The 143,285-nt window shown below is 38.3% G+C and overlaps 2 protein-coding genes across 5 annotated transcripts in view; both read right to left on the bottom strand.

Annotated features, from left to right (window-relative positions):
• Positions 1 to 21,961: 21,961 nt before the first annotated feature.
• Positions 21,962 to 109,252, bottom strand: KCNMB4 (potassium calcium-activated channel subfamily M regulatory beta subunit 4). The gene is made up of 3 exons (XM_027873748.1): positions 108,888 to 109,252; positions 90,920 to 91,047; positions 21,962 to 22,746 (listed from the first exon to the last, which is right to left on the bottom strand). Exons 1-3 carry the CDS (start codon positions 109,221 to 109,223, stop codon positions 22,578 to 22,580), a joined length of 633 nt encoding a protein of 210 aa, XP_027729549.1. The 5' UTR covers positions 109,224 to 109,252; the 3' UTR covers positions 21,962 to 22,577.
• A 16,274-nt stretch (positions 109,253 to 125,526) lies between these two features.
• The window catches only part of CNOT2 (CCR4-NOT transcription complex subunit 2), a 174,141-nt gene continuing 156,382 nt past the window's right edge, over positions 125,527 to 143,285 (bottom strand). For all 4 annotated transcript variants that reach the window (XM_027872728.1, XM_027872737.1, XM_027872744.1 and 1 more), the window contains 5 exons: positions 142,271 to 142,332; positions 142,122 to 142,171; positions 135,657 to 135,757; positions 132,818 to 132,962; positions 125,527 to 126,686 (listed from right to left, as the gene is read on the bottom strand). In XM_027872728.1, coding sequence (XP_027728529.1) covers positions 126,600 to 126,686; positions 132,818 to 132,962; positions 135,657 to 135,757; positions 142,122 to 142,171; positions 142,271 to 142,332 — 445 coding nt within the window. In that variant the 3' untranslated portion in view covers positions 125,527 to 126,599. The remainder of the gene's footprint in view (positions 126,687 to 132,817; positions 132,963 to 135,656; positions 135,758 to 142,121; positions 142,172 to 142,270; positions 142,333 to 143,285) is intronic.

Genomic DNA, 143,285 nt, shown 5'->3' with positions numbered 1-143,285 from the left:
GGAAGGAAGGAAGAAAGAAAGAAAGGAAGGAAGGAAGGAAGGAAGGAAGGAGGAAGGAAGAGAGAGAGAGAAAGAAAGAAAGAAAGAAAGAAAGAAAGAAAGAAAGAAAGAAAGAAAGAAAGAAAGAAAGAAAGAAAGAAAGAAAGAAGAAGGAAGGAAGGAAGAAAGAAAGAAAGAAAGAAAGAGAAAGAAAGAAAGAAAGAAAGAAAGAAAGAAGAAGGAAGGAAGGAAGGAAGCATTTATTAAGTGCCTACCATATGCCAGGCACTGTGCTAAGCTCTTTACAAATATTATCTCATTTGATCCTCATGCCAACTCTAGGAGGTAGGTGCTATTATTATTCTCATTTTTCAGATGAAGAAATCGAGGCATAGAAAGGTTAGGTGATTTGCCCAGGCCATACAACTAGTAATCCACTAAATCCACCTGTCTGTGGGTGGATTTGAACTCAATTCTTCCTAACTAGGTTTTGAGTTCTATACACTATACCACCTACCTACCTAGAAATGCTGTTGTGAGGATCAAAAGAGACAATATGTAAAATACTTTGCAAATCTTAAAGCGCTATATAGATGTCAACTGTGATTTTTTTTGCCCTCGGTCTTCTGATTGCTATGCTTTTATATTAACCACCTGGACTCAACACTCTAGTCTCCTCCTCTGACCCGATGTTGCTACTCCACTCTTAACCCCTGGCTTCTGAATAATGAACATTCACCATGAGATGCCCAATGTAAATTCACCAGGATGCTGCTGCCCTCTATCTTCATTCAATGATCCTGTATTCCAGACTCCACCTCCTGCCTGACACTCCGACCTCACCAGATCCCCACTTCAGATCTGTATGTGTTCTCCATAACTATTCCAGCTGAGCCCCAATACTTCTGCTGCTGCTCTCACCAGCTCTATGCCATCCGCCAACCAGGCTTTCTACCTGCAGCACCAGGAACAGTGATTAGATCCCCTCTAGTATTCCTGGGAAGTACATATCGATTAATTTTTCCATGATGCCACTCACCATCCTCGTGACATCCCTGAATAGATCGCCCCTCTCTAATCACCTTTTCAGTGTTTATGTTGTCTTCTTGTGTTAGAATGTAAGCTCCTTAGGGGCAAGTGCTGTCTTGCTTTATTATTATTTGTACCCTCACCTGGCGCTGATGAAGATGTAAAAAGTTTTCATTGATTCTTAAGCTTTGCCTTCCGGAGGCAGCAAGCAGCTTCAGGAATCTCTGATGTTTTAAGCATGATGGCACGCTTGCTTTCACTCTAGATACTTGACCTTGCCAATCAGCAAAGACTAAATAATTAAAGGGAGTTAACACAGCTGCACCTTCTTTGATGTCCCTTTCTTTTGATTATATTCTGCATCCGGTTTTTCTCTACAAGCTGTTAATTGTCCAAATTGATAGAAGGTGCTCCTTCTATAATGTATGATAACCTCAGTGTGAGTCTCACTCCTTGGGGGAGAGAAGTCCAATCTAATAACAACAACAATAGTTAGCATTTATACAGAGCTTTAAGGTTTGCAAAGTCCTTTACAGACATTATCTCATTGGATCCTCACAACAACCCTGGCAGGTAGGTGCTATTATTACCCCCATTTTTGTATGACGAAACTAAGGCAGCTAGAAGTTAAGTGACTTCCTCAGGGTCACACAACTGAATTTGAACACAGGACTTTGTGATTCTAAGTCTGATGCTCTATCCACTACACAACCTAGCTGCCTGTCTAAATTTCAATCTCTGTCCCATCCTTATCCTTGTCTCCTGCAATTGCAGAATAAAGTCTTACTTGTTCCTGAGCTAATTTGCTTTTTTAGAAAAAAAATTAACAGCACACGGTGCTTAATAATTTTTTATTCATTCATTCATTTATCCGTGCATTCATTCCTGCTCCACCAAAATGTGAAGATGGTGTGACCTATGCCAATGAAGTATGCAAATCTGAGCGCTCACAAGATGGAAATGACAATATTTAAAGAATTGAAGACAATAAACATTTTTTTTCATAAAACACAGTTCTTGCCCCTCATGCTTAAGAATTTTTTTTTTGGCTTGGGGTGTTTTGTTTGTTTATTTTTATGTAGAGAGATAGCATCATGGGTCAAAATGCTGCATTGCATCAGAAATATGGTCTGGATAGGTGAAAGACAGTGACTTTGCCTCTTTCTTAGCTTACTTTTCGTTCTGGCTTAATTTATTTTCATGCTAAATTGAGAGGATCTTGCGAATGTCTTACCCGAACTTAATTGTATTAGAGGTCTATAATCTCAGCCCAGACAAACCCGGAAAAGAAAAGACTTCAGTTTCATCTAGGACCACTTGAGTTGGCTTTTGTTATTTGAATATGGTGGCTATGACTATCAAACTGCCCTTACCAGGGGATATCTAGCAACTATTCTATAGCAGACTGAATTTGAAAAATCCTGCAGGTGGCCCTGAAGAGATGAAGTCCTGAAGATGGTAGGTCTCAGCAAAGATAACCTATCCAGCAGCCAGCATGTGACCAATAGTAACCCACATGCAGCAGCACCCTGATAGGACCATATGCCCAGAAATCACCAGGTGTCCCAGCAGGACCAGCTCAGTAACCCACCCAATGGAGATGCCACCTGAGAATGGCACAATGATATAACGAGAAGAAGTAGGTGATCTCGCAGCGTCAGAGACGTGAGTTGATCCTCCAGATATGTGTTCCCCAATGCATGATGACTGTGTGTGCCCATTTTTCTCCCTGAGAGTTTGTGTATCTGTGGGACAGTGTGCACCTAGATTTATGGGAGGAGTGTTCGATTATAACTTCCTACTATGGTATTTCATTAAATACCTTTGTTTTGAATGGATTTTATCCTCTGGCAGTGAAGGGGAAAAATGCAAATAGAAGAGTAGGGGGGAAGGGGGAGGTAGCTTGTGAGGTGCGTTTTTTGAGTGGATGAGGATGCAGAAAGTCCTTGAACCTATGGTAGCTTTTGTGGAGGGTCCAGGTGCTAAATTTTGAGGGTTCAACTCTATTTTCAGCGTCCTAATAATCCTTTGGATAGGAGGGAAATATACATGCATGCATGTATGTATATATGCATATATATATGTATGTATATATATTTTTTCAGGATGTGATTTGACAGTAGGGTTCATGTGTGCACTCACATGGATAGTATATGGGTCTTTATTTTCAGGTCAGACCAGATGCTGTAAAAGAATGATTAAACTGTGTAAAGTACATTGAGTGTTCTGTTTATCAACATTATTGAACTGTTGTGGGCACACTGTGATTGGGCATTGGGTTTAGCAGCTCACATGGATAGGCAGTTATTAGAAGCTTGGTACTCCTTCACAGGAATTGACCTCTACCAAGCACTACTGGTTGCAGGAGCATCTTTTGACCTTACTGACAATAATATAGTCTAGGCTTTATAGCGTGCTGAGAATATATCAGGGGGATATAAAGTATAGGCAAGAAACACATATATGGAGAAATAGTAATGGAATTACATACAATGCTGTGGCTGTTTTTTCAGTTATTTAAGTCATGTCTGACTCTTCACGACCCCATTTGGGGTTTTCTTGGCAAAGATACTAGAGTGGTTTGCCGTTTCCTTCTTTGCAGAGGAGGAAACTGAGGCAAACTGGTTTTTGCCCAGGGTCTTGCCCAGGGTCATATAGCTAGTAAGTGTCTGAGGCCAGATTTAAACTGAAGAAGCTGAGTCTTCTTGACTTCAGGTCCGGCATCTATCCCCTGCACCACCTAGCTGCCCACATTGCCTAAAATGATGATTTATTCTAACATTGCCAAAACATACAACTGATAATGAGACTGCTTGAGAATTAATTGGCAAACTTAAAAACATAAAAGTGATGATAATGGCCAGGAATTATCAAGCAAGTTTAAGTCCTTCCTGTTGAAAAAAAGGGAAAGACTGAGGACAAAGTAAGGGACATGCTTACAGGCGGAAGAGATTCTTAGCTTTTTTTTGTGTCACGGACCCCTTTGGTGACAGTCTGGCCAATCCCATGTGCTCCTTCTCAGAAGAATGTTTGCAAATGCATAAAATAAAACACATAAGATCACAAAGAAAACCAAATACATTGAAATGCAATTGTTGAAATATTTTTTTAAGTTCATAGACCCCAGATTCAGAATCCTTAATAGGAGCAATTCACTTACCACCTTGTTATTCAATCATGTTCGACCCTTCGTGATCCTATTTGGTGTTTTCTTGGTAAAGATACTGGAGTGGTTCGTCATGTCCCTCTCCAGCTCATTTTACAGATGAAGAAACTGAGGTAGACAGTATTAAATGACTTGCCCAAGGTCACACAGCTAAAGGTCAGATTTGAACTCATGAAAGAGAGTCTCCCTGATTCCAGGAAGGGAACTCTATCCACCGCAGCACCTAGCTACCCAACAGCAACAGCAACAACATTAACACAGTTAGATGTGAGCAGAAGGAATAGTGTCACTCCCCCTCATCAAAGCAATACCCTAGTATATACTAGTATTGCCTTATGCAGACCTGAGCAAGCCCTTTGTACCTCATACTGATCCTAGCCTAGAAATCCTGAGAACACTTCTATACCAAGAGAGTGATGGTCTCCCGGAACCCACTGCATTTGCCCATAGAGAAATAGAGAGGCTCATTATCATAGACATAGACTGGAGTTCTAGACTTTGAAGTCACTGAAGGACAGAGACTATGTGCCCAGAGCTAACCGTAATGTTCAGACAAACAACGATGTACTGATCTATATTCTGATGAGGGTCGTGGTGGATTCTGTCTGCCAGAGCTGAAGTGAAGCACTGGTCAACTCAGACCCTAGAGCATAATCTATAGACCAGGGAAGACTCGATGTAGAAGCAGATGCTCTGGGACACAAGCCATGTGAGTCCATAATTAAGGTGATGCCCTCTCCCCCCTGAAGGAACAAGGCTGTGATCTCCAGGGAGCTGAGCCACAGTCAAATGGAAGCGTAGCTGAGAGTGGGACTCCAGGCAGTTGTGCCTTTGGAGGATATGAACTTGATTGTCTTGAATTAATGATCTTTACTTCAGTTGTTATTATCTGTCAGTGGGAATAGCTTCACAGTGGAGGGTTACAGGAATGATATAAGATCAGGGTGGGGAACCTGCGGCCTGTAGGCCATGTATGGCCCTCTAGGTCCTCAAGCCCCCTTCAGAAAGACTGAAACTTCTGAAGTTTGGATTCAGTCAAAGGGCTGCACTTAAGGACCTAGAAGGCCACATGTGGCCTACAGGCCACAGGTTCCTACCCTTGAAGATATGAAGTGAGACAGTAACCTTTGGGGAGTTGGGTTTCAGTCCCTAGAGATCGTCATGTTGTAGAAACAATGGCAGAAAATGGAGCTACGTGGCAGAGGGCTGTATAGGTATCTGATTCCACACAAATTACCCAGGAGCAATAGTGCTTTCCCAGTAGAATGTAAGTTCCTGGAGGGTAAGACCCTGTATTTGTATACCCAGCACTGAGTGTAATGTTCTACTGCATACAAATTATGCGAATGGATGAATGAGCATTCATTAAGCATTTACTATGTGCCAAGTGCTGTGCCAAATGCTGGGGACACAAACAGGAAAGTGAGACACTTGTTACCCTCTAGGACCTTACCTTCTAACTGGGGAAACAACACATGAAGTGAATTCAAACAGGAGGCTTTTTAAATTGGGTAAGTCCTAGGGATGAGGGTGAAGGGGGAGGGGGAGTGAAGATGCCTTTTCCAATAACAATGGCAGTATTAATTACAGATCCCAAAAGAAGAGGTGGAAGGAGATGAGAGGCAGCGAGAAGATAATTGGAGGGGAATGTGAGGTATGATTGGGCCCAGCTAAATATGATGGTTCATGTGAGTTTGTACTCATGCACTCACCAACCAGAATAGATTATGGACTAGTTGTGGGGGGAGGGGTAGGATGTACCAAAGCTGAATGTGTTAAGCCCCACCAGGACATTTTTTTTGTAGATCTGGCATACCAGATGGTTCAGTAGTCAGGAAGAAGGCAAGAAGATGGCTGGAGTAGAAACACAGGAAGGGAATGCAGGGATATGGGGAACATTGGGAGTAGGTTTAGAAGGAAAATGAGATCAAATTTTGATATGTTAACTTTAAGGAACCAGTTGAGATATTTACTAGGCATCCATCAATAATCTGGAACTTAAGGAAGAGGATGGAATAGTAGATTTAGGACACATCCCGAAAATGTTTATAAAGTCATTTCAGTGGATGAAATTAACAGTAAAGAAAGCTTGGAGAGAAGAGGGCTAAGGCCAGAAGATCATTAGGAAACAACTAAATAGAGCAAGGTAGAGTTGTGAGAACACAATCAGAGGGGAGCCAAAAAAAAGGAAAAGTGAGAAAGGAGCAAAGAAGTAGAAGAAAAAAGATAGAAGGACAATATCAAGGAAGCAAAGACAATAAAAATATCAAGACCTTTCAAGAAGTTCAGAGCAAAAATGAGTGGGATCATAGGGCCATCAATAAAGAGCTGGAGAAGAACCCATGTGTCATCCAGAGCAACCCCCTCACTTCCCCAATGAGGAAACTGAGGCCCAGAGAGATTAAGTGACTTGTCCAAAGTCACACAGGTAGCTGATTCTTGTGGCTCCAAATGCAATGGTCTTTCTACTTCCATGTGCTGTGGCAGGCACTTAATCAATACTTATTTGATTGATTAATACCCAAGACATTTTGCTCTATGGCCATGACAGTGCCACATTGTGAGTCTGGACGCTTAGGTCAAGAGAGGATATTTGAGTTAGTAAGAAACAAATTTGTCTAGCTCAAAATGGCATCTGATGTCTAGAAGTGTGAGACTAGCGCCTGATGCATTCAAAGGGAAATGCTGCCGAATCATGCAGCACACTTGGAATTTAGGCACCAGCAAGGCGCTAGAGATCGTGTCTCTAATTTTTTTTTCTTTTTTCATATCGGAAGGAGAAAAGAAACAGGAAAAAAAAATACGTGACAGCTTAGTAGTGACTATTATTTCACCGAGTATATGCAATCAGTTATACCCAATTAGGAACCATAACTTTTCTGCAGTTGAGAAGGTGTTGTGGGACAAATATGTTTATTCTAATAGCTCCCCTGCAAGACTCCACCTGGATCAAGGTAAAGATTTTGAAAACAAACACTTAAGGTGAATTGGGCTTTGATAGCAATAAAAGAATTCCAGAAACATGCCTTTCCCACCCTCTGGGAGATGCACTTCGAGAGTCAGATGCTACTGAATAGGCAGCTGAGAGACAGTTTGCTACAGTGAAAAGGATGCTGGTTTTGGAGTCAGAGGACCCGGGTTCAGATCCTGGCTCTGCTACTTATATGACTTTGGAAAAGTCACTTCACTCTCTGGCCTTGGTTTCCTCATCTGTAAAATGATCAGGTTAGACTAGATGATGCCTGAGATCCCTTCCACTTCTAAATCTACGATCCTATGAACATGCTGGGGCCTGGAAGCCTGAGTGGAAGTCTGAGTGGAGGTAAGATTCGGTTCACAATGGAACCAAGAATGATGTTACAGACAAGACAAGAGCTGTATTTGCCTATTAACTTGTGCTTTGGAATTTCAGAAATGGTGAAAATCCAGACTCTCACATCCAGCACATACCTGTCGTGTTTTTTATTGACATCTCTACCACTTAGCACAGTGCTTTGTAAACAGTAAGTGCTTAATAAAATTTTATTCATTCATTCATTCATTCATTTGCTCACATCTTCATTGAATTGAAAGTTACCTACTACTTTCCTATGAAGATCATAAAAGGTCTGCAAGAAACAAGTCAGGGTATGATAAATTGTTTAACAAGATGACAATGTTATTCTACAGTTTCATGGCATGCAAAGAACGTACAAGATAGATACAAGATTAAGAACAACCAACTTGTTTAAAGATGAAACAACTAGCTGGTCTGTAAGATAGCCCCAGAGAAGGACCACGGCCATGCAGAGAAAACACACTACAACTGCCTATTGCATGCCAGGGAGTTCCCCATGCTCCATCATGAGCAGGAGGAAAGGGTTGATAGAAAGGCAGCCAATGGATTTTCAAAAACTGTCTTATGAGTCACAGATTGTCAAAGCTAGATAATGACTCAGAAGATGATAAAAAGGGAAGAGGGTAATTGAAACTTTTTTTTTAAATATCCAGAAGATAACAGAAGGAAGCCCAGAAGGAAACAACCAACCAGGACAGCTTTGAAAGTTACACGATGAATTTATTATATACTCAAAAGGGAAAGCTAGTTATATGTAAGAGAGAGTCACAGTTTTCTGTACAATCTTTTTGCTAGTCAGTGCCTTCCCTCTAAGATCAACTCCCATCTATGCTGCATGTAGCCTGTATACACAAAATTGTTTGTGTGCTGTCTTCCCCATTAGACTGTAAGCTCCTTGAGGGCAAGGGCTATGTTTTTGCCTTTCTTTGTATCTCCAGGGTTCAACACGGGATCTGGAACATAGTAAGCATATACAATACTTGTAGACTGAAAAATCTTTTTTTTTTCCTTGTTCTACTTTGTATATTGAAATGCTTATTTTAATTGCTATTAAGTTCAAAATAAAAATAAATAAATAGCTCAGAATATGATGACTCAGATACGGAAAAACTTGAGTGCTGGTATTTATCAGGGTCATGGAAAGAAACTGAATATGTCCTGGTCCCAGGGCAGACCTCTGCTTAGATAGGATGAACCAAGACTCAGCAGTTCCTTTCTTGCCCTAAAGGGCAAATTATGGAGACACCTAGTAAAGAGAAATACCTCAAGAGTCTGTGAGATGTAGTCAATTTGAGACATCCATAATATCAAGATTAGGACTGCAGGCCAGTAGGACTGAGGATGCTCATGATCTGCTCATGGCAGAGTTGCCAGGCCTGCTAGGCTCAAAGCCACAGTTTATATAGAGTTTTTGGAGAAATGGGAGAAATGGGTTATTACATGCCCCAGTGACGCTGATTGTCCTAATGCAATTAAAATGTGATTTGTGTGTAATCACCACACATGCTTTTATGGATTACACGCAGCTTACATGGTTTGTTACATAAGAGGCTTTCACTGCTATGTTAAACATCATTGCGGGTATGTTTGTATATAATGCCACACATGTGTTATTGCTATGGGGCATGTTATATGTTTTTGAACGCATGCAGCCCTATTATGGGATGTTATATGTTTTGTACTACACTGGGATTTGTATCCTTATTTTAATAGATACCTTATTATTACATTCTATTGCTTAAATGCATATATTATAATATTACATTTAATATATTCAATTATATATATATATATATATATGTAGTATTGGCATGTTAGTCACATATACTAATGATAGCTACATGGAATTTTAGTGTGAATTCCACCCACTAGCTATCTGCTGTGGCATTAGGCATTGTACCATGGAACTGCATGCTATTTGTCACTTTGTGTGGCTTATGGCATATATTCACATATGCACATGGTCTCACCCATTGATTTGCCAGCACTATAGATTTTTCACTTGTGTAGAACACAGAGATTTTTTTGCTGACAAAAATACAGCAACAAGCCAAGATGATTTCATAGCTGACAAATATGCATAATAAAGATAGGAATGAGGGTGAAGATCAATGACTTTGCCTCAATCTTACCTTTTGTTATGACTCAAATCTACTTGTATGCTACGTCAAAGAGGAGCTTGGGTATGTGTGACTCTAAGTTAGATGGCTGTCTGTAACAGGGGCCTGTGATTTCTTCCCAGACACAGGAGCCGAAAAGATGATTTCATCTTACCTCTTGGACACGTCACCTGGCTCTTGTTAGTTGGGTAGGGTACTGAAGACTAAAGAACTGGCAGCCCGTTCTTATCAGGGAGAGGTCCTAGATATCATACCCTAGCAGACTAAAGCTGAGATGGCTTAAAGGTGGCTCTAAAAGGAGAAGGTAGAAGTAGCAATTCCCAGAAGAGACTACAAGCCCCCTAAACCACCAGGGACCAAACAGAGCAATATTTCCAGTGGAAATGTCACATCTTGCAAGAAGTCCACTGAAAACAGGCCAATGGCATAATCAGAAGACACAGCAGCACCAAAGACGTGACTCGACCCTTCACGTGTATGACCTGGTTACATACTTTTCCTTCATCCGTGCTACCAATATATAGTCCTCATGCATGCCTACTCTTCCCATTGGTGGTACGCATATTTGTGTATTTCCCCCTAAATAATGAGGGATAGGGGATGTTCTGTTATGATTCTTTTTTGTATTATGCAATTTCATGAAATCCCTTTGGTTTGAACTAATGATTTCCTCTGTCTGACTAGAGAAACAACATAAATCGATGTCTGCGGGCTCACGAGTAATGGTTTTAATGGGTATAGGCCCACGGAGTAACTTGGAACTGTGGTAGCTATATTCTTTGGACCCCAGATGTGAGAGGGTATGTTGTAAGTGCCATGTTTGGTTTTGTTTTGGTCTGATTTTTGTCTTGTCATTGCTTTTAGAAGATAAGGTTCCTACTAGAATATGCTGGGAATGTGAATGACTACAATCAGCATATTTTCAATATTTTCAATTCGTAGTCTAAGACTTTTTTGGGAGCAGTTCAACATAGGAATTGGGGAAGAGAATTCTGGCTGTCAATTTCTTGCCAGGGACCATGACCTTGGCAGTGTCTCCATTGGATTGTTGGGGTAATACTTGCATTTGCATCGGTCTCTGGGATTGCAAAGTGTTTTCAGTGATGGAAAAGGTGGAAGCAGGAATGAACTTTAGAGATCATATGATATAACTCCTTTGTTTTACAGAAGAGAGTACTGAGTGGGGGGAATGGGTCTGTTGAAAGGTCAGGTATAGCACTAATTAATGGCAGAGATGGGCAGAGTTCTAATTAGCCATGTTTATACCCTGGAAAGTGGCATGAGGGGGCTAGTAGCAGGAAACACAACCTACTATCCATTTTTAAGACCTAGTGAGACACTAAGTCACCACACCATAGTGGGGAGAGACGCCATCTGGAATCCTTGCTCTTTGGGGCAGAAACGCTAACGTATTTCTGCAGAGTCCTCCAATGGGGGTGAGGTGGGGAGGATTTCCTATTTTAACTAATTATCATTGTTATCTAGTTGCTGGTACCTATACTGACACCTATACTAGGTGCTGATTCTACTCTGAAGAAGGACAAGTGCTATCAGTGTTCTAAATTTCAGTATACTGGAGAAAAGTTCTGATCATGCTACTCTAGTTACCGCTCTGGAGCTGGAGACTTTGAAGCCAGACACTACAGCTCCTAGACCAGAAGTTATTACACTATTCTAGCCATTTCTACATTCTCTCATTTGATCCTGGCAACCACCCTGTGAGGCAAGTAATTTAAGTATTAGTCTCTCCTTTGGAAGAAACAAGCTTAGAGAGCTTATATTAGTTAATATTTCTATAAGACTTGATGATTTACAAATGTTTTCCCCACAAAAGCCCTGTGAGACCTTAGGCACAAGAATTATGACTTCCATTTTACAGATGAAATTAAAGTTGAGTGAATTTAGGTGACTTACCGATGGCACATAGCTAGTATGAGAGCGAGAATTTGAGCCCAGTGCCATTGGCTCTAAGTCCATTACTCATTTCACTGGTGTATGTTATAGTTCAAAGATCACTGGATAAAGAAAAACCATGAAAGATTTCTGACCTCTGAGCAACACAGTCATCAATTTGTGATTTCAGAAGACTGAAGTATGTGTCTACCTGTTGGCACAGAGTAGATGAACCAGGGATATAGGACAAATTTTCAGACATTGCCAATGTGTTGATTTGTTTTGCCTGAATATATATATATATATATACACACACACATATACACACACATATATATGTACATATACATATATCTATATGTGGGTGTATATGCACACACACATATCTGTCTATATATATCTATAGGTATATCTATAGGTATATATGTATTTGTTACAAAAGAGAGCAAAGGGAAAGGAATCTGGTGAGTAGTGTGAGTAATGTCAGAGTGTTACACACATATATACATACACACATACATACACACATATAGGTGTAGGTGTATATGCGTGTGTATGTGTGTGTGTATTCCTCAGGTGTACGTGGCACCTTTACTAAAAATTTGCCCTTCTAAGCCATAAAAGCCTCAAAAACAAATGCAGAAAAGCAGAAATACTAAAAGCATCTTTACTGACCACAATGCAATAAAGCTTATAATCAATAAAAGACATTTGAAGAACAACCCAGATGGAGACAAAATAATTTAATTCTAAGGAATTGGTGACTCAAGAACAAATTGGAGATACAATATGTAATTTCATCAAAGAAAATGATAGTGATGAAACAGTAATTTATCATTGGGGAAAATTCACATTTCAACCACTTTCATCAACAAAAGAGAAAGAACAGTTCAGTGAATTGTGACTGAAGAAAACAACAACAAAGAGAAAAGCGTTGAAGTGGAGGATGGAGATGATGAAGGAATGTTTTTGTTCCTACTTCAGTATTGTTGGGAACCACAGACTCAATACTGAAATCATTGTATGCAGGTACTTTATCACAGGAGAAAGGTGAGATGTTCTCACGATCACTTTTATCTTTCCCCTTGGATATTTAAGCAAATGATATCCCTGAAAGCCAAAGAGGACTTGGCAGGGGTAGAAAAGGGCAGCAGACTGTGACAGGAGGGATTGTGGGAGAATAATCCTTAGCTTATGGGTTCAGGTTGAAGGGTAGGAGAGACATTTGGGGATAATTACACTCTGGGCCAGAGAGTAGACTCCCACTCACGTAGGGATAGATGTCCTCATTAGAGGGAGGTGATAACCAGAGGACTGGGAAAAACAAAAAGGGTAGCAGGGAAAAGGGGGAGGAGATATCATCTGAGGATGATGGTTTTGCTTCTGATACTACTTTTCCAGATGTTTTGGAGTAGAGCTATCCTTCAAATCCTTCTTTCTGCTCCAGTCCTAGGGTTCTGTCTTCAATGAGCTTCTGACTCTACTATAATAACCTTCTGACCAATTTATGATTTGGTGACACCATGACTATTTTGGCTTTGGAAGGTGGCTATAGTTTTAGACATCATTTTTTTCTTCTTTTTGTGGAATTTTCTCTATGTACTGTTTCCTTTTGGTGTATTATTCACTAACTTAGAACCAGGATCTGGGTTATTCAATGGTAGGCATAAGCATGGCCTTGGTCCTGGTGTGACATGGCCAAGAACATGACAGGACCAAGAAAAAGGGGTGGAATATTTGTTTTTCCCAGGCCTTGAGCCCTGGGACTACATGACTATTCTCTGGATAACTATTAAATCACACATGCAGCTTTTAATTATGAACTCTAAGAACAGGCAGTGGCTAAGGCCTGCTCTGGGGCTTTATATAAACTCATATCAAGAAAAGAGAGCAGTTCTTTGGATTGGATGAACTGTTTATTCCCAAGCAAACCATTGTTACTGACCTGACTGTGTCGTCACGGACCTGGAGAACTGCATCTATATACTTTTGCTCAATATTTGCTTATATATCTTTCCTTAGTGTTCATTTATATTTAGCAAAAGTTTTTTATTAAATTAATTGCCTTGCTGAGTCATTCTCTCCAGATTCAGAACTTGTATTTAAGTCAGCCTACCCTTGGCCCAAGACACACCTTCACTTGCCAAGCACAGATGTAGCGCCCCGTAGCTAAGTACAAGTACTGTCATACTGACTACAAGTAAAGGTGACCAGGATGGATAATCAAGCATGGACCCTCATAGTAACTACTGCATTTTGCTCTGGTAGCTTTCCCAGACTATTTTCAATATTAATGTGAAGGTTGCCGCAGCATGATTTAATGGAAAGAGAAAAGAATCTAGAGACAGAAGATACCGGTTCAAATATCAGTTTGGCTACTTCCTATTTTTGCTTGCTTGGACATTGCCTTTCCCTTCTCCGGTCCTCAGCGTTTCATCTTGGGTACGTGGCGTTGGGAAGGAATGGCCTAGAGGCGCTCTAAGGTTCTCTCCCAGGTCTAAATCTATGATCTTATGATCATTTCCTCCCATGTTCAGGGAGTACAAGGGCAAAAGCAATATTCTCTTCCCTCCATTCTGAGAAAAAGAGTGATTGTACTATCTCAAACTTGAAGGGATGAAGACATAACAATTTTTCTGACACCAGAGAGCTTGACCCCAATCCCTGCACAGAGCTACCCTCCTACATAGCTTTGAGATTTTCCTGTTATGTATTAGCCTTGGAAGGTACGAGAAGGTGGATTTTTTTGCTCATTATGAGGAAGAATGTCCTAACTAAGTCTATTTAACAAAGGAGTTGGCTTCCTTGGGGGCTAACACAAGGATGGAATAGAATTAAGGGAGCATAGTGGGTTTTTCATCACTGAAGGTCTTCAATCAGAAGCTGGACGAATACCTGAAAATATTGTAAGGTCCTTCTTGCTCGAGTATTAGTTAGACTGTATGACCTTTGAGGTCCCTTCTATGATTTCCATGATTCTATAAGATGATTTAATAACAACTGGCGAGCAAATAGGTCACCCTGGAGACCGTTGTTCTATAGGACCACAGAAATTTATAATACTGGGTAATCAGTCAATCAACAAACATTTATTAAGTACCTACTATGTGCCAGGCACTGTGCATGGTGCCCAGGATACAAAAAGAAACATAAAAGGCCTTGCCCTCAAGGAGCTTACATACTATGAGATAACATATACACAAATAAATATATACAAACTATATACAAAATAAAGATAAGCTCTTTTTTTGGTGGGGAAGGCACTGGTAGCTGGGGGGATCAAGAAGGGCATCATGTATATAGTGGCACTTAAGCAGACTTCTGAAGGAAACAAAAGTATTACAAGGGGCAGAGGTGAGGTAGGTGTTCATTCCAGGCATGAGGGGAAGTCAGTGTGAAAGCATAGAGATGGGAAATGAAGAGTCATTTGTGAGGAACAATAACAAAGTCAGATTGTCTGGGACATTGAGTATAAGAAGTGGAATAATATAGAATAAGGTTGGAAAGGTAGGTAGGGGCCAAGTAGTAGATGGCTTTAAAAGATAAACAGGGAGGCATATATTTGATCCTAGAGGTTGAGTGAATCACTAAAGTTTAATTGAGTAGGGAGCTGTCATCAACAGACCTGCACATTAGGAAAATTACTTTGGCAACTATTTAGAGCAATTGTGTTAAACTCAAATAGAAATGGGGGGGGGGGCAGTAAGCCACACATAAGGATTCCTGTGGGCCATATATTGACTTAGAAAACCATATATTAATATTATGTATGTTTTATCATATTTTTATTTCTTTTGTTAAATATTTCCGTATTATATTTAAATTACTCAGCAGTGTTGTAGACCACATACAGCCCATTTTTGGTATCTCTGGTGTATAGGATGGACTGGAGAGGGAAGAGGATATATATATATGTGTGTGTACGTGTGTGTGTGTGTGTGTGTATACCAATTATAATTTGGTTATACACATAACTTGCGGTAGTCCAGGTGAAAGCTGATAGAGGCCTGAGCTGAAATATCCAATAAACAGTTGTAGACTTGCTATTGGAGCTCTGTAGAAAGACTAGTGCTAGACATATAGATCTGTGAGTCATTCGTATAAATGATAATTCAACCTATAGGAGCTGATGAGATCCTCCCTGACAGCTGAGAGTGTGATATGGATGATAAACCAACAAAGGAGACTAAGGAGTGGTCAGCCAGGTAAAATGAGGCCCAAGAGAGCAGTGTCATGAAAATTCAGAGATGAGAGAGCAGTCAGGAAAATAGGGTGATCAACAGTTAAAGAGCAGAAAGAGATCAAGAAGAATGGGGACAGACTCAAGGTGTTGGATTTATCAATTAAGTGATCACTGGTAACTTTGAAGAAAGCATTTTCAGTTGAGTGATGAAATTGGAAATCAGATTGCTGAGGGTGGAGAAGTGAGGGAGAGGAGCGCAATGGGTTACAGACAGCCTTTCCTAGGAGATTGTTTATATATAACAGGGAAAAAACCAGTAGACAGAGAGTGAGTTTGATTGTGGGGACAATGTGTTGGAGAAGATGGGAAGCAGTGGGATCTAGGATATATGAAGAGGGTTTGGGATTGACAAGGGGAGAGGTTATATTTTCATCAGAGATTGGAGTAAAGAAGGAAAGAATGAGGGACAATGTCAAGGAGCTTTGAGATGCAGAGAAGGGGAGAAGAGGAAGCATATGGCAGTGGTCTCTATATTCTTATTATAAGGATCTCACCTCAGAGTATGAAGTGAGATCCTCAGCTGAGGATGGGGAATCAGGATAAACTTTGGAGAAGAAAAAGGGTTGGAACAACCTATGGAGGGAGTAGGACAGAGAATCAATTAAATGGGAATAAAAGAATCATCTTACTGAGTTGAAGATCTAGTTGAAAGTATATAATGTAAATTTGTAATGGTCCTAGTTGGTTCAGTTGCATGATTTCTACTAGTTCTGTTCAATGGCACGTGAGTAGGACCTTGGGAAGCAGATGGTGAGAATAATTCAGGGTTAGAGTTTAAGCCTTAAATATTGATAGGACATCTGGGCAATGGATTTGAGAGAAGAGGGCAATGAAGAGTTGAAGTGTTTAACTATAGGGATTGGGAGAGGAAGAAAGTGAGGTTAGAGAAAAAGTGCCTGGGTGAGTTCCAAGGGATGGAGAGATTGGAGTTTTTTAGTAAAGGCAAAAACAAAATAGGCTTAGGAAGTGTTAAGGAATAGGAGAGATGGAATTACTGTTGAAGTGGAACATTTGTAGGTGATGGTGAGATCAAGGTTATGACCATCCCTATGTGTAGCTAAGGTGAACTCAAAGAGTAGGTCATGAGAATTCAGATTCGGGAATGAGAGATTAGAGTATTTAAAGGGATATTTTTTCTAATTTACCCCCATCTAATCCAGTTTTGTTCCTACTATACTAATGCTGGAACTTTTGTTGACAGTTGCACTTCTAACCTTGGGGCACATTTTCACAATAGCTAAAATGTTTTTCAAAATCTTCTCAAATTAGCTGATCCTTCAATCACCTCACCTCACGTGACTTCTCTGAATTTCTTCTTACTTTCATGTCTTTTTGGACCTCCAATTGATTCCTTTTTGTACCTGTTTACTCAACCCCTTCATGGTAAGTTACAACATTCTTAACACTGGTTCTATCTCATTTTTTTGTACTGCAAGAAACACAACAAATACTGTGAAATTTAATTTGAGGCAAAGACTGGATGTTGTGAAAAAGGATGCTTGTCATAAATCCCAAACTTCAAAGAATTAAGGTTATTAAATTGCACTGACCAAATAAGGAGTATCCAAGCCTTTTCAGTGCTTCAAATCATGCTATTTAGATTTCTACTGTAATTGGAGGCGGGGGGATAATCCACTAATCTCATTGCCTCATCATCCCTACTTCTTAAATGAGGAAACTGATGCTCAAAGTGAAGAAATGACAGTGTCAAGCTCAAAATTGAACCCAGGTCTTTCTTAACTCCAGATCCAGCATCCTGTCTACTATATCATGCAGTCTCTCTAGTTTCCTTGTATGTCTCCTATAACCAAAAATAATATAACATCATACTAGAAATGGTTTACTTTCTAATAGGGCCTAGGAACCATAATTCTAATTGGTTGAAGACAAGTGGAACATGCAAAGGTATGTTTGAAAAAAAAAAAAAACACAATTTGCTTGTTACATTTTCACAAAAGCATCCAGAAAATGAAGTCTTTGGACCCCAAATGAAAAGTTTAACAAGTGTAGATTAAGGTGAATCCAACTGTTGAACTGAATGTCCTGATCTTTGAGTCACATTCTATTTTCTCCTTTACTGAGAGATTTCTATAGAGAGAAAAGTATTACACACTGCCACAATCCTTCCAAACATAGATGGATGCAATGGATACCATTAATTCACTTCTTGACAAATGACTCAAAGGTGCCAACTTTTTTTTTGTGGGGGGGGGAAGATTTTCAGTCATTTGCTCAAATACAATGCTGAATGTTTCCATTGGCTACTAAGGAAACAAGGATGCTTCAGGAAAAACACAAACTGTAGCCAAAATAGAGTTGGTAGCTCAAGAAAATCATAGATTTAGATAGGACCTTAGATCATCTAGTCCAACTCTTCATTTGACAGATGAGGAAACTGAGGCTGGTAGTATAAATAACCTGCCCAGTGACACAGGTAATGAATGGTAGGCCTGGAATTTGAAAAAAGAGCCTCTAAATATAAGCTTTTTGTGTATAGGGGCTACTTTGTTCATTGTATTTGTACTCTCAACTCCTAGAAGAGTTACCATAGTTGTTTAATAAATATTGATTTATTGATTGACCAACCTCAAATCTAACATTCTTTCCACTACATCATGTTGCTATCTTCTTGCAGCATGGCATAATGTCAAGGGGACAAGTTGCACAAATGTCATAATCATGTCTCTGTCTCAATTCTCTTCTTGGTGAAATGAGAAAGTTGGATTAGCTGATGTCTAAGGAATCCTCCAACTCTCAACCTATAACCCTATCAATTGAATTGAAATCTTCTGAATCTTAAATCCAGCTACCTCACCATAGTGTGAGCTGTTAATGTAGTTATGTCTTGTTCCAGTCAAATATGGGAGAATTTGAATGAGATTGACAAGGAGAATCACAGATTCAACAAAGCTATGACCACAACAACTGAACAGCTTGCTTTGTCTCTTGGGGAAACAGTAGAAATTGTTTAAGTTCCAATTTGCCTTTATTTTCTATTAATAAAAGGAAAAGTAGTCGTATCATGGATACGGTGTTGGACCTGGGGTCAAGAAGGCATGGATCATAATTCTATTTGAGATACTTGCTAGCAGTAGATTCTGGACCAGCCACTTAACTTCATTAACCTCAGTTTCCTCTTCTGTCAAATGTGGACAATGATAGCACATACCTCAGAGAGTTGTTAGCAGGCTCAAATAGGATAATGTAGACGAAGTGCTCTGCAGACCTTTTGTGTTTGAGTGAAGTGACCCAGATAAAAGCTGCAATAGTTTTTGTTTTGTTTTGTTTTGTTTATTTGTTTGTACTGAGAAGAGCTGTGGTAGTCTAGGCAGGGATCTGCTGTCTGTCCTATGTCAGGGATTCTTAGCCTAGATTTTAGGGGGTCCATGAATATTTTTTAAAACATATTTTAAAAACTATTTCAACAATTGGTTTCTTTTGTGATCCTACAGATTTTGTTTTATGCATTTAAAACATTATCCTGAGAAGAGGTCCATAGGCTTCATCAGGCCTCCAGAGGTAACCATGACATCAAAAAAATGTTTTAAGTTATCTTGGTTCACACTGATTAGGAGAGATTGGTAACTGCCTGATGGCAGACACAAGCAAACCCTAAAAGAGTGGTGAGGTGTAGTTGGGAGTGGGGGCAAGGAGTGTCACCAGGGAAGCTTGAGAAAGGAAAGGGAATTAAAAGAAAGAGACCAAGAAAGGGGATCAGAGGCCCTGACAAGACCAGAAAAACTCTTGAAATTTTATCCCTTCTTCTGCATTGGAGAGAAGGCATCAAAAGGCAGAAAACCCTAGAGTTTTCTATGTATTTTGTCTGAGATGTGTAGAAGGGGCAGCCTTCTTTCAGGGCACAGGAAGTAGGGAGAAAGGACTCCACACGCATACCCAGAACTACAACCTTAACCAGCAGAGAGCTGTGGGTGAAGAAGACAGGGATTTGGAGGGCCTTCCTTAGAGGAGCTCTTATAATTTCAACTCTGACAGAGCTATATAATTGGCAATTTGGGATAACACAGAATAAGCTTCACAAATCGCCCTGTGGCAAGAAGTATAAAACACACTCTTAAATCAACAATTCAGTCCAGAAGCGAGGAAAAGGTCTCAGGACATTGCATCTATGGTGTAGAGACACAGACAGACTCCAGCTGGGTGGGTGGAGACCCTAGGATTCCTCAAGGCAGCTGAGAAGCCGATGCTAAAAAGCCTGCCATCTTATCCAGAAGCATCAGCTGGACAGGAAAGGAGCTTACCTGGCAGGGGAGTGGGGATAGTGGGCATGGAGGGATGGGGAAGACATTCCCTTTTGGTGGCTTTTTCTTTTAATTGAAAAATCCTCACTTGACTCTACCATCTCAAGCCATTGGCCTATATCTTTCCTCCTTTCACAACCAAGCTTCTAGAAAAATCTGTTGACTCTCCAACATTTCCTCCATTTCTTCTCCCTCCTCAACCCTTTGCAACATCTTCCAACCACATCACTCAGCTAGAGCTGCTCTCTCCGAAGTTACCAATGATCTTAATTACCGTATGAAATCCTCTTCACTTCTCATCCTTCTCTGTCTCTCTGCACTGTGTCACACTGCTTACCAACCTCTTCCACTGGATACCTTCTTCTCTAGTTTTCATGGCACCACTGTTTCTTGGTTCTCCTACTTGTCTGATCACTCCTCCTCAGTCTCTATTGGACCATGTCCCATATCTTGCCCCACAACTGTGGATGTACACCTCTGTAATGTGCATCCTCCCCTTTTTCTATACTCTGTCATTTGCTAATCTCATCAGATCCCTAGGTCTTAATTATATATAAGTGGATGATTCCCTCACTCTGCTCTCCAAGCCTGAATCAACACCTGTGTTACTCCCCTGCTCATTAAACTCCAGTAGCTCCTAATTGCCTCTAGAATTAAATAAAAATTCCTCTGTCTGGTCCTTAATGCTCTCCACTGCCAATTACTTCCCTTTACATATGCTGTAGTCCTGCCAAATGACCTTCGAGCTCTTTCTTACACACATACAACACTCCATCACCCGTCTCTGTGCTTTCATACAGGCTATCCTTCATGTCTGAAATGTGCTCGCTCTTCACCTTCAACTCTCTTTCAGAGCTCAGTTCAAGTATCATCTGCCTTCTACATTGGGACTTTTCTGTTCCCTCCAGCTGCTAGTGTCTCTCGCCACCCCCAATTGCTTTGTATTTATTTTGTATAAATTTATTTATGTACATCATAGGCAGGAATGAGAGAGTGGCCACAAGGGGAAGGGGACCAGTGTTAATTAATGTTCATCCCAGGGTGTGTTGGCACATCTGTCTCAAGCTCTGTATATGTGCATATGTACTGATATATTTGTATGCTTCTAGAGAAGGGCCTAGTGGGAATGCTTATACCAGGGTGTGCCAGCATACCGTCTCTAAGATGTACATCTCTCACCAGATAGAATATAAGTTCCTTGAGAGTGAGGGACTGTTTCATTTTTGTTTTTGTATCCCAAGGACCTAGCACAGTACTTGGTACATCATAAGTGCTTAATAAATGCTTGTTAGACAAACTCTTTTTACTAACTAGATTCTAAGCTCAATTATTTTCTATTAAAAGAGTATAATTGCTCTCAGTACCTTGGTTGCCTGGGAGCAAAGCCCTAGTCAATCCACATTAGTTTTAGATCTAGTAAATGACTTTAAGAATCCTTAGGATTAATGATCATTCAAGAGTTTGTTTTGTTTTTTTCCTTCTTCCATTAAAACTTTCTTGTCATATTGTGAACAGTAAGCCTCCAAAAGGAGGGGTGGGGAAAGGTCAGTTGCAGGATACTGATGGATGCCCTGCAAGTATCTTGAGTATGGGCATATTAGCCAAGAGAAGGGAGAACCTCCCCTGCCCCCACCTACACACACACACACACACACACACACACACACAATTACTCTGACACAAGGGATACCTAACAAATCCCAACATTTCTGGGAGTGGAAAGACAGTGTCTGAGCCTCTCTCTCTTAATAAGATCTCTAGCAAGAACCAATATTTGGGCAGAGGGAATTCAGTTTTAGGATAATTCTTCCTAATCCACAAACCCATCTTGTTTAAGTGTCACAAAAACACTGGTGCCAACAGAAATGCATTCCTGTTCCAACCTTTAAGAATTAAGGGCTGCTTTTAATGAAAGGAGTGGGATTATTCCAGAAAGATGTTTACTACCATTTTATAAGAGGAATAACGGAGGTTAGTATGGTTAGGTCCAGTTTTGTGCAGAAATCCTCACAGAAAAATGAAACTTTGATCCACAAGAATTAAATGAAGTATAAAAGAACCTTACCTCTCAGTGCTCTGCATTCAGGATAGAAAGCAGACATTAAAAAAGAATCAGACCACTCTGCTTTAATATTTTAAATAGCATTAGTCATGACGGTTTGTATTCTACATCATACCAAGTGGCAGAATGTAGCTTGTTTGTTTGTTTGTTTTCAAATGAAATTAAATCTACAGGATTTTCTGAATGGTCATTTCATACAGCTAAGAGCTAAACACGTTAGCCACTGCTCAGAAATGTCTAATACAACATGTGCGATTCTGAGCCTTTTGGTTGCTCCTTTCTACTGCCTTTGAGGACAAGCCTTCCAGAGATAATTCATGGAACCTTCTCACAGGAGTCCTTGCTGGGAGACTGGCCACACCTGCATTTCCCAAGACACTGAAGAAGCTTTGCAGGGGCTGAGGAGGTGATGAGAAAGACAGCAGTGTATGACACGTTTCCCCTCATCTCCTTTTGATCTTTGGATCCTTTCTCTCGTGCCATTTCCCCTTAGGAGAACTTCCGCTTTTTCAAAGCTTCTGCTCTGACAGCGAGGCTCTTGGCACAGATGGTCAGCACCACGATAAGTACTCCCACCAAGAAGGTCACCACGGGCCAGAGGAAGCAGTGCAATAGGACGATCTCATCATGGGTACGCTTCAGAAGCACATCATCGGGTCTACAGGACAGCAGGGGAAGAGGAAGAGAAAAAAGTCAGTCATGGCATGTCAATTACCCTGGGGCACCTGTCTGGGGAAATTTTCACGCAGGATTCATAACCATATAAGGAAATAATTTCAGAATATAGTCGATGTTATTCTTAATGTGGATATACTGTCAGTTACTGGTGATCCAGTGGTTATTTTTGCTTATGGATTAACCAGGTTTCTTGGTCTAGTGGAAAGAACATTTTCTCAGTTCTATCCATTTGGTTTTTTGTTGTATATTCTGTGCTCCAACCAAAATGGATTACTATCTGACCACAAACATGTCAAACACATGCTCTGAGCTTTCCCAGCTCTTTGCCTGGAAGGCCCTTCTTCCCTTCAACTGTCCTATTAGTCTTCTATTTGGATGTTCCACTGTTACCTCAAATAGCATATCCCAAATGAACTCATGTCTGCTCCCAAAATGGCTCTATCTTATGGCTTTCCATTTCTACTAATGGTGTTGCCATGTTGCTAATCATTCAGACTCAAAACTATGGTCATTTTGGATGCCTCATTCTCCCCCATTCTCCATACTAATTCCCATACTAATCTCCACTGACTCTTCTTCCAAAGTATTCACTAGCATCCATTTTCTCCCCTTCATTCCTGCTCCACCACTGTACTGAATTTAGGTCCTTAACATTTTGTACTTGTTCTAACGGGCTGTTCTAATGGAATCCTAACTGGGGATATTTAGCCTGGTGAAGAACAGACTCAGCTGTCCATGTGTCTGAATAGCTGTTGTAGAGAAGAGGGATTAGACATGGTGGGTTTTGCCCCAGAAGGGAGAATGAGGAACAATGGGTAGAAGTTGTGAAGAGCCAAATATAGGCTCGTCACAAGGAAAAGCTTAATGCTGTGCAAAAGTGCGATGGGCTTCTTCATGAAATAGTGGGGAGTCCCCTCAGTAAGGCTCTTGAAGAAAAGGCTGAATATCCTTATGGGGAGTAGGTTGTAGCGGGGACTTTCTTTTTTTTCAGGGACATTGGACCATATGGCCTCTGAGGTTCCTTCCAATTATGAAATCCTGTGATTCTTCCCTCCAGTCTGTTTCTGTTAATAAATTCAATCCATTTCACTCTAATCAGCTACCCTGCATATGCCACTACAAGATTAACCTTCCTAAATCACAAGGGACCCCAGAGGCTGGCGTGAACCTGAATAGGAGTCCCCTCTACTGAAGACCTGCCAAGCGGTCATGCAGCCTCCTCTTGACGCTCTCCAATGACAGGGAACTTGCTACAACATGAGGAAGTCAATTTCACTCTTGCGCAGCTCTAACTATAGGGTCTTTTTCCCTTATATTGATCCCAAAAATGCCCGTCTGAAACCTCTCCCAAGTGTTCCGTGTTCTGCTTCATGGGCCTGAGCCAAATCCCTCTTCACTTTTTTTTTAAAAATACATAATGCCAGTTACTGTATCATAGGCCCACAGACATAGAGCTGTAAGAGACCTGAAGCCAGCCTATTATAAAATCATAGCTCTAGAACTGGAAGAAAGAAATTTAACAGATGAGGAAACTGAGGCCCAGGGAAGTAGCAAGTTTCAGACATGGGATTTGAATTGAAGTTCTCTGACTCCAGAGCTGGTATTTTTTTCTGTACTTCCCTGGCTCTTCTCATGCTTTCTTCATGTCGTTTTCCCCAGCCCAGATTGATCCCTTCCTCCTTTGAGCTCTACAGCACTTAGAGACTATACCATCCATTTCACACTTATGGCACACAGCACTGTAAAAGACTTTTTGAGAATTTGCACGTTTGTCTCTTGTCTCTACAACTATCTTTTAAACTCCTTGCTGGCAGTGATGGTGCCTTGTCTTCCACAATGACTAACACAGTACTCTGCACGTAGCATAGAATCACAGGATCCTCTAGATGGAAGGGAGCTTAATAATGGCAGCAACATTTATATTTGGCCCTTTAAGACTGCAAAACTCTTTGCACAAATTAATCTCACTGAGTCCTCACAACAACCCTGAAAGGTAGGTACTATAGGTATCCTCTCCGCCTCTTTCACCTATGATTTCACTGGAGTAGGGAATCCAGTGGTGTGGGAACTCCCTCCAAACTCCTTCCACAAAAATAAGTTGAGAACTTAACCACAGCTTACTGTCTTAAAGAGTTGCCTGGGGCACTGAAGGCTTGAGTGACTTGTCCTTGGTCACACAGCCAGTATGTGTCAGAGGCAACATGTAAACCCAGTTCTTTCTGCTTCCCAGTTTGGCTTTTTATCCACTATGCCAAACTGTTTCTCATTGCAGGTGTCACTAGCCTCATTAAAGAGGAAGAAACAGATTCAGAAAGAGTAAATTATTTTCTTGTGGTCACACAGTAAGTTCCTGAAGCAAGCACATCTAGCATTCTCCTCTACACCAATGCTGCCTTTCCGCTATGATACTCTTAGGGATTATTCTGATCAACTTCCCATCCTATGCTTAACACTTTCCGGACACAATATGTTACAAGATGCCATTTTATTTTGGAACAGCTCTAGTTTAAAGTTCTTTAAGTTTTGCTAAAGTATGCCTTTCTGTTTTTTCCTTATCCTTGTCCTAGTTCTACCCTCTACAGCTACCTAAAATAGGACTAATTGTTCTTCCATATGACAGTATTTCAAATATTCAAGTATTTCCCCTTAATTTTTATATTTTTTCCAGGCTAAAAAATCACCAGTTCTTTCAACCAACCTTATAAGCCATGTTTCTAGACCCTTCTCCATCCTGGTCACCCTGCTCCAGTTGTATGCCATCTAATCCCTTTTAAAGCATGGTAGTGATCAGAACCGAGCATAATATTTTAGATATGCTCTAAAGAGGACATAGTATAGCAGAACTATTATGTCCCTTGTTCTGGAATATGTGTGTGTGTGTGTGTGTGTATACACATACATATACACACATATATGTGTGTATATATTGTATACATATATATGCATACATACACATATTCAAGCAGCTAAAGATCCCAATAGCTTTTGGGGGGGGCAGCTGGTTCACATCGTTGACTTGTTGGTTTGCACTCCAACAAATTTCCTAAATTTATCATGACTATCTCATAAATGTGTACTTCTACCTTATGCTTAGGTAGTGGATTTTTTAACAGAGAAGTAGAGGACTTTGAACTTATCCTTTTCATTTTTCACCAGGTAGACACCACCAAGGCTCTGAGAAACCTCATCATCAGGAAATTCATCATTCTCCTGCATGATTGTATCTGTCTTGGTACTTATACCTCATTAGTATCCTCAGTGCCCTTTGCCAATATGACTGGAGGTCTAGAAGGCAAAAAAAAGAACTCTTCCTAAAGCTTCCATTTAAAGAGGGCTTCAAGCCAGCCATAACTTCATTTCCTACCAGCTTAATTCTTTGGACTAGACTCCATCATCCCCTGTGGCCAGGTACCTTCCTCCTTCTCCCCTCCCTTTTTAGCTTCCTTTTAGCTCCCTTTTAGTCTTTCCCTAACAGATTGAGGGCAGGGACTCTTTCTATTTGTATATTAGTACAAGGCCTGACACGTTAGGCACTTGTCTTACATTTTATCTTATTTCTATTCTGCTGAAGTATTTTTGATTACTGGTTCTGTTCCAAGCTAGTGCCTGCTTAAAAAATATTTATTGGCTGATTGACTGATTTGACTGTAAGTCATATGAATAATCTATCTGTCCTGGAGAGGTACATTTTAAGACACAAGCAAAAAAAATATTCTTCAGACCAAGCTGCTTGATTTCACATGTGTTCTGAAGAGGGAGTAGATTAAACAAGGGGACTCAGGTTGAAACAGAATGTTAAAATAATTTGTTTGCAAATTCCATTGGAAAAACAAATGAAGGAAAAGCAGCACTTCCAGATGGAAAATTATACTACAAAGCATAAACTATTTGCAACTGGTTAAAAAATAGAAAAGTAGATCAGAGGAAGAGACCAGGCAGAAACTCAATAACCCAGTGTTTGATAAACCCGAGAAGAAATATTTCTTTGGTAAGAACTCCCTATTTGATAAAAAATCACTGGAAAAACTAGAAATGTTTGGCAGAAATTAAGTTTAGATCAATATCTTATACCATATTCCATAATAAGTTCAAAATGGCCATGTGATCTGAATTTTGAAGGTTGGACCAGAAATTACCACAAAAGAAAACCAGATGCTTTTTTGGACTTTTTTCCTCCAATGGAAGAGCAGAGGGTATAGTTCTCCAAAAAAGAAAACAAACAAAAACCCAAAACAAAAAACAACTCTGCAAGTCATTACCATGATTGCTACAAATCACTTACAAGAGAAATGAAAAAAAAAATAATTCTGAGGTAACATAACCAGCAAATTGGCAAAGAGGATAAGTGATGGGAATATTGTGGTCAGTCTTGGAGTCTATTTCCTTATGCAGCTTATGGCAGATGAAAGATATTGGATTCACAGAGTAGCTTCTGGCCCCACCCCCAGTTTCTGTAGCCTGTCTACTTTCTTTCCATGCAGGTTTAGAAATACTAATCCTACCACATGTTAATAAGTAGGAGTAAATTAGAATGACCACATCTTTCAGTCACATCTCATTCATAGAGAATTCATACAAAATTATAGAGCCATCTTTGTGGATGAAATAAGTAATGTATGTAAAGTACGGCACATGTATGACTCATAGTGTATCAGTCAAGGTAGACAGGCAGAGAACACATGAAAAGGTGGATCCATATGTGTCAGTTCAGTCAAGCATCAGTCAAATCCACTGTTTGGTTGAATTTAGTCAGAATAGTAGATTGGGTGGTCCTGTATGAGATATCGTAACTCCAAGGGGTAACAGTCATCAACTTTATTTGTAAGACTCTGATGATCCCTTGCAGACATGTGCAGCATCTCATCAATTCCCACATGCTGATGAGGAAATGTTTTCAAGCCTAATGTATCTCTTTTTAAAATTTTGCAAAGTCTTAGCCATAGAATTCTGATAAATGCCAATGTCATTGGCAATTTAACATTTTCAAAAAACTATCATCAGAGGTAGAGATGTAAGATACGGTGCAGGCCATGTATCTCATTATTTTTTAAAGGTGTCCAAGTGATCTGACTTTATCTTGAAATACTGTATTTAAATTTTACAACCATAGAAAAACCAGCTATGTTCCATTTAAACAATGTGAGGGAGCATAACCTCCCCAAAAGAAAATGAATAATGCAGAGTAATTTATTAGTCTGTCCTTAGGCAACAACAAAAAACATAAGAAGTTAACTATCAAGAAATGACCATCGAACCTGTTAGTTCTTGTTCCTTCCTTTACCACTCATTCATTCATGTGGTGGCATTAAACATGTGCTAACCTGTGTTATTCTCAGCCATAAAGCAATTGGCAAAATATTATTCTCTCTCTTTTTAAATTTAATTTTGTTACATTTTAAATTCGGAACTGTCTCCCTCCCTCCCCACCCTGCACTTGAGAAGGCCCCCATTTCATGCAGATTTATAAATATATGTAAAATCATACTGCGTGTACTTCTATTTGCCAGTTCTTTTTCTGGAGGTGGATAGCATCTTCCTTAATAAGCCCTTTATAGTTGATTTGAGTATTTATAGTACTCAGAATAACTTCGTTGTTCACAATTATTTTTCAAACAATATTGCTGTTACTATTTACAATGTTCTTTTGGTTCTGCTTAATTCACTTTTCATTATTTCATGCAAGTCTTTCCATGTTTTTCTAAAATCAACCAGCTCTTCATTTCTTTTTTTCTCCTTTTTAAAAATGAAATTAATTATTTTTAGTTTTTAACATTCCCTTTTATAAGATTTTGAGTTCTAAATTTTCTCCCCTTCCCTTCCCTCCCCCCTCTCCAAGATGGCATGCAATCTGATACAGGCTCTACATGTACAATCATACTAAACATATTTCTACATTAGTCATGTTGCGAAAGATCGGAACAAAAGGGAAAAACCACAAGAAAGAAAAAACAACAAGAAAAAGAGCAAATAGTATGTTCAATCTGCATTCAGACTCCATAGTTCTTTCTCTGGATGTGAATAGTATTTTCCATCATGAGTCTTTTGGAATTGTCTTAGATCGTTGCATTGCTGAGAAGACCTAAGTCTATCAAAGCTGTTCATCGCACAATGTTGCTGTCACTGTGTACAATGTTCTTCTGGTTCTGCTCACTTCACTCAGCATCAGTTCATATAAGTCTTTCCAGGCTTTTCTGAAATCTTCCTGCTCACCATTTCTTATAGCACAATAGTATTCCCTTACATTCATATACCACAACTTGTTCAGCTGTTCCCCAACTGATGGGCATCCCCTCAATTTCCAATTCTTTGCCACCACAAAAAGAGCTGCTAGAAATATTTTTGTACATGTGGGTCCTTTTCACTTTTGATCTCTTTGGAATAAAGCCCTAGTAGTGGTGTTGCTGGATCAAAGAGTATAGCTCATCATTTCTTACAGCATAGTACAAAATATCATTCTCAAACAGGACCATCTAAAAGACCTCATCATCCATTGGGAATCCCTCTTCAATTTTGAATTTGTGATTATAATCTTTCATGATAGTGACAAACACCTTTGGAAAGCATATGTATCCCTATTTTATACCTCACTGAATAATAAGAGTGTCGTGAAACAGGTGACCTTTTGTTACATCTTTCAAGTAATCTCATGTAATTTTGACATATGCATGAGAGACACATTGTTGGAAAAATGCCTCCAAGAAAACTTTCTGCTGTAACCAATCAAAAACATTTTATGGTCAATAAACAGAAATTAAAAGTTGCAGCTCTCTCAGTTGTCCCAAAAGACAACGGAAAAGCAACATGGTGGCCATGAGTAAGCTATAGCATATTACCTATAATAGATATCATTGGAGAGATGTATGTCCAGAAAAGGGGATGGGCTTGTCATTTATCAAGAGCAAAGGATAACTAATGGATAGCCAGAATACACTTCTGAGGTCCACACCATGTTAAGAGTTCTAGAGGAAGACCTCCCAGCATTTGGGTGGAATCCTTGTGATTTATAGGAGGATATGGAAAAGAGTTTCTGAGGATGGGGAGACACTGGTAAGTTTCTATCTATACTGCTGGAGAGAGTACCCTCATCAATGAGATCACTGATCCACCAAAATATGGAATTAACCCAGGAACCTTATCTTGTTTTCTTGATGCCTTGCATCTTTTCATATGTGTATCCTCTCTCCCCAACTGAACTGCAAGCCCCTTCAAGAGCAGAGAGTATGTCTTACACATTTTGGTGTTCCCGGTGCCTACCATAGGCCCTCAAAATGGTGACGGCAATGATAATAAAGCTGTTCATTGCTGTTACCTATACCATACTTTGATACTTGGGTGACATCTTGATTTCATCAGTGGAACTCCATTCTCCCATAGGGATTGCATCCCAATTTATACAAGTCCAGGCCATTGTTTCCCCACAAATCTTGCATATACCATGTGAAGTAGAGGCCTTCCTTTCATTAATTGGATACTTCTGGGATCCTGTGTACTTTTCAGTCTGTCCATCTGTTGCTTCTCATTTCCACTATACAACTTGTCCATTTCCTTTTCTGAAAAACGCGTATTTAATAATTTAGTTTCTACCATTTCTTACAGGCAAGTCAACAATGGTAAAATGTGGCAGCCCTCTTCTACTCACTGTGTCTTTTCATCACCCTTGCCATTATTTATAATTTTTATCCTTCCCAGCTTCTTCAGTTGCATATTTTACAACCTCATATTATCACTCCTAGAATACTATTGTTAAAATGATGGGCACTGAGGGCAGGGAGCACTGTGGTATCTTTGTGAGCACTGAGCACACGTGATCCCAATGTGATCCAGTCTCAAAGCCCCTGGAAAAATCTATCGCAAGTCCCTGTTCCAGATACTCCATGCCAAAGCTGTGTAGTACTCCCAGGGGGGATACAATTAGTGCAATGTTGTCTGCAAATAGAAACATTTGTAGAACCTCATTATAACTAGGCAATTCTTCTTGTTTGTATTTTGTATCTTCCGTGATACCTGCAAACATCTTAGATTAACTTGTTTTGCTCTCCTCTATACCCTCCAAGAGAGACAGTGACAAAATGGAGAGAAAGCTGGCCTTGATTTCAGGAAACACAGGGTTCAAGTCTTACCTCTGACACATACTGGCTGTGTGACCCTGTTGAGGTTACTGAGCCTCTCAGTGCACTAAGCAATTCTCTAAGGCTATCAGTTATAGTGTCAACCTGCATTAAAAGAAGGAGTTTCGGGTGACCCTGGGCAAGTCGCTTAATTGCCTTAAAAAAAAAGGAGTTTCCTCATCTGGGAGTTCCCTGTATCAATGAAGTTATGTGTCTAGTCTTTAGCTCTACCTAATTTATACAAAAATTGGCATGGGTCCTCGTCCCTAAGCATTAAAAAATAATAACAGGTTGATATAAATGTAATCTCCCATATACTTATACTGTATCTCTTGGTGATATCAGTATTTCCTGAATTCATTGCCATCGATGAATCATCCTAACATTTGCAAGAGGTTGGAAAAACCTACTTCAGGATGATAATTTTCTTAGGCTCTGAAAGACCGCCCAGTCAGAGAAGCCCTATAGGATTGACGGGAGAGGGAGGCCACATCCATTCTTTGCACACAATTTTCATGTAATTTATCAATGCCGCCAAATGGGCCTTATTCTTCAGAAAATTTCTACTTAAGTGTCATTGCATGGATCCAGGACTTTAAAAGTCTGGATCTATCTGTTTAAATGTCCCCTCTGCAGCCTGCAATCCCTCCTGACTTTGGAGAGATAGCTTATGGGTTGTCTGGGCCAGAAAACTCATCACCTCATGTCCAACCTTCTGGGGATGAACCTGATCAGAGGATCCTGGATAGACTAGTCCTTGGACAAAAATCGCCCAGTCTTTTTCCAGACCAATACTGGAGGCCTTTTCAGTGGGGTAGGAACTGCCAGAGATGAGATATTCAAGTAGAATTTTCCCTAGTGAAGGGGCTATTTTCTTTGTCTCTTTGTACCTTATTACCTAGTACAGTGCCTTGCCCATAGAAGACAATGAATGCATACTGGCAGAACTAAATTTCTTGATTTCTTTTATTTCTACTGTTTCTCACCCAACTATGGACCCTGGGTTTTCCCCATACCAAAATGGCATAGCAAAGGAAATGAGTGATATCAAGGACTAGGAAATAGTGAGATATGAAGGTAAACTGCACTAGAAATATTTTCTAGGAGACAGTTTGTAGAACATTTAAGTAGATGGTAAGTGAATAAAGAGAGAACAGCAGGAAGAAAAGATTAGTAAACAATGGATTCTGACTCAGCTTCTAACTAGCATCAACCTCTTTTCCCCTAAGTATTGCTGTGGGGGAAGGGGTGGAGAAAGGTAAAGAGGAAACTCCAATATAGCAATTGCTACTTCACATAGCAAGCCCAAATTTATTCATTTTTAACTAATCTGAACTTGTGTTAACAGTGTCTTTAGAATAAAAAAAAAAAAACCACGTATACATGTCTCTAAAAGGTGAATTTTGCTGAAAACTCTAATAACCTCTATATTTCTAGATCTCTGTATTTCATTCTGTCCCTAAAGTAGACTTTTTTCCCTTCAATAGGAAAAACTTATTTAAATAATAAAAAATGACTCTTTAATTTCTCTACTCAATAGATGTTCCAGTTCATTAATCTGCTACAGGGATGTGCAAATTAACTGGAATAAAGCAAAATAATCAAATATATTGACACACAATAAACCTAACAACCCACCTACATTAAAAAAAAAAACTTTTGATATGCAGTATATCCTTTTGCCTCAAGCACTTGTTTTACACAATTTGGTATTAAGTTTATAAGATTTTAATGCACATTCTTCATATTCTTTAATTCTTCATTATGAAACCACAATTATCACAATGGGTAATCAGTATACCTTTAACAATCCATTTCCCTAGCCCTAGCCATAGATCTTTGATAGGGCTTACATCAGATAAATTGCCAGGCCAATGAAGCATGTTTATCTCTATCTACAATATGAGGAGGTTGTTTATACTAGATAGCCACTGAGGTCTCTTCCAACTTTAGATCTATGATCAGACTGTAACCTATGATTGTAACAACAGCTAGCATTTATATGCTTTAAGATTTGCAAAATGCTTTACAAATATCATCTCATTTGATACAACAACTCTGGGAGTTAGTTGGTATTATCATCCCCCTTTTACAGAGGAAGAAGCTGAGGCAGATAGAAGTGACTTAGCCGGTACCACACAACTAAGAAGTGTCTGAGGATGGATTTGAACTCATAACTTCATGACTCCAACTCCACTGCTTTATCTACTGCGTCACCTAGCCGCTACTATACTTCAGTACATGGAGAACTTTGTATGATTACTACTTACAAGTATGGCTTCTACTTATTATTATGCTCTGTGTGTATCATAAGATCTAGTATTAAGGGATAGAGGAATAATAAAGTAAGGGTTGAAGTTACAAACTTCTAGCACAAATTATATACAAATAGACCCACGCATATATTTGTAATGTTCATTCCCACATGGGAGGTTCCTCTTTGGTTGTTCCTGCTTAAGCCTATAGAAGGACAGTGTATCACTGTGTGAGTTATCTACCACGGGACTCTAGTTACCTAAATGCAGTATCTGAATTATCCACCAGAGGACACTATCATACCTGAGCCACCAGTCCAGGCCCTGTCAATTATGGGGCCTGGAATACGGTCAGGGCTAGACTGTTCCAAAGAGGAAACAGTTTCTCTACCAGTCACAAAACAGTGCTGAGGCTGTTGGCCACAAGAGGGGGCTCAGTCTACAAAGTTCCAGGATGTACCTACTCCCCCTACCCTCCCACCTCCATCCCCCATCATCAAGACATGAGCTTTGACCCCCATGAAATATTTCACATTTTCAGGTCACTTTCCAATAGACTGGAAACTTTAGCATATGATCATGTGGGTCTCAATACATGGAGGTACATGCTAAAGAAATCTATAAATTAATTTTATCTTGCCTTCCCTACCTCCTAGACCTTCTCTGTAGATGGAAAATCCTCCGACCATTTGTGCTATGGTACATAAAGGGGGGTAGAAAGATGATTCCACTTCCCTGGCTCATGCATTGAAAGATAAGCATTAGCTTAAAGAAAAGCATGAAGAAAATCATCACCCATTCCCTACATATCCCTAGCCACAGGAATGCTGGCAGCTGCATTTTCACTACTTATTTCTACAGTGGTTTGCAAATTAACTAGCAGAAAATTAAAAACAAAACACATGCAATGAGTCCTCTCTATTTCTACAATCACTTGTTTACATGTTTTAGCATTTAGCTCACCAGATGTTGACATATATTCAACACAGTGACACGTGTTCTTTAACATATTGACATATTGTATCTTTAATGAACACTCCATTTAATTAAAACCCATAGGTTTTCAATGGGGTTTAAAATAGGAAAGTTTTCAGGGCCATTCAAGCATATCTATCTCCGTATCTTAGATAAATTTCTTAACCTTCTGTGACATGTGGCCTGATTCAAAGCCAAAGTTTGAAAGAAGATTGGATTTGGGGAAGAAATTATCGATAAGAAGTTCTGTTTTGAACAAGTTGAGTTTGAAATGTCTGTAAGACATCCTGCTTGAAATGCAGTGTTCCTACAGTATTCCAATCTCCACTTGGAATTCTGTAATTCCAGGACAATTCTGTTTCTCAGTAAATCAATACATGTATTTGTCAGAGTTCTTCATTCCCTCCATAGAGGTAAGACTTCCAGGTTCACTGGAAGTAAAGAAAATTCTGCAAAACACATGTTTTGGGTAAATGTTTTACAGTCTGATGAAGATGCCCAAAGCTTATAGACTATCCTGGAACTCCTCTGAAAATGGTTTTGGTATAGTCTTGATTGAAAAAATGAGTTTCATAAATAAAAATTATCTTTTTCCAATTTTCAGTACTCTGGTCTTGGCTCAGGTCCATTACAGGTATTTAGCAACAGTTGCCATTTCCTTCTCCAGCTCATCTTACAGATGAGGAAACTGAGGCAAACAAGGTTAAATGACTTGTCCAGGGTCATACAGCTAGCAGGTGTTTGAGGTTGGATTTGAACTCAGGAAGAGGAGTCTTCCTGACTCCAGGCCAGGCGCTCTATCTACTGCATCACCTTGGTGCTCTGGAAAGTGTTTAACAAAATAAATAAAATACAATACAACATAGATATTGCTAATTTGTGATTTTCTAAATCAATATGTACCCACAGGGTCCATTTCTATGAGTTTGACACCACTGTTGAAAAAGAATCATTAATAACCCCTCCAACTGCTAAATCTTTCTGAAAGTCTTTGCTGGTTTTCTAAGGATTAATTAGTCTATTTCAATGGCAATACTGTAGTTTATCACTTCTTGGCTTTGCTTTTTCTTTTCAACCACACTGACCACAGTATCCTTTTTATTTCAGGGTAGTTTATCCTGTTTCATTGAGGGATTGCATGATTCTTGGAAGCCCTGACCTTCCCATATCAGTGACTCCTGCAATATTTCTAGTAGTCATTGAACTGTGTTCTTTAAGAGCTACAATTTTTGCAAGTTGTTAAATCCATTCTATAACAAAACAAAAGAGAGCAGTGAATCCCTACGTATAATGGCATGAAACACTGTACTTCACTGATGAGAACTAAAGGTGTGGAAATTAGCTCAAAATATGGCTTCATCTTAAGTTCAGAAGAACCTATATAGCATAGTGTCAGTATGTACCCACACACACGGCTATGGCTGTCACAAAATGAAACCATATAAAAATTATTGTGTTCCAAGTAATCACACACTGCTGTGTGTGATTCACAATGATGCTTTAAAAGTGGTCCTTTGCACCAAAATTATAAGGAATTTTTATCATATTTTCATTAGGTCTTCAGCGGACTAAGTGAATACATTCACCTTTCTTTTATTCTCCACTTGGCCTGCTTTCTAACAGGAAGCTTTCTGATAATTCCATTAGGAATCTTTTATAAAGGAAGATGGCTTTGGACTTCAGTTCCTTTTTGACTGTATAAGCAAAAACCCCAGATATTCCTTGAATAAATATGACAAATTATAAAGAAATTTCTGTAAACCTTAAAGTGTTACATATATGTGGAGTTATTATTATTATTATTATTGTTATCCTTAGTCAATGAATTGGATAAAAGGACATGACAAGATCCAAAATATGATGTATTGATATTTGGATTGTGCTGAGGTGTGATGAAGCTATAGATAACAGGTAAAGGAGATAGTTAACTTTGAATGAGGGGCTTTGAATATGTTAGTGCCAACTTCAAGGGAACCTGTAAATCATTTGTTGAAACATTAAGAACGTATACCTACCTCATCACTAGTCAATGCTCATCATTGATAATATAAAACAGCTAAATGAACCTGGGACATTGGGAGAATTGTGGTGCCTTCAACATAAACAGAGAAGCCTGAAAGAAGGGTGGAATTGGGAGAGAAATTATCCACAATAAGTTCTGTTTTCAGACAAGTTGAGTTTGAAATATCTGTGACATCTAGCTTGAAATGTTCAATAGGAAATTAATGATACAGGATTGAAGCACAGGATTGACTGGTGGTAGATATATAGATATACAAGTCATTTGCATCAAACTGCTAATTAAACCCACAGGAGCAGACAGGTCACCAAGAAAGAGAATGCAGAGAAAGAAGAGGGATCAAGACAGAGACTTGGGGAACACCTACAATTAGAGGGCATAATATGGATAATGATCCACAGAAGAGACAGAAGGAATTTTGACAGGTATGAAGAGAAGCATGAAAAAACAGTGTCATGATAACCCAAAAGGCGAGAGTATTCAGGAGTGGACCAGAGTCAGCAATGTCAAATGCAGCAGATGGTTCAAGAAATATGAGACCAAGAAAAACTGTGAGCTTAGCTTATTAGGAGATCATTAGTAACTTCGGAGATAAAAGTTTCAATTGTGTGATGAGCTTGAAAGCCAGATTTCAAAAGAATGAATAAGAGGAGGAAGTGGAGACAAAGAAATAAGGTAATGACTACAGACAGCTCTTTTCCAAAAGTTTGGAAGAGAAAAGGAAGAGAGATATGGGATGGCAGTATGAGTGGATGGTAGGACTTAAGGACGATTTTGTTAATAACGGTAAAATTTTTTAGTTAAATTATTTTGATTTATCAACAATCACTTCCATAAGCTTTTGAGTTTTAAATTTTTCTCCCCCTTTCTCCTTACCTCCCTCCCCAAGATGGCCTGCAATCTGATATAGGCTATACATACACATTCCTATTAAACATATTTTCACATTAGTCATGTTGTAAGGAAGAATTAGAACCAATAGGAGGAATCACAAAAAAGAGAAAACAAAACAAAATAGAAGGGAAAAATAGCAAATAGTATGCTTTGATATGCATTCAAACTTCACAGTTCCTTCTTTGGATGTGGATAGCATTTTCTATCACGAGATCTTTGGAGATATCTTAGATCCTTGCATTGCTGAGAAGAGCTAAGTCTATCAAAGTTAGTCATCGCACAATGTGGCTGTCACTGGGTATGACGTTCTCCTGGTTCTGCTCACTTCACTCAGCATCAGTCCACACAAGTCTTTCCAGGTTTTTCTGAAGTCTGCCTGCTCATCATTTTTTATAGTACAATAGTATTCCATTACATTCATATACCACAACTTGTTCAACCATTCCCCAACTCATGGGCATCCCCTCAATTTCCAATTCTTTGCCATCACAAAAAGAGCTGCTATGAATAGTTTTGTACATGTGAGTCCGTTTCCCATTTGTATGATCTCTTTGGGACACAGCCCTAGAAGTGCTATTGCTAGGTCAAAGGGTATGCATATTTTTATAGCCCTTTGGGCATAGTTCCAAATTGCTTTCCAAAATGGTTAGATCATTTCACAACTCCACCAACAATGCATTAGTGTTCCAATTTTCCCACATCTTCTCCAACATTTATCATTTTCCTATTTTGTCATGTTGGCCAATCTGATAGGTGTGATGTGGTACCTCAGAGTTGTTTTGATTTGCATTTCTCTAATCAATAGTGGTTTAGAGCATTTTTTCATATGACTGTGGATGGTTTTAATTTCTTCATCTGAAAACTACCTGTTCATATCCTTTGATCATTTATCAATTGGGGAATGATTTGTATTCTTATAAATTTGACTTAGTTCTCTATATATTTTAGAAATGAGGCCCTTATCAGAGACACAGGTTGTAAAAATTCTTTCCCAGTTTTCTGTTTTCTTCCTAATCTTGGTTTCACTGACTTGGTTTGTGCAAAAACTTTTCAATTTAATATAATCAAAATAATCTATTTTGCATTTCATAATTTTCTCTACCTCTTGTTTGGTCATGAATTCTTCTGTTCTCCATAATTCTGACAGGTAAACTATTCCTTGCTCTCCTAGTTTGCTTATAGTATCAGCCTTTATATCTAAATCATGAACCTATTTTGATTTTATTTTGGTATATGGTGTGATATTTTGGTCTATGCCTAGTTTCTGCCATACTCTTTTTTCAGTTTTCCCAGTAGTTTTTGTCAGATAGTGAGTTCTTATCCCAGAAGCTGGGGTCTTTTAGTTTATCAAATAGTAGATTACTACAGTCATTGACTATTGTGTCTTGCATACCTAACCTGTTCCACTGATCCACCACTCTGTTTCTTAGCCAGTACCAAATAGTTTTGATGATTGCTGCTTTATAATACAATTTAAGATCTGCAATGGGTGGGCCACCTTCCCCTGCATTCCTTTTCATTAGTTCCCTTGATATTCTGGACCTTTTGTTATTCCAAATGAATCTTGTTATTAATTTTTCTACCTCTATAAAATAATTTTGTTGGTAGTTTAATTGGTATGGCACTGAATAAGTAAATTAGCTTAGGTAGAATTGTCATTTTTATTATATTAGCTCAGCCTACCCATGAGCAACTGATGTTTTCCCAATTATTTAGATCTGACTTTATTTGTGTGAAAAGTGTTTTGTAATTGTGTTCAAGAAGTTCCTGGGTTTGTTTGCATAGGTAGATGCCTAAATATTTTATGTCTACAGTAATTTTAAATGGAATTTCTCTTTCTATTTCTTGCTGTTGGGCTTTGTTGGTAACATGTAGAAATGCCGATGATTTATGTGGGTTTATTCTACAGCCTGCAACTTCACTAAAGTTGTTTATTATTTCAAGTAGTTTTTTACTTGATTCTCTAGGTGATTGCTTTGTTTCTTCTTTGTCTATTCTAATACTTTCAATTTCTTTTTCTTCTCTTATTGCTAAAGCTAACGTTTCCAGTACGACATTGAACAACAGTGGTGATAATGGACATCCTTCTTTCACCCCCGACTTTTTTGGAAATGCTTTTAGCTTGTCTCCATTACATATGATGCTTGCTGAAGGTTTTAGGTAGCTGCTACTTATTATTTTAAGGAAGATTCCATTTATTCTTATGCTTTCGGGTGTTGTATTTTGTCAAAAGCTTTTCTGCATCTATTGAGATAATTATGTGGTTTCTGTTAGTTATGTTGTTGATAGGATCAATTATACTGACAGTTTTCCTAATATTAAACCAGTTAAGGGCAATTTTTTTAAGGAGGGAAGAGGACCAGACATGTTTAAAAGGAGAAAAGAATGAATCAGGATGGAAGAGAAAATGGAAAATGATGTCATGGGTTGGGTGGAGTGGGGTGTTGAGATGGAGAGAAGGGGATAAAATGGAGTTCAGTTTGAATGGCTTCAAAATTTTCAGAAAAATAAGAGCAGAGGTCCTCAGAGAGGTAATCAGGAAGGGGGAGGAGGGAAAAGGTTTAAAAAAGCTGCTGAGCAGAGTGAAAGAGGACATCAATTAAGGAGAAATAAAAGGATTGCTTTGCTCTTGTGATCATCCAATTGAATTTGGATAACAAATATTTATAGTGGATCCAATTAACCCAGTCATATGACTTTTTTCAGCTCCATAGATCACCATGTGATAAGGGGCACAGGTAGCAGACGGTGGGAGAAAGCCATTGATTAGTGGTGATAGAATAAGAGTGCAAGTGATTCAAGCACAGATGACAGTGTACAGTTAAACTGGTTAACTATAGGGTTGAGATTGGAAAGTAAAGAAAATAAAATCAGAGTAGGGGTAATATCTTAAGAAAATACTGAGAGGCAGAGGGACTGGAGGCCAGGATGAGGCTGAAGAATATGTTTAGGCAGGACCAGGCATAGGTGGTTATGGTCAGATAGAGAAATGTCAGACTTTCTGATTAAAGAAATGGATAATAGTGAGTAATGGTGAGATCTAAGCTGTGACTTTCCCTCCATATAGCTGAGGTGGAAAGACGGAGTGTTCTGAGATTTAAGGATACTGAAGAACTAGGTTAGGAAGGCTAAGGGAACAATAATACAAATGATAACATCACCTATTACAAGGACAGGATTTGGGAAAGAGAGGAAGATGGTGATCTAGTGATTAATTCCTTGGGGTAAGAAGGAGAATGACCTGTAGTCTGGGATCTTAGGCATTTGGTGAATCTAAACACACACACACACACACACACACACACACACACACACACTTTCTTAAGAGAAAGGAGAAATTGGGGAAGATTTGTAATTAATTTTATTGTTGTTTTATTTGTTTAGTCGTATCCTACTCTTCATGACCCCTTGTGGAATTTTCTTGGCAAAGATACCAGAAGGGTTTGTCATGTCCTTCGCCAGCTCACTTTACAGATGAGGAAACTGAGGCAAACAGAGTTAAGTGACTGGACCAGGGTCAGTCTGAGGAGTAAATGTCTGAGGCCAGACTTGAACTCAGGAAGGTGAGTCTTCCTGACTCCAGGTCTTGCGCTATATCCACTGTGCCACCTAGCTACCCTTGTAGTTCAAGAAAATATGTAAATCTGTGTAAAGCAGGCACAGGGATTGAACATTTGATTTCACTGATACAGGGAACTCCCAAGTGAGGGAACTCTATCAATAAAGGTTATGATTCTAACTTACAGTCTTTGAGATGCCAAAAGCATTGAGTGTTTAAGTAACTTGCCCAGGGTCACACAGCCTGTGTCTTCATCTCACTTTGAATCCAGATCTTTCTAGTTTCATGGCCAGTTCACTATCTACTATGTCATGTTGTCTTCTCTAACAAAAGTAACTTATGTAAATTGAGAATGTGATTTTTTAAAACTAATCCTAGAATGCAGGTTTATATACATTCCTCCAAAGAGGATGTAATTAGATTATAAATCTGCATCTCTCCTAGATCCTGTGGGCTGAATTCACCCACAATTCTGTGACCTTACAGCTCTGAGCTCCAAAACACGATAATGAAAAGGAGAAAGAAAAGAAGTGAAAGTGAAGAAAGATCAATTAGTAAGATTCCAAGGCTCTGCAGAATGGAGATGCTCATCTACATTGATAGAGCTCAGTGGGGAAGAGAGGAGGAAGATGAGAGTGCTGTTGTTTGCAGGAAAGAAAGGAATGACTTCTAGGAAAAAATATCACTTCCAGGATTAAAGATCTTAGAGGAAAAGACATGGCCAGACAGCCATGAAGGAGAGAGAGAGAGCAGAAATACAACCTCCTCAGCCTAGACACCTAACAAGCAGACAGACGTCAAGTTACAGCCTGATCTAGAGATCCGCCTGGTCAGAAAATAAAGAGGAGAATTACACTGGCCTAGCATGGCAAAAGAAAATGAGTCCCGTGGTCAGTCTTCCCTACATAGCATTCTTCTACATTACTCCTGGTCTAGTTAGGTAACATTTAAGAGTCTCAACAAAAACAACACCTCTCTCTTGTTAGATTCTTTATAGCCTGCTCCTCCTCAGCTTCCAGTGAAGGTTGAAGACAAAATTTTAACTTCTTCCAAACCAGACAGTGAGATCTGGATATTGGTTAGTCTGGAATCAAAAAGGTTCTGTGCCATAATCAATAAATATCTTTTTTCAAGCTAGGCACCCACACTATAGATGCTGCTCCTCCCCCCTTAATCAGATCTGCTGTCCTGGTAGAAGCTGACACAGGCAAGCAGAGAGCAACATTGCGCCATATGCTATTGACAGGCATGCAATCTTCTGAGAAGATTGTCTCTGCAGTCTTTGTTCTTGGAGATTATGTTTTCTCTTCCACTCTGCCCTACCCTGGCATCAGGCATGGTGGCTAGACCTCCAGCATCCTTCTCTCTAAGCTGAGCTCCCAAGGGCTTCTCTTCCTGGTGTTTCTTGGCCTGTACATCTTAAGAGCCTGACTTGAGCTCGCTACTCACTGGCAGAGCTGAGCTGACAGATATTCAATGGCTTTGGCCCATGGATACTCTTCCTAACTTAGAGTCTCTGAGAGTTGCTGCTGCTAAGGAATTCATTATTATGCTGTTGACTTAATAGTGGGCTTCTCAGAAGCTAGGCCAGCCATTTGATGGGCTATTTTATTTATTTAAGGGCTATTTGATGCCCTTCCAGTTTGAGGGGAGAGTCTAGGCTTTGGATCACTTCCAGGCAACAATGGGGCACTTGAATAGGACTTAATATCTCTCTAAACATGGAGTGGTCTCCTTTGGAAAGCGGTTCTAGAAGGAGCTCTGACTCCAGAATATGTTGAGCTTGGATGACCACTAAGGTCTATTCCAATTCTAACACTATATAACACTCCCTCCTGCTTTTAATTATTGCCTTGTCTATCTCGAGTTATAAGGCAGGTCTCACATACTACCTGTTTTTATAATAATCACAACAACAATAACAACTATATACATATATGTATATATATATATATGTATGTGTGTGTGTGTGTGTGTGTGTGTGTGTATTTCATCAAAATCCACATATACATACTCTCCCTTCCCCAATCCCCTCCCATAACCATCAAGGGCCATTTCATCACATGAAAATCACATGAACTTACGTAGACATATGGAAGACATATTCAGCAAATATATTTGACAACATTTTGCATTATAACCTTGAGACCAAATGGAATTTAACAGACACAAATAAAAAAATCACATACATAGATTCAGAAAAAACCAAACAAGTACAAAAGAATTGGCTTTTTAGCAGTATGTATTAAAAAGATTTGGGGTATTTAAAAATTAATAGCTAATTCTTTCAGGTTTCCAAAGAACTTCATATACATTATCTTATTTAACCATCACAATAATCCTATGAGGTACTATAGGTATTATCATTCCCAGAAAAAAAACCCTCCACTGAAGAATTCTTTTCTTGTCTTATTTGTTTTCGCAGTCTATCATATTAATATAAACTGATGACTACAGGGTTAGCAGACATCATTGCACAGAATGCTTTGTAAACCTTTCAGGCTCTGTAAGGAGTCATCCACTCTATTTTTCAATCTCAAAGTGGGACAAGTTTTTTCTTCTCCTTTTCTCATACAACATGTCACTATAGAACTAGAAACTATTTTAAATATCAGCATTACCAGAACCCATTTGAGATGGAGAAATCCAATGAATTTTTACATATAAGACATTCACACTTTAAATATATTCACAAAACTAATAACATGCATTGCTTTTATAAATTATACTCCTTTTCTTAGTAGCTTGTTTCCTGCATTTTTTCACTTAGTTTCTCATTATTTCTGTCACATCAATTGTCCTTCAGAGTCCATTAATTGTCTTTTAATGGACAAATCATTAATAGAGCTCATTTTTACTGTCCCAAAGGAACTTTTCTCCTTTCCGTTTTTAAATCTTTCCCATCTGAATTCTTTTTCCAATTTTTATTTTCCTGTGAAAATGTACTTATGCAAAAACATATTTACAAACATGTGATAGCATATTATGCCTCATTATGGTACAATGGTGACACTGGTTCTTGAAGATGATGCCATCAGAGAACAAAACCGATAAATCTTCCTAAGCACAAAAGATTTTTCACTAAATTCTTTGATAATTTAGTGAATATGAAATTTTATTTTTGTGGAGAGTCCCTCCAACAATGCAGAAAGCAAGCCATCATGCCTGTCAATCCTATATGACTCTTATCCTAGACCTCCCAGAAATCCTTCCCAATGTGCTGGGGGCCTTCCTCACATTTTCTTTCATCCTATGCCTCATGACCAGCCCACATTCTTTTATGGGCGTATACTCGTCTGACGACATCCTTTATAAATACTTCTTTAGCACAATTCTTGGATGGTAATGTGTTATAGACTACTCATGCCCACCATAATCCTCTCCATTGCCCCTTGGGTTTCCCTTAACTTTAATTTTTCTGAGACTGTTATTTCATGATTAGCAGCCATACAATAAAACTGGAATTATATTATCGTTTAAGAGACAGGACTTTGTTTCAAGGAGAACCCCCAAATAGTCTATGTTTCTCTTATTCACAGACTATACTGGCTAAGTGTGGAGATGCTTATCTCCAATAAATGATGAGATGTTGGGCCATGCATCTCTCACAGTCTGCTTTGATGGCAGGAATACTTACACCAAAAACATCATGAATCTTCCAAAAAGCTCATAAGTATCACAGTAATGATGTAGTATTAGGGTTGGATTGGAGCACTTTCCATGGAGCTGAGTGTGAGCTCAGGCCAATTCTAGCGACAGTTGTACTGTGGCTCCATGCGGAAGGGTATATACGGCCCAGGGAACCTCTTCTAGGAAAGCACTTACTATACAAAGTAGCAAATATCAGCCTTGGTGGCTACCTTGTGAGCTTGAGGAATACAAACTTGTCTGATCATAGGGCAAGCAAGCTAGCTCAAAAAGCAAGCAAACAAACTCAAATGAGATCTAGACCTGTGTAGAATTCTCCAAAAAGAAAGTAAGTACTCAGGATTGATTGGATTCAACCTCTCAAATGCTGGAGCAGTCTCACTCATAGATTGGGATGGTAGGGGCTTTCCCACAAAGGGGTTCTTGCTCTGGGCTCAAGATTCAATACTGGGAAAGCCTGACTCCAAAGAGGGCATTCAGAATTTTTCTCATATTCTCTTGACTTATTCTGTCAACATCCCAGAGTCCCAGGGATAATTTCTTATATAATGTTTATTTTATGGTTGATGTCTAGAGTCTCTCATGCCCTTTTTATTAAAGCATAGGTTCTCAAAGTAGGCAATACCACACCCTGGGAGAGGGGGCACCACTGGAATGATCCAGGAAGGAGCGATAGTAGCCTGCCTTGGATGAAATTGGGGAGTGTTCAATAAAAATAAAGGGGTGGTAGAAGCATAACGAAAAAAGAGAAGACAAGAAAATTTTGAAAAACCATTCATATATGTTTCATCTGTTGTGTAACAGAGTTAAAGTCATAGTGATTACATTATTTTCCAAATAAACACACAAAATGCAAGTTATAACCTTTCAGTGGTCAAATCCACCTACAGGTATTAACAAGCAAGTGTTGGCAGGCAAACATGTTAAGCATTGTTGGGAAATCTTGCATGCATCAGCAGGAATATGTACATATAATGACTTGTTTACAATACAGTACTATAAGGTCACATGACAATACTGTATCATCAAAATTTCAAAGCAGGGAAAAATACAAATTTACAACAAATTCTTAAATTTAGGATGTGTCATTTAAAAAAATGTTTTATATTTTTTTAAATGATGCACATTTAAAAAAATATATTAAAGGGTTAAAGAAAGTAGATTTCCAGGGGGTGCTGAGTAATTTTTTTTAAAAGGGGGCAGTAAGCCAAATAAGTTTGGGAACCTCTGTATTAAAGTTGCTCAATCTATAAATTGGTAGATATGGTATAGTAGAAAAAGCACTGACTCTGGAGTCAAAAGACCTGGGTTCAAATCCTACATCCAATGTTCACTATCTGAGTGATCTTGGGAAAGTCATTTAACCTTCCAAAGTCTCAATTTCCTCATTTGTAAAGTGAGTGAGTTGGATAAGATAGCTTCTGAGGTCTCTTCAAACTCTAGATCTATGATTTTATTTTTTTATTAATTTATTTTTAGTTTTCAACAATCACTTCCATAAGCTTTTGAGTTTTAAATTTTTCTCCCCCTCCCTCCCTGCCTCCCTCCCCAAGACGGCCTGAAATCTGATATAGGCTCTATTCCTATTAAACATATTTTCACTGTCCAGGAGGCGGGGCCAAGGCAGCGGAGTGAAAGCAGTGACTGGCTTGAGCTCTTCCCCAAATACCTCCCTCCAAATACCTATAAAAAATGGCTTTAAACAAATTCTAAAGCAGCACAACACACAAAATGACGGAGTGAAACAAATTTCCAGCCCCAGACAACCTGGATTATTGATCGGAAAGGTATACGCGCCGGGCTAGGAGATGAGCTCAGTGCCGCATGGGCACGCAGGCCTCAGCGAAACTGAAGCAGGCCTCAGAGGACTGAATCGTGGGCAGCTGGGGCAGTTTCCAGACTTCTCAGCTCATGAACGCTGAAGACAACTTAGGTCAGTGGGAAAAGTCTGTGTCTGCAGTGAGAGAGAGAAGCTAGATCCTAGCCACGAGTTCTGAGCCCGGCCTGGGGTGGTGGGTGCTTCCTGAGCTTCTGGCCCACAGACTGAGGGGGATTCAGGTGACTGATCAGAGAGAACTTGCAGAGATATCTTTGCCAGTGCTGAGGCAGGATTCTCTTGCTTTGCCCGTGCTTGGATCTTGGTCACAGTTCTGGGTGGCAATCCTGGGATGAGGAGGAGTGCTGGCATGGTGGAGCTTGTAGTGGTGGTGGAGAGGAAATCCTCCTCACAGTTCCAAGACAGAAAAGAGAGCTTGTGGTCACTCATAGACCAGAGCACAGGACAGGAAAGGAGTAAAGACCTCGCCCTTTATCATACCATCTTGGAAGAACTGAAAATTTACAGGTCCCTAGAAGTATCTCTGAAAACAGCTGTACAAACCCCTGAAGCTTGGGACAGTACATTCTCCATATTGGAAACAGACTCTTACCTTAACAAAGAGTTTAAAACTCAAGTAATTAGCTGGGATCATGAGCAAACCTCGCAAAAAGAGTCAGACTATATTATCTTACTTTAGTGACAAAGAAGATCAAAACATACAACCAGAAGAAGACAACAAAGTCAAAGCTCCTACATCCAAAGCCTCCAAGAAAAATATGAATCAGTCCCAGGCCTTGGAAGAGCTCAAAAGGGATATTGAGAAGCAAGAGAAGTAGAGGAAAAACTTGGAAGAGAAATGAGAGTGATGCAAGAAAATCATGAAAAACAAGTCAAGGAGACCCAAAAAAATACTGAAGAAAATAACACCTTAAAAAATAGCCTAACCCAAATGGCAAAAGAGGTCCAAAAAGCCAGTGAGGAGAAGAATGCTCTAAAAAAGCAAAATTGGCCAAATAGAAAAGGAAGTCCAAAAGATTACTGAAGAAAATACTTCCTTAAAAATTAGAATAGAGCAATTGGAAGCTAGAGACTTTATGAGAAATCAAGACACTGTAAAGCAAATCCAAAAGAATGAAAAATTAGAAAACAATGTGAAATATCTCACTGGAATAGCAACTGACCTGGAAAATAGATCCAGGAGAGAGAATTTAAAAATTATTGGACTATCTGAAAGCCATGATCAAAAAAAGAGCCTAGACATCATCTTTCAAGAAATGATCAAGGAAAACTGCCCTGATATTTTAGAACCAGAGGGCAAAATAGAAATTGAAAGAATCCACCGATCTCCTCCTGAAAGAGATCCCCAAAGGAAAACTCCTAGGAATATTGTAGCCAAATTCCAGAGTTCCCAGGTCAAGGAGAAAATATTACAAGCAGCCAGAAAGAAACAATTCAAGTATTGTGAAAACACAATCAGGATAACACAAGATTTAGTTAAAAAATAAACACATTTTCACATTAGTCATGTTGTAAGGAAGAATTAGAACCAATACGAGGAACCACCAGAAAGAGGAAACAAAACAAAACAGAAGCAAAAAAAGAGCAAATAGTATGCTTCAAACTGCATTCACACTCCATAGTTCCTTCTTTGGATGTGGATAGCATTTTCTATCATGACATCTTTGGAGATGTCTTAGATCCTTGCGTTGCTGAGAAGAGCTAAGTCTATCAAAGTTAGTCATCGCACAATGTGGCTGTCACTGTGTATGACGTTCTCCTGGTTCTGCTCACTTCACTCAGCATCAGTCCACACAAGTCTTTCCAGGTTTTTCTGAAGTCTGCCTGTTCATCATTTCTTATAGTACAATAGTATTCCATTACATTCATATAGCACATCTTGTTCAGCCATTCCTCAATTGATGGGCAACCTCTCAATTTCCAATTCTTTGCCACCACAAAAAGAGCTGCTATAAATATTTTTGTACATGTGGGTCCTTTTCCCATTTGTATGATCTCTTCGGGATACATACAGTCCTAAAAGTGCTATTGCTAGGTCAAAGGGTATACACATTTTTATAGCCCTTTGGGCATAGTTCCAAATTGCTTTCCAAAATGGTTGGATCATTTCACAACTCCCACAATGCATTAGTGTTCCAATTTTCCCACATCTTCTCCAACATTTATCATTTTCCTGTTTTGTTATGTTGGTCAATCTGATAGGTGTGATGTGGTACCTCAGAGTTGTTATGATTTGCATTTCTCTAATCAATAGTGATTTAGAGCATTTTTTCATATGACTGTGGATGACTTTAATTTCTTCATCTGAAAACTGCCTGTTCATATCCTTTGATCATTTATCAAATGGGGAGAGACTTGTATTCTTATAAATTTGACTTAGTTCTCTATACATTTTAGAAATGACGTCCTTATCAGAGACACTGGTTGCAAAAATTCTTTCCCAGTTTTCTGCTTTCCTCCTAATCTTGGTTTCATTGACTTTGTTTGTATAAAAACTTTTCAATTTAATGTAGTCAAAATTATCCATTTTGTATTTCATAATGTTCTCTATGATTTTATATCAAGCATAGGACAGCTCTTTTGTTCTTTAACTACTAAAACAATTTATTAAAATACAAAGGACTCAATGTATTCATTGATAAATACTTAAAATGTGAAATAATAACCCAAAACTCCAATTTATGCTATCCTAGGAGGTAAAGACTTCCAGTAGATGGGTGGGACTACTGAACAGATCTTACACATTTATTTTGGATTTATACTGCTCAAGTAGCAACTCAATGTCAATATATTCTGGGAGTAAGGTTGTACAATTAATAGATATATGATGTACTGTTACCCATCCCTTATTCCTTTCTGTAATTATTCTTTTTTTTTTCAGAATGAGATGCTTTGTAAAAAAAAAAATCATTTCTTGCTTTACTTCTTTTTTTTCCCCCTGGAACCTGTGAATTATTTTAATTTATTTTTTTTATAAATACAAAATAAAAAAATAAATAAACCAACTTAAATACAAAATAAGAAAAGAAAAAAAAACACTGTCATGTGCTCGGTAGAACATAAGAGAGGATTCAAAATATAAAGCAATAAGTTTCCATTTCAAGAAAGCTTATGTAATAAATACTATACATTGCGTTCAGAACTGTCTATCTTTTCTTTACTTCCTTGTAGGTTTTATTTTGTCTTCTGCTGTGCACTTTTTACTATGTTCTTTCCCCCCCTTCCTCTCCCCTCCACCCCACCAAGAAGGCTACAATTAAGTGTGGATACACACATATACACACATATACATATATATACATATACACACATATATATATACATATATACTTTACACATTCATATATACACATACACACATATATACAAACATACAGACATACATATATATACTTATGTACACATACATATATATCAATATCACATACATATATACACATACACATTCCTATGCGTCTATGTAAGACCATACTATACTTTGTGCTCTATTTCTCTGAAGGTGGATAACATCTTCCTTCATAAGTCCAAGTTTTTCCATATTTTTCTAAATTCACCAACTCATCATTTCCTATACCACAACAATATTCCAACCTCATACTTTAAATAGTCTAAAACAATATTGATAAATATGGCTGACATATAGTGTAGTGTTATTCTTAACAAAAGTTCATTCTCCTGGTGGTGGTTATCTTCTCTTAGTATAGGGGTGTAACTGCCAAAAGTACCTCCTTCTGAGCAACCAGCACCTATTTCAAGGAATCTAGCCTTCTCAAGCTCACAAAGTAACTATCAAGGTTAGAAACATCCCTCTCATCATCACTGTTCAGTCCCCTGTGCTCAGAGAAAGAAATCCAAAGCAGATGAGGAGGCTAGGAACTTCAGATACAGTGTCGGGTTCACCTAAGCAAGCACATGTATTTGCAGTCATAGACCTGCATCGCTACTGGGAAGGAGAGAGAAGAGAGCTATCCTCTTCCTACCCTTGCTGGAAGTCCTAAGGAAAGCTGGCAGAAGTCTAAGTACAATGTCAATGAGAAAGGAAGGGACTGAAGTGGAGAGTTTGTCCTCTCCTTTTAAAGCCTACCATGTGAACTTCCTGGTTCAGTCACCAATCACCTTCAACCCTCCACCCTGACCCCCAACCCTAAATATACCCACACACACCAACGCCTTCCTTCCTGGTCACAAGGAACATGGGACCAACCAGGGCCTTTGGTTATACATGTCCTTCAGCTAGGGTTCAGAGCACATATATCATCAGAAGTGGCCCAAGACCAAACCAAGCTAAGAGGGAAATGGTCTAATCTCTCCATGCTACACTCATAAACTTTCTTTTCCTTTATAAATACAAACTGCTTACATTTTCCTTTACCTACTTAGTTTCCCATTATTTATATCATACAAACTGTTTTCTTAATCAAATAATATAACTTTTAGTTCTAATACAATTTTGTATTCTTGCTTTCCTAAAGAAATCACCTTCCTATTATATGTAAAACTTTGACCTATACATTCTTTTCACCTTTTTCTTCTAAATTTTGTAACTTTTTTCCCCACTCTGTCTCCTTTTTTGCTTTGGCCTTAGCCATCAGATTCTAAATTATTTGAAGATTATAGTTTGTGATCAAGTATTTTATGGCCTATATTTCACACTGTAGGATCTCACTAATACCTCTAAACTTTATATTCATTTTACCAAAAGTTATAATGCGTCATGTACCAAATCACAATTTTGCCTTTCCCTATTTCCTTGCACTAAACATCCTTAATTTTTTTATGTCTTTGCGTTTTGATAGCTGTTTTGTATGGGAATAAGATTTTATAATTTGAGGATATATTATTTTATATTACTTATTCTTTTTTGCAATTATTCTTCATAAACCTGAAGGTCATTTCTGTATTATTGCCAGCCATTTGTCAATAGTGAGGAAGTGTCAGAATGCCCAGTGAAAGTCCTGAAAAGTCTTCAAGTATAACAAGAAGGGACAGAATCTGCTAAAACTCATTTTTCTTCTGAATTTACCACTAGGAAGTGTTCTCAGGAAACGAACATTTTGATATACGAAGTTAATACCAGGGAATTTTTTTTTCACTCTTTTCCAAGCCATAACCTTAGAACTATTAATTTTTAAAAGACCAAAGGATATTTTGCATACTTTATCTTGCTTTAGAATATAGTAGAGCTATATACTAACCATGGGATAGTTCATCTTTGGAGCGTTTGAAAACAAGCTAGAGAGGATATTTATGGAACATGGGATCAGTGTAGAAAATCAAGAATAATACATATAACTGGATCCTGGCACTATGTTACATTAATCACAATATCTGCCTTACTTCTAAAGACAAACATGGTGCCTTTTGTTAACTATGAGGTTGCTAAAAGCCTTCTCAGGAACTAAAAATTGATAGGCTCTGTGCTCCTCTTCAGCAGCCTGTATACCAGAAGGGGAGAAAATGAAAAGGACAATATATACAGAGAAAACTGTAAGACAATAAAAGATACTAAAAATTATAATGGGTTACCAAGGGACATATTCTAATATAGGGTAGGACCATAAATTTTAGAATTAGAAAGGACCTTAAAAATCATTTAGTCCAACCCTTCATTTTATAGATGAGGAAAATGAGTCAAACAGAAGTTAAGTGACTTGCCCCAAAGTCACAGAACAACTAAGTGGCGTAGTAGATAGAGCACTGGGCCCAGAGTCAGGAAGACCTGAGGTTTCCTTGGATACTTATTAACCGTGTGACCCTGGGCAAGTCACTTAACCTTGTTTGCCTCAACTGTAAAATGGGGTTAATAATAGCACCCATCTCACAGTGTTATTTTGAGGAACACATGTGACAATATTTGTAAAATGCTTAGCCCAGTGCCTGATATAGAGTAAGTACAATATAAATACTAGCTATAATTATTATTATTAATCTAGCAAAGGTGGGATCTGAACCTACGTCATCTGATATGAAATCCAACACTTTTACCACTCTACCATGCATTAGGATTGAGATTAAGTGAGATTCTGCCTAAAGACAAGGGGATAGAGCAGGTCATCTTACAGGTTTCTCTAAGGTCCTTGAAGTCACCCTGTGTCTCCCTCCTTACCCAGGTATAGGGAATTAAAAGAAAAGCATAACAGGTATGCACACTTGCACATGACGTCATTTAACAAACCACTAAGGGTATCATTGGCTATTATTTCCCAAGGCTGGATCATGTTCCCTGTCCTCTCTATGCAAAAAGGATACAGAGAACAAACAGGAGCTATATCACACACTTGCCACGTGGGTGTGAAAAACTGTTTCCAGAAAGAAAATGACAAGCATACTGATGTCCCCAAAATAAGTGTGAGCGAAGGTACTGCTGAACAACCGCTAAGCGAGGGCTGGCAGGGCCTCCGTCAGGGCTTGGAATTCAAGGAAAAGAGGTAAGGAATCCCCCAACTGTCACACCTCCAGGACATATTTTTCATGGATTCAAAATTTAGCCTAAAAAAAGAATGGAAACATATATTTTCCTTTGACTTTTGAAAAGAAATCAAGACTGTAGGTGCTCCTCAAACCATGAAACAGCAGCAGGGGAGGAGGAGAGATGGTGGCTCACTGACTCACCCAGAGCCCAAACTCAAACGCCTTCACAAAGAGAAACATTCTCAACTGTTGGGCTGAATTGTCTGAGACCGGCTTCTCTTCTGGGGTCCTGGCATCTAGGAGTACACAGTTCAGTGTTATGTGCACAGGGAGAACTCAGTAAATAGCCCTGATTTTGATAATCCGTTGAAGGACAATGATATTTTGAGGAGATCTAGAGTAAGAGATTCCTGCTTAAGCAACTTTGAAACAGGTTCACAGTTTTTTTTTTCCAAATGTCACACTTATGTGTCTGAAATAGTTAATCCTATCACAGGTGTATTTTCATAAATATTCACTATCTACCTAAACAGTCATGTGTTATCTGAATATAATTTGCATTTATCTGCATGGATTATGTCATCAGCTTTTAAGAGATCTTCAGGGAAAACTGGGATTGTTATTGCTAGTCTTCAGGCCATTGTTATATTTCTCCTTCTTCCCAATTGCCTCCTCAGGAGATGTGTTGCCATACTGGATAAATAGCTGGCTTCCGAACACAAAGATTTGGGTTTGCGTTCTTCCCCCACCCCATTCATAGTAGCTGTGTGACCTTGAAGTTACATAACTTCTCGGTGATTGTGGTAAACTAAGACTACAGTTTGTGGAGACCTGCATTGTCAGAAGAAGTTTCCTTCTCTAGGGGACTTCCAGTGAAATCCTAGGTCCTGTCCCTATCCCTCACTCTCTCTTCATTTGCCTATTTCTTACCTAGTGGATAAATGATATTGATAGCACTTTCAAGTTTCAATCTTAGACTTGGATTGCAATGTAAGATTTCACCCAGGACAAGTGATAAACATCTTTTCTAATTTTCTAAAACCTCCACAAAATGAGATTCTATAATTAGCTCAGTGTTGATGAGCCTTTACTGGCAGGAAATGATTCTTAATGTTTAACTTATACACATGATGCTTTGGAGGGAGTACGTTTCATTTTCTCATTGTTATGCAAAGTCCTCACCAGAATTCTCAAACAGAACTAGAATTTTGTGATCTTGGGATCTCTTGACATTGAAAACAAAGTGTCTTATTACATTGGCAAGGAAAAATAGCAAATGCAATCCTGAGTTGCATTAAGAGAGGGCCAACTTCCCCAAGTGAGGAGGCGGCAATCCCTCTGTACCCTGGCCTGGTCGGACTATATCTAGGTGATTGTGTTCAGTTCTGAACAACACAGTTAAAGAAAGACATTGATAAGATGGAGTGAATCCCGGAGAACAGCCAGGCTGCTGAAGTTTTGAGGCTATGTCATGGGGGTCGGCCAAAGGAATTAGGGAAGCTTAGTCTGGAGAAGAAAAGACTGGGAGAGGGACACAAGGGCTGTGTGCAAGTACTTGAAGGGCTGTCACATGGAAGAGGGATTAGACTTGGGTTTTTTGGTCGTGAGAAGGAAGGAGCAAGAATTATGGGTACGGCTGGATGTCAGGACAAAGAGTAACTCAGATGGGAGACAGGTGGCCTCCTTCTCACTGGGCACCTTCACACAGAGAGGCAGAAGGACTGACCACTTGTTGCTTCTCTTATAGTAGAGATTCTTTTAGGGAATGAGCTAGAATCAATGGTCACTTAAGTATCTTAAAATATGAAAAAAAATCTGGGATTTTGTGATTGCATTTAACAAAGCAATCATACCAGATTAAAATGTAAATTGATTACCTCGAAGAAATTTTAAATTTCAGTAGTGTGGATTGTCTCTCCATGACACAATCCACTGTAACTTACAGACATATAAAACTTAAAGACTTAGAGAGCTATGTAGAGCACTGAGTTGACTTAGAGCACTAGAGTGACCAAGTCACACAGTAGGTGTTAGAGACAAGACTTGAATCTAGATCTTCCTGACATTTACCATACTGCCTCCCAGTTGAGGAAACTTTAACTAAAAATAAATATGCTTGAATACCAGATATAAATACAAAGAGGCAGCTAGGTGGTGCAGTAGAAAAAGCACTGGTCCTACCTGAATTCAAATCTGGCTTCAGACACTTACTAGCTGTGTGACCCTGGGCAAGTCACTTAACCCTGTTTGCCTCGGTTTCCTCCTCTGTAAAATGGGGATAATAATAGCATCTATCTCCCAAGGTTTCTGTGAGGATAAAATGAGATATTTGTAAAGCACACTGCAAACCTTTAAGTGCTATATAAACACAAGCTATTATTATTATGGGAAAAATTTAGCTCTAATAAAAACTGACTTTAAAATATATAAAGAACTGACACAAACAGGTAATATCAAGTACCATTCCCCAATACATAGGTAGTCAGAGGTCATGAACAGTTTTCAAAAGAGGTGTAATCTATAAATGACCACATGCTTCAAATCGCTAATATTTAATGAAGTAAAAATTAAAACAGCTCTGAGGTTTCACTTCACACTATACAATCTGGCAAAGACGACAAAAGATGGGGCTATAGGAAGTCAGGGCAAGACTGACGCACTACTGGTAGTGGAATCACTTGGGATATGAGTTTAGAATGATGCAAGAAAAGTGACTGAACTGTTCATAGTCTTTGACTCAGCACTCACACTACTTGGCATATACTCCAGGGAAGTCAAAGATAGAAACACGATCCAAGGTATACCGAAGTACTCATGTCAGTTAGTGTTTGAGAAGGGAAAATAAAGTAGGTGCTCTGAAACTGAGGAATAGCTGAAAAAAAAAACTATTGTATATAAATGTAATGAAATATTGTACTGTAAGAAGTGAAGAAAATAAGGAATTCAGAGAAACATAAGATTTGTATGAAATTATAAAGAGAAAAACAATACACAATGACCCCAACAATGTAAATGAAAAGATCACTAAAAACTGAAAAGAATTAAAAAGAATTTAAAAAAAGATCACTAAAGAATTAAAAAACCAATGAAGGTCCCAGAAAATAGATAATGAAATATACTATTCCCCTAGCAAGACAGAGGTAGAAGACTGCTAAGCCAAATTATGGCACACATTGCTATATGTGGTCATTTTATCAGATGGTTTTGCTAACTTATTTTTTATCACAATAGAATTTCAATTTGGCAGTGGATGGGGGGTGTTGAAATGACAATAATTAAAAGACAAAAGGCACAAATAAAATTTTCCTCTTCTTATTGCTTGTAACATTCTTATTATTTTCTTGATTCTCTATAACTCCTTCCTAGGAGGCTGGATATAAGGTCAGAAGGTGAGGTAAAAGAGTGTTGCTTGCACTAGAAGCTAAAAAAGTCTTTTCATTAAAAATATAGTCCTAGTCAATTATTTATTACATATTTCTGTGTGTGTGGTATAGGTCATATATATTTTGCTCCTAAGGACAGTAGGATAGAAACAGGCTTTGAGGTACTACATACAAATGATATACACTGACTCCTAAATTTCATAGTAGAAAGTATATGAATATTAGCATCATAAATTGTTATGTTATAGTCTATTATACAGATGGTTCTTTATTTAAAAATCTGCACAAGAGAAGCACTAAATCAATCTTAAGGTTTTGCCCCCAAATCAGTTCTTAACCTTTTTGTGTGTGTGACATGGACTCCTCTGGACATCTGGTGAAGCATATAGACCTCTTCTCAGAAAAAAAAATTTCAAATGCATAAGAAATTTTAGAGGTGGGAAGTAACTTGAGAGATTATGGACTTAAAGCTGTAAATGACCTAGGGTCATTCAGCCTGACTCCCTTGTTTTAAGATAAGGAAAGTGAATCTCACTGAAGTTGTTACTTGCCCAAATCCCTACAGATAGCAAGTGGCAAAGCTAGGGTTTAAACACAGGACCTCTGGTTCCAAATCTTGTGCCTTCCCCTATATCACACTGTATTCCATCTATTCAAGTCTAATTTAGACTTGGGTTTATAGCATTAAGGCTGGCAGAGACTTCGGAGATCACTTTGTTAAACTTCCTCATTTTATAGATGAAATAAGTGAGACCTTGCTGTCCAAGATCACACAGGTATTAAGCAGTAGAGCTGGGATTAAAAACCAGGTACCCTGACTCGAAAGCCAGCACACTTTGCCCTTTACCACTCTACCTCAGGGTTATCTTTCCCAGGGGTATTTGCATTTTAAACTTGATCTTTAATTGTGGCATGAAGTCCCCCACCCAATTTACCTTGTTAAAGAAATTTCAGGTATCAATGAGTGGGTAGGGGTGCTTTTTCTTTTTGGACAGAGTCCAGAAATAACATGGACTTTTGCTGCACAGATAGGGCTTCGCCTCAAGCACTGACATGGTATGGTTGGGGGTAAGAACAATGTAGATAACTTCCCTCAAAGAACGGCAGTATCTTTTCTGCCAACCAGCTTCCTCACCCACCTCCATGCCACCATGCTCAGGGTGGACTTCCCTATGCTGCCTGGCCTGAGAACTCAGGATGCCAGGGATCAGCCCAGGATCTGAGAACAAAGACAGTGCATCAGCTGCCATCCCTTCCCTCCTTCTGTAGTTAAAACTCAGCTCTAACTCTCATTTCCTATCTTCCTCAGTTCTATCTTTCCACCGTGACCTCTGGAACACTTTAATCCTAAAACTTTTTCTTTCATATTTCTTCCATCTTATGATGCTCACTGAAGAAGACCCCATACCTTTTGGCATCCTATCCAAGGCTGACTTTTCTTTCTTTCATACCCGTTGACACACAAGGTCAGAAAGAGGAGTTGAAATGGTCCATCCTTACCATTGTACTTTCAGTCCTTTCCTATGCCACCACTACCTCTCCTTTAAAGTTTATTCTTTCAAGATACTTGTTACTGTCTCCTGTGGACTCCCAGGTCACTCTCATTTTCATAACCCATCCCCTACCTTTTGTCCTCTAATAAATATGTCCTACGTGCCAGAATTCCTAGTTATGGCTCTGGCTGTTACAGTTGGTGCTTTCTTAACCAAATACAGTGAGATGCATACTGCTCTCAGACTATTAAACAATGAATAATTTTATTTTTGTTTGATCTTTCAGAGGATCTTGCTACTACCAAAAAATTAGCTCAAAGTACTTGATAGTAACTATCAAACCAATTTCTCCAATGTTCTAAATTTGATAGGGAGCCAGTACTAGCCCCATTTTAAAGAAGGTTAAACTGAGGTGAGAGCTATCCAATAATTAGCCCAAGGTCACTCACTGAGTCAGGGAGAGAGCTATGGATAGAAGCTAAATCTCCTGACACCCAGTCTTATGCCTCACTACCAGACTGTACTGCACTCCATGACCTACTTGCTCTAAGTTTTGTAGAGTTTCTTCTCCTGAATTCCCTCAAGGCTTTGCTTAATGGCTGTTTAAAACAATCTCAAATAAAAAAATTAAATATAAAATGTTTACTTTATGGAAATTATAATAAAAGCTGTTAAAATACTGGTGAAAAAGTAGACACTTCCTTCAATCTCCTTGACACCCAGGAGGAAAAAATGCATGTGTACATCACATTAAAAATATGATTGCCTTGGATTTCAGGTCTCATTTAGTCTCTGGAATATAGTACAGCACACTATACTGGACAAGAAATAGTTAACATTCTATTAAAAATACAGGCTTTGTTTAGCAGATATTAATCTATTCTGTTGTAGTCTCTCTTAATACTACACCAATATAAAAGTTGCAAAGAAAAGTCTAACTTTGGGTAAAATCCCACAGTTTTGCTTTCAAGTTTCACAAATATATTCCTTCATATGTTAACGGATGTAATACATTAAAAAATATAAGTAAAAAAGGCCAGAAACACATAATTTTAAAAATAACTCCTGAACTATAAAATCACTTTTAGGCCTGATGAAAGGAAAATTTCCTAACTCTTTACTTTAGAAATGTGATAGGATGGTTGATTTTGACCTCTGATGCACAGAAAGGTAAGGACACTTGTATAAGGTCAGAGAGGCAGTTTAATGGCAATGGTGGGACTCATTCCCTAGTTCTCTGCAGTCATATTCAGTGTTCTTTACAATGAACCACAAAATCATGGGGTTAATATTTGTTCTTTAAAAAATTACTTTTCAAAGTAACTAGAGAAAAAACCTACAAGCTCTATCAAAAATAAAATTTCTACCAAGTAATAAGGCTATTACTTAGAAATGAATTTAAATATCAATGCCTTTTCAAAGAAGTTTTGCTTCTCCTGGGTAATTTACTCCAAATTTTAGGGCTCACTAACATGCACAGAATTTTTGTTTTCCTCCTAAAAAGCCATCTTAGAAAAGGTTTTTGAGTAGATCCCTTGAAATTAATATTAAAGAGAACTTACTTTATTAAAACAGATCTGTTCTTAGACGTTTTATAGGTCAAAAATCTGGGCAAAGTCACTGCCAAAATAAACTACTTGATAAACTAGTTCTGACTAAACTTTACCTGCCATGATTCATATTCCCATGAGTATCCTAACTGCTTCTGACCTGCCACTGTAGACAATCTATTCATTTTTACATAAATAGTTGTAATGGGGGTCTGGCACACGGGCAGATTTTATCAGCTTACTTAGGTGATACAACTTCTCCAAATAGAAGATGTTAGGGAACAACTGTGGGCTGGTCCAGTTATTCTGGAAAGCAATTTAGAACTATAACATAGAAGTCATTGCACTGGGCATACCATTAGACTCGGTGATACCAATATTATATTTATACCCCCAAAGAGATAAAATAATGAGGAAAAGGATTCATCTCATATAAACAAAAATATTTATAGCAGCTCTTTTTGTGGTGGCAAAGAATTGGAAACTGAGGGACTTTGTATCAATTGGGGAATGACTTTACATGTTATGGTATATGAATATAACGGAATACTATTGTTCTATAAGAAATGATAAAACGGGGGCAGCTAGGTGGCGCAGTGGATAAAGCTCTGGCCTTGGAGTCAGGAAGACTTGAGTTAAAATCCAACCGCAGACACTTGACACTTAGTAGCTATGTGACCTTGGGCAAGTCACTTAACCCCGATTGCCTCACCAAAAAAAAAAAAAAAAAGAAATGACAAAAGGGACTGCGATAGGACCAGTTTTCCTCATTCAGCTTCCTTTCCTATTCCCCCCCCCACACACAAAAAAATCCCAACACAGGGGTAGACCTAGGACAAATCTGTCCCTGCCACAAGGAGTCTGGGCCTTGGGTGGGTACCTGAGACCATGCCTTAATGATCTGCTAATTAGATGTTTCCACATGGAGATGAGGGGGCTACAACCAGAGAAGCTAAATGCCCTGTATCCTTGTTGCATGTTCTTACCGTGTTAGGATAAAGTAAAGCTCTTTCTGTAAATGTTCCATGAGTTACAAGTGCCTCATTTTGTCCTCAAATCTAACACTAGTTTTGGCATTAGAGTTGCGCCTCCAACAGGGACAGTTTCAGAGAAACTTGGGAAGACTTTTATGAAATGATGCTGAAGAAAGTGAACAGAACTAGGAAAACAATTTATACAATAACATTATTGTAAATACATACTTTGAAGGGGCAGCTAGGTGGCGCAGTGGATAGAGAACCGGCCCTGAAGTCAGGAGGACATGAGTTCAAATCCGACCTCAGATCAAATACTTGACACTTACTAGCTGTGTGACCCTGGGCAAGTCACTTAACCCCAATTGCCTATAACAAACAAACAAACAGACTTTGAAAGGCTTTAGAAGTCTAATCAACATAATGACCAACCACAATTCCAGAGGACACATGATAAATGAAAAATGCTACCTACTTACTGAGAGATAGTTGACAGACAGGGTGCAAACTGAGACATTTTTTCTTTTGATAGCCAGTAGGGGAATTATCTTACTTGACTACGCATGTTTGTAACAAGGAGTTTGTTTTTCTTTCTTTCTCAGTGTGGACTGGGGGGGAGGGGGGGAGGGGATGAGGGGTGTTGGAAGGAAGAGAAGGCAGATTTTTGTTGAATGAAAAAATAGAAATATAAATTTAATATTAATAAAAAGGAGAAATTCTAAGTTGAATCAAACAAGAAACAGAAAGCCTGTGTAGCTTTAATATATGAATGAGAACAATCATATGAGGTGACTGAACTCTAGCTTCTCTGAAAAACTGGAAAAAAGCAGATTTGCCAAATCAGAGTTGGTGAATTACTACTGTGGTCAGTGCCCTTCTCCAACTCAGAGCATGAAAAGCTGCCATTTCTGTCAACCACCACAAGGGAATTTTCATCCCTCTTTGTTTCTTTTCCTTTACCAGGTCTGAATTTTCAAAGGTAGTGGGATCTGACTGGTTATACTGTCTACTGGAGCAGTTGTAGTTGCAACAGCAGTATTGGAATAGGGCTTGTGACAAGGAAAGCATTAGCATTGGAGGAGAGAGGCCACTGAAAAGCTGGGCTGTTTGATCAAGGCCCAGTGCAGAGGTGAAATGTAAAGACTCGCATGAACTATTCCATGTCCCTGCGAAGCTTAAATATTGGCCTCCCATCTGATTACGCTAGAGAATTCGGTTCAGGTTATTCTGTAATTTGTGCTGATTCTCTTGCGATTTCTTCAAATCCTGTGTCTGATTCATGTTTACACATTGATTATGCCTTTTATTTTTCACTCTTTTGGAGGAAATTCTTAATTACTGCCAAAAGTAGCCAAGGATTGGGGGCGGGGTAGGAGGAGTGATTACTCAATGAACATAAGAATGCGGAGCTCTTCTGGAGCTGAATCAGAGCAAACTACATTGGCTAGATAAAGATCAGGGACTTGTGCAAGTTGCCAGCTCTCAGGCCTTCTACACAGGGTTCTATGTTCTATGCTAGACTATCAAAGCATTTTACCAGTTTTCTCTCAGGTGCAAGGTTGAACCCACCTTTCTTAATAGAGGCATCACATATCTGCTACCAAAAATGAGGACACTAGTGATTCTTCAAAGTATAGGACAATTACTTACTTAAGTACTATATACAAAGCATTCACAAATATATCACTAAAAAAAATCTATAAACACTTAAAAGAAAATAGCATATTATCTGAGGAACAAACAAACAAAAAAAAAAGGTATGCCAAAATGTCCTGTGGGTATGAAGCATAACTCATTACCAATTCAGTAAGTACTCAACAAGTTACCTGAAAATATAATAGCATTTATATTGTCTTTACAGTTTATCACAAAGCCTCTGACTCAGTTTCATGCTTATGATTTATTCATATACTGTTAAAGACATCAAATAGAACTAAGTACAGTGAGAAGGCTAGAGTGTTTGACATTCACATAGAAAAGGATTCTTTAAAATATGCCACTGACTAAGAATTGAAAACTGAGGAGATGCTCATCAATTGGGGAATGACTGAACAAGTTGTGGTATATGACTGTGATGAAATAACTATTGTGCAATAAGAAACGACGAAAGCGATGGTTTTAGAAAACCTGGGGAGACTTATATGAACTAATGCAAAATGAAATGAGCAGAACTCAGAATATTGTACACAGTAACAGCAATATTGTCATGATAATCATTTATGAAAGACTTAACTGTTCTGATCAATACAATGATTCACAATAATTCCAAAGAACTCATGATGAAAAAATGCTATCTACCTCCAGAGAGAGAACTTATTAACTCTGAGTGAAGACTGCAGTGTATTTTTAATTTATTTTTTTTTGGGGTTCCCCCTCCCACAACATGGGTAATGTTGAAATATGTTTTATATAACTTCATATGTATAATGGGTCTCTATCCATTATAACGGGTATTTCTTGCCTTGTTGGTGGGTGGGGGAGAGGGTATAGAAAGGGAGAAAATTAGGAACTGAAAATAAAAATTAAGAAATAAAATATGCCACCTACACAATAACATCAAGAATAACTGACACAGAATGTAACATATTTTTGGAAAATAGTTGAAGGAGATTTCCTTAACGTTCTGCCTAGCCTTAACTCCATTATCATCTCTCTCCTACAGAGAATTAAGCATAGACTCCAAATCAAAGGAGTCATATCAAAAGATTCCATTGTATATAAGCCTTTTTGGTTTCACTGAAAAACACATGAAATAACTCCTTTGTCATGGAATCCTTCTCAAGTAATATCAAATGCTATCTGGACTTGGTAGGCACATTTCTTAATATAAACCAATATAAGAGTGAGACTGGAGGGTTTGAGCTTGAATGTAGGGGTCAAATTGAATCAATGCATGAAGGAAATACTTACAAATACCCTGGTCTCCTCTAGGTAAGACACATCATACATACAGCCATCAAGAAGAAAACTATGGCTAAATGTTAAGAAACTCACTGGTATCCTGAATTTAAAGCTTAATAGGAAGGATATATTTAAAGTGATTAGCACCTAACCAATTTCAATTTCAGTGTATGCTTTTGGAACTATAAAATGGACTATAACAGATTTGGGAGATATACCTTAAAAACCCATACGATATTAACAAAACATAAGAGCTTACTTCCCTAAATCAACTATAAAAAGATTAACACTTTCTCACCAAAAAGATGGAAGAGGACTGAGAAATTCTCAAGCACAAGACAAAGAGTTAAAAAAAAAACAAAACTTCAGACATATTTTTGGAAGAAGCAGTAAAACTGATAATAGAGTAAATCCCATTGGATTTGTCAAATGCAATAAAATAAAGGTTTTTTCCAGAACTTAGGAATGTTTTTAATAAAGGTTGATATCCTAAATATTCATAATCTCCAAGCTGTATGAAACAGAAAGATTTCAAAATACAGAGACTCACCAGAAAAAAAAATCGTAATCATCCTTATCATCCTGATTGCTACTAGAATTGTACTTAAGATGTTTCGGCGAACCTAAAGAAGATAAGTTTATCTCCAAATATGTTTATTTGCCTGTAGATTAGTGCACGGAACATAAAACATTAAAGAATAATAAACAGGAAAGTAATTTGTCCCAGAGGTATTTCTGTTTGAGCTCCATCAAACAAGATGAGAAGAATGCTTTTTCTATAATGAGAAAAACAATAATAAAATATGTAAAGGAACAACAGAAGCATAGTAGCAACTTGCTCCTAGATCATTTCTACCTCAAATGCCATAAAAATGAGAATAATAATAATATTTTACATTTTAATGAATTACTAATTATACTGCACCTCAACGTACATCAATGTTCACTGAAATCTCACAACAACCATGTGATATAGATAGGGTATATATCAAATCCACATTTTGCAGATGATGAAACTGAGACTCAGAAAGGTTGAATAACTTGTCCAGTGTCACACAGGTTTCCTGATTCCTACCACACCCTGCTTCCTCTGAATGAAGCAATTATGCCTCAAATAAGTATGCTAGGTGGCATAGTGGAGAGAGCCCTGGGCCTAGAATCAAGAAGATCTGTGTTCAAATCTAGCCTCAGACACTGTGTGACCCTGGACAAGTCACTTCACCCTATCTGCCTCAGTTTCCTCATCTTTAAAATGAGCTGGAGAAGGAAATGGCAAACCACTCTAGTATCTTTGCCAAGAAAACCCAAATATGAGGTCACAAAGGGTCAGACATGACTGAAATGACCGAACAACAAAAAAGAAAACTATCTTTCAAATCCAAACATTCGTCTTATTCTTTAACATGTGCTAAGAACGCTCTGTGATTTTTCCAATTCAAAGAATTCTAATTTTACTAGCTGAATAACAAGAAGTCTCAGTTTCAACTAAACAGCCTGGTATTTTTCACACATATTTGTTTACTGAGAAAACAGGCCCCATTCAACATGAGCTCTTTTCTCCCCTCTTTCTTTCTCAAAACTTTGTCATTTTTCCTCATTCTTTCCTTTTTTACTTCAGACCCTGATGAAGGGTGCCCTTTTCTTCACCACAGCCAATCCTTCTATTTCTACCTTTGATCTCATCCCCTCCCACCTCTTCCCTCTGACAGATTAATCCCGCAATCCTTTATAATCATCAATCTTTCCCTATATAAATAGGTTAATTTTCCTGCTGCCTACAAACACACACAGGTCTTCCCCACCTGTACCTGATCCTACAATCTTCTGAATCCTATACCTCACCTCAGTTTTACAACCAAACTCCTAGGAAAAGCTGCCTATACTAATTGCCTCTACTGCTTATCCTTTCATTCTCTTCAACACCTTGCAGTCTGGGTTCAGACCTTAGCTCGGTTAAAACTACTCTCTTTAAAGTTGCCAATAATTTCTTAAATGACAAATCCAATCACGTTTTCTAAATCCTCATTCTCTTGGACTATATTACAGGATTTGACCTGGCTGTCTGCTCTCTGCTCTGTATGTTTGTCACAGTGCTCTCTCCTGGTTTTCTTCTCTTCTCTGGCCATTTCTTTTCAGGTTCCATCACTGGGTCATTATTCGTATCATGCCCACTAATTGACCATCCTCCAAAGCTCTGTCATAAACTCTCTTCTTTCTACAAAGTGATCTCTGAGTATCTCATCATCTCTCACACATTCCATTTTCATCTCCATGCAAATGATTTCCAGAGTTACTTATGCTATCTTAATCTTTCTTATGAGCATGGCATCCACATCAAATTATCTCTTCTTCTTTCCCAACTCTAAGTATTTCAGATTTAAAGATAAGGGGACAGGACCTATGATTTCATTTACAGGAGGAACTCCTAGGAGAGGAGATTGACTTTGTCAATGCACTGTCCAACCCCTACTCTATAAATGTCAGTGGTTTCTGAACTCCAGGATCAAATATAAAATCCTCTGTCGGGCAGTCAGTCCTTCATAATCTTGCTGGGCTCCGCCGCACCCCTTCCTAACTTTCCAGTTTTCTTCTGCCTTGCTCCCTACCGCACTCTTTAATTCAGTGGCATTGGCTTTCTTGCTGGTCCACAAACAAAACACTCCATCTCTCAGCTACAGGCATTCTCTCTAGCTGTCCCCAATGCCTGGAATACTCTCCTTCTGCATCTCTGCTTGTGGGCTTCCCTAGCTCCCTTTAAGTCCCAAGGAAAACCTCATCTTCTACAGGAAGCCTTTGCCAACCCCTCTTAATTCCAGTGCCTTCCCTCTTTCAATTGTCTCCTGCTTAGCCAGTAAATAGCTTGCCTGTATAAATTTGTTTGTGTGTTATCTCCTCCACAGACTGTGAGCTCCTTGAGGGCAGTGTCTACTGTCTTTTGCCTCTTTCACATCCTCAGTGCTTAGCACAGTGTATGTGGCACTTAGAAGGCGCTTAATGTTTACTGACAAACTTCTCTGCAACTTCTAGCCTCAGAGAGTTACCAACAATATTGAAAAGTAACTTGTCCAGGGTCACTCAGAATGGTGTGTCAGATCATCAAGGTTTTGAGGCCTCCTCTTCATGCACTGTGCCATATTGCCTCAAACTTAGATGGGTCCAGAACAGAATTCATTATCTTTCTCCTAAACACGCCCTTTTTTTAAAAAAAACTCCCTCTTTCTGTTGAGAAGCCACCATCCTTCCAGTCCTACCAGTTCACAATCGTGGAGTCATCCTTGGCCTTTCAATGTCTCTCATCTCTCCATATGAAATCATTTACTAATGCTTAGTTAATTTTACTTTCTTAACATCTCTTGCATCTACCTCCCTTTTTTTCCACACACAGAGCTTCAAATCTGGTTCAATTTCTCATCACCTCTCATCTGGACTATTGCAATAATCTCTGAATTGGGTTCCCTGCATCAGGTCTGTCCCCTTTCCAGCCCATCTTCCACCCAACTACCAAAGTGATATTCATATAGCATAGGTCTGACCTTGTGCTGTCATCCTCAAAAAGCTGCAGTTGTTCCCTATTGTTTCTAAAATAAAATACAAATTCTTCTGCTTGCTATTTAAAGCCCTTGACAATCTAGTTCCAGACCACTCTTCTTGACTTATAACAGATCACTGGCCCCGTCCGGGCACTAAATTCTTATCCAATGTACTACCTGATGTCCTTTATGTAGAACACTCTTTCTCCAGTCTCCATGCCTTTGCACAGGCTGATTCTTATTCCTTGAATGTGCTCCCTCCTCATCTAAGATTCTTAGAATCCCTAACTCCCCTCAGAGTTCAGTTTAACAGCCATTTCCTACATGGGGCCATTATTGATACCCCTGGGGACTAGTATCTCCTCTATTGAAATTACTTTGTTCTTCCTTATATCCGTATGTGTTGTTTTTCCCAATCAAACGATAGCTTCTTCAGAGGAGTCTGCTTTGGCACTTAAATGTTTGTGGATTAACTGGTCAGTTCCATAATAACCTCCCTGAATGTCACCTCAGAGTTATTGTGAGAAAAATGCGTTATCAAACCTCCAGGATCCAGAGCTTCTTCATCATCAATTATAGTCCATCCATGTTTGCGCATCCTACGTGACTTTGATCCTTGGGCTCTCAGAAGCTACTACAGAAGATTTCACCCAAAATGGATGATGGATGTCTCTTCACAATGAGTGGCTATCAGTGGAGCAGGAGAGCTACCAATTGGTTAACCCTGATTCTTGCTACGTGACCAACCCATCTTTTTTTTTTTCCCTGGTCAGACATTTCTCTGATAACACTCAATACACTTCGTGTCCTTTGTAATTACTCATACATATTGTACTGCAGCCTGCTCACATATATCATATACCTTTGCATAGGCTTCTGGGTGATCCTCTATTTCAATTATGTGGAGACTTAGTATCCTAGGATTTGCACCCATACAGCACCAGAAGAGTACTGATATCAAAGGCAGATCTTTTCATAGAGAGAAGATTGGGGTCATTAAAAGAATTACGTAATTTCTTAAAAGTATTTTAACCCATCCTACTCGTCTGTTCAATTCAAACCTTAAGACACTATCTAAATGTGAGTTGTGATTATGATGGTGATATAATTGTAAACACCTTGAAGGCAAGGACAGTGTCATATTTTATCTTTATACCCCCAGAATCCAGTATATGACAGGAGATTAAATAAATATTCACTCAACAAATTACTATTGCTATTAAGATTATTAATATAGTTATTTTAATAGTCTTTTTTTTTAAAAGGAGAATAACAGTTGGTTAACAAGGTTGGCTCCTTGAACCATGAGGAAACAACAAACAAGGCAATAAAACGCATTATCCAAACTGCAAGCAAAAGACCTAAGAGTAAATCAATACCCTTTAGTTCTCAGATTTCAAGCTTAACTCTAAAAAATGACAGAGATATCATAAATGCCATCAAGCAACTGCCTGAACGTGATCCTGTCCTCATGTAGGAGGTCTGGATTGAGGAGGAATTAATGGTTCTCCTACGTTCTGAAGTAGTTGAGATGTTTTGACCTGGCCTAGAGCTTCTGAGACCAATGTTTTGTAGAATTAGGAAGTTGAGATGGATACTAGAAATCTAGGCTACCCTCCTCACTTTACAAATAAGAAATCTGAGATCCTGAGAGGTTACAGATGTACATCAATAGCAGAAATAGGACTAGAATCATGTCTCCTTACTCCCGGTCCAGTATTCTTTTTACCCCGTATGATATGGTGGTCCCCTCTACCAGCCTTCAGGTGGCTACATTATGCTCAGGGTATACTACAGATCCTAGATTAAACTGAATGATTAGGACAGGCCAGGAACTAAACCAGTTTTCCAGGAACCCTCTATTCTGGGGATGACTTTGCTGTTGTTGTTGTTCAGTTGTTTCCAGTCGTGCCTGACGTTTCGTGATCCCATTTGGGGTCTTCTTGGTAAAGATACTTGCTATTTCCTTCTCCAGATCATTTTACAGAGGAGGAAACTGAGGCAAACAAGGTGAAGTGTCTTGCCCAGGATCACACAGGTAGTAAGTGTCTGAGGTTGGATTTGAGCTCAGATCTTTCTGATTCCAGGTCCGGTGCTCTATCCACTGTATCACCTAACTGAACCCCACGTGACTTGGCCAGAAATAAGGAAACATTATGACAGGGAAAGGGGACAGAAAAGTTTGCCAGTCTAGTCAGCCCCAGTGGACTCATCTTTGAAATAAATTTTCTTTATAATCAATGGGATAACAGGCCAGGGTACTATAGTCCTTTGAGGACTTTTCCTCAATGACACTGGCTACATGAGAAAAACATTTCCACTCTTCACACAAGTAAGGAACATCTGTAACTTATTCCAGATCTCAGCACTGGTGTCTAAAGTTAGCAGTGGGAAGAAACTGCACTTGGCAGCAAGAGTAAGTCAACACTGGTTATGATAAAAATATTGGCTGCTGTCCTGGCACTTACCCTACCTTAAATCAGGGAACTGAAAGGAAGCCAGTCTGGCCGCTGTTTACAAGACACAAAGCCAATCCCTAAAACGTCCACCTTGGGAAGATTGCCAGATAGCTCAGTGTCGCACTCCCTAAATAAAAAAAATGTAAGCAATAGAGGGGTCTTCCTCTAACACAACTGATACAGAAAAAGTGGGGAGCAAATTAGTACCAAACTGACTTTAACTGTGAGCATGTCTGTTCAGAAAGGTAGTTTCTGGTAAGGAGAAGAGATTCTCTCCTTAGAGGCTCTACTTTCTTAAAGACAATCTTTTCTGGTCCTCCCTCCATGACAGTTCTAAAAGCTCAGAAAAGATAGCCTTTATACCTGGGTAATCCATTCTAGCCTTTAAATACTAATACTCTCTAGTTGTCTACCTTACTTTTATCACATGCTACCTTGGATCAGGTTTGCATGCAAGTCTTACCCTTCCATTAGAGTGCAAGTTCCTTAAGGGTTGGAACTATTCTATTTTTCCATCTTTGTAACCTCAGTGCTTAACACAGTACCTTGTATGCAACAGGAGCTTACTAAATGTTTGTTGAATTTAGCTGAATTGAATTACCCTGTTAGGGAGAGCTTCTTTATAGACAAATCACATCTAAAGAGCTCTTGCTACAACTTTGCCAATTTATCTCAATAATAGTTAAATATAATAGTTAAAATAGTTAAAAGAAGATGATTCTGTGTGTATGTGTATATATATAGATCAACCCAATATATACACATATTATGCGTACATAATATATTAGATACAAACATACATTATACACAAACACATAGAATAGATGGTGGTGGTTGTCCTTGGTTCTTGAAGACCAAAATGACATCACTATGTTGGGATCAAGGTTCAGGGTGTCCAACTGCATACATACACATTCACACACACATACACACAAGCACATAATGGATATACATAAACGCATGCACAAAAGAACCGTCTTTTACTATGCGTGTACGCATGTATATATGTATGTGTGTATATACACATACACATAAACACATTTCTACCTTCCTTCCCTGGCCTCCACAGCTGTACTCCTTAGGACTGGACTCCATCATGGCCTCAAGATATGTCATCATCAGGAAACTCATTGTCCTGCCAGACGCTTTCAGTACCCTCTGCCCCTCTGATTAGAAGGCTGGAGGGTAGAGCAAAGAATTCTTCCAAAAGCCTCCATCTGGAGAGGGCTCCCAGGCCAGCCATCTCTTCATTTCCCAAGCACGTGTATTCCTTTGGACTAGACTCCATCGTGCCCCAACCTGGGCACCTTTTCAACACCCCCCCAGCCCCTTTTAGCTTCCTTTTGTGTGTTGTCTTCCTTCATGAGATTATAAGCTCCTTGAGGCAATGGCTGTCTTTTTCAGATTTGTATATACAGAGTTTAGCACACTTAAAAATGTTTATTGACTGGCTATACATTTCATTTACCATGCAACAATTACTGATCTTTATTTTTTATAATGTCATCTAAAGGAGAAAATAATTCTGTTTTTTGGAAATACTACTTTATAGCAGTGCTTGTGCCAGGGGAAAAATAATGTGAGTTAGGCAAAATTTGCCTTGGATGGTTCCTAAATCCCAATCTCTTCAGGACCCTCCTGTAACACTTAGTAGGGGTACAGGGGAAAGAGTGTTAGAGTTAGGTTCAAAGATTCTGGGTTCCAATCCTGGCTCTGACACTTTTATGCTTTTAGCTAAGCTCTCTGGCACATAGAAATATGAAAGGACTGCTTCAGTTGGTCCCTAGCATCCCTTTGAACTCTAAATCTACAAGCGCATAAATACTTCTTTCCTAAAAATGTATCCCATAAACCACTGGGGGTCTAGATGCCTTAAGTAGGTATCTTCACTCTGCCCCTCCCAGGCCAAGTCTCCCTAAAGGGATATTGCACTCAATTCAATTCAACAAACACTTACTAAGTGCCTACTATGTGCCAGGCACAAGGATACAAAAAGAGGCAAAAAACTGTTCGCACCCTGAAGGAGCTTGCAATCTGTTGTCTTTCTCTGAGGCTCTGTAATGATTATTCTCCCTCCTCCATCTCTAGTCCCCTACTTAAATTAATCTGAAAGTCAGTCTCTGGTTGCCTTAGATATTACCTAATCTGATCAACTAGTTTCTGATAAATGAAGGCTAAAAGACAGCTGAATGACTCTGACCCACCTCCAAAGCAATATGTGTGGTGATCTTCTGGAGATGATGTTTGTTATAGAGCATGTCCATTTTAGGGCAGCTTGGTAGAAAGTACAGTACTTGGTTATACCAGCAGAAAATATAAAAACACCTCATCATCCCAAGAAACAGAGCTTTTTAGCATAAATGAACTATCCAAATAACTAGAAAGGCACAAATATTCTTTTAAGAGAGGAAATGAATATTATATATGAATATAATGTGTTGAGTGGCTAGGTGATGAAGTGGATAGAGTGTAGACCTGGAATCAAGAGGATCTGAGTTCAAATCTAGCCTCAGACACTTATTAGTTGTGTGATACTGGGCAAGTCACTTAACCCTGTTTGCCTCAGTTTCCTCATTTGTAAAATGAGCTGGAGAAGGGAATTGCAAACCACTCCAGTATATCTGCCAAGAAAACCCCAAACAGGCTCAGGAAGAGTTGGACATGATTAGATGGCTGAACAGCAATATAATGTATATGTGCATGTTATGCAACAAATGACTTTTTAAGCCGTTTTCTGACATTTAACATTTTCCTGATTACCTAGGGTAATCATTATTTATCAAATGACTTTGGAATCCATTGAAATATAAAGCTATTTGCCCTTTTACCAAATGGTCCCAGGAAGTTTTTTTTTTTAAGTTCTTGTGCTTTTGATAATTTTTCTGCCTCCTTACTGATCCATCAGGTTGTCAGCTGTCACTCCTTACTGCTGTCAATACATCTACCTAGCAGTTTTCCTTTCTAATTTGCTGCTTCTAATGTAAATTTCCAGTCAAATGCAAGTTGTTATTGTTGTTTTTAAATAAGATTGCCTTCTTGATCCCCAGTGTCTAGTACAGTGCTTTGTTCTACACGAAGGATCTGTGATTTCAGTGTAGGAAGCTCTTGCTATGGGAACTCCCTCCACTACTCAAGATCAGTCTCTGACTTCATAGATAGGCCCAGGGAATCTAAAGGTTAATTGCCTTGTCCAGGGTCACACAGTTAGTGTTAGGATGGAATCTGAATCTTGGTCTTTCTGATTCCAAGCCTAATCAACCAATCAATCAATGAGCATTTATTCAACATCTACTTTGTGATTGGCACTATGCTAAGTAGTGAAGGTACAAAGACAATGACAAAATAGACCCTGCCTTCAAATCCTAATAGGAGAGATGACGTGAATATACCTATATCTATTATATATATATATATATGCATATATATATATATGTATATTCAAGAAACAAACAAAATAGATAAAAGGTGACCTTAGAGGGAAAGGAACTAGCCAGCTGTGAGGACTGGAAAAGGTCTCCTGCAGGTGGTCCTTAAACTGAGTTTTGAAGGAAGCCAGGGAATCCAAGAAATGGTGAGGGGAGAGAGCATACCGAGTTCAAATAAAGACCATCATACAGGCACAGGGAAATAAAATGGAGGATCCTGTGGGAGGAACAGGAAGAAAGCCAGTACAGACAGACCATACAGTACCTAAAGGAGAGTAATGTGTAAGAAGGCTGGAAAAACCAGAGTAAAAAGTTCTAAATGCCAGGCAGAGTAGTTTATATCAGTCAGTCGGTAAACATTTATTAAGGGCCTATTATGTGTCTGGCGCTGTGCTAGGAATACAAAGAAGCACAAGAGATACAAAGAAAAGTAAAACACAGTTTCTGCCCTCAAGGAACTCAGAATCTAGTGGGGGAGACAACATGTGAACAGCTATGTGCAAACAAGTAATATACAGGATGAATAGGAAATAATCAACAGAGGGAATACACTAAAATTTTAAAGAATATATTCCTTTATTTATTTTCAGTTTTCAGCATTCATTTTTATAATATTTTGTGTTCTAACTTTTCCTCTTCCCTCCTCTACCCCCTTCTCAAGACAGCATGCAGTTTGATATATTAAATATACATAATATATATGTATATATATAAATCATATTTCCACATTAGTCATGTTGTAAAAGAAGAATCAGAGCAAAAAGGAAAAACCCAGAGAAAGAAAAAAAAAAGAGAAAATAGTATGCTTCGATATGCATTCAGACTCCAAAGTTCTTTCTCTAGATGTGGATAGCATTTTCCAACATGAGTTTTTTGGACTTGTCTTAGATCATTGCATTGCTGAGAAGAGCTAAGTCTATGAAAGTTGGTCATCACACAATGTGGCTGTCACTGTGTGTGACGTTCTCCTGGTTCTGCTCACTTCACTCAGCATCAGTCATACAAGTCTTTCCAGGTTTTTCTGAAGTCTGCCTGTTCATCATTTCTTACGGAACAACAATATTCCATTACATTCATATACCACAACTTGTTCAGACATTCCCCAACTGATGGGCATCCCCTCAATTTCCAATTCTTTGGGAAGGCACTAAAATTAAGAGGGATTTGGAAAAGGCTTCCAATAGAAGGTGGGATTTTAGCTGGGACTTGAAGAAAGCCAAGAGGTGGAGATGAGGGAGAACATTCTACAGACAAGGGACAACCAATGAAAATGCCTAGTCAGGAGATGAAGTGTCTTGTGCAAAGAACAGTGAGGCCAGTGTCACTGGATTGCAGAATATGTAGAGGTAAGTAATGTATGAAAACACTAGAAAGGTGGTGGTGTGGGGAGCTCTGAACACCAGAAGAGTGTATATTTGATTCTGGAGGTGATGGGGAGCCCCTAGAGTTTGAGTGATATAGGGTAATATAGTCAGACCTGTGCTGTAGGAAAAATCATTTTGACAGCTGAATTGAGGGTGGAATAGAAGGGGAGAGACTTGAAGCAAGTAGAACCAGCAGGCTACTGCAATAGTCCAGAAGTGAGCAAGTATTCACTTCCCATAGATACTTACCTCCTGAAATGCCCACCTTCAACTTAAAGCACTGCAAACTACCACCCTCAAAACTTTTAGGCTCTTCCCCAGGACTTCAAAATCCCAAGATGCTTTATAGCAGAAATTCTTAAAGGTAATAGAGAACCACTGGAGTTTACTGAGTGGCAGGGTGGGGAGGGGCTGACCAGCACTGGCTAAACTCTCTTCCTTTCCCTCTCTTGATGCCTTATTGAATCAATTCAAGTCCACACTATACAATCAAATCCCTCACCCCCTTGTCCTCTCCCCAGTCAAGCTTTGTCAACCACCAACTTTGGCTCACTCTCATCATCTGCCACCTTCACTCTTATTCACATGTTACTGAACAAGGCTTGAGGTCATGAAACTGTGGTGATTGGGAAGCCAGCACCAACATGAAGTATAAGTAAACCAGAGTTTTAGCCACTGGTTTGCCAAGAAATTCTTGAAGAGTGACACCTCTGGGGACTGTGCATCAGCACCACCAAGAGTTACCAGAGTATATGCAGAAAATAATAAGAGCAATGAGCCTGCATAAAGGCTGAAATTCATGGGCCATAGAAAAGAAAAATCTGAAAGCTCTTAACCTTAATAGCCCTTTTTTGGTTGATCTTTTGGATTAAAAAAATCAAGATAAGAAAAAGACCATCTGACAGGAAGATGACATTTGATTATATCTAGTTTTTAGAAGGATTTCCTTAAGCTTCTTTCTTATTTACAGTAAGGTCATAAAAAACTTTGTGATTTGCTTTCAGGTGACAGATGATACCTCTAGCTGGTTTGGTTTATTTCAGTATCAAATATGGTATAAGAGAACATTTATTCAAATGATGATCATCATGTTACTTGGTCTGCAGTCACCTTCTAACGTAGTTTATGTAAGATAAATATGGAAGTCAGGATGGTTGTATTTTCCTGGGAGGCTGAATCCTCGAAGGGAAGTATTAGATAAGGTGGTGGTTGTTTTTTTTTCCCCCTGGAAGCTGGATGGTTGATGTTCTGAGAATGACTCAGTACTTACTTAGGTAACAACAATTTTAATTTGGTAGACTATATAACAGCTAAACTTGCAGGCTCCAAAAAAAGGGTCAGTCTTTAACTAACAACTGCCAGTTTTTATGAAGATTCCTACTGAATAAGAAAAAAGAAATACTTGAAGGCTCCTAAGAAATTACATTAAGAGGTCCTGAGCACCAAATATCTGGTACTAGGCACATAAATTTAAATGACAACTTCTTTTCTTTGGATCTTTTATCAATTAAGCTAAAAAGTAGGTCGGGAGGCACAAAGTAACTGTAAACCAAGAGTAGTTATTTATTGCAGCTCTGTGATTTCAGATGTTACAAAACATTCTGGACAAACAAGGCAAATAAAGCAATCTACTACTCCACCCCAAATAACCAAATGCATAAGAGTTATGGCACTTTAGAATGCAAGAACCCTGTAAAGAACACCCCACCCCAAGAATGGTCCACAGTTAAGCTGTAAGTGCTATGGCCCTTCCCACTAGAATGTTTCTTTATAGTCATTATGACCATCCTTGGAATTGAATTTGACACCCAGGAAAATCAAATCCTGCCTCTCTTAGATGGCATGCTCAGTAAATTTGGAGACAATGCAAAGTTGGGAGGGGGGAAGAACTAACATATTGGACAACAGTAAAAATCCAAAAGATCTTAACTGATTGGAGCATTGCACTCAATCTAATAATATGAAATGGAGATAAATGTAGTCTTAAACAATGGATTAAGAAATCAAATTAACAAGTAGTCATTGGGATGTATGGTTAGACAGTTCATGGGGGTGCTAGTAAAACTGTCCTGTGACATCCAGCCCTGAGGCAATAAGGGTCTTTCAGCACTGACCAAGTCAAAGGCATCTCCTAAACTGAAGGACACTGGTAGTCAGTTTACTATCATACCAGGCATTCCACTAAGTACCATGGTTTTGACGGGGGATTCTAGGAGGCATATTAATGAGGGAAAGGGCATCATGAGCTCTTGGAGTCAGTATCTATACAGGCATTTATGGCAACCTCCATATCAGTCATAAAGGGTAGAGTTGAATGTAAACCTTCAGAATTACCCAGGTTATCCTGTGTAGCTAATTCCAAACAATACTCAGTCCCAGGAAGCATGAAAGCTATTTCATCATTAGTGATGGAGATAAAGGAGACTATTTTCCTATACCAGCTCCCATTATAATAATCTTGTGTGGTCAGTGAAGAGTGAACTAGAGGGAGCTAAACAAAGTTGTCATACTGATCTTTGCGGCCATTCCTAACTTGTCAAAGTGTTGGACCAAATAGCTCAGTCCCTGGCTGAGTAGTACAGAATTACTGATCTTAACAATGTCTTTTCCTCTATTCCTCTGGCTGAGACTGGTCAAAAGAAATTCACTTTCACCTGGGAAGGTGTTCAGTTTGCCTTCACTATCCTCCAGAACAATTTGGATTCTTCTTCAGACTACCACAGTCTGGTAGAACTAAAAGAGACCCATTTTCTGAAGCACCAATGGCACAATGTTGGCCAGACCAGACAAGGCCACAGAGGCAGAGACCTTAGAATGGATTACCATCTATAACAAGATCATATGAGGAATAAGGAGTGGGAGATCAACCCTAAGAAAATTATGGGTCAGATCACTCAGTTAAGTCTTAGAGAATTTAATGGAGAGGGAAAACCAAGATAGTTTCGGACATTATCTGATATAAACTACTGATGATCTCCAGCAGAGCAAGCACTAGCAGTAGCATAGGCCTCAGTAGAACAAGTAGTAATGCGAGGTGAAGCAGAATGGGTAATGTCAAGCAGCACTAGCCCAAGCAAGATGGGCAGTGTCACAGACATCAACAGAAGCAACAGTGCAGGAACCAGTAGATTGAACAATGATACTGGTCCCACGGACTAGGCAGCATAATGGACACTAGCCAAGAAAACCCAAAAGGGGTTCTGACCTCAAAAGGGATCACAAAGAGTCAGACATAAATGAAAAACAACTAAACAACAACAACATTCATGAATAGGTTGTGACTCTGCCAGAGGCTGAGGTCTTCAGTTCTAGCATGGATGCCCACCCTCTCCACTAGCCCAATGATGCTCCTTGCGCCAATCTTGTATAGTCCTCAATCTACCATGATCAGCAAACTACTAGTCCATTTCTTCCAACTAAGGGGAAAGGGTTTACCACTATCAACAGCTTTGTCATCATATCCTGACTATTGAGGGTACATGTTCTACCTCTAAGATTCAATTTCTGCAACTGGCACCACCCTAGAAACAGGAGAGCTCTATAGCCCAGTGGTCTCTTGTTTCTAGCCTCCTAGGAGACTAATCCAATAAGCATGGATGGCTTCTCTATGAAGTTCTGGTTAATCCTCTCCAGCTCTTTCTCATTCACACCTTCTCTGTAGTATTGCCCAGACCTCAAAGTCTCTGCCATCTTGAAGAACTCCATATAACCAGGGGAAATGGCTCAAGTTCCCCTCATTTGGCAAATCCCTCATGTGATCTTGGCAAAATCTCCCATGTGAGGTTCAGAAAATGCCTCCCCAGGCAGGGCTTGGGGAGCCAAGGAGTGGACTTATCGAAAATGCCTTAATTTGTAATGGCTTGGGAAAAGTTAGATTGTGTTTGCATCATTATGGTCACTGTGAATTGACCTGGAGAAAAGGAGATCTTAGCCAACTTGGTGGCAGTCTCGAGCCCCTGAATAAAAGTAAAGGAGAGTTTTTATCTAGCTCTCACAGAAGGAGATAATCTTTCGGCAGAGGACTCCAAAGAGCAAAGATCTGGTCTCATCTCCCTGATGGGGCTCCTAAAGAAAGGAGAGTTCTAAATGGTGGGCCAAGAAATTGAATGAGCAATGGTATGGGGCAAATCAGGCCCTGGGGACAAGGTACATAGAAGGCTTATGACCTCATAGCTATCTAACTATAGATAAGCCTGACTGTTGATGGAGATTAGTGGCTGTGTCAGAGGTACAAACATACGGGGTATGGACCCAGTGTCTCTAGGTGCTCTTGCTCATTGTCTCTGCTTTGTACTAGGGGCTGTGAACTGTTCAATCATGGGGCTGTTACACTGTCTGTTACCTTTCTGTTATAGTTTTTCTTTTAGATGCACTAAGTTCCTAGCCAATTGCTGCCTGTTTGAGGTTTTTTTTTTCCCCAAGGCTTGGATTGCCTAGTGGCAGCTCTAGGACAATTTAAGTAGTTAAAGTGCCCTTTGGAGGACTTGTGGGAACTTGCCACCAACAGCCAGGATGTGGTAGAAGTAGCATCCATTATACTTAGGCTAAGCCAATTTATTTTAAGAGGCAAGGAAGCCATCATCAAGATTTGTTTAGTCTGAAGGACGTACATCTCTAAACCTGGAATTCTTAACCTTTGTGTGTCACAGACAATCTATTAAAGTCTATGGACCCCTTCTCAGAATAATGTTTATAAATGTATAAAATAAAATACATAGAATTACAAAGGAAACTAATTATATTGAAATACAGTTATCCAAATATTAACAAAATAAGTTTAAAGATTCTAGGCTAAGAATCTCTGGGGTAGCACTTGAATCTCACGTGTGGCTTTCCAGTTACTTGAGGACTAAAAAACCCAGCCTATAAGGAGTCTAGATTCCTTAGACTAGACAGAATTCTCACTTCTATATGAATCACCATACCTCTCTTATGAGCCACTAGGTAGCACAGTGTATAGAGCACCTGGAGTCAGGAAGACTCAGACAGTAATTAGCTATGTGACCCTGGGCAAGTCACTTAACCTCTGTGCCTCAGTTTCCTCATCTGTAAAATGGGGATGATAATAATAGCACCTACTTCCCAGGGTTATTTAAAGGATCAAATGAGATATTTGTAAAGTGCTTTGCAAATCTTAAAGTTCTACATAAATACTAGTTATTCTTATTATCAGCCATGACAGATGTGGAGGCAGAGAGGAGTCATGTCTTCTTCAATCAATACTATATCCTTATTGATCCTTTTCACATGTGAATAAACTTCTCTTTGTTAAATATTTTATAGCAACTTGCATGAAGAAGTAGGAAGAAGAGGAGGAAAAGGAGAAGAAAGAGAAGGAGAAGAAAGAGGAGGAGGAGGAGAAGCACTGAAACATTTTTTTCAGTGCACTGAAGAGAAAGAAGGTCAGAGGGAGACAGACAGTCAAGACAGCTTTAAACCTGTGTTGAATTTTATCTGACATTTAGAAACAAGCTGTACTGATTAGAGATACTTGCCTTAATATATAAACTTTTTCTGTTCTTTTTTGCATATGAAAATGTTCATGTTGGGGCAGCTAGGTGGCACAGTGAATAGAACACTGGTCCTGGAGTCAGGAGGACCTGAGTTCAAATCTGGCCTCAGACACTTGATACTTACTAGCTGTGTGACCCTGGGCAAGTCACTTAACCCCTATTGCCTCACCAAAAAAAAAAAAAGCAAAAACAAAACCAAACCGAAAATGTTCATGTTTGCTGATATTTGTCAAGTTCAGAATAACAAAAAATAAAAACTGTTAAAACCAATTTCTGCCAGACTGCTTTCCAGGTTTCCCAGTAACTTTTGTCAATATTGGTCCTTTAATAATTAGAGTTTGCAAAGTGCTTTCCAAATATTATCTCATTTGACCCTTACAACCACCCTGGAGGCGTGGGTAGGTGTATTATCATCCATAGGTTTATCCAACACAGTGTAACTTTATTTGATTACTTCTGGTTTGTGTATCCCTAACATATTCCAATGGTCAACTTTCCCATCCTTCTTACTTTTTTTTTCATAATTTTCCTTAAGATTGTAGAAGCATAATTTAAAAACTGAAAAAAGTTTCTCTAGAAATATCAAGGATTACTATGTCTCTTAGCCTAAAATCCTGTCTTAACTTTTCCCTTTAGGAAAGTGAGAAAAACAAAGGTGAGTAGTGGCAGGGCAGGAGTGGCATGGACCTGAAATGGCAGAGTAATAGGAAGCAGTGCAGTGAGCTTCCATCCACAAAATCTTCCAAACAGCAACCTGAAAGGGATATCCAGAAAAAGTCACAGTGAGTCATTTGTGCAGCCCAGCCTGGCGTAGCAAGATAGACAGGGAAGTCTTGGGACACCGAGACTGGGCCAGAAGCACTTAATTGTGAGCACCCTAGAGCCCAGGGAGAGGCTGTGCACTAGGGATAGAGGAAGACCCAGACCCAGAACGGATCAGCCTCTGACCTATAATTAGGGAGAGATACACAGTGGCAGCTTCGTTGCCCACTACCCAGTTCTGGATAAGAATGTATAGAATGCTGGGGTTGGAAGGCCCTGGGCGAGGTATGGAGAAAGGAAGAAGTTCAGAAGCCGCCAGCAGCAGCCGCAGCAGCAGCCGCCGCAGCAGCAGTGATGTGGCTCAAACTCCTGGGGGGGGCAGGGTCTCACTTCTAGCATTTAGCCCAGCCTGCAAAGAAATAACCAAGGCAGAAACACCAAACCAAAGTGGAGCCTCCAATTCTGCTGCTCAGAGAAAACAGCTTTCCAGCTGGCTGACAGAAACTGAGTCCTGCAGCACTTTACTAGTGCTCAGATCCAGGTTAGGAATTTTCAAAGCTCAGACCAGGAGGGCAACAATCAAACTTTGCCGTGGAGGAGATCACTCTGGGAGCACTGAAAGCTTGCAGGTCCTCAGCTGTCACTGAGCTCCCGGAATAACACAACACTCAATAAACTGAGAAAAACACAACAGGACCAGGCCAGACCTTCCCTCCAGAAGTCTGTTGTTGTTCTGTGTCCAAGGCGTTGTGACCACAGGGATTATAGTACACCAGGCACTTCTATTCTCCACTATCTCTTGAGGTCTGTCCAAGTTCAAGTTCATTATTTCCATGATACTATCTATCCATCTCCTCTGCTGTTTTTTTTTGCCTTCAATCTTTCTCAACATTAGGGTCTTCTCTAATGAGTCTCCTCTTCTCATTATGTGACCAAAGTATTTAAACTTCAGTACTGACTGATTTGATCTCCCTGCTGTCCAAAGGACTCTCAAAAGTCTTCTTACCACTACAATTTGAAAGTTATCAATTTTGCAGCACTCAGCTTTCCTAATAGTTCAGTTCTCACAGCCACACATTGCTACTGGAAAAAGCATAGCTTTGACTATACAAATCTTTGTCAGCAAGGTAATGTCTCTGCTATTTGGTATGCTGTCTAGATTTGCCATAGCTTTTCTTCCAAGGAGAAGAATCTTTTAATATCATGGCTGCAGTCATTGTCTGCCCTGATCTTTGAGCCCAAGAATAATAAATCTGACACTGCTTACATTTCTTCTCCCTCTATTTGCTGGGAAGTAATGGGATCAGTTTTCAAGATCTCAGGGGTTTTTTTATGTTAAGCTTCAAGCCAGCTTTTACACTCTCCTCTTTCACCCTCATCAAGAGGCTTCTTAATTCCTTTTCATTTTCTACCATCAGAGTAGTATCATCTGCATATGTGAGATTGCTGATATTTCTCCTGGCAACCTTAATTCTGGCTTTGGATTCATCCAGCCTGCCATTTCACATGATGTACTCTGCATATAAGTTAAATAAATAGGATAACAACTTAAAAGCTTTGTCATGTTCAGTTCTTGGCCCACATACAGGTTCCTCAGGAGACAAATAAGATGATCTAGTACCCCCATCTCTTTGAGGACTTGGTTATATTTTGTTTAGATTCACACAGGTTCACATTGCCCTTCCTTAGATCTAGGACCTAAACTGATCTTTTCCAACCCTGTGGCCACTTTTGTGTTTTCCAAATTTGCTATTGAGCAAATCACTTTAGCTGCAGCACCTTTTAGGGTTTTTAATAGCTCAGTTGGAATCCCATCGCCTCCATTAGCCTTACTGTAACCAATGCCTCCTGAGGCCAATTTGACTTCATTCTCCAGGATGTTGGGTTTTAGATCAGTAACCACACCATCATGGTTATCATGATGTTAAAATCTTTCTTGTACACTTCTTTTGTGTATTCTTGCCACCTCTTCTGAATCTCCTCTGCTTAAGTTAAATCCCTACCATTTTTGTCTTTTATCATGTCCATTTTTGTATGAAACTTTCCCTTGATATCTCTAATTTTCTTGAAGAGATCATTTGTCTTTCCCATTCTATTATTTTCTTCTATTTCTTTGCTTTACTCATTTAAGAAAATCTTGTCTCTCCTTGCTATTCAAATATCTGGAATTCTACATTTAGTTAGCAGCCCTACTATCAACTCTTAGGTCAAGAAGCACCCTGCAATCTAGCCAAACTGGTTTTCTCTCAGTTCCTTGCACACAAAGCTCCATCTCCTCTCTCCTTGACTTTCCACTAGTCATCCTCCATTCCTGGAAGGCATTTACTTCTTAACTCTCTCTCAAAGAACCTCTTACATCCTTCAGAACAAATCTCCAGATTCCCTCAATTGCCAGTGTTGTCCCTTTACAAACACCTCTGCATTTATATGTATTTAGTTTCTTTATATTTATTTTACATATACTATAAATCTTTTTTTTCTCATTTAGAATTAAATTCCTTGAGAGCAGAGATTTTTTCACTCATACTTATATCCTCAGCAACCAGCACACATAGCAGGCGCTTAGTAAATATTTGTTGGCTGATTTTCTGATTACATTATTGGAGGGAATACTCACATCAATAAGCTCCCAGAGCCACCATATTATTAGAGTAAAATTGCATAAGCTTTTTTAAAGTGGCATGACTAGAATCATTTTTAGACTTGGAAAGGACCCTTAGAGACTACAATCACTTCATTTTCCAGATGAAAAAATGGGAACCCAGAGAAGTTGAATGACTTGCCCAATGTTACATATGTAATAAATGGCTGACATGAAATTCAAACCCAGGTCTTTCGACTCCAAATCCGGTTCTTTTTCTAGTATGCTACACTGACTAATATTTAACTTGCCCCAGGGCTTTTTCATATGATTAGCTAGTAAGTCAAATTCTCCCATGTTCACAATACAATCGTATACTTGTGTAGTTAGTTGCCTGTTTGAATCTGTATGCAGGACTAATCATTTTATTTTTAATCAATTTAACCTTGTTAGCTTGGACCCATTATTCTAGGCTTTTGAGATCTTTTAGAACCCAGTTCTATCAATCAATCAATCAATCAATCAATTAATATACATTTATTAAGGGCCTACTATGTGCCAAGGACTGTGCTAAGCTCTTGGGGTATCTTCATGACCCCATTTGACAAAGATATTAGAGTAGTTTGCCATTTCCTTCTACAGCTCATTTTATAGATGAGGAAAGTAAGGCAAACAGGGGTAAGTGACTTTCCAGGGTCACACAGCTAGGAAGTGTCTGAGGTCAGATTTGAATTCACGAAGATGAGTCTTCCTGACTCCAGGCCCAGTGCTCTATCTACTGAGCCATCCAACTGCCCAAACAAGCTATATGTTAGATAAACTGGAAATAATTAACAGAGAGAATGCATTAGAATTAAGGGATATTGAGAAAGGAAGGCTTCCTGTAGAAGATGGATTTTAGTTAGGACTTAAAGGAAGCCAGGGAAGCCAGTAAGTAGGTAGAGAGGAGAAGGGAGAGTTTTCTAGGCACAGGGGACAGCCAGAAAAATGCCCAGAGATGAAAGATAGAGTGTTGTTTGTGAAAAAAGAAGGAGGCCAGTGTGAATGGATAGAAGAATACATATTAAGGAGTTAGGTGTAGGAAGATGGGAAAATTAGGAGGGATCTAGGTAACAGAAGACTTTGAACACCAATCAAAGGATTTCGTATTCCCTCAGAACTTTTGAAACTTCCTTTTCCAGAAGCTGGTGAGAACTGAGAACAAATCATGAAAAAAGAAGGTATAGATGCTTTCATTTGCAACTGCTTCTGGATCAAGGTGGTTTGGATGAAGACATATGGTCTCAAGGGACTTGACTGTGAGAGCCAAGACTGCTTGGGGGAAGAGCAGCCAAGAAAGATGAGGACCAGTACAAATCTTCAACCTTGGTGACAGAGGACAGTAGAGAGCAGAAGCCGGTGGAACACAACTGAGCAGGAGCAGTAAGCAGAGATAAGTGTAATCTGGAGCACAGACAGTGGATATCTGTCGGTGATGGGGCTTTTTCTGGGTGCTTCTCTTCTGTCTCCTGCTTTCTACAGTGCCTAGGAAGAGAGATCAGCCTTGCTATCTCCCTTTGTGGCTGACCAAACCACACATCTTTGGAAGTTTTTCGTAGTTGTTGTTTTGGGCCTAAATTTGCTTTAATTCCTAAGCTATTAAAACCATGGCTAACTGTTAAACAGCGTATACTAGTGCTTGGATCCACAATTAAGGGGATGATTAGGAAAAGTCAGCAGATTGAAAACTGCTTCATTGCCAGTACCCTCTAGCTGAGAGTTCATAGTCTAAGAGAAAATTTACTGATTTATTTGAACAATGTCCCAACTTAGAAAGAAAATGCTTTCACCTTAATGTCTCCTTGCCACATGGCTGGGTCTGAAAGAAAACTACTCTCCTAGAAGAGACAGAGGGCATGTCGAGGGAGAAAGCCATGTTCCAAGCGAGGAGTGCACCAAGAAAACCTCACCCATTAAAGGTGGAAGAGGTAAAGTAACTGAAAACTCAGTCTGCCTGTCTACCACCCTAGCAAGCACTGGAACACTTTGTATCTTCTAATGCCTAATATGTCTTTGTTCAAGTCACTGACTGGGACAGAGCCAAGGACCAAGATCTTGCATACAACTAAAGAGCTTCTTTCTCATTTATATCAATTTGTTCATTAATCAACATTCTTTGAATACAGTTGCTGAATCAGCCTGCTTTGGACACACATCCAGGGCAAATCATATATACTCTCCCAACCTCAGTTTCTTCCTCTATAAAATGGAAATAATTACACATTCTGAATGTGTTCTTCCCATTGAGCTTTAACTTAGGATACTAGATATGATAGCATGCACCATCATAGCTTTGTCTAGCTTTATTCTTGATGTGTCTTGTCTGGAGAAGACCCATGTATTTGTAAATATCATCTTTGTCTATTGGTTCGATCTGACCTCAGCATTTGAACTAAAAGCCTTCAGTCTTCTTTTTCTTTTCATACATTACGAATTTTATACTTATTGAGTTCAAATGACATTTTGATATCACTTGAGACAATTTCGATGAGAGGGGAAAATTAGCATGTTTTTAGGTAGAATCATATGACTTGATGTCATCTATGTACATCTACTGATTAATATGATGTATCAATGTGACTCCCCTTTGAATTGAAAGCCATACTCAGTTTAATTCAAAAGAGATCATAATGGATAGTACTGGCCTAAATCGTAACAGGATTAAACTGTCTCTTTGAAAAATGCCACATCTTACAATATATCAATTGTTTTTGACATCACTGTGCTGGTGGTGCTACTGTCATTGCTATTAATACTTTAACTGTACCCGTAATTTCAGTAATATAGGCAGCTCCAAATGATGAACTCCTTCTACTAATGCAAACCAACTCCTTTTCTACAACTGATAATCTTAGAGATTTTCCTGGGGCATGAAGAGATTAGGTGATTTGCTGAGGATCATAGAACTAATGTGTGTCACACACGGGACTTGAAACTAGATCTCCTTGGTTCTGAAGCAGAGTCTCTATCTATCACACTATGCTGCCTGCCTGTTATTGTTCATGATTATTATTATTACTATGACTGTTATAATTATCATATAAAAACTATTATTTTCATTTTGCTTAATGCAATTCAGATAGAAACAGTCCTGGAACGAGTCATTCTCTTGTTCCTATTCATTTCCCATGACTTGGAGATTGTGAGCATTTGGTATGGTGACATCTGTTTAAAAAAAAAAAAGGTTGTTCTTATGTTGTTATGGGTGATTGTGGGCAATAGTTTGATATGCAATATTTTAATTATTTATTGAGCAAGTTCTCAAATGTATATTGAGGTCTGTATTTGTATTATAGGTATTTGTCGTCTGTCAATTCACGAAAGATAGTGAGCTTCTAATGTTAGATCTAGCCACTGGGTCATAATTTGGTAGTGCTAAATTTTTGCTACCTGTGGTAATGTGTAGTTCTAGTTTCCTTACACCGTACACATTGATCATTACTATTTTTATTATTATATAATTATCCAACCAGCATTTCTTTAACTTATACACAAAGATGTCACAAGAGACTATCATGTGCCTATCTGAAGCTGAGATGCATGATACCTACAGCATTCTCCTGATCTGCGAGATGATCCATTAAAAAAGAAAATGAGGTTGGTTTGGCATAACTATTTTTTAGCGAAACTATTAGCACAGGTTCCATCCTAGAATCTACCCTAGAATTTTGTGAGGGATTGACGTTAAGCTTGCTAATCTCTATTTTCCAATATCCACCTTTTTATACTTTGGGACAAGTATTTTTAAGCACTCACTGTGTGCCAGGCATTATAAAATCAGGGCATTGGCTCTCTCTGGCCTTCTGGCACTCCTGCTGTTCTTCATGATTCCCAAAAGATTATCAAAGGCAGGCTGCAATCACAGCCACAAGTTCTTTAAAAATACTTGGATATGTTTCATCTGGCCTGGAGCCTCTAACTTAGATAAAACAGACATGTAATCTCTCACTATTCCAATATATGGGTATCCAAGGCTGAGATGACAGCTGAGAATACAAGTAATAATAATAATGATAAGGATAGTGACTCCCATTTATATAGCACTTGAAGGTCTGCAGAGTGATTTATGAATATCTCAAATGGTTTTTATCATGAGTAATGGATCCCCACAGAGACCAAATATAAGACAGGGTCACTCTCTAGACCAAGGGTTCTGAACTTTTTTGTATCATGGACCCCTTCCCAGAATAAACATTTTAAAAGCATAAAATACATAGGATTACAAAGGAAACCAATTACATTGAAATCAGTTGTCAAATTTTTAAAAATATTTTAAAAAACAAATTTATGGTCCCTAGGTTAAGAAGCCATAATTCAGACCATATAGAGCACCAAAGTGAAACAACAAAGCAGATGTTGACTGTGAAAGTGAGAAACAGCTAAAAATTTTCATAGAATCATAGAACCCAACTATATCCTTATTAAATTACGTCTTAATAGAGCTTAACATTCTAGCCTGAGATCTCTTTTGGATTGTAAATCTGTCATCTAATGTTTTAGCTATTCTTCACAACTTTATGTCACCTGTGAATGTGACAAGTTTGCCTTTCATACCTTCATCCAAGCCATTCATAAAAATATTGAATAGCATAGGGCTAAGGAAAATTCCCTGGAGCACTCTCTTAGAACCTCCTCCAAGTTAACAATAAATTATTAATGACTACCTTTTGGGTCCAGTTCAGCCATTTTTCAGTCATATCCAACTCTTTGAGACCCCATTTGGAATTTTCTTAGCAAACATACTGGAGTGGTTTGCCATTTCCTTCTCCAGCTCATTTTATAGATGAGGAAACTGAGGCAAACAGGATTAAGTGATTTGCCCAGGGTCACACAGCTAGTAAGTGTCTGAGGTCAGATTTGAACTCAGGAAGATAAGTCTTCCTGCAACACTATCTACTGCGCCACCTAGCTGCCCCAAGTAGGTGACTACCCCTTAACTGGATGAACCACATGTCCTCCTTAGTTAGCCAAACATCACAAATCTCAGATTGGATAAAAAAGATCTCTAGGTTTTTATAATAACACTTGAGAGAATGGACTTTTTCATTTTTTTAATTTGTATCCCTATCATAGTTCTTGGTACACTGTAGGTACTTAATAAATTGTTGTTGTTGATCGACTGAATGATTGCGAGGTACTCTAGAATAGTATATAGGCCCTTAAGTTTCTCTAGAAATATCAGACAATAACTAAATACTATAACAAAGCTAATGCCCAATGACTTTTGGCCTCATTCTAAAACATTACCCCTGGAGCGTAAAGGGACTAAATCCTATGTGGTGAAGAAATGCTGAGCACAAAGGGCACCTAGCAGACATCGCTCATTTGAGGAAAAATACAAATAAGGCTTAGGACACAGTCAAGATTAAACTGTAGACTATATTACCTGAAGTCTGAAGAAAGCATCACACTGAATGGGCCTCACTCACCCCTCTTCTTTGATTTTCGCTAATGCAGGGTACATATACGACTATGCCCAGTATTTTTAACCTTAGCTACTGGAAACACTAAGAACACTTGAACCTTTCAAGGTTCCTATCATTTCCATTTTATCAACTAGTTGTCCCTTCTATAGTGTTCAGAATTAATTCCTTTAAGATAAATCTCAGAAAAGCATATCAAATAACTTCCGTAATTACAGGTCTTGCTGTGATTATTACCAGGAACTGCCTGGCTCCCTGGCCTCACTCTCCTACTATATCTAGGTGAACCTCTTTATCTCCCTTTATGTGTTCATACCTACTTACGCTGAAACTAGTTCTTGTCCTGAATAAGAAGGATATAAGGAACCCTTTACTCAGAAAGCGATTAGATCAGAAACAAATGTTTCTCTTGCTACTATTGGTATTTCTTTTTGCTTCTCCCTGTGCTGGCACCTTGACCTGGAGTCCTCATCTTTTATATTGGCTGATTTATCCTTTTCCTGACTGCCAGTTTCCTCTGTCTCCTAATATACGTGCTTTTCCTACTTCCTACATGTTAATTCTGCTGCTGACTCCATATCTACTCTCACTCCAATCCGTGTTTGCCCTACTAGCCATTTGCCTGCACTATCACTGGCCCTTGGCCCACATACCCATATAAAGTCCTGTATTCAGTTTAGGGGATCACATTTTAGGAAGGACATTGATAAGCTAAAGAGGACACCAAACAGAATGGTGAAACACCCTGAGATAAGCCACATGCAGATTAGTTGAGAGAACTGGAGATATTTAGCCTAAAGTAAGGATCACATGGTCCCTTTGAACATATGAAAACTGTCACGGGGAAAAGATATCAAAATTGTTCTACCTGGCCCCGTGAGCAATCGGAGGAAGTTTGGATTTTTCTAGTCTTCATCCCTTTACCGAGATCCAGTTCCGTGTCACCAACTGCCTGCTGGGTATTTCCATTTCAAGCTCAGTATATCCCACACCAAATTCATTTATCTTTTCTCCTAAACTCATGTCTCTTCTTAACTTCTCTATGTCTTACGAGAAAACTATCATTCTCTCAGTCACCCAGGTTCACAATCTGGCAACCCTTGATTCTTTGCTCTCCCTCACTCTCCAAATCTAAGACTGGTTAGTCATGTTCATTCTACCCCCACAACCTCTCCAGTAGCTTTTCTCTTCTTTCCACTCACATTGCCACCACCCTAATTCGGGTCCTATTCAAGTGATGGCGGAATAGGGAAAATACAACAGAGCTGACTAATTAAGGAGCCTCCTAATTGGTCTCCCTTCATCCAGCCTCTCCCTTCTCTAACCCACCCTCCACAGAGCTGCACACTGATGTTCCTAAAACACAGGTCTGATCTTGTCACTCCCCTGCTGGAGATACAACCCTGCTTGTAGGATAAAACACAAACTCCTCCATTTGGCATTTCAAGTCCTTCACAATCTGGCTTTACCCTAATTTTCCATGGTGATAACACATTACTCCTTACACTCTGTACCTTCCAGCCAAACTGGTCTGCTTACTGTTCTCCATTTTCAGGCTCCACACCTTGGCACAGGCTGTCATCCCTCAAGCTTGGAATGCTCTCCCTCCTCCCCCCAGCTGCCACCTCCTGCAAGAGGCATTTCCTGATTCCCACAGCTGTTAGTGCTCATCCCCTGCCTGAAATGACTTTCTATTCATTTTGTATTTACTATCTGTGTATGTATTATTAAATAAGCTCATTCAGGGCAGAGATAATATAATTTTGATCTTTGCATTCATTCCCAGCACTTAACAGTATCACAAAGCAGACACTTAATAAACATTTGCTGAATTTGACCTAAGAATAGTCAATTAATCAATAAATCTATCAGTTGACAAGCATTTATGAAGCACTTCCTTTATGTCAGACACTGTGCCGGGTGCTGGAGATACAAAGACTAAAATAATCCTATTACTCAAGGAGCTCACATCCTAACAAGAAAGACCAGTATATAGTTAAGTATATAAAGAATAAATGTAAAACTAATGAAAAAAAGAGTTAAATACAGGGGTGATATGGTGAGTAGGGATTGGCAATTGGGAGAATCAAGGAAAACCTCCTATAGAAGGTGGTGTTTGAGTTTCATCTTAAAGGAAGGGTGGCATTCTCTGAGGCAGAGGTGAAAAGGAAGTAAGTTACTGTCATGGGATACAACCAGTGCAAAGACTGGAGATCAAGAATTGTGGATAAAAGTCCTCTGTGGGGAGGAGGAACTATAGTTGGAAGAGACTTGAGGCTACGAGACCAATTAGTAGACCTCTGCAATAGTCCTGGCAAGATGTAATGAGGACCTGAACTAAAATGATGGTTGTGTGAGTGGAGAGAGTTGAATGCTAGAACTATTGTGGAAATAGAAATGACAAAATATCCTTACAATAACACTTGGAGGTAAATGATATTATTATATCCATTTTACAGTTGAGAAAATTGAGGAAAATTGCAGTTAAATGAATTTCCCAGAGTTACACATCTACTGTCTGTGGCTGGATTTGATTTCAGGTCTTCCTGACTCCAGACCCTGGTGCTCTATATACCACACCACCTAGTTGCCTAAACTAAAAGGCATCATCAACTGATTTTTAATAATGAAAATAATACTTTATCAAGTATACATAATCAACATTAAAGTCTTAAACCAATGGAGACTATCGAAGCAGAACATTAGCTCTGGCAGGTCCTTCTATGCTGGAAAAGTTTCAAATATGGGTGCAATGACAGACTACACTTATCACCAAAGGACCAGTCCAGGTAAATTCCAAGGCTCATTATCACGTTGGTCTTAGGACAATGACTCTTTCAATGGGAGCAGCTCTTAATGATGGTCTGCCCAGCCAAGGAGACCTTGGGATCTGTGTCACTAAACAGAATACTCACCCCAACAAACTCAAGATGCTTGGAGCACCACTGAAATAAGGGGGGACACAATCTATATGGGCACAAATGAATGTCAGGGATGAAAGAACAGGTAATAGAAATGTTCAGACATGAACACGTCAATATGAACTTACCTCTGATACTGATTAAAATAGCAAGTGAATGGCTGAGAACCAATTTCATCTTCCCAGTACTGTTGCCAAGTCATGACACTTTCCAAATTCTTCTGATTTTCTCTTTCACAAGGAGGAATATATGAGCACTAGCAAAACAGAATACAGGAAGTAAAATTACCACTTTGCATGACATTACAAGATGTGGAGAAGGTCTAAACTTTTACTAGAGAGGGAATACCACAAATATAGTGGATCTAATTAATTTTAGTTACTACAAAAATTAAATTTTATTTTAAAATTCCAAGTTAAAGCAATTACAGAGATGTCAACCATATCCATTAATTGACAGGAATAAGGGCACTACCCTAAACAATTGATAACAATATAACAGGAAAACAAAAATCATACTCTCTGAGAGGCAGAACGTTATATGTTCAGATAGTGATCTTGGGCAAGTCTCTTCATCCCAGACATTAATTTTCTCATCTTTAAAATGAGAAACCTGGACTAGATGACCCCTAGATCCCTTTTAGCTCTAAATCTATGGCTCTGTGATCCACCTGGGGACTATTAGCCAGAGATGGAGGTAAAATAAGCTCAACTCTATCTTTTTCCTTTCTAGAAACCATCACATATTCCTGTATGTCACCCTTTTGGCACATCACCCTTCACATACGCTCAGTACACAGTTGCACTGATGGGTTTTTTTTCCTGTCTTATTAAACCTTCTACTTTTTCACAGTGGAATACTCTCCATAGCCTATGAAAAGACACTTGTTCTCTGAATACATAATCTCAAGAGATTTTCTCAAAGCACACCTTCTTCTAGACAGATCTCTGAGAAGGTGCACTCTCCGAAAGGGTTTCACATCATCCTCTGCTAGCTCCTCCTTCATTCTGGCTTCATGAAGAGATAGCCCTTCTCCTTGCTCCTCCTCCTCTACATGGACCACTGAACCCAAACTCTTCTCTGGCAGGCTGCCCCTATTCCCATTCCCATTCCCTTTCCATAAGTATTAGCTCCTTCCAGGATGACTATAAATATGCTCATGGTGCTCCCTCATCCTCAAAAAGCCTTGCTTGTATATACCATAATTTGTTCAGCCATTTTCCATTAATAAATGCCTCCTAAGTTTCCAGTTCTTTGCCACTACAAAAAGAACTGCTAGAAATATTTTTGTATATAGTGGTCCTTTTCCTTTTTTATTGGTCTCTGGAGCACAGGCATAGTAGGTGTACTGCTGGATCAAAGGATATGCAGAGTATGTTAACTTGAGGAGCACAGTTCCTAATTGCTTTACAAAATGGCTGGACCGATTCACAACCTCAACGACAGTTCATTAATATGTCTGTATTCCCACAGCCCCTGTAACATTTGTCATTTTCTTTCTTGGTCAACTGCCAATCTGATATGTGTGAGGTTGCTTTAATTTGCATTTCTCTAATTATTAGTGATTTGCGGTATTTTTTCATATGCCTATAGATAGCTTGAATTTCTTCCTTTCAAAACTGTTTATATCCTTTGATGAGGTCTATCCCTTTCTAACTTTGTTGCAAGTTTAAATAAAGAAAGCTAAAACAAATGACATTTGTACAGATATTACCAAGTAAAACATGTAGACATTTTTATATTGAGCACCCATAATGTATGAAATGCTCTGTTGTGCTGTGCACATTGAGATTTCAAAAGAGATAAATGAAATATGATTCTTGCCTTTAAAACATTCACAAGTTTAGAGGGTGTTAAAGTCGAGGCTCTAACATAGCACCTTCTTAGTTCAGATTCAATGCTGGGATGAAATGAAGTATTCACAAGTCATTTAACATTTAGCAAAAAACAAAGGAGGTTTATTTTGCCCTAAAACATCAAGAATATGCAACAAGTACATGATAGCACTTAGTTTTTCTGGATGCACCTTCATCTCCACCTGTAACCTTGCCTGATCAGTAGGTCATCAGGGTTATTCCCATGGTCTCAGTCACCCAACGAGTCCTAGAAGTACAGAATCTGCATGGCTGGGGCATTTTATGTCCCTAGATGACCGGGAAGCCAGAGCCAATCAGGTCCTGGGAGTATCTATGTCCTATCAACATACCACTCCTTAGTGGCAAGGTCCTAAGGATCTACTAGAGCAGTGGTGTCAAACTCAAATTGAAATGTATCCCTATAGGCTTTCTATTGACTTCAAAAATCACACATTAATATTGTCTATGTTGTACTGTATTTTTAATTATTTTGTTAAACATTTCTCAATTACATTTAATCTGGTTTGGGCATATTTGGGAGTTGTGCAGGCAGTGAATTTAATACTTCTGTTCTAGAGGACATTGCAACACAGTAGTCAATGACTATAGTAATCTATTATTCGATAAACCCAAAGACCCCAGCTTCTGGGATAAGAATCCACTCTTTGAAAAAAACTGCTGGGAAAACTGGAAAAGAGTATGGCAGAAACTAGACATAGACCAAAATCTCACACCATATACCAAAATACAGTCAAAATGGGTTCATGATTTAGATATAAAGGCTGATACTATAAGCAAACTGGGAGAGCAAGGAATAGTTTACTTATCAGATCTATGGAGAACAGAAGAATTCATGACCAAACAGGAGATATTCTCCATAGTCTACGAAAGCAAAATGGATAATTTTGATTACATTAAATTGAAAAGTTTTTGTACAAACAAAGCCAATGCAACTAAGATTAGAAGGAAGGTAGAAAATTGGGAAAGAATTTTTACAACCAGTCTCTGATAAGGGCCTCATTTCTAAAATATACAGAGAATTAAGTCAAATTTATAAGAATACAAGCCATTCCCCAATTGATAAATGGTCAAAGGATATGAACAGACAGTTCTCATATGAAGAAATTAAAGCCATCTATAGTCATATGGAAAAATGCTCTAAATCACTACTGATTAGAGAAATGCAAATCAGAACAACTCCGAGGTACCACATCACACCTATCAGATTGGCCAACATGACAAAACAGGACATTGCACTCTTTAAATGCTTACAGAGATTTTTACTGGACAGTCGTTCTAGCATAGGCAGTACAAAAGGTGAAAAGGAGGAAAAGTGAAGTCCCCTCCTCCACCCAATGTGGTAAATACACACCCATCATAGTTAAATATCAATAATTTCACCTATTAGCAAGCAAATGACCTCCCAGCAATAATACCTCTTGTCCCTCCAAGTTCTTTCTGGGAAAAAGTTCCCTGAATCATCTCAGAGGAAAGGAAGCCAGCCAAGTGAGTTACTTCTGGGTCTGAGCAATTTTTCTAAGGTATATGGAGCCCTCTAAAGAGGCAAGGACCTTGAGATCAGGGCAGCTCTGCCCTGGGGAACCAGAATTCTGTCCAAAAACAGTGTATTCTTATCAGATAAGTCTTCCTGAAGACAGAATCCAAGAGAAATCATTAGATGAGTACCTTTCCAGAGTTGCATTGATTTGTCATAGATAAGGCTTCTAGGACATAAGATATCTGACTTGCGAAGATGCATAATGATGCAGTTGTTGATCAGCAGGGGGCAAAACTCTCGCCCTGAGATAGGACAGTGACTATCTGGGGAAAGGTTGAGAGCCACTTGGGTTAAGAATAGCTGTCTTGCCCTTAGAGGGATCATCTGGTCCTATGGCTAGCACAGCATGTTATCATTACCCAAATGTCCATATTAACACTGGATCCACTTCTCAATATCTGTTGTTCTTATAATTCTTCCAACCTGGTTGTTTAGCACATATCTCTAATGGGTGCTAACATGCCCCACAAATAACTGATTGCAGCGGGAAGCATTGGCAAAATTCCTCCATTAGTCTTGACCTCAAAGGGGAGAGATCCTTTGACTAGTGCTATGCTCTCCAGGCCACAGACTACTTGGCCACACACATAGCCACAGCCCAGAAACTCTCTGCCTAAAATATGTGGTAGTATAAAGGAGAAGGATGGCAAAGACATATTGGCCTCCTTCCCAGGTGAAATAAACTATTCTGACTAATTTTATCCACAGGAGTAGAGTGGGGAAAAAGGCATTGGCAAGGTTGATAGACCCATACCACTCACCCTGGGTCACCTCTCTGTAATCCACTGTAATCCTGCAAGAGATGAAGATTAGCAACTTGCCTTTCTTGTAAGTCTCATGCAGTTAGTTGCCCAGGGCAGTGAGAGGTTAAATCCCTTGCCAAAAGTGACACAGTAGTATGCATCAGAGATAAGACTTGAACCTTTTTCTACTACATCATGTTACCTCTTGACTTTAGAACACTCTCCCAAATTTCTAAAGATAACATAGCATTGAAAATAAAACGTATTTGCCTTAACATCCCAGGGGTGGCTCTCCAAAGCATGCATAAAGGAAACTGAATGATGGTGAGAAAAGGAGGGTCTGGACATGGTAGGAGAAGAAAGAAGTATTGCAATACCCACTCCAAGAGAAGTGTGATGGGGTAAAGAAGGGTCTGGATTCTGTAGAAGGTTCAGCCAGTGCTAGAGAAAAGAGCCAGCTCTTCAGCATCAACTGGGCAAAGTCAGGTCCCCATGAGGACAGGAAGATGGGAAGGAGTACAATAGGATAATGTGCTGATGCTGATAAAAGAATAGACATTGGCATAGATTTTTATTATTTCCTGAGGAAGCTTTACTGATGTGAATCAATTGCCAAAAAGAGCACCCCCAAAAACTGGGAACCCACTTTGGCTAGCAACCTGATTGCCTTACAATAACTGTAGCTTTAGACAGGATTCTGGAGAGGCATTGTGAGGAAGTTTAATTCTATCACTGCGAATAGTAGCCCAGCATGGAAGAAGGAAGGGAGAGGGACTGGACCCATGATTTCCTTCGTACAGAGAACTTCTGATCAGGAAACTCCTTTCACAATGCAAGAACCGAACCTACTCAGCAACTTAGAGTCTTAGTTGCCCAGAACACCGAGAAATTAAAGAACTTACTCAGGTGCACACAGTCAGTATGTATGTATCAGAGATGGGCCCTGAACCCAAGTCTACCTGGCTTTGAGTTCTCTATCCTTTACAACGAAGACAGAATCACAGAGGAAGAAATAGAATGTCTGCCAGCACTCACTCACCCTGTTTCCTCCAAGTCCCTTGTTTTTTCCAAGTTCCTCAAAAATCCTTGCCCCCTTTGTAGGCCACAAATAGTGACTTACCACTTCTTATTACCTTTATAGATCCATAATTTGGGAATAAAACTTGAATGATAAATTTCCTGAGAGTTCTAAGCCCTTTGTAGGAAGACACTTAAAAATAAATGTCATGGTAGTAAAGCATAGTAGAAAAGACTAGTGTGAATCAAAATGCCATACTGCTAGCAAGTAAATTCTCTGTCACTAATCTGCCTGAACTGGAATGGGAACTGTCTCCTTTGAAAAAATGGAGGAAGGCTCCTGCTGCACAGGGATGAGGTGATGTATTATATTTAGTTGTTTTCCTAGTACATTCTCTGAAAGGTGGATTAAGACCTTTTTGGCTAGCCTTTGGGCCCTTATTTGGCTAGGTAAATCAGTCTCTGGTGCCATCAATGCAATTTTAGTTGGGCTTATTTATGGGCACATTGCCCTTACTTGTTGGGAACAATAAGGATTTTCTCAGGAGAAACTTCTGTATTTTACACCTAACCTTTCTTATTTTTCATTTGGCAATGGCCACATATTAACTTCTGATCACATCAGTATCTTGGGAGTACATCTATAAAATACATCTTCATAGTAGCTTGACTGCCTGAAATTTAAGGAAACCATCTTCTTAAAAAAAAAAAGTCACGTGGGAAGTATGTAACTTTCTCTTCTAAATAAGTATCTTAAAATATTCTGAATATGCATTAGTGAACAAAGCTAATTCTTTTAAGTAAGCACACTTGGATAACATAAGGTAAGCTTCTAGGGAGTTTGATTAGGCAAGATATAACTGTCATTTAAGACAGAAGGGTTGAGTGATATGTCTACATCTTCATTTTTTAAAAATTTGAATCTAACAAGTTTCAGAACGCAATCTCTTCTCCTCTGAAGTTTATGTTATCAGAACTTATTGCCTAATCCCAAACATGGTGGTTGCTGTCTACTAATTTCTGAATCATTCTTCTACCTTTCTCAGGGAGTTCAAAACTCGACTCATTGTCTTTTTCTTTTTCCCCGACTTCTTTCCTTATATTAGGGTACTTGAATAAACATGTTGATGCTCCCTCAAATACCCTATCCTCCCTCTTCCTCAATTTACTAATTTCCTATGTCCTACTCCTTCATTGCCCTTCAACCACAGGCAGAGATGTCACATGCTAGCTCTCACCATCACCCATGAGTGTTCTACTTCTAGGATTGCCAAGTCTGACATTGCTTAGATTGGGAGCTCCTTCAGGGCAGAGCCTGTCTTCTGCCATTCTTTGTAGCCCCAGTGCTGGGGACAGTGCTTGTCAAATAGCAGGGCTCAATAAATGCTAAATGACTGACTGATCTTATCATTCCATCTATTCCTATACCTTACGCCACCTCAATGTATTCTTAATTTTCACCATGACCTCCAAACCTTCCACCAGGTCTATACTTTGTTGGCCCATTATTCCTATTCTGATGTCACCATTCTCCCTTTAGAACCTCAACTCTATTGCTAACATGTTCAATTCGACACTGTCCTCTACTCTTCAAACTCTTGTCCCTTTATTGCATTATCATTTATTCCAACTCATTAGATTAAGACTCGGTCTCTCTCCTGAGTTCTAGTTTCACATCCCACGTCACCAATTGCTTATTGGACATTTCAAACCGGATGTCTCAAAGATCTCAAATTCAATATTTCTAAAACAAACCATATCTTTCCTGAAAAACCCACTTTTCTTCTGAACTTTCCTATTTCTATTAAGGGCACAAGTTTGGTGTTATCCTTGATGTTTCACTCATATACGCAATCAGCTGAAAAGCCTTGGCTTTTCTACCTTGAATCTGTCCTCTCCTCACTACTCACAGAGCCACCACCTTAGTTCAGGCCCTCACTACTTTTCTCCAGGGGTACTGCAATGGTTTCCTAATTAGCATCTCTGCAAGATTTCCTGTACTCTAGTTCATCCACCACAAAGCTTCTAAAATGATTTTTCTTAAACACAAGTCTGACCGTGTCATTCTCTCCTCAATAAACTGCAGAGCCTCCTTATTGCTTTTCAGATAACATAAAAATTATTTTCATTGGCTTGCCTGGCACATAATAAACATTTTAAGGGGCTACTAACTGATTGATAAATATCCTTTGCCTCCTGGCCCAGCCCATCTTTACAATTTCATTATAAATTACTTCCCTTTTTGTACTTAATGATCTAGCCAAACTGGCCTTCCAGCTGTCCTCACACAAGGCACTCCTTCTTCCTTATCTCCGTGCCCCTCCCCATGTCTGAAATGCACTCCCTCCTCAACTGTACCTCAGAATTCCTTTATTTCCTTCATGATGCAGCTCCAATACTACCTTGTACATGAAGCCTTTCCTGATCCCTCCAACTACTAGTTCCCTCCATCCCTTAAACTAACATATTTATTTTGCATTTGTTCAATATATACTTATATATTCTGTACATATTTGTTTCCCCAAATAATATTTAAACTCCAATTCCTGGTCATAGTAGAGAAAGTGAGTTAGAAGTGCACCCTGGAGATGAACGAGACATAGCTGGCCTGGTTGCCTTCCTTAAAGTTCTGGAAGGAACCACTAAATCAGAGGGGGAGGCTACTGTGTATGATCCAGGGCTGGAGTGAGCTTCCAGATCTATGAGGTTTCTAGGGCATGGTGAAAAGAAGCTAGGAGCACAGCCTAGAAAGGAATGAATGTTTTATTTCTGTCTTTGTATCTCTAGGACCTAGCTGCAATTACAGTAGGTATTTATTAATTATGCTTGTTTCTTGACTCAGTCACAGGAAAGCTGCCTCAATCATGCGTCCCATCATTTCACTTTTTATTTCTCCTGATTTGGTGTTTTTATCTTTGTTCTATTCAGTTAATAGCCTGATTTTCCACAGACGATAGATTCAGAAAAAACAAAAATCTCACACATTGGTAACCAGCCATTTCAATTTTGTGATGTTATTTCGTGCTTATCATATCCAATGCCTCTTTACTCCTCTCAAAGCATTCATGATATACAGACATGAGGTTTCTATGTGGTCTTAAAGACTTTGGTCTCTCTCATTTCTTGCTTCCAAACAATATTTTCAAAGATTTGCCATCCTTCTGATTCAGCCCACTACAATGACGTTTCCAAGTATCAAAAGGTATGTTGATTTAATTTTTAGGGTTTTATAAAATTCTTCATAGAATTTCCTCATTTTCTGCAATAGATCTTGTGGCACATCAGTTAGAGTTATTTTCATGGGCATCTTTTGGCAAATGTTTATGATAAGCAATGCAACATGAAATGACCAAGTGTCCCATGAAATATTTCTTGTTATCTCTGGATGTACAATAAAACCAACTCAACCAGTTCCTTTATTTGCCTCTCCAAGAAGAATCTGTGAGCCAGGCTACTACTTAGCTGCAACTTCCTTTTGTCTTTAAAGTTCTATAATAGAGAGAATGCAAATGTTGATATGGTTTATCTCCTCTAGTAGTATTTCTATCTATTGGTCATACAAGTGAGTATAATTTTATGTTTTTTCTTTGTTTCATGGGTTACTCTAATCAAATAATTCATTATTAAGTGACCAGCCCACTGGCACACAGTAGGCATTTAATAAATGTTTGTTGAGTGACTGACTGATTGAAGCTGAGCTCCTCATCCTGGGGACTATACAAACCACAGTAGCAAAAAGGCAACCATGGTGTCATGATGAAAACTTGACAGAAGTCCTACCCTGATGCTCTGTTGTAGTACAGAGATAATCCTAGCTTCCTAAAGGTTATGCTAGTGCACCATGAACTCTGACATGTTCTATAAAAGTTGAACGTGAAATAAAATTCTATTATTAAGATATAAACAGGCTAATATAAACACTTTATGATAAAGGAAGTTTTTCAAAATTATCATAATCTTCTCCAGTTATGTCTTTCTGAAAATATTTTCCAATACTTTTCAAAGTAGGAACACTTCTCTGCAAGCTGGAATTTTGAATCCCTGAAACCTTTAAATGCCACATATTGATGCTGTTAATTTTCTACTCAGCTGTTCTGTGAAATCAAATAAATATCAGCCCCAAAACACTGAAAGACAAAGTGTTAGAAATTAGCCAATGCTAAGCAGCAACGCAGCAGAATACCACATGAATTTGGATGATAAACTGGATCAGGGGTGGGGAACCTGTGGCCTCAAGGCCACATGTGGCCCTCTAAGTCCTCAAGGGTGGTCCTTTGACTGAATCCAAACTTCACAGAACAAATCCTCTTAATAAAAGAATTTATTCTTTAAAACTTGAAACTCCATCAAAAGGCTGAACCCAAGGACCTAAAAGGCTACATGTGGCCTCAAGGCCACAGGTGTTCCACTCCTGAGCTGGACCTGAAACCTGTTATGGATGAGTGTTGCTGATGAATTCCTACATAAATATAAGAAGTAAATGCATAACACTGAATCTTTCAGCAACCTCTGGTGTCTGCCAGTAAGTATGCAAATATCTACCCAGATTAATTAGTAATGATTTTTTTAAACAAACTGACATTAGGTTCCGACAAATAAGTCACAAGGAGATATGAACTGAGTGTCAGCCCTGACCTAAGGAAAATTTGGGTTCCTGATTCAGAAACTGATTGGTTGTGTTAGCATGGGAAAGTCACTTAATCTCTCTGATCGTCAGTTTTCTCATCTATAAAAGGGGAGATCCTATTGAAATAACCAATGTAAAGAGCTTTACAAGGTTACTTAAAAGCAATATATATCTCAGGTGTTTTTAAATAACTATAAAAGCTCTACTTGAAAAGTTCTAATCAATTACATGTCCTCCTAAAGTGATTGCATAGTATGGTGGTTGTAATAGGCCTGAGTGACAAAAGAAAACCAGTTTAAATCCAGTTAAGCTCAAGTCATCAATTTTTTTCATGCCTCAGTGCTGTGATCTATGACGTTAGCAGTGTGTTAACTCCCTCTAATGGTGCAGATTACAATTGATTTCTGCCAACTCATTCCATGTAATCCTTGTCAGTCTCCTCAAGGAAATCTTCCATAGGTGATCCTCCATCTACCTAATGTGCTAGGGGACTTTCTCTGGCTCTTTTGACATTGTGAGAATGCCAGTGGAGCACATGAGCTGTTCACCTATTATCCTGTGTCCTCACTACATGACCACTCACCTCTTTTCAAGTTAGCTGTGTCTCTGATCAAATTCTTTATAACACTTTACCTGTGTAATTCTTCATTGGTATTTGTTACCACCTACTCCCAAAGGGTAATTTCAATGTCCTTTATTAGGTGCCCTGCAATCTTAATTCTTCAAAAGTCTTTACCTAATTCTTTTCAGAGTCTATGAAAAATTCTTAGGATTCAATTTGTTCACAGAGTTGAAGAGGTCTAATTAACTTGACTGCTACTAACTTGAGTTTATGTAAACTCACTGTGGCACAGTCACACTAAACATACAAAACAGTTTATCTGGATTCCCTTCCAACAATTTTCTCTGTCAAATGATACTCATGTTAATCACTTTGAAAATCTAATCTAAATTGTGGGTTAATTCAAAGCAAATCAATTTTCATAATGACAAAAGAAAATGCTTTAGCCACTTTTGCTTGAGTAGGAAGAAGTAGGAAAAACCTACTTCAATACACTGCAATTTGATGAATTCAAGGGGAACTTCAAACATTTATCTTTTATCATGGAATTATAGAATTTTAGTGCTAGGTTTATCCCTAGAGATCACTTAAGACAGTCCCTTCAGTTCCTAGATGAAAAAAAAATGAAGCACTGAGAAGTTAAGTGACCTGCCCAAGGCCACACAAATAATCAACAAATGTACTTAAGTCAGGTCAAAACATTATCATCACAAAGAGTCACACAGTCATGGAATATGAAGCCATTTCTTGTCTCTGGGTCTGTTTCCTCATCTTTAAAAAGATGGAGCTGACCTAGAATACAGAATTGCTAAGGTCCCTTCTAACTTTACAATTTTATGATATCAGATATGGCCTCTACCTTCCAGGCACTTAGTTGAGGTAGGGCATATACATAAAAAAAAAAACCTAATAGTATAAAATTGCATGGATTAAGTACCAAATAAATGGCACAGACAGTAAATGCTACAGGAATTCAGATGAAGAAGTTATTTCAGAGGGCCAGGGGGTGATCCTCAAAGAAAATCAGTAAATCAATGAGAATTTTTTTATGCATTTGTGTCAGGTACCATGATCAGCATTAGGGACGAAAAGACAAAAGTGAAAGTCCTGGGCCTCAAAGAACTTACATTCTAACAAGGAAACAACACGTACATTTATAATTATATACAGAATATGTGCAAAATGAATACCAAATAGTTTGGGGATAAAGATACTAGCAGCTGGGAGGATCTGGCTTCATGTGGAAAGTGGTGCTTTGAGCTAAGTTGTGACTGAAACCAGAGATTCCAAGAGATGCAGATGAGGTGGAAGCATATACCTCACATGGAGAACAGCCAGGAGAAAGACAGAAATGGGAAATGGAGCATCACGTGTAAAAAACAGCAAGTAGGCCAATGTGGAATTGAAGAGTTGGGGGAGGGGGTGGGAGAGAGGATGTGCAAGGCTGAAAAGGATCCAGGTTTTGAAGAACTTTAAATCTCAAACAAAGGAGTTTATATTCTAGCTCTAAATCTATAATCTTAAGATCTATAATGGCACAAGTATGATTCATATTTATAAGATAGTTTGAGGTTTCCAAAGCAACTTCCTTAGTAGATAATTGAAATAGTTCAATGTGAATATAAGAGAAGGGACATATGGAAGATACATTCCAACTCTTTGATCTTAAGACAGCATGGCACCATGGCGAGGATACTGGATGTGGACTCGAGAATCTGGGTTTGAATCTCAGCTCTGCTACTTACAAACTGTATCCTTGAGTAATCACTTTACTTTTCTTGCCCTCAGTTTTTTCATCTGTAAAATTAGAATAAACAAGATGACCACTGAGCTCCTTTCAAGCTCTAATTTGTCACTTTATAAGTATTCAAGTATGACTTCAAAATTTTGAATCTAGGTTTCCATTGATAAAAATAAGGTAGATCAGAAAGGAAACATTCTGTGGGGAGAGGAAATAGTGACTTTTGTTGGTGACAACAGCATCGAGAAAGGTAAACATAAGAATATTGTAATCAATATTCATTCATTTAACAAATATTTGTTGATAACCTAGTATGTGTAAGGTACTAGGTACTACAGGAGATATAAAGATATATAAGAATTGAAGATTTTACAAAATAAAACTATTCATTTCTGTTAATTCTTTAATGGCTTTCAAATACAGTTCATTGCTGCTTTGGTAAACAATGTATGTGGATGGGGATATAACAGAACAATTAAATTGATTATATAGAATTGAACTTCTACTTTCTAGGAGATAAGTGAATTAGTTCCTGTTCTAATTTTCCCTATTGAAAATACTATGATATCAATATAAATTGTCTTACTGTGATATTGTTAGATGGGAAATAACTAGCAAATGAAACCAGGCCCTGGATCCAGGTCCCTTAGTCCATTCATTCTGCTGCATCAATAATGTCACAGAAGGCACACTCTTTGTCTGATAGTCTTGCACTTGTACTTAGGGATGGAAAGTCTCCCATGATCCAAGTTGTCAGACTCTGCTACTCAAGCAAGTAATAAAACAAAATAAATTATTTAAATTCACTTATTTGCAGAAATACTATTCACAAAAGGAAATTGTTTCATTTAGAAAATGGTTTGCAGTCAAGAATACTACTCTTTAATGAGCTTAAAGAAAGATAATGTTCATTTCTGCCAAATACAAAATGTGAAAACTCAAAGAATATCTTTTTCATGAACTGATTTAGCAGAATTGGTTTATGACCTACAAATAACCCAGGTAAGGAATAAAAGATGGCTTAGCATATTTGTAATATTTGAGACTATTCTGTTCATGATTTTGCTACAAGTAAGTAGAATTTAACCAGATGATAAATGTTCTGTTTATCTAGGAACTCAAATGAAAATGAAATTCTGCAAAAGAACTATAAAATTTGTAAAACTAATTGAAGTAAGCAAAACTTTAATTGTTCACTTATGTGTTGCTATACATGAAAATATAATAAAATCTGTGTAAACCTTATGATGATGGCTGAAATACAAATGCATTCTTTCTTCAAATAAAACTACAAACAAGGTATATGTACATGATAAATCAGTGTTTATAATTTATTCATTTAATCATTACTTATAGAAGCATATTTTTAATAATAATAGCACAAAGTAATTAAAATCAATGTACTTTATGGTTCATAATATAATTAGATTATATTAAGAATCACTAGATCACTATCACTATCAAACAAAATTTAGCATCTCATTGTTCTTTCATAAACACATTTTTTCTGGGGGTTTTTCAAGTGATGGTGACTTCTGTACATTCTACCTAAAGATGGAAGTTAAAGAGGGATGGGGTAAAGTTATATATTTATTTCTAAAGCTTATACAGACAAAGATGAAGGTAGGTCTTTTCAACAGACTAGTGGTTTCTCGTGATAATTCAACAAATGTTTTAAGAGCTATTTTAAGATACAAACAAAATTATTTAGTATACTCAATTTTTAAAATAAGATCAGTCTAACTAACTCTATAGTTCCTTTCCTAAAAGAATAAAGATTTGAAAAGGCGTTAAGACAAAAAATTGGCCCTGTCTTGGAAACCACAACCTGAAACTCCATTCAAAAGCCTGAGTCAGAGATTTTAGGCTCACCCTTGAGCCCGATGAAACTAAACACAGGACATGTGAGCCCCAGAGGCAGTTTTTTTTGTTGTGCTGAGTGATAATTCTTGGAAGTCTCTTAACTTTGGCTATCCTTCAGCCTAAATTGCAGAGTCCCTTTTAGTTGTTTTCCCTTTTTTCCCTCCCCTTACTGTATTTTCTATCTCCTTCGTAGTACTTTTAGTTTATTACTCTTCCTCCTAATTCTTCTAAAGCTTTAATAGTAGCATTTATATGGTGTTTTAAGGTTTGAAAAGCATTTCACATAAGTTAACTTATTTGATCCTCACAACAACTCTGTGATATAGATGCTATTATTTTTATTTTTATTTTTACAGATGAAGAAAGTGAGGCACAGAGAGCTTTGCCATGAGTCACATGGCCAAACCTAGTGAGGCAAAATTTGAACTCAGATCTTCCTAATTCCAAGTCTCCAAGCTCTATCCACTGGACCATTTAGTTGCAAGTATTCTGTAGACAGAACAGCACTTTAAATATTTGTCTTTATTCAAACGTAATTCACTGAACTCTCAATTATCTGTGTTAATGGAGGAAAGCAGTAGTATAAACAATATAAAATATTTTGGAAAAAACAGAAACTATTTATCTTCAACTCTGGAATTCTTTATTTGATTTCCTCCAATTTAATTTCTTAATTATGTTGTTTTAAATTAATGTTAAAATGCATTTATATCCCTTAAGCACATACTAACTCAGTGGCCCAGGGAAATAATTCAGAAGAATGTTATCACAAGGATGGCAAAGAGGAAGCTCACAAAAGAGTTAATTTGTCTACAGATAATAGAGGGTTAACTCTAACATTGCAATTGATAGAGGAATCATTTCTGTTCCAATTTTCTTGTCCACAAGAGTCAAAATAGATGCTGATAATTAAGTCAAATAGAATTAAAACTCCTTTAAAAGTTAGATCAGCCAGAAACAAAATTTATTCACTAGTGTTTTTAGTAATACATGATTTTCATGGTTCTCTGTAATATTTCCAAAACTCTTTCTGACTTCCATTACAATTAATAAAGTAGTCTGTAGAGTTTAGGGTTGGGGAGAAGATGAAAAAAAATTCTTTAAAACCTTGGTCTAATTTTTTTGAGTGATGGTTTACTAAATTTTGCTTCTGGGGGGGATAAGTAATGAAGAAGAAAGAAATCTTGGATTCCTGGGGGTCTAGGCTATTTTTGGAGGCAGGGATACTCCCTACATGTTCTGGAAAGGGATTTGGGGGTCTTAGGGAGTTTCACATAGAGGTCATTGGAGAGAAGTGAAAAAATCAAAAAGTAGATTACAGAAGGGGAAATTTTGGGAAGGAAGGATTTCTTTCTTGGTAGCAAGGGTAAATTGGGAATATTGTCTGATATGGTTTGACTCAGGGCAAGTAATTTAACCTCTCTGTGCCTTAGACACAATGACTTTAAGTGGCAGAACAAAAGCTGACCCAAATAGGAAGAGGAAGTTCCTTATCAGGAGCTGCCTAACACCAATGAAATAACAGGTCAGGGATTAAAAAAAAAAAAAAAAAAAGTAATTTTTACCTAAACATTCTGCATCTGTACTTGGCACTGCCTCAATGTATTTACTTATCATTTATTTTTCTGTTAGTGGCCCATACTAATCTGAAATGGAAAGACTACAGCCACAGCATAAATTTGTATTCCATTAATATTGTAAATTATTAACAATTTGGATGAATCTCCCCTAGTAAAAATGCTGGCTGGGGGAGATTTAAGTTTTGACTAAGATGCTCTACTTCAACCTTGAATTGAATGTCTCTTATTTTTCCAAAAATGTGTGGGCATAGGTATATATGTGTGTGTATATATACATATATATATATACACACATGTATATACACACATATATACATACACACATATATATGTATATCCACACACATGCATATATACATACATACATATATGTATTTTTCCTAGACTTATTTCTTGAATTCTATTAGAGCTTCTTTAAAAATGTTATTTTGCCCAGGTACTCCTTCAAGATCTATCCTGCCAACATCAGAATTGGCACTCTAAAGAAACAGACTCTTGGCATATGAAATCAAATCTAAGTATTACATAAAGTATTTGCTTCCAAGTGATTTTAGATCTATCTACTAATGCTTCCAATTTTTCTCCTACCAGAATTTTCAAAACTTGCTTTGAGATTCTAAGTCTTTGTCCAAGGTATTTTACAGGACTTAGTAATTCGTCGTTGTTCTGTCTTAAGTTATTAGCAATAGAAAGAGCTGCCTGACTTGTTACTGTATCAGAAATTATCTCTTCAAGATAACAGAGCTTCACTAACTTTGTCTCCATTTTTAAAGTGAAATTGACATGGAATAGATGTTCTTCTAGCTCTGAAATTCTATGATCTTATGATTCACTATTACTTTCTGGCACTTCTTTTGTCTTGGTTCACTCCTAAAAAATGATGTTTCTAATACTTTGATTAAGTGAAAATTATCTTTACACAATGGAGTATTAAGCAGGTTAATTGGCAATATTTATCTTTAAGGCATCATTATCTCCTGGCAAGTTTAAAAATTGTATTTCCTCTAACCTCTTATGGTATTTTACTTTGCTTCTGAAATCTACATTTCTAACTAAAAATGAAGAAAACTGTTTTCTTCAAGATCACTTAGGAACAAAGGACTCCTAGGTTAAATAAATTCCTTTACATCTCAAACCAAGAATTTAAAGTTTAATGCAAGAGCTTTCACAGGCCATGGGTAAAGGTTCCTGCAGTATGCATTTGACTGTTTAGTTTTTAACACTCAATGAAACCAACTTTCAAAATTTTCTGTATTAATGAAAGATAACTAGTCAAAATATCAACACATGTGGAACACTGTTCCCTTAAAGGGAGACTAGGAAAACTTCAAGCTAGTAATTTAAACTGGTAGCCCTTAATTTTGCTTCTCATCATGGATCCTCTCTGAATCTCTTCCCTTTAATCATGGAGCTAGGCATCAGGAGGAATTAGAAAAATCCTGAGTACTTTTGCCAAGATCTATCCTTTCCTTTCCTATGTCCGATGGAAGAAAGAAAAGAGAGAAAAGGAAAAAGTCTTTCTGGTAGCCCGGGAGGAGCTGCAAAGATTCAATTAATTCCCAGACTAAGGTCATTGCATTTTATAAGCAGATCCCCCTAACAGTTGTCCTAGTGTAAACTGCACTGTCCAGTCCTGCCGAGTCCCAAAGATGTCAACTCCTCCTTTAGAATGCAAGGTCTTAGAGGCTAAGGATGGTTTCATTCTTTGTACTGGAATCCTAGCACAGAGTCTGGCAAATAGTAGGCACTTAATAAATGCTTGTTGATTTATTCATTTTTTTCAATAAGGTGGAACTTGAAAGGGAAGGATAACTTAGCTTTCATTGGACCATATTTGTGTTTTAAAGAAGTATCCCTAAACTGTTTCATTCTTTGTATTCTAGACAGTGCCAGGCATTTAATATGAGCTTACTGATTGATTTTTCAATTAGGCAGGAAAAGTTTCTAGGGAAGGCAGGTTCAATAGATTTCATTTGATCAGATTTGTATTTTAAAGAAGTCTCCCTGCATTACGCCCCTACTTAAGGAATTGCACCCTCCACCCCCCAGCACCCAACAGGTTCCTGGGCTTTCTCTAAGACTACAAGACCACGAAATCAGGACCTCTGTCTCTGCAGGGCATTCGTGGATAGCTCCCGCTCCCGCTCCTCAGTCAGTCCGCGGACAGCGGCACGCCCGGCCCTTGCTCCACGGCGGGTGGGGTGCACAGCGGCGGCTTTGGCTGCCGGGCTTCAACCAGCAGGAAAGAAAAGTTAACTTTACTGCCAAGTGTTGGTGTCTTCGCCGCGAGCCGCCGCTGCCTCTCACAGGTGCGGGATTCCCAGCGAGCTCTCGAGCAGGGAGGCCGGTCCGGGGTGTAGCCTCGGGGAGCCCGGAAAGCTCAGGAAGAAAACCTGCGAGCGGCGGCGGCGGCGGCGGCATCGGCATCAGCTCTCGTCCTTCCGCGGGCAGAGCGGGGACCCCCGGCTCGCTGGCCCATCGCCCCCCATCCACACGCCTCGGCTGCGGGCTCCCAGGTGAGCCTCCCGCCCCCGGCCGGCCGGACCTACCTTGGGGTTGGTTAACAGCTGGTGCTCGTCGCGGTGCAGCAGCGCCCGGGAGTGGGACTCGGAGTTGTTGACATAGACCTGGACGCAGGGGTACTGCGAGGTGCCGCGGCAGTCGGCGCCACAGGTGAAGGTGCACTCGAACACCTCGGCGATCTGCTGCACCGACAGCACCGTGCAGTTGGCCGCCTTGGCTTGCAGGTCCTGCAGGGCGGGACTGAGCCAGCAGAAGCCGAAGATGAAGAGCGACACGATGCCCGAGACGATGAGGAACAAGCCTAGCCGGATGCTTTTGTCCTCCGCTTCCGTGTACTCGTAAGCCACCCTGATCTTCGCCATCGCCCCCGACGCCCCGAGAGCTCGAGCGCCTTCCTCCTCCTCCTCCTCCTCCTCCTCCTCCTCCCCCTCCCCTCCCCCCTCCCCTTCTCCCGAGCAGCCCGACAGCCTCCGGCGGGAGGAGCCGCCACCACGAGACAGGAGGGGAGTGGGAGGTGAGGGGGAAGAGAAAGAACAAAGGGAGTGAGCCGGCCTCCTGCCAGCAGGAGCGCCCGCCGCCCGCGGGGGAGCGAGCCGGGCCGGCCGAGCCCCCGCGTGGGAGCCCCCTGCGCTCCGCACCGCTCCGAGGCCAGACTGGAGGAGCCGGAGGCGGCAGCGCAGCCCGGCGCGCGCCCTGCCCCTCCTCTCCTCTCCCCCGCCCCTCGCGGGGTGTTTCCCATTCCTCTCGAGCGCTTCCCAGCCTCCTTCCCCCCCCCCTTCCCAGCCGAGATCGAGGCTGCCCGAGCCCGGGCGGGGGATGGGGGGGGGTGTAGCGGGAGGCTGAGGCTGCCGGACGACCGAGCACGGGAAGCGCTCGCGTTCACGCTTCCCTTCCCCAGCGCCTCTCCGCCGGGGTCTGAGGCACGGAGGGTGGGGAGGAGGGAGCGGGGAGCCCCCGACTCCTTTTCAACCCCCACCCTCCCCTTCCTCCTTCCCTGGAAGCTCTGGTTTATACTTTACAATAGTGTCCAAGGAGTCCGGATGGAGGGAAAAGAATGGGGGGAGGGGGGTGGAGAGACTGGAATCCCAAGGCTAAGGTGAAGGGAAGGGACGAGACCCCCGCCGGGAAGCGAGGCAGAGACCCCCTGAGCGAGCAGCTGTGAAGCAGAAACTGAGAGGGACGAGGCACGGGCTTCCAGCCCGGGGAAAAGACCCCTTAGCCTTCGAAGGCTCCTCACACTTCTGGCGACCGAGAAAGCGCGCCCGGAACTGTCCAATCCGGAGGCAGCCATCAAGACGGACCCCCCCCCCCCGCCAAGTGTCGGGGAGTAACGGTCCCGGCGCGCGCTGGCCCCGCCCCCCGCGGGCGTTCTAAACGGCCGCGGTCTGCGCAGGCTCGCGCGCAGCGGGGCCCACGCGGGCGCCGCCGCCGGCGTCTCTGCCTCGGGCGCCGAGGATGCATCTGGACTTGGGTCGGCCGGGATTCGTCTCTCTCCGCCTCCCCTAGCAGTGGGGGGTGGGGATGGGGGCCCCTCTGCTGGTGGAAACGAAATCGTTCTAGCAGCCCGGAGACCAGGGATGTCCCAGCAGCCAAAATAACCGCCCCCTCGGGGGCCGAAAGGTGGGGACCTGCTGGGCAGCGGGGGCCGGGGAAAGAGATTTTTCCTACGGGGCTACCAAAGAGCAGATTTGTGTCTCTTAGGCTCCCCCAGGTCTTCAGCCGCTTAGTCCCCTGGGGCTGCCGGATTCAGCATCCCCGAAGCGCGGGGACCTGCAGACGCACCTCGCGGGGAGGCGGGTCAAGTTTCTCCAGCTCTCATCTCCTCCCCGCCCTCTCATCCCAAGTCTCCTTCCTCTTGTGGGATTGTTTGGCTTTTGTTTTGTCTTGCTTTTTACTCCTCTAGAGAAGCCCCGCGTTGTAGTGGAGAGAATGCTGGACTTGTAGCCAGGAAGACCTACGTTCAAAAACTTGGCTCCTTTGTCGCTAGCTAGCCGTGTGATCTTTGGAGAGTCGCAACCTCCCCGAGCCTCAGTTTCCTGATCCGTAAAGTGAATGGCAGTCATCTAGATGACCTCTGGGGTCCCTTCCAGATCCTTCTAATCTCTGTGTAGACACCTGCTTCCCCATATGCTGCCTCTGATTTTTTTTTTTTCTCGTCTGCAAAACACCAGCATTTTTCCTTTCCGATGAGGAGGCAGGTTCTCGTAACAAATAAAGATTCAAGTTAGGTCCTGACTGCCATTTAGAGGCATCCTCCCTAGGTAGCTATACTCTCATACATCTTTGCGTAGACGTCGATATTTTTCCTCGATCTGCTGTCCCAAATGACACACGTTCATGGAATTTCTTTTTACGATCATTTGTTGTATTTAGTATGTTGCTATTTGAGTCATTATCATCCTTGCATTTTGTTTTCTGGCGCTCATATGTTACCGATGATTCTTCATTCTTCCGAGAGATGGGCACCTGCGTCCTCCTTGAGCTCTCCACCCTAAAACCAGCTCTGATCACTTTGAAGTTGCAAGAAAGGCTCAGGTGTTAGGCAGCGAAGCAAGTTGCGTGGTAGTGAATTGGAAGATGACAAATGATAAATCAAGAAAAGACAGTGCTGCTCAATTCTCATTTTTCTTCTGTTTTTCCCCCCTACTCAGAATCACCTAAGCACTGGAAGTGACAGGACAAAAATGGCTGACAGGGAGTTGATAGCCAAGGTAAATGAGGACCTAGTGGGAGAGCACCTAGTTGCCCTTGATGAATTCAAGTGGATGCCCAGATGAAGTACATCCTCAGGTATTGAAATAACTGGCAGGTGTGTTGGCTCAGCGGCTGTCAGTGCTGTCTGAAAGGCCACGGGAAGAGGTCGAGGTTCTGCAGGGTACGATTTTCAAAAAGGGAAAAGAACAGTATTGCAAACTAGGCAAATGAGCTTGACCTCAATTTTAGGGGAGGTTCTAGAATGGATGAATGAAGCCATAAACATCTAGAAAAGGAAGTAGCAATTAAAAAAACAACTTCATTAGCAAGGTTGTGCCCCACTCACCTTGTTTCCTTTCAGTATATCAGAGATACCTGGATTTTAGCAAAGCAGTCAGCTAAGAATCATTAATTGCCTGTTGTGTGGCAGGTGCTGGGGATACAGAGGAACTTAAATTCTAATGAGGGAGGCAGCATGTACATTCGTAAGCATGTATAAAAATATATATATATATACACACATATGTGTGTATACACATACACACACATACATGGTAGTTTATGGAGGGAGGGCAGTAGCAGGTGAGAGAACAGGAAAGGGTTCATATAACTTGAGCTGGCTTATAATGGAAGTAACAGATTCTGTGAGGCCTATGTGAGAAAGGAAAGCATTCCAGGCATGGGGGAAGGTCAGATAGGGAAGGCACATATAAAAAGATGAAGGATATGAGGAATAGCAAGAAGGGCAGTTTGGGCTGTGAAGAACAGGAATGGCAATAATGTATATAATGAGTGGAATTGTAGAGTGAGGCCAGGTTGTGAAGGGTTAAAAAATCCAACAGGGCTTTACACATTTCATCCGATAGGCAATAGGAAGCCATTGGATTTCCTTGGGTAGGGAAATGACAGGGGTCAGACTTGTGGCTTTAGGAAAATAGCTTTGGCAGGTGTGTGGAATATGGATTGGAGTGGGGGAGAGACCTGATAGAGGGAGACCATTTAGGAGGCTATTGCAATCATCCTGGATAGAGGTAGTTGTGGCCTGAATTAAGGAATTTTATAAAGCATTTTTTTCCTATTCTTATGGGACAGATGGAGAGAAATGGACTAGAAAATAATATAATCACATGGAGTTGGAACTGGTTGAAAGGCTAGACTCAAAAGAATATTTTTATTAATGATTCAAAGTCATCTTGGCAAGAGGCCCCAGGGACCTATGGTTGGTCCTGAGCTTTTGAAAGTTTTTATTAGTGACCGATAAACGTATCCTTGACTCCTAATGGCATACTTAGCACCTTTGCTGATGACTGGAAGGAAAGCTCATCTACTCCATTACCATCCAGGTCCCAAACTATTTGGGGCTGAATGATGAAATTGTAGCAGAAGATGAAATTCAGTAGGCATAAATGTAAAGTATTGCATTTGGCTTACATAATCAGTTTCTTAAGTATAGGATAAAGGTAGCATGGCTAGATGGCTGTTTGTTTGAAAAATGATCTATGGGTTTTGGTGGACTGCAAACTTGGTAAGAGTCAAGCAGTGCAATAAAAGCAGCTAAAAAACCTAATTTGATCTTGGGCAAATAAGAGAGAGGGAGCCTTCAGCACTAAGGAAGATGTCCAAGATAGTCGTTCTGTACTCTGCCCTGGTCAGCCCACATCTAGAGTAGTGCTGTTCAGTTCTTGATACCACCATTTCAGGTCGTCCTTGAAAAAGAGAAGACTTAAGAGGCATGATAGCTATCTTCAAGTATTTGAAGGCCTGCTGTAATGGTTAGATGAGATTTGTTCTGTTTGGCCCCCAGAGCAGATCCAAGAACAGTTGGTGGAAATTGCAAACAAGCAATTTAGGCTTGATATCAGGAAAAAACTTCCTAATCATTGGAACTGTCAAGAATAGAAACAGACTGCTTTGCCATGTGGTTGGTGGGTTCCCCCTTTAGAGGACTTTAGACCTTGAATGACCACTTAACTCATATGTTTTAGTGGAGATTCTGTTTAGGTATGTGTTGGACAATATGTCATTTCTAAATTCTGTGACCCAAATTGTTTTTTTCTGAATGAATCATTCATTGTCTTGGAAAATCACCTTTGTTTGGTATCATAATCCTTTGTGATAAACCCCTTTTGTGCCATGAAAGTAACTCTTCTTTCCTCAGTGTATTCAGTCCTCAGTCTTTGAGGAAGTGATGAGTACAAGACTTGGAATCAGGAAGATTTAGGGTCAAATTCCACCTTTAGACATTTCATAGCTATCTCTCTCCGCCCCAGTTTTCTCATATACCAAATGGGGAAAATAATAGTACCTACTTTACTGGGCTCTTTGGAGGATCAAATGAGATCATTTCAAAGTAGATCTTCTTTACTCAGGAAGGGATTTAATTCTCTTTCCTTTGTAGGAATGAATAAAGCAAAATAATTAATTACAGTTTTACATCCACAAAGAGGGTGACTAGCCTAAAATGTCAAACCCTCTTCTTTCAATAATCCTTTTTACATATAATATTCTTCCTCTTCAAGAAAGTGAAGGCACTTTTAGGATACTTACTCTGGGAGACTCTATGTACGCTGTACATAGAGGGAAAAAGTTATCCTTTTTCCAAATAATGAATGATTGTATATTGTTCAGGGTTTAATTACTAAGAGTATTATATTCAGTACTAGAATACTTTTACTGAGGTTTTTTTTTTTTAAGTTCAAGGAATTAATTAGTAAGATTCATTAAAAACACCTACAACATTTATGAGGTTATACGAGGCCAATCTTTTCCCTCTCAGTTGGGACAAGATTGTTGACTTCCCTGTGTTTCTAAGGCTCAGGTATGATTATCACCATTAAATTCTGTTTGTCTTACCCCATCCAGGGTTTGTTAGTAAGCATTTATTAAGCACCTATTATGTGTCAGGCACTGTGCTGAGTGCTGGGGATACAAAAAGAGACAAAAGACAGTCCCCGAACTCCAGGAGCTCACGGTCTAATGGGGGAGGCAAAACCAAAACAACTATATAAAGACAAGATATATGTAGGATAAATAGGAAATAACAAGGAAAGGCACTAGATTTAAGAGAGATTGGGAAAGGCTTGAGGGAGAATATTCTAGGCATGGGGTTCAGCCAGAGAAAATGCACAGAGTCTAGAGATGGAGGTCTTGTTCAAGGAACAAGAAGAAGGCTAATGTAGTAGTTCTTTCAGGTGAGGGACCACAGCTTATTTATCTGTTTCTCAGCCCTTAGCAAATAGATGCTTGATACGCTTGAATGTATGTTTTTCTTAATAAACATTAAATGACTAACACTTAAAACCATTGAAGTTGTCACCCTTCAGCCTTCTGTTTCCTCTGCTTTTCACCTTTTTGCTCTTATATTTTTATTGCTTATCCCTAGATCATCTTTAATATCTTTATATTACATTTGCAGTCATTTAAATTGGTTAGTAAGTGTTCAGTTACTGCAAGAAACTTAACATTTAAATCAGTTTCTATTTCTAATCAATGTATAATTGGGCCAGAATTATTATAGTAATATTTTTGAAATATCCTAGTTCTTATTTCTTTGATTTTTTTGTTGTTGTTTTTTCCTCATGGAAGTCACTCAATTTCCAAAAACAGGTTTTCAGTAGTACTCAGTGGTTCCCAAATAGAGTTTGATTGTTTTACAAGGTGCTTGGGAAGCCCTTGGTTCTAGAACAGCTTAGCATGAGGTTATTCTCTTCAGCAGTTTTTTCCTCTGTTCTTAAGTGGTAGTATAATGGAACCCAGTCCTTTTCTATACAGAAACTAGAGATAACAGATTAAAAACAAACAAAAAAACCCCAACTTGGAACTATTGACCTCTCAACAAAGTTTCTGATTTTGTTTATCAAACAAAATTGCAAATTTGCCTTTCCTAATTCATATTTGCAGTGGAATCATGCCAAGTCAAGAAGCTATTTGCTTCATTAAACATAAGCCTACAATATTAAAGCAAGTATCATTAGAACATTACTCTTTATAATTTGTTCTTTTCTTCAGTGTTCTCCTACAGGAAAGTACAGCAACTGATGATAAGTCTACAATTCACAATGTCAAAAAAAAAGGAGGAAGTCTGTTGCAGGATTACAAAAGGAATTACTATTGGGAAAGGGAAAGATGATGTAGGGAAGAATTGTAGAATGTTTTGGTATGCTGGTACTGGAAAGGAATTTAGGTACGTTAGAAAAGTATTTTGGTAAAGAATTGATAATATGGTACCTTTATGGATTTTGTTTTTGATAATGAATTTTTTTTTTGCTTATATGACATGCATAATTCAGATAAATGGAAAATGAAGAAATATTGTCTCATCAACATTTCCAGTTAAAATCCAGCTTCTGAGTAGGTTTTAGTTCTTTCTGTGAATGATAGATTACATAGGACCAAATGAAATATATGAATGATATCACCCACCCTTTCTGTGCCATTTGATTTCTGGAGTTGATACTCAGTGTCAAGACTTTAAATAGATAATATGAAAGTTACATTGGTAAAGAGTTCATATAAAAATAAAATTGCAAGTTAATTTGTACCAAACTTTTCTTTTTCTTTACCCACCTCCCACTCCTCACCCCCCAAATACCCGTGTTTTCATTTCATAGGCCTTTTTAGTCATTGCAGTAACATTTTTTACAAATACTAGAAACCATATTTGGGTATTTTCACCTATCTTAACCATTATTCAAAGTTCATAGTGTTGTTTGTTTTTTTAAAAAGCAAAAACAATATATGCCATTATTTTCCAATATGATCTAACAAGAAAAGCAAAATACAAGGTTTTTTTTTTCTCTTTTTTTCTTCGGTTCAGCAAATTGTACTAGATGTTCTATTTTAGCTGTAGAAAATTTTAATTTTGAATCTTCCCAATTCTGGTTAACTTTTAGATCTTGACAGTTATGTAACATAAATAAGTTTCCAGAATGCTGATTCCTAGGAACTGGCCTTCTTGCTTTGTTATAGGTTTGTGTGCTTTCCTATATATGTTCTATCTATACAAATTCCCTGCATGTATCATTCAGAAATCTTCCAAGTTGTCTATTTTTTAACCTGTTCTTTTCATAAATGTCATCATTAATACAGAGGACTTGATATAACAATTTCCTGCTATTTCTATCCATTTATCTAGAAAAAAACATGGTGCTTAAATAAAGATGACATAGAACATTTCTTCATTTTCAAAATTAAAGCATGACAACATTATGATACTTTTTAAGTACTTTAAAACATCTATGAGGTCATCAGTATAGGTCCCCCTGTTACAATTATAGGGAAATTATACTCTTAAATATGCTTATTTATAATTTATAAAATATTGAGCTTTTTAAACAAGGCAGGCAGTTAAGTTCAGTGTCCTACATGTTAATAAACTCCTCATAATCTGGCAAACTAAGTTTACTTGATTTTTGCCAACCCATGTAACTCGGCTCTAAATTTAGTTTTCAAGTTAACTTAAGTGCATTTCCAGGAATCAAAAATAAGTATCATTCTGATTTCAATTTGATTCCTTACGCTTGTGCTGGGTTCACCATAAACACTTAATAGCTGGGAACTAGCTTTGAGCAAAATAATAGAAGCTGACTTAAGGGAACTAAGAAACAGACTCCTGGCCTTCTTCCCAGATTCTTCTTGCAAACCCCATTCCTTAGAAACTAGACAACCTATATTTCACATGCAGAACATCAACCTAAATAGTTGTGTACCTGGCAGCAGAAGGATCATAGAATCATAGGATTTAGAACTGACATAGAATTTAGAACCTTGGAAGCCATCTAGGCCTCCCACTCCTACAAATGAGGAAATTGAGTCATGGAGAAGTGATGAGACTTCCAGAAGGTCCCATGGGTAGTAAGTAGCAGGTCCTCTGACACTGAACCCTGTGCTGATGTAATTTTTTTTGGGTATTTTTCTGTTCATAAAAATCCATCAAAATTTGTTAAGAGCTGGATCATGTAGCCCAACTTCTTCCACTTACAAGTGAGGTTACCTAAAGCAAAGGCAATTTGAGCTTTGTTTGGTGCCACACAGCTGGTTAAATGTTTGGATTTCAAAGGATTACATCTTGGCATAAGCGTATACAGAGTGTACCTAGACGGCAACAAGGAAAGGGTGACCTTGACGCTAAAAGCCAATTCTAGCTTCAGCTTCTTCATCTAAAATGACCAAGTTGGACAAGATGATCAAAAAAAGTTGTTTCCAGCTCTAAGTGCAAAAACAAAATAATAACAATAATCCAGTATCAGATGAGAGCCTGCATGGTGTTGTGGATAGCTGACCTCAGAACCAGGAAGACGTGGGTTCAAGTTCCATGTCTTGACATAGTGGCTGATTGACAAGTGATGGTTGGGCAAGTCACATAACCCAGTCTGAGTGCTAGAGAAACTACAAATTGCAGAGAAAGTGCTGAACTGAATAAGTAGAAAGAGTTTCCTCATCCTGGATGCACCCTACACTAATTGAATCACTTGGAATCCTTACTCTCAGGGCAATCTGACTGATCCAGAGACTTCATTCACAAATAACAAGAATTTTCCCAAGCTGAAATTTTATGTTGCTTATTATTAATGCCAGTGCGTATACTGAACTACATAATGATTTATCTTCATATATAAAAGCATAGATTCTAAACAATGTCTATATCCACTTTAATATATTAATTTGAAATGTACATAGATGTACTATTGGAATGTATGCATAAAACTTGTTTGACTTTTGAAGGGAAATTGAGGTATACAGGTATCTTTTTAATTATATATAATTATCTGATTAGTTTTAAAGACTATTATGAAAATATTCCTTAGCTTTTCCTTAACAAGAAATATTTAACAATTCAATTTCCCTTGTAAAACAGCTTGCCTGCCATGCAACTGAGTTACATATGGTATTTCAAGCCACATCTTAAAATAAATGTTCACTATGTAACAGATTTAAAGGTAGCTTCAAAACTAAACATACTGGCTGCCCCAAATCTTTTTATTTTTGTATAGAGGGAGAATGGAGCATGAAACCACATTATGTCATTTACTCATGTAAATTTTGTTGATCTATATAGTTCTGCAAAATAATCTTAAATTTTCAATAGTCATGAATCCTTTGTTAGAAAACTAACAAGACAGGCTGAAACATTGAGATAGAACTGCTCTTAGACTTAAAGATCGTATGTTTTCAAAAAAGTTTGAAGTATTTTTACATATTATCAATTTTTCCCATATCCCACTGGAATAGATTGATGAATTATAAAACTATCTTAAATTAAAACTAGAAACATCATGAATAGCATTGAAATATAACCCAAACCACTTTTTGTTAGCGGTCTAGTGACAAATTATAAAGCATTAGGTTGGACAGTCTTGTTTGAAAATGTTTAACTATCTCCTATGCAGTGTGGTATGATGTACGTAATATCTTAAAAAGCACCAGATACCTTCAGTCATTTTTAGCTACCCATACGAGATAAAAATAAAACTGGTTTTGTTTTCTAAACGGGGAAAAATTGTTACTTCATAGTCATATACATTTTATTATTTAGTAGGTGTGTGATATCTGTCATTAAGATCTGAAATGTAAAGAGTAAGAAAACCCATAAAAAGTACATTAATTGTATTCAAAAGATCAATGGATTTGTTAATATTATTAATGTGGGTACCTCCTTCAGCTATGCATATTCCAACTCATCTGTGTTCTCGCATGAATCTGCTACAGAGGATCTACCCAGCTACCCCAAGATGGGGGCCTAGCCGTTAAATCTTTTTTAAACAGAGTTCTATTTAAGAAACTATGAAAGAAAAATTATAGGGCATAAAAACTTTTAAGCATGCTGTATTAATGCTGTAATTCTAAAACTATTTGCCTAAAATTCTGCCAAGTCAAAGTGCTTTCACAAAATAAACAGTACCTAACTGGGTAAAAGAAAACAATTTCAGTTAATGGAGGTAGCATAAATGAATGCTGGCTTCATAAGTGTGACCTGAGAGATTTGAATCTTGGCCCTATCACTTAATTCAGTGGTCTTGAGCAAGTCATTCAAATGTAAAAGGGAGTTGTGGGTTACATGTTCCTCAGACTTAGAATCTTCAGACGAAAATTATTTTAAACAAATAACTAAAAGCATTTTTGCTTGATAATTATGCATTTTACCCAAAACAGCAGTTATCCCAATATGCCTATAATTAAGTAGTTGCTTGATTTAGATTTAGAACATGAAAACAACATATTGTTAAAACTAAGTACCAATAGAGAAAGCAAATGAACTTTTGTCCCAGATGTGACAACAGTCTTGGTAATACTGTGGTCAGACTTCCCTAGTGGTTGATTTCTCTGGCTATACCTTTCACAGTGGAGTCTTTAGAACGGGCTCTAAAATTTTTGTCATGGACCCCATTTGGTAGTCTGGTGAAATCTACAGACCTCTTCTCAAAAGTAATCTTAATGTTGACCATAGCTAAAAGAGACCTACTTATTAAAATTTTATATTTCCAATTCCTAATTTAGATGATGGTGCTTCAGATATGCTGGGGAGGGGAAGAGATGCTTTTAAAAATTATCTTGGAGTCAGGAAGACCTCAGCTCAAGTAATAGTTGCACTATTTACTACCACTCTGCCTCAATTTCTTCATTTTAAAAATGGGAATAGTTGAGGGTTATTATTTTTTAAGCCCTCTACAAATCTTTAATTAGAGGTTCTTGAGCTTTTTGTATCATAAAACTTTTTTTTTTTGCAGCCAAATGAAGCCTTTGAGCCCTCAGAATGTTTTAAATGTATAAAACAATATGGGATTATAAAGGAAACCAATTATATTGAAATACTATTTATCAATTTTTTAATAAGTTTATGGGCCCAATTTTAAGAACCTCTGTCTTAAAGCCAGATATAATCGTGAACCTTATTTCACTCTCCCCTTTAATCTTCATAGATTAAAGAAAGACTTTCTTAAAAATGCCCATTCCCTGCCTTTTGTTTGAAAAGAAGCGTAACAAGGATCTTGGCATCTGTTTCATGAGTTAAGTTACTATCAAGAGTAAGCAATTTTAAACTGCAACAATGAAATCACTATAGAATCCATATCCATATCCATATATATATATATATATATATATATATATATATATATATATATATATATGGATATGGATCCATAGAGTAGTTTGGTGCTTGAGAGTGCATTTTTTTCAAACCCAGTAATTGTATCATAATGAATTCAGTGCTACAATACTATGACAGTATCTGAATCTCGGGATCAAATAGTCTAATTTCCCACCTAATGAAAGAATGCTTAAATGTCTAGTAATGGCCCCTTCTTACCTTTTGAGCCTTCTTACACCTCATTTCCCTCCACATATTCCACCATCCAGCTATACTGGTTATATCTGCTGCCCCTTGCACATGACAGTCTCCTGACTATATTTTCACTGACTTCTTCACACCTGCAATTCTCTTTCTCACCTGGCTTTGCTGGCCTCCTCCTAGACTTAGCTCATATTTCAACTTCTGCAGGGGGCCTTTGCCAGTCCCTCCTACTACTGCTAGTGCCTTAGTGCCTTGTCTGAGACCTTTCTTTTCCATTGCAAATCTCTTTTACTTACATAGTTATATGCATGTTGGAACGTGAACTACTAGAGGCAGGGAATGGTTGTGCATGTGTGTATCATTGACTGAAAGGAACTCAACTTATAAGGCAACCTATCTGACACCATGTAAAATTTTCTCTCAACATATTGAACCTATTTGACACCATTATGTAAAGTTTTCTCAATATACTGAGGAGTTATATCTTGCCTCCTCATAACGTAAGGCAGCATGGTACAGAGGAAAGAACATATCCCACTTTGATCATACTATGTATGAGCCTGTGTAAGTCATTTAACATCCCAGAGATTGTTTTCTTACCTGTAAAATGAGGGGGTTAGATCAGCTGGCCTTTGACGTCCTTTTACTAGATGACCCTAATGTTTTCTGAAGCAGTGAAGATATATAGTCTTTGCTTCCTAATGGCCCTTTAAATATTTGCAGATAATCTGTTGTGTCTCCCTTAGTCAAGAAAACCCAAGTTCAGATCCAGCCTTAAAACACTAGCTGTGTAACCCTGGGCAAGTCACTTAACCTCTGGCTGCCTCAGTTGCCTTACCTGTAAAATAATAGCACCTACCTCTGGCGTTGTTGTGAGGAACAAAGGTGATTAAGTGGAAGCATTTAGCATAGTACTTGATACACAGTAAGCTCTATATAAATGTTAGCTATTGTTAGGTTTGACATTTCTAGTTCCTTCAAATGTTGTTCACGATTTCCTAGAGCCATCACCATTATGGTCATCCTCCTCTGCCTGCTTGTTTTATCACATGTGATAACCCTGAAGTGAATTTTTGGAATTTGCGGTAATTGCGAATATTGTCTGACCAATAATACAATAGGACCATTTAATCCTGAGATCTGAGCTTGAGAATCAAAACCTCAGGGAAAAAAGTCTTTGAAGCCTATCAATGAAACAAATAAATGCTTGTCCAAAGGGTCTCAGGGAAATAGAATACTTGGAATAAAGGGAGATCAGGGGAAGTGTGAGTAAATTAAAGCTATTTTTATACTGAAAAAATTGTCCCCAAAGTCTTCTAAAATTTTGTATTCAATATTCTAGAGGGAAAAATATTGCTAGTATCCAAGTGTTATCTCCCTAGTCATATATTACATAATACCTGTGCTCCATGGAACAATGGTCTCCAACCTCTTCATTTTCAAGATGAAGAAATAAGAATACGAAATAAGCTGAAGATATGTCCAAGATCATACAGATTGATGACAAAACCAGAACTTAAGTCTAGGTCAGGGGTGGGAAACCTGCAGCCTCAAGGCCACAGGTGGCCTTCTAGGTCCTCAAGTGCACCCCTCTGACTGAATACAAACCTCACAGAACAAATCCCCTTAATAAAAGAATTTATTCAGTAAAACTTGGGACTTGGTCAAAAGGCTGAACCCAAAGACCTAGAAGGCCACATGTGGCCTCGAGGCCACGGGTTCCCCACCCCTGACTGGGTCTTTCAAATCCCAGCCCACTGTTCTTTTTCACTGGACTGGGCTCCTTCTCCTATACTTATATTTACAGTTTAACATTGTGAGTTTTTTAGTAGTTTAATTATATTTGGCTTATATTGAGCTCCTGATCTACTCAAATTCCTATGGTTTGTGCCCCCCTTCTCTCCTCCAAAACTGTTATCAAACCACCACCCTGTTAAGTTAATTGATTTTCTGAACCTAATGGTGAGACTTGAATTTACCCTGTGAACTATTATCATCTTGGTTTCTGCTCAATCTACCAGGATAAATGTTAATTTTAAACCTGTTATCTGTTCTGTTAGCTATACCTTCCAGCTCTGAGTCATTGGGACATTTGGTAAGCAAGCCTTGGGTGCCTTCATCTAAAGCACTAAACAAGGCAAGGCCAAGGGCAGAGTCTTGTGGCATGCTTCTAGAGATCTCCCTCCAGGATGACATCTACCACGTAACGAACAACAAACACCCTTGGTATGTGTGATCTGATTCTCTGAAGCTTGTTTTACTGGCACCTGTTTATCCAGGTCCCCCTGAGGTATAAAAGAACCATGGAGTAAATGTAGTTCTGTCTTGTATAATCCCAGTAATGTTGGTGCTACCAAGCAAATAAGGAATGTTTAAAAGCCTTGTCCTGCTTTTTGGTGCTATGTTCAACTGCCAAACTTAGGTTTGGGGATGGGGCAGAGAGGGTTGGAAGTACAAGGACCTTAAAGGAGGAAGGACTTAATGTTTTATAGTACCACAGAGGAGGAGAATGGGGGGGGGGAACACTAAGCTTTAGGGTTTCTTTAAAATGCTGAGAAAAAATTAAAGTAAAATTATTACCCAAGTCATTAAATTATTATTATTATTTTGTCTACGTAATGGGGTTAAGTGACTTGCTCAGGGTTACACAGCTAGTTAAGTGTCAAGTGTCTGAGGCCAGATTTAAACTCCGGTCCTCCTGACTCCAGGGCCGGTGCTCTATCCACTGCACCACCTAGCTGCCCCAGTAAATTATTTTAAAGTACAAATATTTCATTCATTTTATTCTTGAATAGAGCCTGTTACTTTGTTCTTTCAAATTAAAGGCATTTTCAGGGACAGAAGAAAAGGGGTAAAGCATTCAACATTGTATGTTCTACTTAAAGGTATCCCAAGTAATTATTTTAAAAGAAAAGAATAATCCTTTAGTTTTACCACGCCATGGAGAATTAGTTTTATGATGACAAATTCCTGAAAATAGTTTGATAAATGCAATAAAACAAAGGCATTTACATGGTACTAATTTTAGGTTCAAAGGAGTTACTTTTGTAGTTAGGATTTTTTAGGAAAAAAAATCTAACTAGATTAAGAATCAAATTGTGTTTTTAATACAGTCATGTCTTTTAAAATGAAAGACATTTAACAGGATTAAACCTAATAATGATATGACATGTAATAATTAAAATCAACTTTGATGCATTTGCTGCCACAGATATATGCTTATTCAAATGCTCTCTCTAAACAAGGCAGGTAATAACAATTACAGACTTTCATCGGTTTAAATAAATCAAAACCATAACCTGAATTTTCTGTCAAGGCTAGTATTCTCTCTTGAACTTTTTATATTCTAAAATTTTAGCTACTTTTAAGTCTCTGATTTTTGAAAGAAGAAACCGTCCCCCCAAGATTCTATTAAATTAGAAAATGGCATAAGAAAATATGTATATGGTGGTAAGATAAATTAGAGAAAATATTTTTCTTTTTCTGACCCATTAATGCTTTATACCGAGTGTCACAAAAGTCTTAGTGTGGTTTTAAGCTTTAAAAGCTGAAGTGTAAAACTGCACTGACTTGGGACACTATATATTGGTCCCTATGAAACCTATTAAATTAAAAAAAATTATACTATCAAAATTAAGACTTAAGATCAAATTTTTCCAGTAGGGGTTGGAAAGTTGTGGCTTCTGAAAGTTCTATTTTGTATTGAGAAAAACAAAGATCTTATATTGCCCTGTGTGTCCCATCTGGTTTGGACGCCATGTAGAAATTATATTTTTAAATGAATTAAATATATTCTGCATAAATGTAGTCTTGATTTTTTTTAAAGTAGTTGCCTAGGATTGTACTAAATTTGTCACTAAGTATTGGGGCCTATGAAGATCATTTGCATCATAGTAATAAATTTTGGTATGAAGGTGCTTTGGTTTAAAAAAAAGATAAATAATTTGATATATATTATGTTAATTTTCTCATTTCAAGATACATACAGAAATGTTGTAGTTACTATAACTGGTACATAAACACAACAATGTTATTGTTTAATTTCAAAACATTTGATAGATGACAAACTGTTTTTCAACATAGAAAAATGGGTTAAAACCTAGAATTAAAAAAATAAACTCACATTGTTTTGCTGTCTTTTTCTTGCTTTGGTAATTTTAGTCTTCAAGCACTTAAAAATACATCTTTAGATAGAAAAGAACTCACAAAAGGATAAATTGTGAAATTGCACAGTGAAATGAAAGAATTAATTTTCTCATGATTTTGTTTGGGCTTCTCAGAACATGTGAATAAAAACCTCTTATCTATGAATAACCATGGTATTTTAAAGTGGCAAAATATCAGCTTGAAAGTAAATTGTGACTACTGAAGATATTTAAAGGAAACTATTTTGGTAAACCCCTAAGAGTATTCAGGGTATTTATGTCAAATGCTACAATAGTCCATATTTTTCCATGTTTTACATTTTATTCTTCTGGTTATACTAAGACTTTATTTTTGACCTACATGTGAAATGGTATATGATTTCATTAAACTGTCAGCAGTTAAAAGACTTCCTTTTAAGTCTCTTAACCGCTGGATAGCATGATATTTTAAAAACTTCAACAGGTATTCTTTTTCTCCATTTTTCATTGCTGAAGAAATGACTTCACAATCTCAAATCAAAGTCCACACTGCAGTGAGGAGAGCTTTTCTACTTTATTACAAAGAGAAGAAGCCTTTATGTGGTCAGAAAATACAAGATTGATCTTTTTTTTTTTTTCTCTTCCTATGAAACGCTGCTGTTCAAACAGCCAGAGTGAATTGTCTCAGTTCACTTCTTTAAGTCCCATCACATTCACTTGGGTATGGATGTCCTTGGCTGCTGAAAATCTGGCCCTTTAGTGCACAGGGCGACAAAGGAGTCCCCTGACCAGCAGTTCCAGAATGTCCCGTTTTCATATATTGCATCCATGCACACCTCCTAAAAATGAGGTACAGCAGGGCAAACATTTTCCAAAATAGATGTCATATATATAATATATACACATTCGTACATACATACCTTTATTCATGTGATGTCCAAAAATTTAAAAAAAATGTACACATTTATTACAAAATCGTAACAAAGACTGGACAGTGTTTTGCTCATTCTGGAAAGATGAAGCTCAGTAATAACACAACCCCAGAAACCATCCAGAGGTTGTGGCCATATCTTTCTTCTAAACAGTCAGATATTCTTGCATTTAAGCTTGGCGAAAAACTGCCTTTCAAAAACAGAAGGGAGAAGTAAAATGAAGGAAGCAGACCTTGCTCATCTTTCCAAATGAAATACGAGAAGGATCTTCACATAAAAATGCACAAACATTTTTTTTTTTATTACCAATAGTGCTACAATGAACAATGCAAATTTTGTTGTCTAATTTTTTGGGGTTTTTTGTTTTTTTTTTTTCTGGGTTTTTTTTTCTTTTTTACATTTTGGAAACTATGTGGTAAACTCTGTCAGTGTACTTTTTTGTCATTACAGATCAATGTCTGCTGTCCAAAAAAAAATGGAAAAATTCAGACCCTGCTCAAACTAGAGAAAAACAATTACAAATTTAGTTGTTGGGCAGCACATAATTAGTAAGGCAGGACCTCAAATGGTGACCCTTTGCATGAGCCAATTGCCAGATCCTCAAGGAATTAAAACCAGGGTGCCTGAGCCACATCAGTTCTGCAGTTATGTTGAGTATTGTGCTGAGACAGCCATACCCCAAGAAAAGGGAAGTCTTTAGAAGGCTTGCTGAGCAGGGTTGTAGTTGAAGGATGATGGCAGATGAGGCCTTTCTTCTAATTTGTCATATTCCAGAAGGAACTCCTATAACAGAAAAAAATTAAATGTTTAGAAGATTTTATTACAAAGTCCTCTTGATTGCATTTTTTTTTTTTTTGCCAAAACTGCACTTCTAGCTATACACAGAAATAAAATATACACCTATACTCAGATACCATTTCTTTTCTAAGTAAAGTGCTGCATTGCAGAGAGGTCAGGCATATAGTATATGACAAATAAAAACAATATGAAGATAGGCCTTTCAATTGGGAAAAATGTTGCTCTGTAGTATACTTAAGACTTAAGACCTACTTCTTGTTTCAATAGGGAAGCATCCAAAACGTAACTGACCATTATTTAAATATTACTAGCCCCACACATGAAAAAGTAGTTTAAAATTCAGAGTATTACAATAACAATTACATTGCTTGCTGTAGTTTAACAGTCAAAATACTGAATGTTTAAATTACTACAAGCTTTAAAGGGGATATCAAATGATGCCTTTCAAAGTATGGAAATAGTCACCTCTTCAATTTGCTTTAAATCTAGACCTTTAAAAATCAAGCTTAAAAATATATCCCAACCCATTAAGGCTTGTGGGAAACTATGAAATCTCCCCTATCTCCAGACTTCTCAATTCGTAAACCACATGCCCTGAAAAGAAAAGACACAATGGTGTGTACAAGTTTTAGGAAGCTCACGATCAAATGTGGATTATGTTAAAACAAAAATAAAACATTACAAAATGTAGATTTATTTTCAATTCTCAAAAACTATACTACCGCTTTTCATAATTTCAAAACTAAAGAATTTGGCCAAGCATCAAAGCCTATTTTAATTATGCAGAAAAAAAAATTAGGAATTCTGTTGTTTGAACTTGGTTAATTTATATGGACCTATTATTAAACTGCATAAAAGTTTTAACAATTAGGGACACTTAAGGTTTTTCTTAGTGGTGTCAAAAAAATGAAGCCACCTCCATAATAAATGCCTTATTACCAGGAAATGACTGAGGAAAACCTGACTTAGAGTATCTTACCTTAGAGATCTGCTTTTGATTGGACTCTCCCAATACCTTAAAAGTTTTCATTATTTGTGAAATCAAAATGAAAATTCAAGACATCGTAACTTTAAATGTTCACAATTATAATTTAAATGTTCCTTTAAGCAAGGAACCATTACCAAAATTAAACCACTAAACTATTTTCCAGTTTACTGACAAATGTTTAAAAACAAGTTTTACTGTGGTAAATTTCATCAGAAAATTTATATCCATATTCTGGTTAGAGTAACTAAGACACATAGCCATTATACTATTTGCTTAACAGTGAACACTAGGAACAGTAGAATAATTCGTGTTACATACATCTCCCTAAGAGCTGAAAAAACTTTAAAATTAGTTTGTTACATATTTTAGAGTTTGGTTAGCTAAATTTGTGTTGCAATAAATAAGTCAGTTCAGTTTTTCCATTCTTAAGGAAGATCTGTTTAAAACTCAGTGGGCATGAAACCTATATGAGATTCTGAAATTTTAAGTCAAACTCATCTTGCATATATACATCTTTAATTATGTTATTTATAAGGAGATTCTTTAAGTTCAATTTCCCTAAATATCTTTAGTTTTCACCTTTTAAGTTATGGATCAAAGTATCTAACAGGGAAAAGATCTAAAAGGTTTGTTTTTCATGATCATGAGTATTCTTGAAAACAGGCCACAAATTTAAGGACTTAAAAGGGGGGGGTGGGAGGGAGGACAGTGGGAGGAGGTTCTGCATTTCACTTCTTATAGTTGTTAGGCCTATATTCCCTTAATTTTCTCATTAATAACTGAGTAATTACAAAATCATTACCATCATTACAATATAAAAAGAAAGGTTTTTTACTGAATTATACACGAATAACTTTAAGGAATGTTATCTCAAGTCATCCTCGGTTGTAAAAATCCTATAAGGAAGGTTAGGCCTAGTGACAAATTGCAATAAAATAATACATATTCAGACAAATTAGCATAACAAAGGAGATAAATTGGTACCAGTGAATAAAATTTAGTAAGTCATATCAAGAGGAAACACTACCATAAGCATATCAAAAAAAGGTATGAAAATATGATCTTCAAATAATCAACTGCTTGAGCATTTTGAAAAACCTGATTTTCAAATAACTTTCCCTTGTGACAGAAATTATTTTTAACTTATAAGATATGGGTCATATATCCTGTTTGAATCATCACAAAATTTAGAAATATTGGAATCTTAAGTATTAAACTGTATAAAAACTCAAGTTTCTCAGAATATGTAGAACAAGGACTTGATAAGAAGTTTCTTCAGATGGACAAACTCATCACACTTTACTCAAAAATGCATTTGTGCAGATGTCAGGCACAGCCCTAAAAGAAACAGAGCTCTTTTTTTAAGATATGGAAATTATTTAGTACCCACCAACCCTATTGCTTTACACAGGCTACAGTGAATTTGTCCATTGTAAGACAGAATGCCCTGTCCAGTATCACTCCTTGTTAAATTATAAAGCAGGAATATTAACACTTTCTTTTTCATTCAACTTGTGAGTAACAGAGGGAGGGAAAAAGCATTTATTAAGCACCCACTATATGCTAGACACTGCAAATATCACATTTGATCCTCCATTTAGTAACAACTTCCAAGGAGTTCAGAGTATTTTATGTAAGTTCTCCTTGATAACTATAATAGCAATGCCCTCCACTTTACAGACAGAAGCTGACTCACTTGATTTGACAGCATTTCTAATTTCCTATGTGTGAGTATGCTTATCAATGGCTGGCCTGTGATTACTGGATACCAAAGTCTTCTGGTTCCTAAGGCAGTTTCTCTGAGAATGCCTCATTTCTTTTAAATATCAATAGAAGCAACAAGAAAAGTTCAATTGTCAGTTATGTCTTAATGTTTAAATTTATATAGTTCTGGGATGCATATTTTAATATGAACAAATGAAGTCCACTGTTAATCTAATGCAAAGTAAAAGCAAATGATCATAATATTAAAAAGAATTATGTTGCACATTCCTAATGCAACTACTTTGCAATAGATTTCCAAAGAAATGGACAAAACTGTACTTCTACTCATGATTCTCTTTCTTTTACTCTATTACACAGCTCAAGTTTTGGAAAGGAAATGCAAAGGGAAGGAAATAAACTCTTAGAATTATAGGATCACATGGTTAAAAGGCCCTTGGAGATCATCAAATCCAGTCTTTGCCAAAGCATGACTCCCCTTCTCCAAGATCCCCTTTTCAGTGTTTGGGAGCTCAGTACTCCGCCCTCCTCCATACCCCAAAAGTAATGCTCCTATAATATCTGGAAGCAGCTCCGTTAGGAAGATCTTTCCCTCAGATCTGCACCCAACTTTCCTTCAAAGGCCAAGCAAGATAAGTCCAATACCTTTTCCACATGTTAAAAATGGTTCAAACATGGAAAAAAAGAATTGAGATAAGCTAAAGAAAAACAATGGAAACCTTTTTCTTAAAGTGTTTACCTGACTGAGGAATTTCTTCCACAGGAGAAGGAAATCTTAATTTTTGGCTAATGTTGATATGGACAACTGAAATACAGATAATTGAAGCCAATTTCCAACCCCACCCCCAAATAATTATATGCTTATATAAGAAGATAAATGTTCTTTAGCCTAAACTGCACAATTACTTACATTTTCTATTTCACTTATTTTAATAACACCTCAGTTTTATTTTATATAACAACTTTACTGTCAAGAAAAGTATATGTAATATAAGTACTCAGAAAAATGCTTCAAAAATGGCAAGAAAAAACAGCAGAGAAGCTCTGTACTTGGTATTTTCCTAGTAAATGATATAATTTTACGTTTAACATTTTAAAAATTGCATTGTGTATTTTAAAGCTGTCAATAATCATTCTTCTGACATGAAAATATGGTTCAGTGGTGTTTGAACAGGAAAATGAAAATAACTCATGGGAGATCACATGACTGTAGTAAAAGAGACGGTCTAAAACTTCAAATTAAGAATTACATAGCTGAATACCACTTTATATTTGTAGAGCACTTGAGTTTTTAACACACTTTAACAAACTGTCTTGAGAATGAGATGTTATTTAAAAAATAAAAAGACAACTTTTGTTTCATATTTGTTGTTATTCTATTTGTGGGACTGACCCTGCTTTTTCAAAATGAATGGCTATGGTTGAGATAATTTATTAATTACATTTTCATCCCTAATTACTACTGACATTTTAGGTTTTTTTCCCCCATTTCTTTTATACAGCCTTAAGGAAAGCTGAAAAGTGAGCAACATTTTTACTACAAGTTTTTCTTAGCAAAAACTCCTGCATGATGATGCAGATAATGAAACTGCAATCATACCACATTATTTTTAAATGTTCTTGTGCTTCTGTTAGATTAGTAATGTTGATTAAAGAAAATGAAAGAACAATACTCTCGATGCCACTGTGTTCAGAAAACTTGGCATGTTCTCCCCAAATCAGTCCAAAATGCCAAGTCTCCATTTTTGTTTTTACATTTACATCCAAAGTGACTCTATTCATTAAATTTCTTTATGTTAATATGCAGCATATTATTTTTTCAATAAGTCTAGAAGCAATCCCAATGTATAATCAATTTATTTTCGTTACTTAAAGTGAGTGGGAAGAAAATTCTTTTTCAAATAAATGAAAACTACTTGCTATTTATTTTTTCTTTAATTCAAATATTAAGTATTAGCTAAAACGTGAATTTACTATATCTATCCTACACATTCCTTCAAAAATATTTTCTGGAGTTTTACATAACACAAAAGAAAGGTACCTACATTCACTATGGGGTCAATTAGATGCAGTCTAACACTTTATTAGATAACCTCTTACTCATTCTCTGTGAATTTGATAATACAATCAGTAGCAAACATTACAATAATATGATCATAGTGGTGCAATAATAAAGAATGTACCTGCAAATTGTAAAAATGTAACAAAGAAACTGGTATGATGCAATACATTCTAAGAGAATCAAAAAACCACATAGATGAACACAATTTTGTGGGGGAAATCACGTTAAATACCCATAGAAAAGTTGGGTAACCAGTCCCATCTGGGATACACACACAAGTATGACCAATTGACTCTGAATAGTTCTACCCTGGCTACACTAAAGGAACATCCATAAATAATGAAAGGATCCCTTACTTGTAGATTCTTCTTTTGAATTTATCTTCCTAATTTCAAGGCAAATAGTTCTCATAAAACATAGTACATGGAAATATCTTCAATTTTTGCTTCATGACAGAGTTATTCTATTCTCATCTTAGCACAAATGCATTATGTGTTATAAGTAATGAGATGACACTTCACCTCTGATATTAAGAGAAACATATCCTGAGACTCAGGATTTCTAAACCCTTAGAATTATTAATGGAATATGCATTCAGGAAAATTCTGAATTTTAGGTAGTAGTATATATTCTCTAGCCTTTCATATAATCCTGGATACAAGAGTATAGCATTGAAAGCAAGACAGTTTTGAAGTTGGGACAAGAAGATGATGTGGTATCTGGGACAGTAAGTACCTTCCTATAGATTTTATTAGAAAGACTCATAGTGATGTGTGTTGTTTATTTTGTTTTGAGAAATCATATGCCCATTTCTCCAACATGCTGGGTTTTACCTATAGTTCATGCTTCTGGATTAATCAAATTTCCTTTTTTAAAACAGTTGTGAAACAAAAACTTAAATCAACTTTCACTGGAATAAGTAAAATTGTGATGTGTAAAAAATATATGTATATATTACTTTTAATTAAATCTCATTTGGTTAAGTAATAATATAAGAATACATGACTTTGGGATTGCAAGAGGGTATCTTTATTTTACAATTCAGTAGTCACAAAAAATATATATATATATTTCAAATGTTACCAGGGCTTGTGCAAAATTACAAAATCTCTTTACTAGGCTCAATCATTTTCCTAACTATTGATGAAATAAATTGTTTCAGGACCCCCTCCTGGAGTCTAAAATCAAGTCACACAAGAAAGTGGAGACAAAAGATTTGCTAAATATCTGGCACATTATTGGAATGGATGAATTGGTACATATACATAAACAGATAAACAAGGAGGTTTAATAAAAAAGTTTAGATTTATACATTTACACATTTGCACAAGGAAAAAAATATACCTTAGCTACTTTCCTCCAGTTAAGACAGTCAAAGAAGTAATATGTTCCCCTCTCGTATGTATTGGTTTTCATTGCTGGCTCCATGCCTGGTGCCCTGGTAATCCATACTCGTTCTTCTTTGTGATATCTCCAATCTCGGTTAAAACTTTTAGAAGAAAATGAAAATTTCTGTTTTATTTAAACATGTAAATTCTTTTAGAACTTTTCTAAGAAAAGCATTAGCTTACAAACAAGAATGAAAATGCATAATCAAATTTGTTTCACCTAATCATCTTGCTTTATTAATTATACCCTTTTTGTATTATGTATAAAAAAGCAATTTCTTAGTATTTTTTGCCAGTAAAATTTTTTTTACTGAATTGTAGATCCCTTTCAAGCACCTTTTATTGCTAATGAAAATGAGAAAAAACACAAAAATGTGAGGAAAAAACTTGAAGATAAACTAAATATTTGCCCGATGATTTAGGAAATAATTTTTTTTCTTACCCAACTATATTTTTGATGATCAATTGAAATGTAGTATAGATAGTATGACACTAGTAACTAGTTCATGGTGTTTGTCTTTATTGACTACTATATGCAAAACACTGTGCCAGGCATGCAAAAATAAAAAATGAAAATAATCCCTGTCTTCAAGGGGCTTATTATATTCTTCGTGCACTTATATAGGTAGATACAAAATAAATACATTTTTTCAGGGCGAGGCCCTGAAAAGCAGCTAGGAAGATAAAGAAAGGCCTCATGTAAAAGGTGATGATATCGTACATGCTTTACAGCTACGGAAAGGCACAGAGAGAGAAGATGACCTGCTGGGTGTGAGGAGGAGAAGGAGCACAGCGGTCACTTAGCTGAACCATGGTTCAGAGGGGCAGGGAAGTAATGTATAATGAGGCTGGAAAGGTAGGCTGAGGCCATGTTGTAAAGGGCTTTAAACGCCAAAGAGAGGAGTTTAGTAATAGGAAAGAAACCAGTTTGAGGAGTGAAACGACATAAGATCTGTGCTACAGGAATAAATCTGTGCTTATGATTTTCTAGGCACTGTTAAATCATGCTGGTATTTGTGTGCAGGCTGGACTGGAGAGAGGAGAGATTTGAAACAAACTGCTGAAATAACCTGCAGACAAGTGATAAGAACCTGAACTAACTAGGGTAGTGACTAGGTTAAGAAAGATGCCAAGAGAGATGTGGATAGACTTACTCAGTAACTATCTCTAAATATAATATATTTTTTCATGACTGTGCAATAAAAACTGAATGGCTAAAAATGTCCACTGATGACAGTTCTTAGACAACTGAATTAATTTTCATTTGTGACATGTGACTGAACCTAAATTGGCATAAGTTAAAAGATAAATTAATTTGACCCTATAGAATTCATTTGAGAACTTAAAATGCAATAACTTTCAACAAAACAATAAAAAAAAATTTCACAGAAGATTAAAATAGGAATTTTGGGGGGAATCTTAATGTATTTTTACAACAGAATTTGCTTTTAGGAAAGAAATAAAATAGGGTAAGAAGGATTTATTCAGATCCCACTATAGAAAGCAGAAAGCAAAGAAGTGATAATGGAGAAAGTTGTAACATGAGATCTACTGTTTAGGAAAAATGACAAGGAAATAGTAAGAAGCTTTTATATTATTCAAAAGGTCTGGGGACAGGTAGAAGAACTTGCTTTCTTAGGAAATCAGTGGGGAAAATATAAACATTCCTCAACTCAGGCAGTAAATGCTCCAGTAATTTATCAGTAAAACAATTTCATTTCCCTTAGAAGAAGTTTTTACAAAAATTAAATAAAGACCTTTACAAGAAATTGAGATTCCTAAATCTGTCTTTTTTGGGCATATAAGGGCAAAATGCTAATACAGTTAACATGGAAGTCCAGTAATAATATAAAATACAGCCAAATAGGAGCAAAAGACACTGACTAAAAGCTTTTCTTAGGTAGATATAGAAATATTGGGCAAATACTATAAATTATTCCAGGAAATAAATGGCCCAATTTTTTTTACACTAGCTACTATTCAACACGGCCAAGAGAATGCTGAGGATGAGAAAGACCCATAATTTAAAAAATCCAATCCTTTCAAACACGTTAAAGCCTCAGTCATTTACCCTTTACTTTTGATGTATGATTTTTGTTTTCATTGCACTTTAAACAATCTGTTTTCACTCACTTGTCTTGACTTTTAATATATAACCACTATATTGCTCAAAATGCAATGAAAGCAAAAGTCTTAAAGATAAACAAAGTAAAATGACATATTGTAAAAAGCTTGAAAGGACATGAACTTAAAAATATGAATGGGTAGGCATGAACTACAGCAGAACCAATGGAATCAAAAGATTTGGTCAATTTAATTGATTGCCAGTAATTTACATAGCTTCAGAAGCAACAGAAGAACTTTCCTTTGTACTGGGTAGGCCCAGCAGAAAATAAGGACTTAATGGATCCTTACTGACCTCTTCACACTCGCCTTCATGAAATACATTAACTGGATCCACTTAAATCTTTTGGTCAAACTGATTCTCTAGCAAATGGTTGAGCTATACATTATGCTGATTCCAATCTGAAATTCAGCCTGCAGGTCATTTTACAAATAAAGCTTTATAATTCACAACCATATAGTAGTATACCATTATTCACATAATTTAAATATAACTTACTTGGTATTTTAATGATAAAGTACAACCAATGAACTGTATACTTTGGGGGAATTTATTATTTCTTTCAAAAAATAAACTAGCCATCATTATTTAAAGTACTATATTTTAAGATTCCCCCAGAGTGACTATGACTCCTCTATGATACAAAAGTGATCAAATACTTTGAACATACAGTTCTACTGCTGCTAAAAGCTGTAATACGTCTCCTCCATTCATGTAATAGAGATAGAATAGTAGATCTTCTCCGTATCGGCCCAGTTTTATTGCAGCCAGCTATAAAAGAAGAATATTAAAATAAAAAATCAAGAATATAAAACAAGTATAAGAATGCTAATATGAAATACACCATTTTAAAAATGAGAACATAGACTATTTTTAACTTTGCAGCATGTTACATAAAAGATCACAGACAACTACAATTCTAAAACAATTGCTTGGTTTACTAGGATTATGCATTCCTCCCCTCCCCCTCCCCCCACCAGAATAAATAATTATATTTTGCCTGACCAACTGATATAATAGTTTTCAAACTTTTTTTTTTTTTTTTGCAACATTAGAATACTTCACTTAAAATTTTGCACTGATGAAGTAAAATCTTTAAGTCTTTAAGAAAATTTCCTATTACTACTGGCACCAAATAATGAAGCAAATTTTATTTATATATTGGCCGGGAAGGGGGGGCAGGTGAGGGATGGGAGGGAAGAGGAAGAAAGGAGGTTCAGAATTATAATTTTGTTCAAGTAGCAAAGGTCCAGAGTGAAAATTCTCTCACCGCTATAGCTCAGCAACAATTTTGTACCCTACCATTTTCATGAGTTGACTGGGCTACTAATAGACTGTGATGTCCCCACTGTTATACAGTTAGCATGTGTCAGAATAGGATTTGAACCCAGTACTTCCCGACACAGAGGCTGGATTTGTATTCACTTAACCACAGTGCCTTCTCAATTTAAAATACACAAAATAATATACTTCTGACTCAGCTTTATTTGAAATTTAGTAATATTATAAACAACTTACTTAGCAGGGATATGGATGTTTGCTATACCTTGTATAGGAATACTGGAGGTGATGGCTAATCTTGAAAGACATGTCACAATCCCCCCCCCCCCCTTTTTTTTTACACAAACCAGTATTGGGAACAATGTTTTTAGTTTGGAACTAAAAATTTCAATTCTGTTTTTAAATGTTCTATATTGTGCTATAAACACTGTTGTAATTTTGCTAGATCTGTTTTTGTTTTAATTTTGGTATGTAACCCCAAGAGAGAGACAGCTGTTATCGTATTTTCAGATTTTTTTCTTTGGGAGACTCCAAAACTAGACAGGTTTGCTGTTTACTGCATCTGGCATTTTTTTTTCATTACGAAATTTTTTTTCATTTTTTTCATTATGGAATCCTGTAGCCTGTTTCATGGAATACCAGAGTTCCACAAAATTCAAGTTATGAAAAGTTGTAATAGGGAGAAAGAGTTTCAGGTTCCAAACCAACGAAAGATGATCCAGTGTCTCAACCATTAGAGAGCTACAGTCATTCTAACTTTCCATATCAAAAGACCCTATTTGTATATGAAAAATTTTTTTTCTGGATCCAAAAATCTAGGCAATTACTAATCTGGTCCCTGCAAAGTCTGGTAAAAATATGTTTATCTTGCCATGTCCCAATGTCATACTTTCCTATTCAGGTTTAGGAAGCAGTCTTCAAACAGTCCTATGTTTTTCCTACTGGAGTTTCTCATTCCTCATAGAAAATCACTGTCTAGTCAATAAAAAAATACTTAATAAGCACCTACAACATGCAGGGAATTGTGCTAAGGGCTGGTGATATAGAGAAAGGAAAAAAAAAAAACCAGATGCTGCTCTAAAGGAGCTCACATATGGGAAACAACAAGCAAACAACTATGTAAAAGATAAACTGGAAATGATCAATAGAGGGAAGGCACGATAATTAAGGGGGTTTCAGAAAGATGTTCTGTAGAGGAAGGATTTGAGCTGAGACTGGAAGGAAATCAGAACAGTTAGGAGATAGAGGGAGAGAATTTTAGGCAAGGGAGACAGCCAGTGAACATGAGAGTGAGGGAATAAGACTGGACTGGTTCAGGAAGGGGCCAAGTTATAAAGGGCCAAACAAAAGATTTTATATGTGATCCTGGAGGTGATAGGCAATGACTAGCATTCACTTACTAGAGGGTGATGTGATCAGAAAAGCAATTTGATAGCTGAGAGGACAGACTAGAGTGGGGAAAAGAATTGAAGTACGAAGACCAATCAAAAGGCTAGTCTAGGTGTGAGGTGATGCAGGATTGCAACAAGGTGATGGCAGTGCCAGGAGACAAAATGGAATATACAGAAAAAGAGACACTACACAGTGAAGACTGATAAGATTTGGCACCACTTTGGATATAGAGAGTTGAGAGTGAGAAATCAAGGATGACATCTAGATTATTAGCCTGGGGGACTGGGAGGATGATGCTTCCCCAGACGATAATGGGACAGTTGGAAGGAGGGAGAGAGAGGAAGAAGGAGGGAGAATGAGTTCATTTCATGATATGTTGAGGCATAGAGTTCCAGGTGTCCAACAGGCAGTTGGAAATTCAAGCTAGAGGTCTAGCATTGAGGTTAAGTCTGGATAAGGAGATTAGCACAGAGATGATAAATGAATCCATGAGAATTGATGAGGTCACCAAGTGAAACAGAATAGAGGGAAAACGAGAACCCAAGACAGAGGCCTCTGGAGGACAACCATGGTAACAAAGCATGACACGGATGAGGATCAAGCAAAGGAGACTGAGAAAAAGTGGTCAGACAGCTAGTGGGAGAACCAGAAGAGAGTAGTGTTGTCAAGAAAACCAAGGGAAAAGAGAATATCATGAAGGGTGACTGACAGGGTCAAAGGCTACACAGAGGTCAAGAAGGATAAGGGCTGAGAAAAGGCCATTAGATTTGGCAACTAAGAAATCACTGGTGACTCTGGAGAGAGACGTTTTAATTTAATGAAGAGGGTGCAGATTTAAGAAGAGAGTGAGAGGGAAGCAAATGGAACCACTATACAAGGTCTTCCCAAGTAATTTGGTCACAAAAGGGAGGAAAGCTATGACAACAGATAGTGGGAATGAATGGTTAAAGTGAAAATATTTTGAGGATGAGGAAGATATGGGTTTCTTTGTAGGCAACAGGGATGACAGAGGAAATAATCTGCTAGAAAAGATGGGACAGAAATGGGATGCAGGTGAAGGGTTTGCGTTGGCAACAAGGGCCACCTCTTCACTTGAGACAAGGGCGAAGTTGAGATGGTGTTGGGAGGGGAGCTGAGTATTTTGAGATGAGAATGACAAGGAGAAGGGGATAGGAGGGAACTCTCAACAAACTGTCTCATTTTTTTTCAGTGAAATATGAGGCAAGGTTGTCAGATGGGAGAGTCAGAAAAGGGAAGAAGGGATTAATTAGAGAAGTGTAAAAAAGGATGGGCCTTGCCATAGTGAGGGCCCAGTTGAAAATAAGCAACTCAAAATTTGTGGTACACAGAGTCAGTATGGTTTTGTGATTTCTCTCCAGTTTCGCTCAGTAGCATGTAACTAGGAGGAAAGGTGGTGGGAATAATCCAAGGCTGAGGTTGGGCAGGTCAAGATCAGCCATAGGATAAGGGATAAAGAGACTGGAGAACAGAGGACAGTTTTGAGTTGAACTGGTTCACTGAGGGGTCAAGATGGGGAAGGGAGGAGAATATAACCAGTGTAGGGGTGATGGCCTGGGGAAAAAAAAACTGAGGGGCTTAGGCACTGGGGGTCACAGCGGGAATGAATAACAGGGCTTAGGGTTGTAAGGAAGAGGGAGAGGTGGAATGAGAACAAATTGTGATCAGAGAAGGCAATTTCCAAGTTCATGAACATGAAAGTGGAACACTTTGCAGATAATGGCAAGATAAGGGAATTACTTTCTCTGTGTATAGGTGAGGTGGGGTAGAAGAGTAAGTTTAGGGAAGTAAGTTGAACTAAGAGATTAGGGATACTGAAGACCCCTACTATAAGAGAAGTGAGGAGAGGAAAGATAGGACAGTGAGTCAGACACTGAATTGACTGAGGAAAGATGAGCGTCCTGAAGATCAGAATCTTGACCCAGTGGTAAATATAGATTGAATGAACCTTAAAGGAGAGGTTACTGAGTGATGATGGTAGGAGAACCTAGAAGTGGCAATGGGGAGTAAGGAATATTCCTCCTCTCCTACTTGCCCAGCAAAACATGGGATATGAGTAAAAGTGCAACCAGTGCTGAAAAGATCTACATGAAAGCTGTGTCATCAGGAGGGAACCAGATCTCAGTGAATGCAAGAAGACAGAAGGAGAAAGGAAAAGATTTAAATGAAAGCAGGCTTGTTTCCTAAGGAGTAAAAATTCCACAGAACATAGTAGAAGGGGTAGATAGCTTGTGGGGGGGTGGAGGGGACCAGGAAGGGGAGTGTTTTGTTGAGGATGATGGGAATAAAGGAGCAGTCATGGCAGGACTGAGAACTAAGTTTGAATATTGACAGTGGGGGTTCAGAAATCACTGGGATTGGAAGAGTATGATGGGGTATGAATTTGTCAATCACTCTGGAATGAGTTCATTATCTCAGGGGTTCAGGTTCAGCTGGCAAGATGGAATGGGGTGGGGGGACTAACAACACCAGCCTAGGGATAGGCTCAGGTGAGATAAATGGTTGAGACTGAGATAGGAGGATGTACAGGGTACTGGCAGGGAGTGGCAATGGGATGGCTGTACCAGAAATGCTAGGGTTTAGAATGCTCCTCTCCTTTTCTAGCAGGTGACTGAGGAGGTTAAGAGTTCCTCTAAAAACATACAAGAGGCACTGTTAAGAGTGGTGGGTTTTGAAGTCAGAGAACCAGAGTTTAACTCTCAGCTCTACCACAGTAGGTTTCTACCTATATGACCTTGGGCAAAAGTACTTTACGCCCTCTGTTCCCTTATGTTCCTAATCTGAAAATGAAGATGTTGGACCACATGACTTATGAGGTCCCTTTCAGCTCTAGATCTGTGTTGAGAATGTCAGCAAACTACAGTGTGGATGAAACGAATTGGCTGGATTAGTGATAAAGGGTGGAAAAATGATGTGCACCATTTGTTTTGAAGCAACTCTTTTGCCACAATCTGGTGCCATCTTGCTTTTCCAGCCTTATCTCATTTCTACTCTCTAAACTTGTACCTCCATCATTCTCCCACCTTTGCTCAAATTCCTTCTAAGCCTTAAGACCTTACCTCACCCCTTTGCCTATTTAATTCTTCCCCATCCTTTAAAACCCAACTTGAATACCATAAAATGTAACTGACTTCATGGTTAACTACTTCCCCTGAGCATTTTGCTTCGTGCCTCTAATTATTTATGTTACCAAGTAAAATTCTACATTCTAATTATCTGTATTTATGTTTATTCCCATCCTACCCTGTATACTCCATGAGGGCAATGTCTTATTAACTCTGCATATCACCTATAGATCAAAAACTCAATTATTTGTTGAAAGAATTAGTTTGAAAACTAGGATCAGTTTCTTTGCCAGTTCATGATTTTAGTATGTTTGACTCAATTGTCTTTCACAAAATTATAGAATTTTGAAATCTATTTAAAATAAGTCCTCAACAGCTGACACATTTATTCCCGCTTAAATGCCTATCACTTAGGCATTTAAAGAATGTCCCCCACTATATACACTCTTCCATTGTTATAAAATCTGACACAGCGCTTTTAACTGACCTCCTCCTCTCCATATTTCTGCTTATGTTGGTTAAAAAGGGTTAACTCAATTTTATATTCTCTATTGTTGAATTTTAAAATACTATTTCTCTTCTTAGACAGAAATAGATTAGAGCTTCGATCTGTTAATACTTGCTTTATAACTAGACTTAGGAGAAAACTTCACACAATGAAAACAGGAAAAATGTATTTCACAACCAAATTTTTAAGCATATGACATCCATTAACAGAGGTAGCAGAAGTAGGAGATAAGAATTTTGGCCTTACGGTTAAGAAGTCCTGGGTTCAAAACCTATCTCTAACACTAGCTAGCATTTTTACTTTGGGCAAGTCATTTACCCTCTATATGCATGAGATAATTCCCTACAACTTATTTATTTACTAAGTAATAGTTGGAATGCAATCTGTGGTAGCAGAGGGAGTTTCCATACCAGGATTTTATCACACCGAGGAAGACAAAGACCCTTCATGTATTCACACGACATTCATTTAAAGCCATAATATATGAAAGTCACTTTAAAAAACAATTGTTCACTTTCAAGAACCACAGCATATAATATTGGAAAAAAAATTGTCAATCAAAGAGGCAAAGACTGCTACATTTGTATACATCATGGGCAAAGGTCCTGCCTGTATGCTGTTACTGACTGCTTTGGAAAGCAAAATATTATCTACAAATAATACTGGGTCACCAAGAAACCATCTGGATTTGTGAGGTGGAAAAAAGGAACACAAGGAGATTAAACAGAATTTTACAAAATTAAAAAGACACATAATTTTGCAAATTAAAGGCAGCTAAGTATTTTTGAAATGTAGCATTAAACTGTAAGAAATGTTTTACTTGTCAGATAATTAAACTTATGTTGATTAAGGAGAAGAAAAGCATACTCACCTTATCTCTAATGTGAATGTTCGTTAAGTACTCAGATGGAACGTGGAAGTCTATATAATAAAAAAGGGGGGGTGCTGATTACCTACTTATCTACAGATATTGGGGGTAAAATTGAGGGGACAAGTTTTAATGTGAATAGATTCCCCTACCTATGTCTTGAGGTCGACAAGGTGAAGATGCCCAGGGTGATGCAAATTTGGGATATAGATTTCTGAACAGGAAAACAAAAATTACTATGAAGTCAGTAAAATTTTCCTCAAAAAAAAATTTAAAAAAATATATATCACAAAGGATTTAATAATACTATAATGTCAAATTTTGGGGAAGAGATACTACACAATAATTATTTATCAAAGGCTCTTAATATCTTTGGCACTAAGTTCTACTGTTGGAATCTGGATGATCTGAATTTATGAATTAAATCAAAATACAAGCTTCCTCTAATTGTTGACTGATGAAATAAATAGCAGAAGCAAAAATTCATAAATTAAAGATCAGAACAACATAAATGGATATTTTTCCTTTTATATATTAACCCTAGAAATGTAATAAACACAAAATAGCCCCTGAAGGTATATGTCAAATTTGAAATTTTCTACTTTTAATTTTTACTCAAAGGGGGTAGAGGGAGAAGAGGAAATTACATAACAATTTCCAAATGGAGTTTAATGTCTGTATACTTTGCCTACTTTTATAATCAAAGCAATTTTCCACCTTTTGTGGGGTATATTCATTGGTATTCGCTCAGGCATTATGACTCCCCTTCTACTTTTAGCATGCTTCTCTAAGCATTTTGCCAAACTAAATACGGGACAATTAATATCTTAGTTAATTTTATTATAAAAGGAATAATATGATAGAATAGCATAAATTCTCACAGTTTAGTTAACAAAAGCAATGTCAGATTTTTATATAAAATGCTATTAATTTTTAAAAGTCAATTTAAAACAGTAATTCTCTAGTAGTAGTACAGATCCCACATTGTTAAATTAATACTTCTGGATTACAAATAGGACCCCAAATTAAAATACTTAAAGGACTGATGGATTAAGCAGTTATCTGGGCATTTGATAAGGAGCCATCTGGTAGAGGCACCTCAGCTTAAAAAAAGAGAGTATTTTCTAAAAGTTTATAAAAAGATCTAGAATGTTCATATATTAAAGA

Source organism: Vombatus ursinus, unplaced genomic scaffold (assembly GCF_900497805.2).
Source record: "Vombatus ursinus unplaced genomic scaffold, bare-nosed wombat genome assembly UNPS02003292.1, whole genome shotgun sequence".
NCBI lineage: Eukaryota > Metazoa > Chordata > Mammalia > Diprotodontia > Vombatidae > Vombatus > Vombatus ursinus.
The sequence above is the reverse complement of the archived record's forward strand: the minus strand, read 5'-3'. Positions and strand labels throughout refer to the sequence as shown.

Bases quoted from the DNA above. Each gene is read 5' to 3' on its own strand.
- KCNMB4 (XM_027873748.1), bottom strand. From the start codon at position 109,223: ATGGCGAAGATCAGGGTGGCTTACGAGTACACGGAAGCGGAGGACAAA. The intron at 91,048-108,887 runs GTAGGTCCGGCC...CTGTTTTGCTAG, and splicing joins AGCTGTTAACCAACCCCAAG to TGCTCATATATTCCTCCTTG. The intron at 22,747-90,919 runs GTAAGTTCATAT...GCTGTCCTGTAG, and splicing joins TATTTTAATCAGTATCAGAG to ACCCGATGATGTGCTTCTGA.